At 39.4% G+C, this 144,179-nt stretch overlaps 1 protein-coding gene and 1 pseudogene across 1 annotated transcript; one reads left to right on the forward strand and one right to left on the reverse strand.

Annotated features, from left to right (window-relative positions):
* Positions 1-1,165: 1,165 nt before the first annotated feature.
* On the forward strand, positions 1,166-82,021 carry ERCC6 (ERCC excision repair 6, chromatin remodeling factor). Its single transcript, XM_028512744.2, is given in 29 exon segments — positions 1,166-1,513; positions 6,303-6,738; positions 8,552-8,672; positions 10,588-10,699; positions 13,503-14,223; positions 35,454-35,582; positions 40,213-40,371; positions 48,023-48,158; positions 61,227-61,260; positions 61,263-61,372; positions 61,374-61,397; positions 61,866-61,911; positions 61,914-61,934; positions 61,937-61,973; positions 61,975-62,037; positions 62,855-62,918; positions 66,437-66,553; positions 70,299-70,394; positions 73,287-73,502; positions 73,927-74,037; positions 74,417-74,536; positions 75,283-75,377; positions 76,657-76,802; positions 76,888-77,589; positions 79,091-79,295; positions 79,876-79,954; positions 81,055-81,129; positions 81,131-81,446; positions 81,449-82,021. Coding segments are annotated over 28 exon segments (4,500 nt in total). The 5' UTR covers positions 1,166-1,513; positions 6,303-6,316; the 3' UTR covers positions 81,472-82,021.
* Positions 19,594-23,244, reverse strand: LOC118500777 (annotated as a pseudogene).
* Positions 82,022-144,179: the final 62,158 nt, after the last annotated feature.

A 144,179-nucleotide genomic window follows, 5' to 3' on the forward strand; every position in this document is an offset into this window, starting at 1 on the left:
GGGGAATTGAAAGGTGGAAAATTTTAGTTTAAGTAATAGCTAATAAGCTTAGAAATTAATGCATGTAAAAGCTATTGTTCCAGTAACTGAAGGTATGACCCACCTTGACTCCAGAATACTATAAGCAGTTCCACCTTTGTGCCTTAGGGCTGTAAACAATTCAAGATGGTATCTGAGCCACTGTACTCCAGAGTAAGATGACCACCACCAAAGGCCACCACCCAGGGCAAGGATTCTGCAGTTTAAAAAAAAATCCAATTAACTTTTCCCTGAATTCCAAACCCTTTACCTACACTTTGTTCTCCTTATAAAAAGGGCCATTTTAAAATGGAATTTAAGATGGTCTGTTATCATACAAACCCACCATCATCTCAGACTGCCGAGCACTTGAATAAAGCACCCATAAAGGTTCAATCCATGTTTCTCCTTATTAGGTCTGGTAGGTGACAGGCAGTAACAACACCGGCTTTTCCAGTTTCAATATGGTTATATTACTAAGCATTTTCAAGTTCACTTCCCAATCCCCTTTCCTATTGTAAGACTTCCGTCTTCAAAATGAAGAAGGCACTTTCCTACTCAAGCCCTAAAGATTTTTTCCACGGTCCCCTGTCATTCGCAAAGGACTTTCTGGTTCTCGATGCTAGAAATTCCACCCTCTCCTAGCGCTGGAATCCCTGGGCCAACCGCTGCCACTTGGTAGGGCTCCCACAATCAAGGCTACTCCTTCCTCAGCTGATTCTCAATTTCCTCCGTTTCTCCTCAACATTTCTATGCGTGGACATTTTATTTCTTCAAATGCTCCAAGCTAAAATTCTCATATGGCTCAAAATCTTTCTTACCTTTTCTGCATGAGAGCAGATATTAAATGATTGATTCACTAACGTAATCAAAACATTCACTTAGGCAATTTGAGTACACACCGCTCTCGCCCAGGGTGAGGGCGTGTGGGTGTAGTTGTGCCTGCCAGACGGTACACAGATGAGCAAGCCCTCCCCCAATTTTTCACGTGCTCACAGGGGTACCAGGTAACCAACGGAGATCACAACGCCTGCGCCTGGTTACTGAAACCGGCGGCGCAGAAGCCAGCTCCCTTCCCTAAGCTTACTTTCTCTTTGGGGTTCACGATTATAAGCACTTAAACTCGTACAGTCTACTCAAATACCTCTCTCTCCGAAACGTGTCTTTTAATGGTGGTAACCGCCTTACTACACAGGCATTTCTCCAGGAGATAAGCGCTGATAAGGTACACAGGTAGTCACAAGCCAAGTCTTCAATCACATCCGGGTCAAAGCTGGAAAGGCGGAGCTGCACCCTGCTCTCAAGCCCCGTGATCTTGCCGGCTTTCCGGATCCTCTTCGGGGCTGGAGGCGGGAGCCATTGGCCCCACCCCCGAAAACCATAGGGCTCACTTTAGGGGGCGGGCCCAAGGCGCATGCGCTGTGGCGGCTCCCAGACGAAGGCCTTGGCAGCTGCAGTACGTACGTTTCTCTACTGTCTACCTCTTTACCCTGGGGTGAGTGCCGGCGCGGCCTGGTTGAACGTCGGGCAGGTAGTGTCTGGGCCTCGCTCGGTTCCCCAGTAAGTCCCTAGTCTCCGGTCTCTCTCTTGGAACCCAGTTGCGCCGGTGGCCGGGAGCAGGCCCTTTCGTCCAGCGCGCGCCTTCCTTGGCTGCTCACCTGCGGTCGGTCGGAAGTGACGTTGAGGCGAGCGCTCACCCAGACCGCGGGGCCGCAGCCTCTGGTTCGGCTTGGGATGGGTGAGCCAGCCAGGGGGCATCAGCTTCTTGGCTTTGTGTCAGGACCCCGCGCGCAGAGGGTCAGCTTGGCCCAGTTTGATCTCGATTTAATACTAGAGTGGTAACTCTAGAAATTCTTGAAAAACAGGATAGGGCAAACTACAAGTCAGGTTTTGGGCATCGATGGTTGTCAGTGTTATGAAGGAGGATTGAATAGTTTGTTAGTGCTGTAACAGTGATTTCTTACGTAGCATCCATCTTCACTGTTGTCGCCCTGTACCACACTGCTGTCCCTTTTCACCCGTGTGTCCCATCATCATCTTGTTGCACTGTTTCCTCCAATCCATTATCGATACAGCAGCCCACAAACATCGCTTGGGTCCTGCTCTCATCGCCGTCTTTAAAACTCTTCAAAGTCACATACCATTGCACTTGTAGTAAATTCAAGCTCACTTATAACCCAGGCCGCTTAGACCTTGTCCTCACCTAACCCTCGTTTTCACTTAGGCCCGCCCCTCAGCTCTGTGTGTGTGCAGCCAAACCGCCAAACCAGAATCCAAGTCGTGTTCCACAGAAACCCCAGTGCTCAAAGGGGACGACAATGAAGATATTGTTTTTCCAGATGATTTAAACCTTGCAGAATGTTAGAAGATTTGCAGATGAATGAACTCCTTATCAAGTTCTTTAATTCAGTATTTATGTAAAATAAATTCTCACTGTGCTCACTTCTTCCATTTTCCCAAATGCACCAGCATTAGAAATTACATATATTGTTTCTTTGCAAAAAACATTCATCTACTTGTGGCCTAATTAACTCTTATTCATTCTTCAGATACTGGCTTAAATATCAGTTTATCAGAGAGGCCTCCCTGACCTCACACCTGTCTTCACAGTGTTAATTAATTAGGTTCCTCTGTTATTTTGTCATAAGGAATCCTGTGCTTTCCTTTTATAGCAGTTAATGACATTTGTGTGTGCACGTGCGTGTGTGTGTGTACAGGATGGGGCAAATGTAGGCTTATAGTTGTGAGTGCATGAAACAGTTTATTCATGTATTATGTATTTTTCCATATGAACAACTGTAAACCTACTTTTGCCACCCTTGTATATTTTTTATATATAATTCTTAAAATATGTGTCTTCTCCTAGAGACTAAGCCCTATGGGGACTGAAACTAGCACATTGCCTGGTGTAATTGACTCTCAATAAATATTTGTTGAATGGATGATTTATTTCACTTCTGAATCTCTTAACCTTCTAATAAGAATATTCTGGTTTTCAACTCTCACTCCAGGAATTGTGTTCTTTGGTCCACAGACTCCAGCCAAGTAGCTTCTTGATGTCTTCCTTTAGATCTTCATTCTTTCTCCCTCCCTGTCTCCCTTCTTTTTTTGTTCTCCCTTCCTCCTCTAGTCCCTTCTGGCTTTTTATTTTTTATTCTGCACAGCTTAGACCCCAGAGTCAGTAACTTAAACTATTCTTTTCCTTAGCATCTTTATCACACACCCATCTGTCCTTTTGCTACTTTTGCTCTGAAAACCCCAAACAGTGGTATTTCCCCTGGAATTGTTAATTACTGAAGAAGGAAATTTTACAGCCTTGAAGATTGTTAGCAGTGGTTAGTGAACTATGGTTTGGGGTGTCCAACTTTAGATAGGCCCTCCACACCTGTCACCATTGTGTGTTCCAATCAGCTTTTCTCTTCTACAGGACATTGATTCCAGATTCTTATGCTTCATACCCCATCCAAAGACTGTCCCCTGACTCATGAGATGCCCAAACTTCTACCTGATATTTTCTTTAAGGTTCACCTCAGCTTCTCTTCCTCTGTACTTAAATTGTACTACAATTTAAGTACATCAGAAGTCATCCTCTACCAGAATTGGAGAAAGCTGTGTTGTGCCTTTTGTTTACTTCTACACTTTTATCTTTTCCTGTTTCTGACTTTTGTGCAATGTTCTGTGTAGGTTATCTCCCAACCCCCTCCTTCTCCAGTTATTACATTTTATAGTTTTTCTTGATCTAATTTTCCTCTCCCAACCCATTATTTTATCATTCCAGATGTCTCTCTTCCATAGGCAAGACCCTTAGAGGGTAGGCTACCCACTTGTGGCCTCTGTTTCCTCACCTACTCATTTCTTCATTCGCTATAGTTAGTTTTTGTACCCGTTGCTCCACTGAAACTTTTTTTTACTGAGATAACTAATGACCTGCTAATTTCAAATTCTCTGGACTCTTAGTTTCCTTATGTGAACTTGGCATAATCTTTTCTTTTTTAAAAGATTTTACTTATTTATTTTTAGAGAGGGGCAGACTGGGTAGAGAAACATTAATGTGTGGTTACCTCTTGCACATCCCCTGCTGAAGACCTGGCCCACAACCCAGGCATGTGCCCTAGACTGGGAATTGAACCAATGACCCTTTGGTTCTCAGGTGGGCACTCAATCCACTGAGTCACACCAGCCAGGGATATTTTCTACTTTTAACTATTCCCTCTTCCGTTTCTATTAGAAGTTTTCTGCAAACATCATTATTTCAACCTCCTCTTTATTCTACAATATTACTACTTAGTATATTTGGTTGAATTAATGTCTTTTTTAGCCAAAAAAGAAATCCTAGCATACATACAAATAAGAAAAATGAAAACGATTAAGTTCCAGGTAGTATTAAGAATCTGAAGCCTTGGCTGGCGTAGCTCAGTGGATTGAGTGCGGGCTGGGAACCAAAGTGTCCCAGGTTCGATTCCCAGCCAGGGTACGTACATGCTTGGGTTGCAGGCCATAACCCCCAGCAACCACACATTGATGTTTCTCTCTCTCTCTCTATCTCCCTCCCTTCCCTCTCTAAAAATAAATAAATAAAATCTAAAAAAAAAATAAAAAAAATAAAAGAATCTGAGGCAGAATCCTGCCTTCTCTGTTGAAAGGGGAAGACTAGTTAATGATGGCACACTAAGCTAATTCTTTCTCCTGAAAATATTCAGAAGGCCAAAAAAAGGAGGAAGTTTCTTCCTCTGTTGTCCACTTTTAACCATTTCAATGTTAGCTTCCTCTTACCCTCTTAAAGGATCTCTGGTACTTGTCATATCCTTGGGATTCCTGGCTGTTCACTTTAGTGATGTGTCCACATTTCTTTCTCCTGAGCCCAGATTTGCACTTCTCACTGCATTCTGGACATATTGCTGGCAGTTTGTAAGCTCCCTACCAGCCCATCTCCCTGGTCTGTCTGCTTTCTTACCGAGATTTCATTTTTGTGATTGCATTCACCAGTGACTCAGTTCCAGGACAGACTTGTTATTTCAGACTCCTCTGTGAATCTTCCTTTCAGCATATATTGAGCACAACCTGTGTATCAGACCCTGGGACAGGTGTCCAAATCTTAGCCTGTACATGTTTTTTGAGTTCTACACCCAATGCTGACTTTTTTTGTTTTCACGTGGCCTCTTGTCCATGTCTCTTCTACAATTTGTCCCACTGTGTTGTTTTTGACACTCTTCTCCACTAGAGAGTGAGCCTTTCAGAGTAGGGTGATACTAAGTTCTGGCATCTCTCCCAGTGCATGGCCTCTGGGACCGTTTCGTTTAATGAGGAATAAGTGGGGCTTAGTGGGGGAACTTGTGGTCATTTCTTAGAAACAAAGTTTCAGTGCTGAAGGAAACTTTAGTTTATCCACAGTTAAATTAAAAGCAGGGCTATCTCTTAACCACTGTGTTGCTTAATAATCTATTTATTATAATTATACAGGCAATATAGTGAATACATTTTCATTCAAGGAGTTCCTGACTACTTGAAATGTGAAAGTTTCTCTTTATTCTTCCTTGCACTGTCTGCTTCCCCCTCCCAACTATTGTAGGTTTAGTGTATATCTGTAGATCATTTTGAATGCACTACATACATACAGATGCAAATATAATTGGATACTAGATAGTATCCAATTCTATGTTTTTGCCAACCTGATGGGTGAGAGATTATATCACACATTGAAACGGAGTTATTTTTTGAGGATATTTAAATTTTTCTGAGATTCCAACTTGAGTGGAGCTATAATTATCTCTTGTTCAGAGTTTTCTGTTTATTGGAGTACATGTTCAAGCCAAAAGATTTTAGTGTCAGATTCGTATAAAAACCCCTCTTTTTATATCTCTAAATCTATATATTACAGTTGATCATACTCTGTAATGTAAATTACTTGTGCCATAATGCAACAAAGATGCTAACTTGGAGAACATTAGCCAGGTGACTTCAGTTGATTTGGAGAAGACTCTAGGTGTCATTCAGGATTTTGGTTACCAGCTTTTTTAGCTGGCTACCCAAATGTCCTCTGTTGATGATGCTGCATTTTTTCTTCTGGGTTTTTCTTTTGGTTAGTTTTTCTTACTTATTATCAGAACTCAAGAAGGTATATAGCTTTTAAGAAAAGTCATACTTTGAAAGTTGAATTTGTATGATTGAAGGATTGTCACTTGATCTTTTGAGAAATCAGTCTGCTTCATAAAATATTTAAGAAATTGTGTGTCTATCAATTCTATGTAACCAAAAAGCTTATTGAAAAAATATTTTCTTTTTAGGTAGTCTGAGGAGGATGTCAAATGAGAGAATTCCCCACTCAAGTCGAACTCAGGAGCAAGACTGTTTACAGAGTCAATATGTTGGTGATAATGAAGAAATGCCAATCAAGCAAGAAAATGAAGGTGATGCAGAGATGGAAGACAGCCTCCTTTCCTGTTCCTCTCCAACTGAGCCATCCACTTCTGCTGAGAGGTGTCCATCAGAAGTTGCAAAGAGAAAGCCTGCCTTGCTGCACATCGACAGACATCAGATCCAGGCAGTGGAGCCAAGTGAACAGGCCCTTGAACTGCAGGGATTGGGTGTGGACGTCTATGACCAGGACGTGCTGGAGCAAGGTGTGCTTCAGCAGGTGGACAGTGCCATCCATGAGGCCAGCCGTGCTGCCCAGCTTGTTGAAGCAGAGAGGGAGTATCAGTCAGTCCTGGATGACCTCACGTGAGTTGGACCATCTTCTCTCTAATTGCAAACCTGTATTTACATATGATGGAGAAATTCAGGTAATAGCTGTAGTATTCCAGAAATAGTAGGAGATTTATAGAACTTATTATGTGGGAAGTAGAGTTAGTAAGGGCCATCATTGACCTTGTGTTTGAACCTTAGCCCCTTCCCTCTAGAGCAGCATTGTGCATGGTAATTAGGGTCTCAGTCCAGCTTGCAATTGTCTGTTTATACGTAATGTCTTGGGGAGAAGTAAATGATCCAGAACTCACAAGCATACGCACAAAATGGTTCTCAGGTGAAGTATACCTACAGTTCTGATATGTCCTACTCTAGATATCAGGAACACATCTGTCCCTTCACATTTTTCTCTGTCCTATAATTTCTTTCCAGTTTCTTGTCTTTAAACCAAGTGTCAGTCTTTTGGTAATTTTTTAAAATTTTGTATGTCTAGAAATGAGAAACGTCTTTCTGTTTTTTCTTTTTTCTCTCCTATTTTTGACTTTGAGGGAAGATGGAGTCTCATGGGGATTTCATTTTTGTTTTAGAGGAAACACAGAGTTGGGCTCTGTTGAGCATAGCACATTGGTAGAGATGGAACAGGTTCTGGACCTGGACTAAATGGAGGGTGTGAAAGACTAGGTTCACTCTCCATTGCCAGTCTTCCTTCCCTTGGCCATGTTCTAGGCAGTGTCAGGTAAGCAAAAAAGAGAAGGGGAGGACTGAGTGGAAGGATGACACAGTCTGAAATGGGGTGGTTGGGGGAGGGGAGAGGAAGGAGGAACATGGAACTGTTGGCAAGCCCCTGGGGAAGGCTGTAGTACAGGTGGTTATTGGCACTTAAAGGACGTGTTTTCTGGTATGTTCTCAAATAGTTGTAGTCTGACCTTTAGGTGTGAAGACCTTGACTTTTTGTAATGAACACACCTTTACATTTGACCTTAGAAATGTGTCCATCTGCTTACAGAGGTGACAGAGTGCTGCAGACTCACAAGGCAGATTAACACTAGATGGATGGTGAGGTGTGGTGTTTAGTCTGACATAACTTGCATTGATAACATCTTTTTATCCTGAAATCCATAAATGATGCAGCACCAGATTACACAAGTGTCAAGACTGAATTTGTCTTTTGAAAATTGGGAGCTATCATTTTATGGTGTCTATTTTAGGAACAATGTATTATAAATTAATATTTTTCCCCTTTGCCACACATAGGGTAGTACTACAGCAAATGTGTCTTCTAGCCTCATGTAAAAGAAAAATAATGTCATAGATGTCTGACTTATATAAGAAATATTTCAGCATTTTTAGTACTTTTCCAAACTTTGGAAGATTTCCATAATGGGCTTGTTGATAATGGGGGGAGGCTGTGCATATTTGAGGCAGAAAGTATGGAAAATCTCTATACCTTCCTCCAATTTTGCTGTGAATCTAGAACTGCTCTAAAAAATAGTCTTAAAAAAACCATATTTGCATTTTTTTCATATTAAAAGACAACTTATTGCCCATTGTTTTTAGCACAGTGTCTGGAATAAAATAGACACTTAAAATGCATATAGAATAAACTAATCTGATTATAAAGCAAGATGAACTGATTTAAATAAGTCAGATAAAACACTAGTAGTCATGTTAAACTTCTAACAACCCTTCAAATTCTATTTGTGGCCAAGAAGAATATTCATTCTGGTTAATTTCTTTTATCTTAATTAATAAGAAGTAAAAGGGACATGTTTTTAATGTTTTTCTCTTTATATTATATTATTAAAAATGTTACCAGTGTGGAAAATAGACATTTTGTCTTATTTTTCAGGTCATGTACGACATCCCTAAGGCAAATCAATAAAATTATTGAACAACTTAGCCCTCAAGCTGCCACCAACAGAGACATCAACAGGAAACTAGATTCTGTAAAACGGCAAAAGTATAATAAGGTGATTTGAAATAACCCTTGGAAAAGTCATCATTTAGACTCATTTAATATTTAGAAAGTATTCTGAGAAGTACTTATAAGATGTGAAGCAAATATTTATAATAGACAATTTCGAGGTTTATTTTTTGTTGTTTTTCAGCTGTTTCCCTTTAATATCCGTTGTTAAAGAATATTTTTCAAAACACAGACATACATGTATACATACATACATGCATATTTTAGAGAAAGTTCTGCTTTTGGATTACATGACTCCTCACTTGTGTACTTTCATAGTCATCTTTGCTGCACCATTTTCTTTTACCCAGCTCAGGCTTCTGTTTTATATGCTGGCCTCTGGTCAGCCTCCTTATTTTGTATGAACTTTCTTTTTTTTCCTGCTTAGCTCCTGCTTGCAATGATTTTTTACACTTTATTTTCCACTGATGCAGTCATCATCCCTCACACACTCAGGCTCACTGTTCTGAGAGGCTGGACTTAGGTATTACATTCATCACCCAGCCACACTGTGTCTGCATTTAGAGTTGTAAAACTTAAGTGCAGGGAACATGTGTTACTTATGACATTGTTTTTGTAAGATTTGAAACACTTTTTAGAATTTACATGCAGTTTATGAAAATACATTGTAGGAGATAGGAATGACTAGTTTTGATCATTTTATTTCTGCCATTCAAAGTGACTAATAGATATCCTTGTGCTTGCAGTTGATTATTGCAGTGCGGAGAGTCCACGCATCTTTCATTTAAACTATGCTAGTGGGGATGTGTATAGACTTAGTTCCTCTTTTTGCTTTCCGCTCACCACTCCATTGTCTTTACCACCCATCTTCTCTCACCTCCAGAATAGCAGCCCATAAGTCACAGCTAGGAGTAGCTTGAGGCATCTGTTGGTGTTCCCAAATCAGAGAGGGAGTACCTGGCCTCTGGTGGGAGCATGTGAATTAATGTGCACATACCTTCTCTGACCTTGGGCTTCTGGTAGGCTGGAGTTTCAAGGAAAGGAGAGCATCAAACTTTAGGCTGCTTTAGGTAATAGTACAACTCAATTATATATTCCTGTCTTTCTTTAGCAGGTCTTTGATATTTAGACATAGACTATTCAGAGAGAAAGGCTGTTTTAAATTAGATTGTGCTGAGAAAAACTGCAAGAGAAAACAAATTACAAGTCATTCTAACATGGCCTTTATATTCAGGATTCCCTCTTGCCCCACACTTGTATTTGGTGTGGGACAAGGGGAAACTTAAACATTCTTGACCTTGAGAAGAACCAGATACTAGAGGCCTAGTTAATTGGGGAGGCCCTAGGAATGACTCTATCTGAGCTTTTGTGATATAAAGAGTGACTAGACAAAGAGGAGTTTGGGGTGAGTGGGGTAAAAGGATATGTCAAAATATATTTTCCTTTTAAAATTTTGTGATTGGGTAGAATACCATAATGGACAATCATAAATATGGTAAGTTATCAAAGGAGATTGACTTTTTCAACTTTTGAACATTGATTTTTATGTTTCTTATCTCTATAGCCTATTGACTGAATTCCCTATTGGCTAATAAGGTCCAGAACACAAAGAAGTGTGGTGATTTACCCAGTTGTGATGGGAGAACTAGGAAGAGCAGTTCCATCTCCCAAATCAAGGAGAGTCAGTACATGTGAACATCATTACTCAGCACATAGCCGTGTCAGGAGAGAGGGTAGGGAAAGGGATGCCTGCCTGGTAGAAATGCTTTGAGGTCTACTTCCTGCTAGGAAAATGACATTGCTCAAATAAGGTTCTCTGTAGTAATAGTAATGTATAAAATTTCTGTTTTATTTTTATTTTGCTCTTGATTAAAGTTTTTAAATTTTGTAATGCTGTTTTGTATTTAACAATAAATCACTGCATTGCTGTTTTCTGTATTATTCAATATTTACCATTTAAGGAACAACAGCTAAAGAAAATCACAGCAAAACAAAAACGTCTCCAGGCCATCCTTGGAGGAGTGGAAGTAAAAGTTGAAATAGATCATGCCAGTCTGGAGGAGGAGGATGCAGGTGACGATTCTGGGAATGGTGTTTCTGTGTTCTTGAATTGACGTGTGATGCCTATAGTTAGAGTCCTGGCCTAGGTTTTGAGAAAAATATATTTCTTTGCCTTATTGTCAAAACTAATTTAGGAAAATTTTATTCTTTACATCTGCAGAACCAAATCTCTTTTAATTTAGAGAGTGAAAGTAAAATTTTAACTCAGTCTAATGTTGGCTGCTGGTGCATATTTAGTATTATGTTTAATAAATTAGATATCTTAAAATTTCTGTATAGTTAATTTCATAAAGACAACTAATATCTTGATTGAATTACATTTTGTAAGCCCAACATCATTGAACTGCATTTACAGAATTGCTTTCACATGTCTTTTTGAGACATATTTGACAGGTTTTACAAACATCAGTTCTGTTGTTTAAGAAAAGACACCTTCATTCCAGTTATAACATGGCCATGATTTTATTTATATCACTGCCTTGGATGGCTGTCTTTTGGAAAACCGTTTCAAAAAACGAAGTATCTTTGTAGTCAGTGGATGTATATGTGTGTTTAGAAATTATTGGTAGCTGTTCATTTATTTACTACTTAAAATAAAGGTGAAGGCTTCTTAGCACTTAAGCTCTTCAAGCAAATATTTTCTACTAGCTCCAGAAATTTATTCAATAAGGCAAGATAATTATGAAGAATTAATTGAGGTGATAGAAAAAATATTAGATATGCTTTTAAACCTCATGCTTTCTGTTTTTGAGGTACCATATTTCTCATTGGTAACAAATAAATGGGGGGCACCCACTATGATAATGGGTCAGAAGATGTGGTATTGTAATGATGTCAGTTATTCATCTATAGTTTCAATGCACCCTAATATAAATTCCCAGGGTGGGGTTTGAGAAAGAGGATGTCAGGTGGGAAGTATAGGGTATAACATAGGAAAACATTTTCACGACCTTGGGGCAAAGACTTTATGAGACAAAAATGCTCACTGTGAAAGAAAAGTTCTGGTAAATTAATTATATTACAACTAAGAACTTCTGTATGTGAAAAGATAGCATGAAGAGACTGAAAAGTGGCAGAGTGGAAGAAGATATTGCCAATACATGTATCAGTCAGAGGACTTGAATCAGAATGTATAAAGAACTAGAAGTCTTTATGTTTTTTAAAAGGCATGACACCTATGAGAAAAAGGGACAAAAGACTTGAACATGTTTTTCAAAAGAGATTATCCAAAAGATCAATAAATCTATGAAAAAGTACCACAGTTCATTAGTCGTCAGGGAAATAAAAAGTATTCCTTACAGTGGTACTACTACATGCCAAACAGAATAGCTAACACAGAATGGCAAGACTATGGACCAGTTGAAATTCTCAAATACTACTGGTGGAATGTGAAATTGGTAGGCTCATTTTGGAAAACTGTTTGGTAGTATCTACTAAAGCTTAACATAACCAAAGAATTGTAAGCATATTACCAAAAGATGTATACCACAGTATTCATAGCAACATTATTCCTAGTAGCCAAAACCTGGAAACTACCCAACTATCCATTAATTGTGGAATGGAAAGATTGTAGTATGCTTATATAATTGAATTCTAACAGCAATGAGATTCAACAAACTGCAAGTATATTCAACAAGTGTGAATCTTACATGTGTAATGTTTAGTAAAAGAAGCCAGACATAAGAGTACGAACTTTTCCGTTTACATAAAGTTCAAAGTCAGGTATAATTTGTCTTTACCATTGATAGGTCATTCATTATCTTGGGGTAGAGGCTTGGAGATGTCAAGAAGGGCACATTTTAGGGTGTTAGTAATGTCTGTTTCTGGATCTGGATGCTGGTGTATGTTTTTTTTTCTTCTGAAAATTCATTGAACTGTACATTTAGGATTTGTGCACTTTGTGATTTTTTTTTCTTTTTAGTACAAGTTTAATGAGAAACTGGCCATGGTGTAATTGGCCTACAAGAAATGTAGAGTTTAGAATATGGATTTCTACTGTTAAGCCTTAACGTTTGGTATTTTGGTGATGGGTAAAGTGACCTTGCCAGAGATTATTAATTTCAACTAACAAAGAAGGATGATTGCTAGGTTACTTAATACTTGTTATGGCGTAGCTTCCAATTTTAGCCCATTCCTTCAGTCAGTTAACTTCATATATATAGCCCAGTGCTGTCCAGTAGACTTTCTTGCAGTGATGGAAAAGGAGTCTGTGTTGTCCAGCTATATGTGGCTATTGAGCACTTGAAATACGGCAAATGCAACTGAGGAACTGAATTTTGAACTTAAATTTAAATAGCCACACAATGACTACTATATTGGGCAGTGCAGATCTAATATTTATGTTTCACCTATTTAGGTGCATACTGTTTCTTTAGGTGTCTGTTTTCAGTTTTACTGTGTCTTGAATTTAAGTCCACCTGAATGCTGGTTTAGCAATGACATGGCAGTTTGGGAGATTGCTTCCTCGTGGGTGACTCCTTAATTGATAAGGAAACATAGATAAATGTATCTATTTTATGTTACAAATGACTAGTTCTGTCTTTGGATGCATAAGAGTATATTTAAAATGCAATATTCTGGAAAAAGTTACTGAGAGATCACATTTCTGAACAAGAGTATATTGAAGGTGGCATGATGAATACTGTAATAAATTTTACTCTATCCTTCATAAATAATATGCTTTAGTACATTAATGATATATTTTTTAAAATGAGTTATTTGTAGGTACCTACTATTTATTGAATAAGTGAATATATTCCTTGTATTCCTGGGAAGTGTTATGCTAGTGCTCAGTGTATTGTTATCCCTCTTTCAGAAGCAGGGCCATCCTGTCTCGGCAGCATGTTCATGCCTGCTCAGGAGATTGCTTGGGAAGAACTCATCCGCACCGGCCAGATGACACCTTTTGGTACCCAGATTCCTCAGAAACAGGAGAAAAAGCCTAGAAAACTAATGCTTAATGAAGCATCAGGCTTTGAAAAGTATTTGGCAGATCAAGCAAAACTGTCTTTTGAAAGGAAGAAGCAAGCTTGTAATAAAAGGGCAGCTAGAAAAACTCCAGCCATGGTCACTTCTGAGTTGAGTCCAATGGTCAGTGAAAACAAACCAAACAAGAGCAGCAACATTCTCTCGAAAACAGATAAGCGCTTGAAAAAACATATAAGGAAACTCCAGAAGAGGGCTCTTCAGTTCCAGGGGAAAGTGAAATTGCTGAAGGGAAAGAGACACTTGGAATCTGATGTGAGACCAAAAGAAGAGGGAGACTGTGAGGATGTAGAGTCCGAGTACTTAGCCACTGAGGAGGAGGAGCGAGAGGAGGCAGCAGGGGTTGACCTGTCTGCAGAAGGCATTGACTCTGAACTGGGGCCTGTGCTCAAGCGCCAGAAATGGCAGAAAAGAGTCACAATCCAAGAGACTGACGATGACTTTTTTCCAAGTTTTGGGGAAGAATCTGAAGCTACCAAAGGAGGAGGAGGTCAGAAAGTGGTGAGATGCCGAGACGATGGAGATGAAGATTATTATAAACGGCGGTTAAGGTCAGTCTGCAGAGATTATTGTAAACATATTGTACTTCTTGATTTATCTTAGGCTCCGGGTTTATTAATAAGAGTTCTAAATCCAGCTTATTATATTACACCCTCCTTTATTCAAGGGTTGGACTTCTGCAGCCTTAGCCTTTTAGAGTCATCAATGCTGCTGAGTTCTTGATGGAGATGACCCAAAATGCTTTTATTTTTGGATCTTCACTCAGATTTGGGGGCAAATCTACAAGAAAAGCCTGTGGGAAGGGCTTGGACAAGAGGGAATGTGGAGGCCTGATGCATGAGCTGTGTAAGGGGTTGCCCTGAGACAGGGTTAGAAGAAGGAAAAGGTTGGCTTGTGCAGTGTTTGCTGGATGTTTGGGTTTTTCTTTTGAAGCATTAAAGAAATTTTAGAGAATTTTCCTTCAAATAAGAGTCTAAATGCAAGCTTTAGCATGTGAAAGAATGAGCTTGGTTTCTAAAAATAGTTATCTATAGGATTATAAACCACTGTTGTGCTAGAAATGTACTTTGCATGCACAGCATACCTTTCCTATTTACTATCATTTTTTATATTAGAGACATAGCTTGGCTTTTATTTCCCTGACTTTGTTAGTATATTATGCAAATAAGATATAAAACAAAAGGGAAGGTGAATATGTTCCTTCTAAAGTCAATTGCATGTTGCCACACATTTTCTGTGAGCCAATGACAGTGTATGCTGCAGGTTTCTCCACTGTTTCTCCCCGAGCACAGCACTGCTGCCTCTCCAGTCTCACCAGTCTCACAGTGTAGCTTACTAAGGGCACCAAGAAACTCACAGTATAGAGGAATCAGGTTAAGAGATTACTTTTTAAATATTTGCTCTCAGGGTGGCTTTTTCCTAGTAACAACAGGTTTTTCTTATTTCTCAGTGTAGGGAGACCTACTTTATTGTATTTACTTGTAGCTTTCCACTGACCTGATACCTTTTCTTCTGTTATATAAAATGGCTGATATCCACATCCAGACTGCTACATGGATTCCCTAACCTCTTAAAAGGGAATGCAACATAGTTCTTTTTTTTAGATATATTTTATTGATTGTGCTATTACAGTTGTCCCACTTTACCCCCTTTATTCCCTTCTGCCCTGCACACCCCCTCCCACCCACATTTCCCGCCTTTAGTTCAGTCCATGGGTCATACATATAAGTTCTTTGGCTTCTACATTTCCTATACTATTCTTACCCTCCCCCTGTCTATTTTCTACTTACCATTTATGCTACTTATTATCTGTACCTTTTGCCCCTCTCTCCCCTTCCCTCACTGATAACCCTCCATGTGATCTCCATTTTTGTGATTCTGTTCCTGTTCTAGTTGTTTGCTTAGTTGGTTTCTGTTTTTGTTTTAGGTGTGGTTGTTGATACCTGTGAGTTTGCTATCATTTTACTGTTCATATTTTTAATCTTATTTTTCTTAGATGAATCCCTTTAGCATTTCATATAATAAGGGCTTGGTGATGATGAACTCCTTTAACTTGACCTTATCTGGGAAGTACTTTGTCTGCCCTTCCATTCTAAATGAAAGATTTGTTGGATAGAGCAACCTTGGATGTAGGTCCTTGCCTTTCATGACTTGGAATACTTCTTTCCAGCGCCTTCTTGCCTGCAAGGTCTCTTTTAAGGAATCAGCTGACAGTCTTATGGGAACTCCTTTGTGGGGAACTGTCTCCTTTTCTCTTGCTGCTTCTAAGATTCTCTCCTTATCTTTAATCTTAGCTAATATAATTATGATGTGCCTTGGTGTGTTTGGCCTTGGGTCCAACTTCTTTGGGACTCTTTGAGCTTCCTGGACTTCCTGGAAGTCTATTTCCTTTGCCAGAATGGGGATGTTCTCCTTCATTATTTGTTCAAATAAGTTTTCAATTTCTTGCTCTTCCTCTTCTCCTTCGGGTACCTCCATGATTCAGATGTTGGAACGTTTAAACAATATCCTGGAGGTTCCTAAGCCTCTCCTCATTTTTTTGAATTCTTGTTTCTTCATTCTGTTCTGCTTGAATGTTTCTTTCTTCCTTCTGGTCCACATCGTTGATTTGAGTCCCGGTTTCCTTCCCATAACTGTTGGTTCCCTGTACATTTCCCTTTATTGCACTTAACATAACCTTCATTTTTTCATCTAATTTGCTACCATATTCAACCAGTTCTGTAAACATCCCTGTCACCAGTGTTTTGAACTGTGCATCTAATAGGTTGGCTGTCTCTTTGTCGCTTAGTTGTATTTTGTAAGGAACTTTGATCTGTTCTTCCATTTGTGCCACTTTTTTTTGTCTTGGTGCACCTGTTACATATAAGGGGAGGAGCCTTAGGTGTTCACCAGGGCAGGGCAACCCACCTCACCGAGTTGTGATGCTGTATGTGGGGGAGGGGTCTGAGAGGGAACAATGGCTCTTGCTGCACTATGTGCTGACTTTCAGGGTCTTCCCTGGCTACCCACAATCAAATTGAATCCTTCTGGTGCCGATTCCCTGGTGGGTAGATTTGTGTACATTCTAGGACCCTGTGGGTCTCCCCGATGAACTCTCTTGTGAGGTTGGGAGTCTCTCCCACTGCTGCCTCAACCCCTACATGTGTTTTCAGTCAGAGGTTTGAGGCTTTATTTTCCTGCGCTAGGGTGCAGGGTCTGTCTCACTCCCCAGTTGTTCCTCTCAGTTTATCTACACGAGAATGGGGGACTGCTTGCTCCACCAGCCGCTGCCTTGCTGTGAGTCCTCTCTGCCCCGCTGCCCGTCTCTGCCCCTCCTACTAGTATGGATGAATGTTTCTTCTTTTACTCCTTGGTTGTTAGACTTCCATACAGTTGATTTTCTGTCAGTTCTGATTATTTTTTGTTTTTAAATTGTCCTTTTGGTTGTGCGAGGAGGCACATTGTGTCTACCTATGCCTCCATCTTGGCTGGAAGTGCAACCTAGTTCTTTTCACAATTTGGGGATCTATGACCTAAATCTAGTTGTGTAGAGCCATTACACTTACATTGTAGTAGTACCTTCAGTGGTATAATAATACATAGTTGAAGAGTGGTTTAAATTTTTTTTCTCATTGCAATTTTATTTATTTATTTATTTATTTATTTATTTATTTATTTATTTTTAGAGAGGGAAGGGAGGGAGATAGAGAGAGAGAGAGAGAGAAACATCAATGTGTGGTTGCTGGGGGTTATGGCCTGCAACCCAGGAATGTACCGTGGCTGGGAATGGAACCTGGGACACTTTGGTTCCCAGCCCGCGCTCAATCCACTGAGCTACGCCAGCCAGGGCTTGCAATTTTAAAGCTGTTTTGTATATTTAATATCTGAAATTTTTTGAGGAGTATTGGCCAATACTCTTGAACAGTGAGCAATGTCGGTCTTTTTAACTAGTGTAGAGAATTAATAAAAGTGTCAATGTCAACATATTGATTAAATGGAACAATATATTCCCATTAAATTGGATCAATATTAAGTATATTTTAAATAATCAGTATTTTGATCAAGAGAAATTTGTTTTAATTGAATTTTCAGTAATGGTTTCAGTTTAAATTTTGAGTTTTTCTTAATAATGTTAAGATCGTAAAACAATTTTTTCCAAAGCCGTATCATAAGTCAGTTTTTGCTAAAGTTATTGTAAAACCTCAAATGAATTTCAAAAATGTCAATAACTCTTAATTGCCACCAAAATACTATATTTTCAAAATTTTGTAGCTGTAGTTATTAAGGCTGTTAAACTGAAGATATCCACATTGAAATGTTTGTACATTTCCTTTGGTGTTCTTTGAATTGAGGATATTAAAAATAAAATGCTCAGGATTTAGAAGCATATTGAGAACATTTTAGAACTGCCAGTCACTATATTTTGTTTGTTCTTCTTGATCTTTGTAGACAGATTTAAGTCATAATGGTATTCCCTTGAATCAAGAAAAAGACTTTAGGATTTCTTATTTTAGCAATGGTTTGATGGTGGATGATCAGAAAAAGCCCCATATAATTTGCAGCATAGGAAATGAGTTTTTTAAATGTTTAGAATTTAGGAATATGTACGAAGGATAGTCATTTCCCTCCCATTTTTTAAAATACAGAATTTTATTTATAAACTGCTTAACATAGAAAAAAAAAACCCTGTCTTGAAAGACCAGATGGAAAATGGGTCTCCAATAAAACGGAATTTTAGGACAACAAAAGTCTAAACATAGCACCACTGTTCTTGAACAGTGGCTAGTTACTTGCATTTTTGGCATTGTTAGTCACTTTATCTGCGTTTCCTCTGAATTCCACATAGAGCATGCACTACATAACAATTGGTCTTAAAATACCTGCTTTCTACACACATTTTAGGATACTCCACCACCAGGAACAAACAAGTGCATTGGGGGCCAAGCGGTCTCGGTAGTGGGTGACACACATTTTGCAGAATCCCGCCAAACGAACTGAATAGGCTGTGGGCAAAGCAAATGAGGGAGTGTAAAGGAGTGGAACATTTAAAATATAATAATTCAGATATGGTGCTATGTTTTATGCAAAAGAAAATTAACATTTAGTGACATGCTAATGAATTTTATCTTCAAGGAGATTACTGCACTGGCAAAGTATTCTGACAACAGTGGAGGGCTGTGAAAATAGGTACCAAAACACCCAGCCTGGCAGATCTCAAGGTAGTGACAGCCTTTACTTAACACTCCTTTTGTCAGAGGTCCAGAAAGAACTTGCAGTATGATCACCTGCCTGCTGAACTTCCACTCTACGCAGCAAACTTTAAGGAGTCAAAAAGGAATCCCCTGTGGGTAAGGGGAACAAGAAAGAAACATGTTAAATGTAAACTTAAAAGACATTAAAATGGTACACAATCCCCATTCAGATCCCAGAGTTAAAGCATACATATACACATGCACAATAAATAAAAATTTCAGGGGTAAATGGAAAAGTTGTCAGAGAAATAATGCCCAATGAAAATCAAGCTATTGAACTCAAATATCTCAGGGCTGAATCACCCTCTGTTCATTCAGGCAACAATGCCTCTTGCTTCATAACAGAGATGCAGTTGTTCAAAGACACCAAATGACTTTCCAGACCAAGCTTTTAAACTTTCCTTCTGGGCCAAGGTTAAGTCTGTGAAGATTCAGGCAGCCCTGCAAGTCCTGTGAATAGCAGGTTCCAAAGTTCCGAGGTCTGACCCTTCCTTTGCAGATACAAGGGCAAAACACTAACTCTCCTGTCAGGTTAAAATATGGAAGCATATTTTAAAAGGTATTTATTTATTAGAATGTTCTCTGCCAAGATTATATATTAGTTCAAAATTCAGGTGAGTCTTTGTTTCTCTGCTAAAGTCTCCACCTCAACGTATCAGATAAACAATTTCTTTAGCAATTGGTGTTACCAGCATCCATACTGTAAGCCCCATGGTCAGCCTCTTTGTTTCCAGGCTGAACCAACTAAATGTTAAAAAATGCTCTGCTACAAGGTAAAAAAAGCTCCTAACTCAAACTTACTGGAAAAGGAATGAAACTTCTGCAAAGTGCACTTTAAGAAATGTACTTTTTTTCTTTTGAAACCAGTGAATCTTCTAAGAATACTGAAAGACTATTTCACAGTTAAGTGCATGATTTAGAATGAAGAGTTTGAATGTTCTGCTAGTCCAGGCTGCTAATACTCTTCTTGTGTCTTCTGTGGGCTGCTTCCTCAGGTATCACAAAGCCTTCATCTGTGGCGTAGAGAGCGTTGACAATCCTTTGCAATACAAGGTTGTTTCCCCTCTCTTTCTTGCAAATCAATTTTATTTTTCTTAGCTTTCCAAAGTAGAAATTACTCTCCTGCTACAAGTCTTTGACAGTAAGTTTCAATACATTGACCTGCTGCATCAGTTTGACTGCTTTGTCATCGCCATCGCCCACACCAGGATTCTTTGGCACCACACTTGGGCCAGCCGTAGGTGTTGGAGTAGTTCTGTGTGTCTCATTGGGCCTCTGTGGAGGTAGCTGCACTGCTGCAACTGAGAGGTTTCTTGGGTTTGTTCAGAGTTAGAGTTAGAGCAACAAGGGAGGGAGCCACTGCTGGTTTTTTTTTTTTTTTTTTTAACCTTATCTGGCAACTACAAGACTTTTCCATTATACTTTACATCAAAACCTTCTTGAACCACTGAAAGAATTCAAAATTTCCTTGAAACTTTCCCTTTACTAATTTGTCCACAGGAATTACTTGTCAACACCCATCCTCTTAAAAACTGCTTTTATTTTAAAGTTGTAGATGTATTCACGTCCTAAATTAGCTTGGACTGTCACTTTTTTGAGGCAGTGGAGTCAGGGAACAGTATGTCCATAAACTGACAGTAGGCAGCCCCTGAGCACAACTATTGGATCTTTGTCAGGTCCAGCTGCAGAGACTCATTGATCCAGGCCTGCATGTTATGTCGACTTAGGTTATTGTTCATGACTGATGCTGAGTCTATGTTCACTGCCATCTTCATTCTTGGCAGAACCATGCCTACTACCCGTGCCTGGCTGTAGTTCCATCTTGGTCTTGTTTTAACCACCTAATCCTGCTTGATGACCTCACACACACCCTCCCTTTCCCCATTACATGCCAACATCTGGGCACATTTTTGAACTTCAGTATATATTATAGCCCTGTTCATTATAATGTTCTTTTAAATTCTTAAAAGTGAAAGTGGGTGACCCTAGACATCTTTATTCTCTCAGATTGTGTCATAGGTCTCATTAGCTCTGGGTTAGTCCTAACTAGGTATCTTTGTTTTTAGCTGATACTTAGTGGGAATTTGCTACCAACTTTCCTGTACAGTTTAACCTTTTCTGGGATTGGATATTAGCACTTATAATCCAACTTTCTGATTCAGCCCAAGACCTTAGATCAGTCTTTGTAGTTTTAACCAATTCTTAAACTGCCCATGTATTTTGCCTCTCCCACATTTTTAGCCTGCTTCCTTTGCTGCATGAAATTGCTTTCAGAGGCTGTCTCCTCAGTGGTGTTCCCTGATTTTCCTATCTCCTAATGTATCAAGATGGATGAGCATTTCTTAGAAGTAAATATTTGGTCAGTTCCTTCAAAACATTCATTATTTCCTAATTTTAATTTTGTGGTACCAAAGTTTCCATGAAGGTGTGGTTCTTAGTAGTAAAATTAAGCTCTTAAAATTTACTGCTGTTTTGGAAAGCTTGAGTCTGGGAGCTCCAGGACCCAAAAAAGACTTAATACAAATAACACATTTTCAGTGTTTGAGTGACACATGTCCCTGATGTACATGTACATGTTTCTTATCTAGTCCAGTTTGTATAGCCAGGACAGCCCTTGAGTGGCCTAGAAAACCCCACATCCCATAGGTGTGCCTTTCTCCTCAAGGTGATCAAAGATCAGTGGTTCTTGTGACCTCTGTTGTTGACTCAGTTTGCAGTTGAGGTAGGTCAGCTGCCACTGCTTTGTCTTTGTTCTCAATGCATGAATGCATATCTGCATTCTAGGACTAGCTTCTAGGGTTTCCAGCAAAGAACTTGGAGTATTTCAGGGAATATGTGTATAGATAGGACCTAACCAGTATGAGGGAAATAATGAATTCAGACCAGGTATTTGGGAAAGAGTTGGTTGGAGCAAATTCATCCCAGCACAGGGCCTCGTCTGATGGCTACTTCAGATACTTTGATATGGACCTTAGGATGCAGGTCAGATACATGCCACATTTGTCCATAACTTCAAGTGCATCATTGGAAAGGAAAATGCTTTCTTTGCTTGGAGGCACATTCTTTCCTTAGGGCTCTCATTAGATTGCCTTGGATATTGGTGTGGTGGCCATGATCTGCAGAGGCTCAGTTTCTGAGCTGTCTGCTTCAGGACAGGGAGGGCAGAAGCCCTCACCTTAGTGAATGGAAGCAAGCAGCATTCATTGTAGCTGTTTGCCAACCTTGAGATAGAACACAAAAAAATGTCAACAACTCTTGTCTCTTTCCCAGTAGCAGTCAATACTACATGGGTCAGACTTCAGGCATAGGTCAGGTTACATCTTGAGTGAGAGGATGCACTTTCAAGTAAGTTTCGTCTTCTGTTGGCACTACTAGAGTTAGCGTTTGTAATTTGGCTTAAACCCATACTCTGAAGCTCTTGTTACTATTTCCACTTGTTAGCTGTTATTGTTCAACTTGCTAACCTATCAGCCTGTATTTCTTTGGCAATGAGCATAGATCAAAGCAAAGGTTCCTAGTCCATAGGCTGACTCTGCAGAATCACCTGTGAACCCCACCCTCGGAGGTGTGGATTCAAGAAGTCTAGTGTTGAGCTACCAGGCAGTAATTTTTAAAAGCTTTCCCAGGTGATTCTAATGCAGTGTCAAGTTTGGGAACCAGTTGATGTATGTAAGTAGGTTTATGTATTATTTTCTTTTGAGGGGCTGTAGATTCTGGCAGATTCAGTTTGTACATCAGTTTTTCTAAAATTCTTTTATGTACCCTGAAAATTGTGTCTATATAGGAGAGGTTTTGGAGAAGACCTTTGGGGCAGTTCATTCAGTTAAATGCCGTACATAGTAGATCACCTGGTTCCTATTAGGGTGTTTGCTTCAGAATCACCCGAGGAATATCATCAGGGTTCTTGACCTGGAGCATTTGAGGCAGCAGGTCAGGGGCAGGAGGAGCTGGGCCCTGCTCTTGCACTTTGACTGAGTTACCACTAATTCTGAGGTGAGGTTGGTGGCATTCTTCATTATTATTGGCCCTTAATGTTCTCAATTAGGAAACCTTTGAGGCAATTGGAATGAATTGTTGATAAGGATGTTGGAGTTTGAGAAGGTAATGGTCTCTACTCTGGCACCACTCCCTTTCCCTTTACCCCCTGCAGTCATTGAGACTCAGTAGAGCATAGAATCAGACTCTTCTGTAGGTGGAGCCTGAGTCTCCTCAGGTTATTTGGTACTTTGGGCCAGGCTGCTAAGATCATAGCTTGAAATTGATTTGAGTTGGTACCTTCAAATGGTTTGAAAGCTTCCCTGCCATCCCTACCTTTCACTTTTGATGATTCCTTGTTTTTTGAATAATAAAATTATAAGAGGAAAAAAACTACCTACACCTTTTTAAAAAAACTTCAGTGACAGTTTACATTTGATATTATACTACTATAGGTTAGGCATACAACATAGTGGCCAATCATATACTCCACAGTGTGGTTCCCCAATACTTCAAGTACCCAACCCATACACAGTTACTACAATATTAATGACCACATTCACCAGGCTGCTATTTACATCTCGGTGACTGTTCTGTAACTACCGACTTGTACTTCTTAATCCCTCACTTTTTTTATCCAGTCCTCTACCCCTCTGGCAATCGTCAGTCTGTTCTGTATATCTGAGTCTGTTTCTGTTTTGTTAGTTTATTTTGTTCTTTAATTCCACATAGGAATTCATGTGGTATTTGTTTTATTCTGACTTATTTCATGTAGTGTAATATCCTCTAGGTCCATCCATTTGTGGCAAAAAAGTTAAGATTTTATTCTTTTTTAACAAGCTATAGAAATGTCCCTGAAAGTATAGTCTTTCATTTTTTTTATGGCCAAGTAGTATACGTCACAACTTTTTTATCCACTCATCTGTTGATGGGTACTTAAGCTGCTTCCAAATCTTGGCTATTGCACATAACTCTACAATGAACATAGGGGTGCATATATTCTTTTAAAGTAGTATTTTGATTTTCTTTGGATATATACCCAAAAGTGGAATTGCTGGGTCATAAAGCAGTTCCTTCTTTAATTTTTTTGAGGAAACTCCACACTGTTTTTCAAGTGGTTGCACCAATCTTTTATTCCCACTAGCAGTGCACAAGGGTTCTCTTTTCTCCACAGTCTTGCCAACACTTGTTATTTGTTGATGTATTGATGATAGCCATTCTGACAATCTACATCGTATTTTTTCTACATTTTATTCCAGTCTTTGATTCAATGTATACATAGCTTTAAGTTGCTATAATTGTTGTAGGAAATACAGACACTTTATCTTGGCCTTTTCAAGCTGATCAGCTTGTCCATGATCTATCTCACTGTTAGGAGGTAGAACTGGGATTGGGAGCCAGGACAGTATTGTGTAAATAGCAGTTTCCTTCCACTTGTGGAATTATGTGGAATGTGCAATATCTAGATATGACCACCAGGTGGTGCCAAGAGTCAGCACATAGCCGCCTTCACCTTCCTGTCTATAAAGCAAACTAAACAGCACGTTGTATGGGCATTTAGGAAAAGTGCTGGAGTCTAGACCTGACAAGTTTGGTGTGGAGGTGGATAGAATTTGCCTCATGGTCCAGTGTAACCTGAATCTATAGCTTTGATGCCTGTTGATGTAACTGGTTTTGATACATTTTTACCTTAAAGATTTTTTTTTCTTCTGCCCTATTTTTCACTTTATTGTACATGAATAACTTTGAGCTAAAAAGGACTGATGACTCCACTGTGTAAATCTCACAGAATACCTTTTAATACTCTGCAAGCCTTAATCATTTGGGAAAACAATATTTTCATTGTCTTTCCCCTTGAGCGTTGGGGCTTTTGTGATCAGGGGTGAGTTGGATCCTGGTTCAGAGGGCTGTAGTATATACGTGTCTAATTCTAGAAGGGTAACACTCAGCATTTTCAGATGTTGAGAGTGGTCATGCTAAGTAGGATAAATGTTGAAAAAAGTCTTTTGAATTTGGAAATTTGGAGGCCTCAATGGCCTGAGCAAGGGTGGCATCAGTGGGGGATGAGAGGAGGTTGTATGAGAACAACAGTGATAGCTAATATTATTGAATGTTTACTACTATGCAGTGCTGCATGTCATGTGGATTCATTGTTTTAATCCTCACACCTCCCTAGGAGATAAGAATCTGAGTCCAAAAAGTGGAAGTAAATTGGAGTCTGAAGGTAGTTTGCGTCAGGTGGAAGGTATGCATCAACTTGGTCTGGTGTGGTAGACTCAGAAGAGCATTGCCTCAGCTGCTGGTTTCTCCCACCCCTTGGTGGAGGCTTAGTGCACACTTGCCCTTTCCTCGCCTGCAATGCTGCTAAGACCATGGTCCCAAGAACCACTCTCCCAGCTGCTCTCTCCATTGTATTGTCTTCGTGGAACCTCTTTCTCCTCCTCCTTTTCTTCTTTTGCTTAGCAGTGTCTCCCTTTGCACTGGGATTGTCCTGTTTGTCCTTCAGTTGGGTCTTTGTTTGCACTGGATGAGGATTCAGCACCTTCAGGTGGCACTTACACAAAGGCCAAATTACATAGTGAGGCATGATTTGCTTGTATCTTTGAACACATACAACTGAACCTGACTTGATTTTTAAAAGCCTGAATTTAGTGAAAGTTTAACCTAGACTTGATCCAGAAATATAAATATAATCAGTTTTGGGAATTAATTTCTTTCTCAAGAAATAAAACTATGTCCTTTTTTTGTTCTGTTCTAAGAATCTGTGTTTTAAAGAGAAGAAAAAGTTACTCCCTTAAGGAATTTTTTTAGAGTGTATCTTGGCTGCTTTTAAATGTCAAAGCTAAGACACAAATGAAGACTAATTTTGCTTTGTGCTCTGCACACACCTCTCTTTCTCAGCTCTAGTGCATAATTGTCTGCATCAGTCTTAATTTACTCTGTGAGATCTGGACTCCTAACTGAGGATATTTCATATACTTAGATGTGCCAATTAAGTCCACCCAGATAGACCATAAAAACGCAGATAAGAAAAGTAAGACACCAAGTATCTCAATTTAGTAAATTAGACTAATCTGTAAGGGATTCTTAGCTGTCTGAAATAGAAAACCTAGTGCACTACAGAAATGCAAAGTATATTAAATACCCAGCTTGGTGCCTTGAATATGTTTTTAAAAATCAAATTGAACTTATTGTGCTTCTGTTGTAGAATTTGTTTCATGGATATTGCAGTAAGTGGAGAATGATCTGCAGATTGAAATTTTACCCTCTGTTAAGAATGACTTAACCGTATGATGTGTGACTTTTTCTCATATTCAGTGTAGAGCTGAACTGCTCCGGGCTTGGTGGCCCTTGCAGTGTAAAAATGAAGACAGAACAGTAAGGTAAATTTTGAATTTTAAGCTGCTCAGTAGTAACTTCCTTGAATCTTTGGAGAGGGCGTGTTCATTTTATTGATACACAATTTCGGGTTACTAATATTTGACAATTCTAGTTAATAGGTACATTATATTTTTGTAGGTTGGTATAGGTAGTTGAGTATACTGGTTTGATGATATTAAGTGTATCTTAAGTATTTGTTCATCCCAGATCATCTGTAGTCAAAACAATTAAACTGAATTTGCTGTTCTTGTCAAAGACTCAGACCCAGGGGTACAGTGAAAAGTGAGTTTGGAGTCATCTGTACAGTACTGAGGTAGGGAAGGAATCATGTTATTGTTAAAAAATGAAGGCCATCTTTCCTTAAGCTTTAGCACTGAATTTTTTTGCAACAGATTTAAATTGAAGTTTTAGAATTTGATTTGCTCTTGTATAGTTCTCTCCATTTTAAGGCTAGTGTTCCAGATCCTGTTGTACCTTGTAAGGCTTGATTTTTACACTATTACTGTCCTAGGTATGTAAGATGACATGCCCAGAGTGGATAATCTAAATTTTGGCTGACAGTAGGGATGGGGTAGCATGATGTCCTTTAGTCTTCAGGACTCCAATGAACTAAAATTATTAATTTTACCTTTTTTGTGTAATCTCCTGCCAATAATTATAGGACCATCTGACATGTATGATGTGTTAAAAAAGAAAAGAGCTTCCAAAGGGTGTAATTCATATGTGATTGTGTTTTGTTCTATTAGAACCTAGTATTTGGCTCATTTTGTGGTTAAGGAGGCAAATGCAGCAATTGTTAAATGATGTTTTAACTTTTCATTTATTTAATTTATTTTTATTGTATTTTTTTTCCATTATCATTTACCCTCCTTAATACCCTCTTTCACCTCCTCCTTTAAATGATGTTTTTAAAGTTCAGATCTCTCTGCCCTGGTTGGGTGGCCCAGTTGGTTGGAACATTGTACCTTGCACCAAAATGTTGCAGTTCAATCCCTGTTTGGGGCATATATCGAGATTTCTTTCTCAATGTTTCTTTATCTAGAAACATTGATGTTTCTCTCTCTTTCCCCCTCTCTCTCTCCCTCCCTCCCTCTCTCTCTCTCTTTCTCCCCCGCTCCCCCGGTCTCCCTCCCTCCCCACTTCTCCCCCTTCTTACTTCTCTCAAATCAGTAAAGCACATTCACCTGTTACAGACATATAATGTATCTCTCTGCCTACATCCAGATTTCACTCTCAGTGGATATCTTAAATCTGTGTTTTTGGCTGGGTTCTCCTCTGGTGACTGCCACTGGAGACTGAGGGACTATAAGAGTTAGACCACTGCCCCCAACAAGTGAATAATACACTCATTTTATTTGCTTGCAGCTGTGACTGTTATATGTATGGATTAAAAAGATGAAGGAACATCAAAAACACTATTTCCTTTTTACTGAAGTAAATATATTGTACCTTAGGGCTAGTCAGACCTCTTTTTTCCTCTATCAGAAGACAAATTCCTTCATAAAAAAGTTTAATCTTTTGCCCAGTCTTTCTGGGGCAAACTTCCTAGGGAAGTTTGGACCCTAACTTGGGGTTTATGGTTCTTTTCATCAGCTGGTATGCAGAACCCAATTGCAAAGTGAATCCATTGGGAAACCCAAAAAACAGAACTCTGGACTTGAAAATCACTTACATTTTTATATTCAATATAAATTTCTTTGTTATAAAATTCTAAATTAACAATTTCTTTGACTTTGCAGTTGCTGTTTGCCATGGCTGACTCTTTGTAGTGGACCTTAACCCTGTTTTATCCTGTGGCTACAGACAGGAGTAGTACCTTAAAGTCATATGTGTAGGAGGAGTAATAAATGCACCAGGAGGTAGGCTATAAATGAGATAGAACTGGAAGTTTCTTTATCCATTTCTGATTCACTTTGACCATTTTCAAGCCATGCTTCTCATTCCATGATGTTTTCTTCATCCTTGGCCCAATTCTTAACCTCATTCATTCATTCATTTGGCAGTCAGCATTTTTTGAGTGTCTGTGGTGAGGTGGACATTTACTATACTGGTCTCTAGGAATATAAAAATGACTAAGACTGTCTCTAATCTCAAGTGGCTCCCACTCTTAGAGGTAGACAGATAAGGATTTCAAAAGGTGCTAAACCTGATGAGTGTTCTAGTAGAGATACCAGGTGTGCCCAAAGTTCCCCAGGACTGGGAAGGAACCTAGAGGACAGGATGGCTAACTGGCTGGTCAGAAAAGGCTTTCTTTGCTAGAGGCACTTCTTGGGCAGAGGTCTGTAGGATCCATGGAGTGTGTGGATGTGTGTATTGGAGGGAGGGAGATTGGGGACAGTGCAGGACTGCAGAAGCACAGACATGAGGAAGCTACAAGGTATAACAATGCCATCTAGGTGTATTTTTCTGCTTGAACATCCTTAACATGCTAGAAATTCTCTTTTGAAAATAAGTTAACTGTAAGCAATGGCAGCTGGCTCTCAGGTGCATTATTAGGGTTTCATTGACAGCGTACCTCAGTAGGTTACAACTGGAGGAAGTATTTCTTGTTCCTGGTGCTGTTTCAACTGGTTATGCAGTGTTGTGTTGCTAGCTGTCTGGCCGTGGGTCCAAGTTACTTCTGATAGATTGTTATTGTATTGTAGTGTCAGCCCCAGGCCCCACAGCCTGAGCCAGGCTCACATTCTTGCATGAATGTAGGGAGGTAAGGGAGTATTTTCTCTGCTTGTATATGATTGGAATTGCAGTTTATGTTTATTACTAGATTCTCTTCTAAGTGGCTACCAGTGGAGTCAACAATGGACTGACTATGGTAGTTGTGTGAGGAGTTAGAGACACTGCCAGAAACACCATGCCTGCTTGGTTTTATGTGCCTGCAGCTGTGACTATTACATGTGTGGATTTTTTTAAATGAGAGAATAAAAAACAGAAAAAAAGTTATTTCTTTTCCAAAAATGTAAATATTGGACTGCTTACTGCCTCCTTCCACTTTAAATCAGTTACCTAGCTTATTTATTAAAGTAACAGAATTTAGAGATTTTGAAGCCGTTTCTAATTTTTAAGATTTCAGATCACTTGGACCTGGATCTTATTTTCCCACCATCAGCTAATTTTAAGTCTTTCTGTGTCCTTTTTTTGTTACATTATATAAAAGATGGACATACTTCATGACAGCTCACTGTTTACAAATCTAGTAAGTATTACACACTTGTATTTCAGCAGGTACCCTGTGATGGCTTGATGTCTTTATTCATGGCGATCATGTTATTCATAATAATTTACTTAGCATTCATTTGGTACACTATTATAGATTTTAGTTCAAATACACACTTTCAGGGAGTTCTGTCAAACTGTGGCACTCTGCATTATCACATGGGGATTGTACTTGGCCATGTGTTGCCTTTGTTTTCCCCTTTGCAAGTAAAGATAGTAATATCTCCTGCCTCAGGGTTGTGTGAGGGCTTTGCACATGTAGGTAGCATTATGTATTGAATATAATAGCATACATATTAATTCATTTAGCACTTATTTTAGGCTTATGCTACTAAGTGTGACACCTCATTTAATCCTCCCCCAAATCTAGTGAAGGGGACACTATTCTCTCCATCTCACAGTTGAGATAACTTAGATGCTGAAGAGGTTAATTTACCGCAGTCAGGATTTGATTCTAGAATGCCTGAGTCTCAGATTTTATGTTTTGGCCTGTGCTTACTACATTTGTGCAACTCAGCTTTTTCATAGCACAGAATCCCTCTTGACATCTGCTGGCTAGACAGATCACTCAGCTTCAGGCTGTAGGAGAAGTGGGTCAAGCGCTCTAAAAAGAGCACGTGACCCTTGATGGCATTTAGGATGGGAAAAGCCCACCGTATTTCTCTCAGAATCTGGCTCTCCTCTACCTATACAGTGTGCCTTGTACGTGTCAGCTAGCACTTGGTGCTGCTCTGCTTTAGTGGAACCAGTTAGATGGTCAGGTCTGTTCTGACTACAAACCACATGAGAATTGTTGCTTTATGTAACCAAAGAATCTCTTAGCCTGAGTCACATATGTATGTGGTTTATAGCTGGTATTTTCTGGTTTTTTTGTTTGTTTGTTTTTTAAGATTTTTTTTATTTTTATTATTTATTTTTAGAGAGGGAAGGGAGGGAGATAGAGAGAGAGAGACAGAAACTTCAATGTGCGGTTGCTGAGGGTTATGGCCTGCAACCAAGGCATGTACCCTGGCTGGGAATCGAACCTGGGACACTTTGGTTCCCAGCCCGCGCTCAATCCACTGAGCTATGCCAGCCAGGGCTGTATTTTCTGTTTTTAATAATATGTATGTGACTCTATTAGGGTGATTTGTCTTCACAATGATATAAATAATTGTAGGCAATAATGATTTTTCCCCACTACCTTTAGTTATCCCTTAGCCAGACTGAATAAATGATTGTTTCTTTTCATCTTTCTTTGTGAAGCGGAAGATGGTGGAATGCAGTCATTTCTGTAATGGCTCATGGGGCTTCCCAGGTGCTGTGTGTTCTGTGAGGACATGGTGCTTGTATTTTAGGAGGGAGGGAGCAGGAGGAAGCTGAAACCCTCTTGATACTAAGTGATGGGGTGGGAAATTTAACAGCCATAGAGAATTCCTGGCTATGTCTGAGGAAATAATCATTATCTGTCAATGAAGTTTATTATGTGATCCTCTTATATGTAAAATAGTTAATGACCTGTTGTGCCATACTTCTAAAGCGAGTAACTTCTGGTATTTTTCGTTTTCTTCTCATAAAATTATCTTAAGAGGCTGTGATAGGTTTTGTGATTTTCCCTCAAATTTCATATTATACACAAATTTACTAAATAGAAGTATCTTTTGTTATGCAGATGTTTGGCTCTGAGCTCTGATAATAAGTTTGGATACTGAGGAATATCTTATCTGAATTTGCTTGCTTGCTAAATTTCAGGTAGTAACAGGAATTCACACACACACACACACGTGCGTATACACACCCACACACACATATCAGGGAAATGTATAAACGTTTAAGTTCCACTAGTAAGGGATACCTGTATACCAGGGTTCCTCATCCTTGGCACTATTGACATTTGAGATCAGATAACGTTTTGTTGTAGAGGCCTGTCCTGTACATTGTAGGATGCTTAGCAGTGTCCCTGGCCTCAGCTGGCTAGATGCTTGTTGGATATCTCCCCTCCCCCAGCAATTGTAACAACCAAATATATCTGCAGGCATTGTCACATGACCTTGGGGTAAAGGAAGGTACAGCATAAGATGGTCGGTTTGCCCCTGGTTGAGAACCACTGCTATATGCCATTGCTTGTAAGTAAATTTCTAGATTATGTGAAACTCAGAAGAATAGCAGACTTAATATAGCCACATAGAGGTACTTCATTTTGTCAATTGCATGGAAATGATTTTAAGAAAGAAAAATGCAAATAAAAGAGAGGAAGAGATTTCCTTTACAAGGTAAGCACAGAAAGGTCTATTTTTTTACATGAAAAGACTATCACATATTAAACCTTATATGATAGCTACTTCCTTACATTTCACTATTTACTGCCTCTTCCATTTGCTGTTCTTCTCTAGAATTACCAGCAGTGCTGATTTGTACATTCTCTTAGTGCCCTGGGAGGCAGTTTCATATCACCAGCTGGTTCTTCCTTACTGGTTACAGTTCAGCTTCAGCTAACCCTTCCTTTCTGTTGCTTTAAGGACTTGAAATTTCATTAAGGCAAAGGTTTATCAGAGGATGTGCTTTAAGCAGCATTTTGGATGGGGTTGTCTGTTACTCGTTTTAGCCTCTGTGCCGGTTTGGTAATTAATACTGGAAAATATACCATTCCTCTAACCCAGTAGTGTATGTGGTGTTATCCTTCCGTTTTCTTTTTCCTGCTTCCTTTTTATTTTTTTAATTATATTTTATTGGTTATGCTATTATATTTGTCCCAATTTTTCCACATTTGCCCCCCTCCATCCAAACTACCTCCCTTATCCCTCAGGTAGTCCTCACACTGTTGTTTATGTCCATGGGTCATGCATATGTGTTCTTTGGCTACTCTATTCCCTATGTTGTACTTTACATCCCCATGGCTATTCTGTAACTACCAATTTGTACTTATTAATCCCTTCACCTTTTTCACTCATCTTGCTGATGCCCTCCCATCTGGCAACCAACAAAATGTTCTCTGTGTCTGTGATTCCATTTCTCTTCTGCTTTTTAAAAATTTTGTTTTTAAATTCAATTGTTAATAGATATGTATTTTTTTGCCATTTTATTGTTCATATTTTGATCTTCTTAAAGAAGACCCTTGAACATTTCATACAATGCAGGTTTGGTGGTGATGTATCCTTTACCATCATCTTGTCTGGGAAGCTCTTTATCTGGCCTTCAATTCTAAATGATAGATTTGCTGGGTAGAGTGATCTTGGTTGTAGGTCCTTGCTTTTCATCCCTTTGAATATTTCTTGCCAACTCTTTCTAGCCTTTAAAGTTTCTTTTGAGAAATCAGCTGATGGTCCTAAGTGAGCTCCCTTGTAGATAACTGCTTTTCTCTTGCTGCTTTTAAGATTCTCTCTTTGTCTTTAACCTTTGGCACTTTAATTATGGTGTGTCTTAGGGTGGACCTCTTTGTATTCATCTTGTCTGGGACTGTCTGCACATCCTGGACTTGAATGTCTGTTTCCTTAACCAAGTTAGGGAAGTTTTCTGTCATTGTTTTCTCAAATACCATATTTTTTGGACTGTGAGACACAGTTTTTACCACATTTTTTTGCTTCAAAAATTCTCCCCCCGACACAAGAAAAAAAATTTCCCCCTATTTTCCTCTTCTGAAACTTAGGTGCGTCTTATGGTCCAAAAATACGGTAGGTTTCCAATCTCTTGTGCTCTCTCTTCTCCTTCCAGCACCCCAATGATATGAAATGTTGGTTCGCTTGAAGTTGTCCCAGAGCCTCCTTACACTATCCTCATTTCTTTTGGATTCTTTTTTCTTCTTGCTGTTCTGATTGGGTGTTTTTTGCTTCTTTATATTCTAAATCACTGATTTGACTCTCAGCTTTATCCACTCTACTGTTGATTCCCCGTAAATTGTTCTTATTTTAATTAGTGTATTTTCTTCGTTTCTGATTGGCTCTTTTTTATGTTTTCTTGTGGAAGCTCTTACTACATTCCCTGAGCATCCTTACAATCAGTGTTTTGAACTTTGAATCTAGTAGCTTGCTTGTCTCCCTTTTGTTTAGTTCTTATTCTGGAGTTTTGTTCTGTTCTTTCGTTTGAGCCATGTTTCTTTGTCTCCTTATTTTGGCAGCCTGTGTTTGTTTCTGTGTATTAGGTAGGGCTACTACATTTCCCAGGCTTGGTAGTGTGGCCTAATGTAGTAAGTATCCAATAGGGTCCAGTGGCACAGCCTCCCATGTAACCCAAACTGGGTATTTGAGGTGCACCCACTGTGAAGGCTGTGTACACCCTCCTTTTGTAGTTGAGTCTTGATTGCTGTAGACACATCCATGGTCAGCCACTGTCTGTGTTCTGTCCTGGGTCACACAGCGTAATTTACAAAGTAGTCTCTAGGTGGCTGTTACTTGTACTGGGCTTGGAGGTGATCAGGTGAGGCTAAGCAGTGAACCAAAGCTGGCTGCTGCTAGTGCCAGGCCTGGGGCCACTTAGCAAGAGGTATGAGGCTTGCTGAGGCCAGGTGCTGCTTTTTTGAGAGGATTTAGGAAAATCTGAAGCATGAGCCAGGACAAGCCATTCATATGGAAAAGCCACTGGAAACAGCTTTGGGTTATCCTTCCATTTTTTCCTTTAACTTTCCTCATGTGTTCTCTATTATTTTTGCATAATAAGTGGCAGGTAAATGTCTTCTTATATATGTTGCTATTCTCATTCCCTTCCTGTTAGCTTTTTACTTCAAAGGCATTTATCTATATTGCTTTCATTAATTTCCACCATTTTGTGAAATTCAAAATGTCACTTGCATGCATATTGAAAAAAGTCATCCATTTTGGAGGCGAACAGAGTGTGAGGCTGTTGATTTTTTTTTAAACTCGTGACACCAGGTTCTGTTATAGTTATATGAATACAGAATTAGAATGGCTCAATGGCTACCCCTTCCCAACAACTTTGGTGTATTGCTAAGACTTGTAGATCTTTCGACATTTTTTCTTTTACACATACTTGGCATTATCCTTCTGAAATATAAATATTCATTTTATATGTGAAAAGCATCATATTACTAAACTTGTAACTTAGATTTTAGTGAACATACTTTTTCTCAGTGGTATAGTTATCAGTACTTTTATATTGATTTTTTTCCTTTTTATTGAATTTATTGGGGGTGATGCTGGTTAACAAAATTGTATAGATTTCAGGTGCACAATTCACAACACATCATGTGTACACATGTGATATTATATGTTCACCACCCCAAGTCAAGTCTCCTTTCATCACCATGTATCCCTCCTTTACCCTCTTCCATCTCTTTTCACAATATCACCCCCCTCTGCATTCACCACACTGTTGTCTGTGCCCATGAGTTTTTTTTCTCTTTTTTTGTTCTATTCCTACACCCTGGCTCACCCTGCCAACAGTCCCCCATAGCTGTCATCCTGCTCTCTATGAGTCTGTCTCTATTTTGCTTAGTTCTTTTATATTATTAATGCCATGTTCCAATTAAGTAATCAATATGTGAATGAGATATACAGTAGTTTTGACCAAAAATCTGCTTTATGTTCAAGATACTGTTCTGTTTTATACTATAACTAGCATATTTTTAGCACAGAAATAGTAATTATAAATAAAATCTATTTTTTATATTGCCATTTTGGTGATACTTCTAATATTGAAATTTTCACTGCATTAAATAAGTTCAAATATCTTCTAAGAACTAGAAGAAAAGTTTTCCCTTTGTGTATGCCAGAAGAGGAGCAAGTAGTTTTGATAATGAAATGGGACCTTACAAAACTATTTCTAGTGCAACTATAATAATTAAATAAGAATTGAATTGAGAAGGAGGGAAAAGAGAATTAGTTGGTTTTTTTTTTTAGAATATTGGTGTATGGGGTAATGATGGCAGCAGAAAGCTACAAGATTATTCTAATTTGCCTGTTTTTTTTTCTGTGCATTATCTAGAACTATTTATTTTAATTTGTCTTATAATCAAAATAATGGCAATATGATTTTTATTTTCATGGTAGGAGGTGGAATAAACAGAGACTGCAGGACAGAGATAAGTGTCCGAAGCTTGAAGATGATTCTGAGGAAAGTGATGCTGAATTTGATGAAGGTTTTAAAATACCAGGTTTTCTGTTCAAAAGGCTTTTTAAGTATGTGCCATGTGTTTTTTCCTTTATCTCTGTCATCAAGCCATTGTGTGCTGATTAATATTTTAGGAATTACACAGCAGTTACCTGTGGGCCCTTAGGTACTTGCAGCAGTTTATTGAAAATGCAGATACTGTCAAATGAAATTTTAGCTACATGCTGTTCATTAAAATTAGATGATAATAAATTGACTAAAGTGCGCATTGGGTATGTTTGTAAACTGATGAATCTATATGGACCTACCTTAGCAGACTAAAAGCAACATATTTAAAAGCCATCAGCATTGAGTTACTTTTTTGTTCTTAGTAATTTTAAGGAACCAAACTTCTAATTTCTTCAATCAGATTAATTAAGAGGAGTTGTATATTAAAATCAATATTGAGAGGTTTTCGACTGTTTAGATTATTTTCTGAGTGTTCTATATTGTACTTAAGGGTATAATACTGAGCTGACTGAATGTGCATCTAAATATTTTATGTCTATGTTCTAATGTCAAAAAAGAAGATGTAGGCAAACACCTTCAGGATTCAATTGCTATTTGAGACGGACTGTGTTTCATATGTGGGGTGGTCCCAGTGCTATAGATAACCAGATGCTGCATGAGAGATGCATGCCTAAAGACTGCAAGGTCTGGGCAAGTCTCCTGTGATGAATGTAAATACTGAGGCACATTTTCCATCTCATCACTCTTGGGACTTACTTAACAAGGTACTTTAGGAAGGCTTCTTAGATGCATATAGGAAGTTAAACCATTAAATAGCTTCTTTTTGTCTGTTGTGTCATCACTTGGTAGTTGGGTGCAGGATGCAAACTTCCTTCTTCAAGATGGTTATATTTAATCTTGTTCATAGATTTACCTACCAGCCATGTTTTAAACTTTTGCAAGATGTCTATTTAAAAAGCATGTTTTTTACATTTCATCTCAAAGAGTTTTTATGTTTATTTTTTATAGAGGGGAAGGGAGGAAGAAAGAGAGGGAGAGAAACATCAGGTGTGGTTGCCTCTCACCCACTACCGGGGACCTGGCCCACAACCGAGGCATGTGCCCTAGACTAGAAATCAAACTGGGGACCCTTTGATTCACAGGCTGGCACTCAATCCACTGAGCTATACCAGCCAGGGCTCAGAGTTTTTATTTATAGTTTTAATTTTTGTTTAGTGTAGGGGAGAAAACAAGGATGGGGAGAGTTATTTTAACCCACCAAACATATAGGAAACCTGATCCTTAAAGATGTGAAGTGTCTTGGTTGGGTTGCCAAACTGGATGGAGGAACTGTGAAGAAATTAAAGTCTGACTCTAGTAATTTTTATAGATAAAGCTTAGAGAGGTGGCTAATTTGTTTATTGCTTTTCCCAAATGAAAATTAACTATGGAAAGGTAAATAAAGACATTTATTTGTAATTCTTTTCATCTTAGCTTTCTTCTCTAAAGCAGCTGCTTATTAGTAACAGGCTAGATAATATCAGTGTTGTACTAGCAAAAGGAATACTTCAATTACAGATTAAATTGATTTATCAAAGATAAGATACTTCTGCATGTATAGTAAATGATTAGTCAAATATCCCAAGACTCAAGTTGAATGTACATTTTTTTAAATAAATGTGACATTTTCTAGCAAAAAAAATTTCACAGTTAGTACAACTAAACTTTGCTTACCAAGAGTATATATGATTCAATGACTTGACTATTAACCTTATTGTAGTTAAACACATATTTGTTAGTTTTTTAATGTATCTTGATTGCACATTCCTGGAAAGTATTTTGTTTTTGTCTTTCATCTCTCAAAAACAAAATTTAAATATTTCATAAATGTTATAAAACTTCTTCTATTCTGTTTCTTCTGCTATATGAGAAAAGTGATAGGATTGTCTATTTTTCTTTTATGATTAAATTTTAGGTAGGCCAATTTAATTTTAAACCGTAGATATATATTTTTACTGTATTTACTGCACTCTGTGGAATTAAATTAACGGTATTGCACACAAGGGAGTCACAAGGTACAATCATCCATTTAAGTGCTATTTTCTGCAAGATCATGTTAAACTTTTAAAATCCTGTTTTGAAAGTGTGCCCAGCAAATGCATTCATCTGTATAATTGATCAATTGAATGACAAACCTCATTCTTGTGACTTAACTTTTAGCCACACTAGTAAATGCAATATTGGATTAGTGTGACAATGCCAAAACACACCAATTATCTGTGGTTATTTTGTGATATTTTGGTCTCATGGGAGAAAGAAGTGCATAGTAATTTCTTTGCTGTTGTACAGTAGGTCATAAAAATGTTTAACTTGCCCTAAAGACCCCTAGTAGATGCCTGAATCTGTGGATAGTACCAAACTTCTACCTTTTCTCTTCTCTTTGGCACATCTGAATTGCCTGCCTCACTGCTCTTGTGCTTAGGAGCCATTACTAAATAAAACAAGGGTGACCTGAACACAAGCCCTGTGAGATATTTCTCAACAGTAGATGTGGTAACTGAGAGAGCTAAGTGACCAGTGGGAGGGGAGCATTTATAGTGTATATACACTGGACAAAGGGATGATTTATGTCCCTGGAAGAGCAGAGTGGGAAGACCTTAGATTTCATCATGCTAAATAGAATGGTGTGCTGATTTAAAACTTATGAATTGTTTATTTCTGGAATTTTCCATTTAATATTTTTGGACTATGATTGACTACAAGTAATTGAAACTGTGGAAAGCAAAACCACAGGTAAGGGGGGACTACTATACATCAGATTTTGGGGGGAAGGTTTTTTTGAATACATCTTTTTACAAAACTGGAAGTAGTGTATTTTAACCAGTTCTTAACCAGCTTTTTTCCTGGATCTGAATTTCTCACCTTCAACACAACTTATATTTTGAGCTGTGAGGAATTCTTTGTCATCAGTACCATTCCTTTGCATTGTAGGATGTTGACCAGCATCTTCATTTTTACCACTGGATAACAATGGCACTTTTCTAGTTTGTAACAACCAAAAATGACTCTAGATAGTACCAGATGTCCCCTAGGGAGCAAACCATCCCCCTCCTTGAGAACCACTGGTCAAGATTATCTCTAAAGTGGTTTGGAATCTGAAGTTCTGGATTTCAACCTGGCTTGTTCATTTTTTTTCTTATCAGCATGATCTTTGGCAAGTTATTTAACCTCTCTGTGCCTTCATTTCCTAACTGTAAAATGGGCTGGTCATCTTCCTGCAGGGTGGTTTTGAGACTATCTCCAAACCACATGGCCTGGTGTCTCCCTGACAGTAGGCTCTAGGCTTCTTAAGTGGTTGCCATTATTCTCTGGTTGTGTGCAACATGTTAATGGAACTTGCACTTCTTCCCAAATTAAATGATCTTTTATTCATATTGTACATACTGTGTTTTGATTTGTAATCCTGTTTTTCCAGGATGCAAGCAGCAAAATTGTCCTTCAAAGTTTTTCTTACATGATAGATAATCATGGCAACAGTTAAGAGTCAGATTTTTGGAATTGATTTGCAGAATATTGGGGGAAGGTTAAATGTAACATATTTACTCAAAGAAGATTAAGTAAAATTGTTAAACTAAAGTTCATAGTGAGGTTTTAGGTAGACATACTATGTGCCGAATAGTAAACATTTGGGCAATAATACAGTAAAATTGTTTTCTTTTGAGGTGGGAGGCTCATTAGTGTTTTCCTTGAAAAAAAAATCCTTTAGATTTCATTGTTTTTTTAACTCAGGTGTGTTTTGCTTTCAATTGTTTTTTAACTTGGCATATAATCTTTACACCTGTGATGTTAAATCTTTCACTCCCCCTAAATTTTTTTTGCCTTATTTCTTTTTTAAACTTCATCTTTAGATTGTAGATTAAACATGCCATTGAGAAAGGAAAATACCAACTTTTTTTGTTAAGAGGGGATTGTGTTATTCTCTTTGGCCTGTACTCCTTATTTATAAATTTCAATAGCTCAGATGTCTTTGTAGCTATGAAAAAGTCCCTGAATCAAGTTCTGCTTTAAAATATCAAAAAGCCCTTTTGTATTGTTGAGTAAAAGAACAAAAAACTGGTTTTTTTTGCATCTGCTAGTAATATGACAAAATCATCTTTTATGTATTAATTTTGTGAGGAGCCCTATTATTCAGACTTGTTTATGGCCTTAAAATTTAATTTTTTATAAAAAAATGATATGATTACCAAGTGACTTTTCAACAGTATATGCTGTAATTGTGGCTTTCTCTGTCCTGCTTTGTGATGCTGTTCATGCCTGTTTTTATCATAGAAAAATTATTGGAACTTAAAAACTACAAATATTTAAGATATTTTCCAGAAAGATACTGAATAAAAGAGTAAGTTTATGCTTGTTTACCAAGCTATTTTTAATATTGTAAAAGAAATAAAATAGTTACTAATTTTCCTTTCTGTCAGTTTAATTAGAAATGTGTTAACATTCTGTAAAGAAAAAAAATGTACTTTTATGCCTAGGTAATCAAAAATGTATGACCTTATGAATATAATACTCATGTAAAACACACATCCAGCGTGTTCCTCTGACTATTACTAGAACTTAGTGAAATGATTAATTCATGAGCACTTTCTGTTATGATCTGTATCATCCACCATTTGCCATTTTCTTTTTTTTTCTTGGTGTTTGTTGTTGTAGGTACCAGCAGACAGGTGTTAGGTGGCTGTGGGAATTGCACTGCCAGCAGGCAGGAGGAATTCTGGGAGACGAAATGGGATTGGGCAAGACCATCCAGATAATTGCCTTCTTGGCAGGTCTGAGCTACAGCAAGATCAGAACTCGTGGTTCAAATTACAGGCAAGTGCTCCACTGCAGACTGTCAGTCTGTGGAGCTCAATTAATATTTCATCAGATGTATTGCTGTGGAGGAGGGTCTTGTGAATTATTGATGACATTTCAATTACAATATTCCTTTAATTCTTTTAGTGGGGGACATCAAAGGAAAATTTTTACGAGACAATGGAGCTGTAGGGCAGGAGAAATTAAACATGTAACACTTTTAATGAATTCCAGGCATTGAGCCTTCATTTTGCAGATGAGCCCCACTAGATATTTTGGGTCAATACAGTTGTCTAAGGTTAGCTTCTACAAATGGATTGTTTACAAACTCAATTATGTTAATATCAATAGTTTACACAATATGGAATTTTAAATTAGACATGATAGTTTTAGTTCCATTTATTAAATTTTATATTAAAATATTTGTTTTGGCAGGAGACCAGGTGAACATTACAGTAAGTACCAAGTCTATTCATGGGGAAAGTTGGAGCTTTGGAGGAGCCATTCTCCTGAATTTCTTTTATAATCGGTATGCATGAGAGCATTTGTAGAGTGATTTCTTTTTAATGAAGTTACTTATCTGCTCACTATGCTTTCTATCCCCTCTCCAAGTCTTTAAGAATTTTATATAAATTCTAAGGCCAAAACCTAAATGACTATCTAAAATTCTAAAGTGATAGTACTCTTTAGGAATTTAAATAAACTATTAAAGCTATAGTATTCTGAAAGAAGCACTTTAAACTGTTAGCTCAGCATGGTTGGGCTGAAATACTTTATCTTGTAATCAGTTCAGTGACTGTTTCCATATTTAAGCTGTAAATTTACATGATTGTGACTCAGTATTGGTAAAAATAATTCTGTGTAAATTATGTGGGTTATTTAATCTTGAACCCAGTTAATTTGAGAGCTTCTTAGATTCCAACAGGTTTTTCTAGGGAGTGACAGCAAGATATTTACCAGATGGTTATGTTGTAGAAACCTCAGGCACTCTCTAGATAAGATTTGGAGATACCTTCAAAATAGCATCAGTGTGGCTGAAGTCAGCGACTGCAGGAGGTTCCTGAGTTGTAATCTGGTTCACTAGCAGACAGATGTTTAGTAGAGACCCAAATACAAATCACAAACTACTGAGTGAAGAGCTTTTTATTTTAATTTTCAGAGTTTGGTGCTTTGTTTTTAATCCCTTACTCTTGTATTCATTTAGCAGATGAACGCTTCTCATGAGGCGTGTTTAAACATCTAGAATATTTTAGAAATATTTATATAAATGTGGGAAAGGGGAAAAGACATTTGGAAATTTTAAAATATGTACTAAATATTTTGTTGTTGTTATTACAAGTAAGTTGCATTGAAGCAGAAGTTTTTCTTCAAATATTAGAAACCTATTACATTTTGCCTGGAAACGCGTGAAGTCATTTCAGCCTAAGGGAAAAGTCAAGATGAAGATGTACATTTCATGTTTTCTTTTCTATGACTGCCATTAATTAGTTTATATTTATAAAAATGCTTTTTCTGTTCTAAATAAGCTCTTAGGTGAGCTTGACTCTATAACTCTACTCATTTTTTTTTATATATATAAGTAGAATGCCTTGAACTGTCCCAAATGTTTTCTAGCACCGTCTTTTATTTTTCCTTAAAAGATTTCTGGGATTTTCTTATTTCCCTTGTCTTTTCCTTTCCTTTTTTATTATCATGAAACTTGTGTGGAATCTAGTACTTTGGGCCTAGGAAACCTAAAGTCATCCCTGCAGTGCAATTTTGATCTAAAAATTAAAACATGCTCTCTTGAGTAGTGACAGTCTTACTAGGAGTGAAGTCAGGGCTAAAAATGAGCAACAGCTGTAATCAATTAACTATCGTTGCTCATATCTTCTTTTTCCATAATGAAATAGTGTGGCATGTTGGACTGTAGCCCAGATCATCTTCATTAAAATAGTAGAAGTGACTGCCCAGACTGTGGTTATATTATATATCATGAAAACAACTGGGCTTTTTATGGACAGAGGTGTACTGAGGTGTCCCCACTTTATATGCCAGAGCAAATTGTTTAGCAGTATTATAACATGTCCTCCTCAGAAACTAAATGAATTTGGAGTGTTCCTCTTTGTTTATGTCCTAAAGAAAAAGAGTCAGATGAATAGTGAAATGAAGTTCAAATAAAATAGAATTGTCAAGTGCTGTGAGTCGGCATTACTTCATTGGCTGTGTACATTTCCTCTGAACCCCTACAAGCTGTAGATTTTTGGGCCCTAATTTGAGATGGTCTTAGTGTTGAAATTTTAAGGTCTGTGATTATTAAAATAGTATAAGTCTCTGGGATACCAAGAAGAAACTTCATGGCGAAAGAAGTTTTTTGTTTTTTTTTTAAATGTGTTTTGTATGTGTGTTTTTAAGGACATGCATATTGCATGCAGTTATTAAAAATATATCCTGGTTGTTGTGTTCCCAGTTCATAATGTACATACTATCTTATTTTCACTTTGGTGTTCATACTAGGATGGACTGCCCCACTCCCCAAATTTCATGATGGAGAGGAAATAAGTTATTTATCTTTCAACTTTTGTTAATACTTTAAAGTCTTTGGATATCATTCAGTAAATTCCTAATTACAAATAAGTGGCCTAAAAATAAACTTTCAAAGGTAAATATTTTACTTTGAAATTTCTGGAAAGCTCTAGGCTATAAATAGTAGATTTCTTTCCTGCAGGTTAAAATATTTGACCCTGGGATTATTGGCTTGCCCTAAATTAATTAGATGTAAACAGTGATAATGAAAGATGAAAGGAATTGTAGCCAGTTTGGTAATTGATTCTCTAATCACTCTAATACATTTGGCCATTTCCAATGGTCATCTCACTAGTGTTGAGGGTTTGAAAAGGGTGGTATAGTTCATGTGACTGTTAATGGATTTGATGCCCCTTCTGTGGTTCAGGAACAATGTATGTCTCCTCTTCTCAATGTATGTCTGAGGTGTCTACTCAGCCTGAAACCTCCATTGTCTTCTAATAATGGGAAAATGGTAGAAATTAAGGGGCGTAATATTGCCAGATAGATGTTTGGCCAGAATAAAATACTGGCCTTAAATGACAAAATGTGAGTCATCATTGTAGCTCTTTGCAGAAAGCATGTTATAAAAGGAGAAAGAAAGTATAACCCTTTAAAAAAAGCATATGTGAGTATTTATGCTTATTTGAAAGTGAGTTTGTGTTTATTTTAGACAGGTTTTGATCGGTTGTTTCCTAATCCCTACTAAGTACATATTGATGATAACTCTTTGGTTTCCCTAGGAGAATAATGCTGGTGTATTTAATCCTTTTAAAAAGGAATATTATCTTGGAAGGTGCCAGGGTAGAGTTACACTCTCACCAGGAAGCCTCCACCTGTCTTGGTTAGAAGCAGAGAAATTCTTGGGAATTCTGCAGGAAGTGTCAGAGTCTGTTGCAGCCTCTGGATTCTGCAGTCTCAGCCCTTTCTGCAGAGCAAGAGGCAGGGGCACTGACTATAGCTGGAGGTTCAAGGGATTTAGGAGTAGGTGGAGGCATTTTGTCACATTGGAGTATAAGAGTAAGCCTCATTTAAGTTACAGCTTGTTTTTCCTGCTAGAACTACAAGGTATTTTCAGTTTTGCAGAAGATTTAAAAAATATTTCAAATGCTTTGGAATTTACTGTATAATTTTTTTTTTTTTAGTTTAGGTATCATTTATCAAGGTGTAGCAAAAAATAAAAATCACCCATGGTCCCCCAATTCAGAAATTATCTCTTTGAGCATTTCAGTGTATTCCAGTCTTATCAAAATATTTCACTTACTAAAACCAGTATTCATTAATCACCTACTATAGTTTTACTATGGTTTAGACATTGAGATCATTTGAAGAAACTGTCTCTCTCTACCTTCAAGGAGCTTAGGAAGGCTCTAATACACAATTACAATAGGAGATACAGTAGGGTTTCTATGGGGTTGTAATTAGTGTGGATACACTGAGAAAGGGTCCTTAGCCCTCCTGGAGAGAAAAGGACAGGGGAGATGCTATAGAAGAAGCTGATGTTTGAAGGACAAATTGAATAGTAGCTAGGATAAACAGTAAGAAGGAACAAGGCAAAGGGTGAGAGATCAGGGTTATGCTCTTTGTATTAACTGAAGACAGTGCTGGCAGGTGGAGTGCTGAACCTCAGGGGCAAGTATTGGGATGGGGGCAGTGAGAGGTAATGCTGAAGAGGTAGATGAACAGAGGTCAGATTCTCATGGGCTTATAGGCCAGGTTACAGTGTTAAAACTATCCCAAGAACAATAGGCAAACATTAAAAGACTTTTTAAGCAAAGGGATGAAGCATTCAGATTTTGCTTTTTGAAATGATCATGTTAGAAGGAGCAATAATCCAGGTAGGAAATGATAGTGGCCAGAACTGTAGTACCAACAATGTAGATGGAGAGACAGGGTAGCTTTGAGAGGGATTTAGGAGTCAGATATTACAGGAACTCTATAGATGGTTGGATATTGTGGAGAACAAGAGGGACTGACCAAGGATGAGGCCAAGATTTCCAATTTGGGCACCTGGAGAATAGGTGACAGTTCTTTTGTTTGGATTAGGAAACATGGGAGGAAGGCAAGGTGGGGGAGGATGACACTGGGGACATACAAGTGGAGATATCAGCCAGCAGTTAGACTTCCCAGTATATGGTAATTTGTTCAGGAAAGAGCCCTGGGCTGGGCTGGGCTGGAGACCTAGATTTGGCATGGTTAGTGTAGAGAAAGTAATTGAAACTGTGCAATTGAGATAACATGGGGGAGGTATGTGCAGTGTGCATATAACTTCAGATAGTCAACATCTATGTTGGACAGGAGAAGGTGGGGAGTAGAAGAATGACAGTTTAAAAATGCCAGTGACTATTTCAGAATGAGGGAGAGATGGGTCGTTTGGGTCTGCAGTGTCCTCAACCAGTCTTGGCTCCCAGTTGACTCTTGTAACAGGAGTTGAGTGAGTCCAGTGTTGAAGAGATTCCCAGAATTAGTTTGACTTGCTTAATATTGATCTTACGCACTTATATGAAGCAGCCACAGTAATAGGAGTGTTGCTACAGTGGGGCACAGGCTTACAGCAAGGCCGAGCGATTGGTTTCAGACAAAAGAAGGGATACTTGTTTCATTGTAAGGAGGGAAGGGGAGGGCAGGATGGTATAGATTGAGTCAGGTACCTATGATGTACAGTGCATCAGGGTATTTTGACTGTAATTAAATAAAACCTGGTCTCAAATGGTGTTAAACCTTCCCAATATGTGTGATAAATCTAGAAGCCCACAGGAGTGGGCTATACACACAGCATGATCAGTACATTGAAGATGTCATCAGGGACCCAGGTACTTAAATTTTCTCCTAAAGCCAGTTCTCCTTGTAGTCATAAGATCTCCTTGTACTGTAGCCCAACTGCTCAGTGGCCTTTGGGCTGTTTCCTTATTCACAAGCAGCAGGAGAGAACAACAGAGAAAATTCTCCTTTAAACCTAGAAGGTACAGTAGTCCCTCCTCATCAGAGGAGATTATGTTCCAAGACTCCAGTGGATGCCTGAAAGCTTGGATAGTACCGAACCCTATATATACTGTTTTTCCTGTGTATACATACCTATGATAAAGTTAAACTTATAAATTAGACCTAGTAAGCAATTAATAATAACTAATAATAAAATAAAATAATTATAACAGTATATTCTAATAAAAGTTATGTGAATGTGGCCTCTCACTCAAAATACCTTACTGTACTGTACTCACCCTTCTTTTTCTTATAATGATGTAAGATGGTACAGTGTCTACATGATGGGATCGAGTGAGATGAATGACGTAGGCATTGTGTAGGCTACTACAAGTGTTACTTGAACTCAAGTCCTGAAATACCATGACAGTCGATCTAATAACCCAGATGGCTACTAAGTGACTAATGGGTGGGGAGTGTATATAGTGTGTATACAATGGACAAAGCGGCGATTCATGGATAAGCCAGACTGAGTGAGATTTCATCACACTACTCATAACAGCATGCAATTTAAAACTTATAAATTGTTCATTTCTGGAACTTTCCATTTTCAGACTGAAAGCACAAAAAGCAAAACCACATATAAGAGGGGGACCGCTCTTAGTCCTTCCTTACACTGAGTGAGCCAGTCTTCTCAGGCTCCTTAGTGGACTGGTAAGCATTGCCAGGGGAATGGTGTGTACTGACAGTCTGTGGAGGAACCAGGATTCCTGCTTCTCCCCTCTTTGCTATAGCCAGACAGTGACTGGAGGCCCATCAAGTACATGCCTGGGAGGGAAGAGCAGATACCTGCACAAGTTATAGTTCTGTTAAGAAGGAGAAAGAGGAGAAAGACATGTTGAGAAAGCAGTCATGACCAGTCTGTTTACTACCTATCCATAAGTGAATTGTGGTGATTCCATAAATAATTTTGTGTTTTGAAAGACTTAACTGAACATTTTCCTGGTTTTTAAATATTCTTCAAAAGGAATATTAATGGTTATGTGATATTCCACCTTATTTAACAAGCCCCTATATTATTTACTGTGTAGTATTGTTATAAGCGCTTTATAGATATTAACTGATTTAATCTTTATATAACCCTATATGATCAGTATATTATTAGTCCTACTTTAAAATGAGAATTGAGGTTCAAAGAGATTAAATAATGTGCCCATGGTCATAGAGTTAGTATGTACAGAGCTGGGATTCAGACCCAGGCAGTGCTCCTAACCACTGGCTTATGCTATATGATTCACATTAAAGAATCGGATGGTTTATTCGACCTTTCTCTTACCTGTGGGTGTTTAAGTAGAAATAGGAAATAAATAGGGGAAATAGGCTCAGTTTTTCCACAGTGCAAATAATGCTGTAATGTGTGTTTTAGTGCATAAGTGTCTTTGGGGTTGCTGGGTAAACATGTGACTATTGTTAAAGCTCTTGCTATGTAGTGCTCAGCTGTTTTCTGCAAAAACAAAGAAGGCTGCTGTTGACTGACATGGACTTGTTGCTAGAAATGAGGCTGTGATGTTCCTCCACTTATTCCTTACCACACAGAGGAGCAAGCAGCATGATGTTGTAGAAGAACACTCTGCAACTTTCAGAAGAATGATTTGTAGGCATTGCCCCCATCTCCTATAACCATACTACATTGGACACATCAGCCTTCTGGGCTCCAAACACTGGAGCATTTTTGTCCTGCTTATTTCCCAGGGCTGTGAGATTGGTTGAAATTCTGTGGGTGAAAAGTTTTGGTAAACTTTAAAGGGTCAAATGGACGATACTCTTATGTGCACTTAGTTTAGGATACATTGGGTAATACCTTCACTAATCGAGAATAGAGGAGGAAAGAAAAGTTTTTAGCACATAATTTTTGTTTGAAATTGTTTGAAATTCTTTTACTTTAGATGTTACCTTTTAAATGTATTAGCTTGTGTTTTAATACCTGCATTCACTAATTGATAAATGGGATCGTAGGGATTTCACTTACTGGGTTTTAACTTCAATAGTTTTTTCTATAAGGAAAATATCAGTAAATTTACATAGTAGGATTTTCTTTTTAAAACTGTTAAGTTTTTGTTTGTTTCTTTTTTGTTTTTTGGCATTTGATCACCCATATGCTGTCATTTATGGCTATATTTTCTTCTTGGATGTTTGGATGCAGATTTCAGGGTTTGGGTCCGACTATAATCGTCTGTCCAACAACAGTAATGCATCAGTGGGTGAAGGAATTTCACACATGGTGGCCTCCGTTCAGAGTGGCAGTTCTACATGAAACCGGCTCGTCTACCCACAAAAAGGTAACATTACAGCACTTCAGTACATTTTTGTTTGTTTTGTCCTGAAGCCTTCCATTTTACGTACTTTTTTCTTTGATTCATGTATTTCTCAAATGTATGTTTTTATGTTTATTTTCATGCATTTAAACTTTTTCCAGATTTAATTTGGATTCTTGTGTTTGATAGTTCCTAGTGGTGTTGAGACATGTTTGTTGTCCAGGGAAACAACTGGGCACAGGCAGTGTGCACAGCGTGAGAGCACAAGTGGGACCATAAATCAGGGACCTGTGGTACAGTTAATTGGCTGGATTGGGGGCATTAACAGCTTTACACAGTTTTAGGAAGGTGGGTACAAAACGTCATGATAACTAGCAAATGCATTTGTTGATATGCTTTTAAAACATGTTTTTAATGAACAAAGGAACAACCTGCCATTTTGAAAATTTGAAGGTTTCCATTGTTGCTTTTTAGTTCAGTTGTCTTTTGTTTTTTGAATCCTTGATCATTATATAAGCATTATCACTATGTTTTGATAATTTTATTTCCTCACTTATTCAAGTTTTAGCCATATTATCTAAAAGGAGGTTTATCTGTGCTCCTATGGGTAGCATGGATATGTTGTATTATGCTTTTTTTATTCTCATCTGTCTCATGATCTGTAAGCTCTGTAGAGTAAGGACTGAGTCTTCCTCATGTTTATATCCCAAGTACCCTATAAGTATTTGGTGAATAAATAGTAATTATATTTTCACTGTGGGTTTGCAGGTTATTTTATTGAGAGGAAGTGGCAATTTATAATGGGCTCTTTCTTTCCTATGTCTTTGGAGCTTTGAGTGAGCGCTTGTGCACCCTGTGAAAGAGCTAGTGAAGGTTGGCCTTGCTAAGTTAGACACATGAGCCACTAAGCTCCAGAGTTTCTGTGATTTTGCCAATACCCTCTCTTTCCAAATTCCCATCTTGTTTGTTATTATGAGTAAGCTGAACTTTAGACAGAAGTGAATCAGGAATATCTCAAGTTTGGTAACTCAAGTTTGGTGAGACAGAATCTTGTACTAGCTGTCGTTAAAACCACCTGACTTTGCCTTGAATTTTAAGTGATAAATGGGAAACAAACTGAGTTAAAATATAATGCTGTGATTAAAAAAGTGGTTTTTCAGCCCTGGCTGGCGTAGCTCAGTGGATTGAGTGCAGGCTGGGAACCAAAGTGTCCCAGGTTCGATTCCCAGCCAGGGTACATGCCTGGGTTGCAGGCCATAAACCCCAGCAACCGCACACTGATGTTTCTCTCTCTCTCTCTCTATCTCCCTCCCTTCCTCTCTAAAAATAAATAAATAAAATCTTAAAAAAAAAGTATCTTTCTAAAAAAAATCTGTTTAAAAAAGTGGTTTTTCTAGAAGCATGGAAATAACAGTTTAGATTGTTTTTAGTCAAATTGTAACCATCCTGTTATCAGCTTTGTAAACATTTTTATTCCTTTTTTTTCATTTCCATTGTCTATTGACATCTCTTCATATTTTGTATTATAAAGTTCTATAGGAGGATTTTTTTTGTTGATGTTTTTCTTCGAAAGGCAAATTTTTCATATGGTCATTTTTATCCTTTTATTGTCTTGGGCTATTGAAATATATATATTTCTCACCTTCATCTGGATCATGGCTCACTTGCATTTTCTCTGTAATTATAACCTGAAGAACTACCTTCATGTAAATAAAGTGCATTGACTCATACTGGAAATACAATTGACACTGGTCATTGTTTCTTGGTAAGGCTGGCTTCCTTGTCCAGAGGGCAAAACTTGAAAGAGTAGATATTTATTTTTTTTAATATATTTTATTGATTATGCTATTACAGTTGTCCCATTTCCCCCCTTCACTCCCTCCACCCTGCTCACCCTCTCCCACCCACATTCCCCCCCTTTAGTTCATGTCCATGTGTCATAATTTCTTTAGCTTCTACATTTCCCATACTAGTCTTACCCTCCCCATGTCCATTTTCTACCTACCATCTGTGCTACTTATTCTCTGTACCTTTTCCCCCCTCTCCTCCTCCCACTCCCCTGTTGCTATCCCTCCATGTGATCTCCATTTCTGTGGTTCTGTTCCTGTTCTAGTTGAATGCTTAGTTTGTTTTTGTTTTTGTTTTAGGTGTGACTGTTAATAATTGTGAGTTTACCGTCATTTTACTATACATGTTTTTTATCTTCTTTTCTTAGATAAGTCCCTTTAACATTTCATATAATAAGGACTGGGTGATGATGAACTCCTTCAACTTGACCTTATCTGAGAAGCACTTTATCTGCCCTTCCATTCTAAATGAAAGCTTTGCTGGATAGAGCAATCTTGGATGTAGGTCCTTGCCTTTCATGACTTGGAATACATCTTTCCAGCCCCTTCTTGCATGCAAGGTCTCCCTTGAGAAATCAGCTGACAGTCTGATGGGATTCACTTCTGTTTACAGTGATGCCACCTTCTGAGGTTGTTTTGCACACATAGACACATACATACATACAATTGTTCATAATTTTTTCAGTGTTTTACAGTTCACCAAGGACTTGAAGTTTCTTGCTTAGCTTTTGAGGAAAAGCAGTAGACTTGTGTTTTCCCTTAACTCTTTCTACTGTTCCTTTTTTGTTTTAAAATATCTCAGATCTCTAAAGATGTAAGTTGTCAAACAAAAGATCGAAATGATGTCCTCTTGCATCTTTCAAACCATACCTCTTGACTTAGATATACAGTTTATTGTTATTAATGCTAATTTTTACTCTTTGTGATGATGACATATCAAACCTGTTAATTCCTGGCAGAGACCTTGTTAGTAACACTTCCAAGGTCAGAACTTTGGTTTCTGGATTCAAACACCCTCTGGTCCCTGTATTATACTTATATATACAGATCTTTGCCACCCCATGCATACCTGTTAGCTTATAAGTGTGTTAAATTGCAATAGCATTTGTGTTCCTTAATCATATTTCAAATATTCCGTCAATACCGGTCTGGTCTATAACCTAGCATCTATTGTCGGACCTTCTTTCCATCCTATTAGCTGAGATTCCTTCTCTCCATGTGGAGCTTTCTGTGCCCAGTGACTATCCTATCTAAATGTAATAGTGGTGCTCTGGAATATGAACATTCAGTGCTGGGGAAATAGGGGAGAGGAGAGAAATTCTCTTTAAAAATACTTCAGAGTAACAATGCCAGAATTGTTCTTTTTATCATTCAAATAGATTATTTCCTAACGATTTTTATAGGTGGTATGACATAAAATTTTGAAATGTTTGCATTTAGAGAGCATATTAAATGATCAAACAATTTCTGAATGGAGCACACCTATCTTTTTTCTTCCCTAAATAGCCTTTTACAATAGCTTCCCACCTCTCTCACTGTTTTATATTATCTTTGTTAATATTCTCTTTGACAGAATAATTGAGAATTGTCAAATAAACACCCATCAACCATGCAGAAAAATGTGGCTAATATTTTCAACCAAACAAGCCAATAAAGACATTTTATAGTCCTTTGAATCTCCTTCAGTGGTTGAAATCTTATTTAACAAGAGTCAGAGATTTTCCCTTCTCATCATGTTTTCTGATCTCTTTTATCTTACATGGAGAAACTTAAATGTGTTAGTCAGTTAGTATTTATTTTTTGAATAACTGTAAACACAATATTCCAGGTTTTTTATACTGTTAAGGCTCCCCAGAATGGATGTGTTGTTTTTAACAACCCTGAAAAACTAACCTTTTTTTAAAGATTTTATTTATTTATTTTTTAGAGAGGGCAAAGGAGGAAGAAAGAGGGAGAGAAACATTTCTCCCTCTCATGTGTGGTTGCCTCTCATGTGCCCCCAACTGGGGACTGGGCCTGCAACCCAGGTGTGTGCCCTAGACTGTGGGAATCCAACTGTTGACCCTTTGGTTCACAGGCCAGAACTCAATCCACTGAGCCACACTAGCCAGGGGGAAAAAGCTGACCATTTTTACGGGGAAAGAAAATATTGGGTTGGCCAGAAAGTTTGTTTGCTTGTTTGTAAGGGCTTTAATAGTACTTAGTTGTCTTTACATTCATTTGAAACAATTTTGTTAGATTGTATTGTGACAGCTGTCATATCAGCATGCATTTAAAAAAACACCTTAAATCAAAATTGGTAAATTTTTGTGTAGCCATTTTAATATTGAAGATGGAAGAAAATATGCAATATTTTCAGCATATTATGCTTTATTATTTCAAGAACGATAAAGATAACTGAAATGCAACAAAAGATTTGTGCAGTGCATGGAGAAGGCGTTGTGACGATCATACATATCACAACTGGTTTGTGAAGTTTCCTGCTGGAGATTTCTTGCTGGATGATGCTCCACAGTTGGGTAGACCAGTTGAAGTTGATAGCAATCAAATCGAGACACTAATTGAGAACAGTCAATGTTATACCATGGGGGAGGTAGCTGACATATTCAAAATATCCAAATCAATAAAGTTATTAATAAAAATTAAAAAATGTATCTTTTATTTTATGGAAAACCATATTTGGCCAACCCAATGTATGAAAAGATAATAAAAGAGGGCATTTTTGTGATCCTTATGCCATAACTTACAGTGGGTAGTGGTGTCTTTAATATTCTGTTGTAAAGTTTATTGAATTATTAAGGACCCTTTTTTCCAATTTGTTGTAAGATGTGTAATGAGAAATTTCTTTCTTATATTCGGAAACAGTTGTCACTTTATGTCTCTCCCACCTGATTCTCTATGTAAGATATAATAATTCTGCGGAATATTGTAGATAATTCAGAGTTTTATATTGATCAATTCATGGCATTTAGAGGCTTAAGAATGAGAAATACAACAATGGCATAAAGGGTTTAAAGCATAGATTTTGTAATTACCAGGATTTGAGTCTTGGATCTGTCATTTTATAACATTGTCTTGACCAAGTCACTCAGCTTATGTAAGCCCAGTTTGATCTCCTGTAAAATGGGATTTTTTAGTAATTTTGTGAGGTTTTGCTGGTTACTGTGTTTGCATAATAAGCTTACATTTACTATACAAGGTGTGTCTGGAAAAAGTCCAGTCCTTGTTAATATAACAAGAACAGCTTGGGCAATATTGATGGAACTTGACAGCCAAGGAGAGTGGACTGGAATGCGCGTGTGTGAACAGTGATAACTTTGCTGTACTAGTCAGTGGGGGTGGTAGACGCCATTGAGTGAGCATGTGTATTGTGTGGCCTTCATATTCAAAATGATTGAGTGAGTAGAGCAACAAATCTGCATCAAATTTTGCGCTAAACTTGAACATTCCTTCAAGGAAACTATGCAGATGATTCAGAATGCCAGAGTTATGGGCAACTGGTGATTGGCAGCTTCCTCACAACAACATGCCCTCTCATGCAGAGGTTTTTGGCAAAACATCAAATCATCCAAGTGACTCAGCCCCTCTACAGCGCAGATTTGGTGCCCTGTGACTTTTTGCTTTTCCCAAAACTAAAATCACCTTTGAAAGGGAAGAGATTTCAGACCGTTGATGAGAGTCAGGGAAATACACTGGGACAACTGATGGTGATTGGGAGAACTGTGTGAGGTCCCAAGGTGCCTACTTTGAAGGGGACTGAGATGTCATTGCCCTATGTACAGTGTTTCTTGTATCTTGTATCTTTAATAAATGTCTCTATTTTTCATATTACATGGCTGGATACCTCCTGGATAGACCTTGTATATTAGAAACAAAGACTATTATAGTCCTCCTTATCTCAGTGGTTGGGAAACATAAGATGCTCTGGCATTTCTTATTGATTCCCTATAAATACATCAAAAGTATTCATGCTTATTCATGGATAGACCTTTTTCCCTTGTGTCCAGACACATTTGGCCCCAAATGGAAACAGTGAAATAGAATATTAAAATTTTGGTGGGGGTTGGGGACAACTGCAAGGTGTGATTAAGGAAAAGACCACACAAAAACATGGACATCTGATGAACCTATTTTGGCATGTTCTTTAAAAGGGCCAGTTTTCTGAAACACTGTAAAAAGACTTGGCTTTTTAAAAAGCTGGGAGTAAAAAGTAAATAAAAGAAAAGAGCCACAGTCCCTCACTCATTCTAAATATTTCAGATCCATTCCGAGTATACATTATTATGCAAAGTGATGTAATTTCTATTAACTTTAGAGATGGTATATTCACCTGGTATAAAAAATGATAGATGTTATACTTGTTCTGTGAGGTATATTGTAAAATTATGTTGCTGGAGTCCTTTTTTCTTCATTGTCAGCACAAATCCTTGTTTATTAAAGATTTAGCTTGAAGGAAATTTTAATTAATTACAGGTGCAGTAAGTCCTGCCTGGGAAGCTGCCATGCTGCATTTACCGTGAATGGCCTTCATGTGCCGGTGCTCCACTAGCTCTCCCACTGGCTGACAGTGTGATTTATGGCTGTTGTTTTCTACCAGTCCACTGTTTGCCCTCTAGGAGCGATTGGTCTCCTGAGCCTCCCTAATAACAGTAGTACTTTCACAGACATCTTTTAATGACAACAGCTCTGCATTCAGTAAGTCAGGCTAATTGCAGACATACCCTATTAATTGCAAAAACTAGGAGAGAGGTTACATATTTTACAAGCTTTTAATTTGAAACCGCCCGAGATAATTTGTCTTAAGTATTTGGATAGAGACATCCATAATATTCAACAATTCACCATTATTGAAACTCCTGTCTAAGCAGTTACAGAATTCTGTGATTGAATCAAGTCAAAATAGTCTTAGATATGCTTTTATCCAGTGGCTATTTAGTAAGTGGAGGTTATCTCTTCAATGGGGACGTTTTCAAAATATTCTTTTTATAAAAGTGTTTTCTTAATTCTTATTTATTATTACACCTTTATAAGCTAACATGACAGAATTTTAAAAATAAACTTCAATCCTTAAACATAGAAAAGAAGCTGAACGTGGTTCCAGTGATATATATCTGAGAGGCCTGGCATCTTACTTGTTTAACTTGGAGAAGTGATGTCCAGAATCCAGCTCATGGTGGCGGTCCTTAGAGGCCAGTGGAATGACCGTGGTGATTCTGTGCATCTAGCAATTAGGAGCTGCACGGTCCACATTTGCAGGGTTTGGCTATGACCCAGTGGTAATTTTAACTTCTGTATTTCAAACTTGAAGCAGTTGTTACTGTTTTCAGCTCCCTTTTCTCTATGTATACACACAGTTCTGTGCCTGGAGTTAAATGGGTCATGGAACATTCTGGGTTTCAGTTTGCTGTTGTCTCTCTCATGACTTCTAGCAGATGCTGCACTTCTGGAGGGAAGAATGGGGGTAGAGTCATGATAGTTTGCTTGCACAGATACTCCATGGAAAAATTAGATGTGGAGGGACTATTGAAATCATCACTGGCTTCTAAAGGTCCTAGGACTGGTGGGGTGTGGTGCCTGCTGCTTTGATAGCAGCTGTGGCAGGGCAGGTGGCAGTGTGGTCAGGGAGAGGTCAATGAAGGCAAGTCCTGGGCGAGTTTGTATGTATGTTTGTAAGGCTGTGAGCCCTCAGGTATTTACTGCTGCATCTATCATCGGGTAGAAAGTCGGGAAATGGTTAAATCAGGTGTGGCTTTTAATGTAGTATTGTACAGGCACTGAAGATTGTGAGTAGGAAGATGGCAAAATAGCAGTCAAATTAATAGTAGCTCTCCTGTTGAACCTTCAGTAGGAACCGGGAGTTACACTTTTCTCTGAAGCAAATGTTATTGACTCTGATGTGTTAAGTGTATTATGACATATAAGAAGATAATTTCCTCATCTTCATTTTTATCTATTAAAATTTTCTTGGCCCATGTTACACCCTTTTGTACTTTATTTAATTAAAAAGTATTCTAATCCTAGTTTATTAAGATGTCATTTTTGAAATGTCAAACTTTATATAAAGTTTTTATGACTGTGATTATATGTATTAGATTTCCTGGTACTTATTCTTATATTCCTGCAATAGACTTATTAGGTTGATATATTGTTAAATTTTATTTGTAAAGTAATGGGTTTGTAATGTGTTGAGTCTCTGTTTTGACTCACCTTTTACTAGCTTAACATGAATGATTTGGACTGTGTTTTATCTTTTTCTGTATTTTGAAACAGATTAAATAACAGAATCAATTCATTCTTTATTCATGAAACCCTTGGTGTGGTAGACTTTGGTGGGAAGACCATAACATCTTTTTCAAGTTACTCAGTATTGGTCTGATTGGTGTGTCTCATTTTTCTTGGATTCATTTTGGTGATTTGTTTTGTTAACAGTCTTCTTCTGTCAGATGTTCAGATTATTTTGGAATTAGGTCACACAGTAGTGGTTGACATTTTGTAATCCCTGCACCTGTAGAGACAATTTTTTGACAGTTCTCATGCTGAGTCTATGTGTTCTTTGGCATAACTTTTTAGAGATTTGTCTGTTATGTTTGGTCTTTTTAAAGAATGTTTAGTTTATTTGTTTATCATTTCTACCAGTTTGTTTCTTTAAGATTCACTAATTTTTGTTTTTGTCTTATTAATCTTCTCATTTTCCTTTTTAGAAGATTGCATTCACTGAGTTTGATTTCATCCTTTCTGAATATTGTAAAGAATGAGTGTTTCTTAAGTGGTCTGAAGCATTACTGATTGCTAGTAAAAGGAGCTCACTAATTATGATAACTCAGATCCTTTGTATCTTAATGTTTTTGTATTTCATTTTATTTTATTTTTAAATTATATTGTTTATGCCATAACAGTTGTCCCAATTTTTCCCTCGTTGTCCTGCTCCCCATAGCACCCCCAACACCCTCAGGCAATCCCTACACTGTTGTCTATGTCCGTGGGTCATGCATATGCATTCTTTGACCACTCTATTTCCTATGCTGTTTACATATCCATGATGATTCTGTAACTACCAATTGATACTTCTTAATTCTTTCACCTTTTTCACTCATCCCTTTAACCCCCCCTCCCATCTGACAACCATCAAAACATTTCTCTGTATTTATGATTTCTGTTTCTGCTTCTTTATTTTTTAGGTTCAGTTGTAGATAGATATGTATGTATTGTTCATATTTTGATTTCATCTTCTTAAAGAAGACCCTTGAGCATTTCATACAATGCTGGTTTGGTGGTGATGTAGTCCTTTACCTTCTTCTTGTCTGGGAAGCTCTTTATCTGTCCTTCAGTTCTAAATGATTGCTTTGCTGGGTAGAGCAGACTTGGTTGTAGGTCCTTGCTTTCCATCACTTTGAATGAATATTTCTTGCCAACCCCTTCTAGCCTGCAAAGTTTCTTTCAAGAAATCAACCGACAGTCTTTTGGGAAGTCCCTTGTAGGTAATTCACTGCTTTTCTCTTGCTGCTTTTATGATTCTCTTTTTGTCTTTAATCTTTAGCATTTAAATTATGGTGTGTCTTAGGGTGGGTCTCTTTGGGTTCTTCTTGTTTGGACTGCTGCACATCCTGGACTTGAATGTCTATTTCCTTTACAAGTTAGAGAAGTTTTTGTTGTTATTTTTTCAAGTACGGTTTCCAATTTCTAGCTCTCTATTCTCTTTCTGGCACCACTATGATGTGAATGTTGTTATGCTTAAAGTTACGGTATACAAACTTACAGTATCCTCATTTCTTTTGGATTCTTTTGGATGCTTTTTTCTTCCTTGCTGTTCTGATTGGGGTGTTTTTTGGTTCTCTTATGTTCCCAAATTGCTGATTTGATCTTGGCTGTATCCACTCTACTGTTGATTCTCTCCCTGTAAATTGTTATTTATTTCAATTAGTGTATCCTTCATTTCTGACTAGATCTTTTTTATGCTATTGAGGTCCTCACTAAGTTCCTTGAGTATACTTATAACTAGTGTTTTGAACTCTGCATCTGGTAGCTTGCTTGTCTCCATTCTGCTTAGTTCTTTTTCTGGTTTTGTTCTGTTCTTTCATTTGAGCCATGTTTCTTTGTCTCCTCATTTTGGCAGCCTGTGTTTGTTTCTGTGTGTTAGGTAGAGCTGCTACATCTCCCAGGCTTGGTAGTGTGGCCTCATGTAGTAAGTGTCCTATAGGGTCTAGTGGCACAGCCTCCCATGTAACCCAACCTGGGTACTTGAGGTATACCCAGTGTGAAGGCTGTGTAAACCCTCCTTTTGTAGTTGAACCTTGACTGCTGTAGACACATCCAAGGTCAGTCACTGCCTGTGTTTTGTCTTGGATCACACAGCATAAGTCATCTGCATACATCTTCTACTTGTGATGGGCTTGGAGGTTCCCAGGAGAGGCCAAACTGTTTACCAAGGCCACCTGCTGCTAATACCAGGCCTGAGCTAACTTAGTAAGAGGTACGGGGTTTGCTAAAACCAGGTGCTGTTTTATTTTTAGAGGATTTAAGAAAATCTGAAGCATGAGCCAAGACAAGCCATTCATATGGAAAAGCCACTGTAAAAAATTTGGGTGGGCCTGAAAGTTGGGTAGGGCAGTGCCTCAGGGAATTTCTTGAGTGGGGTAAACAGTGTGAGCCAGGTTGATGGAGTCTCAGATATGGTGTTTAAGTGCTGGCTCTGTGGCTATGTTGGGGGAGGGCTCAGAAAAGGAACTGCCTCTGCTAGCACTTATGCGTTGGAGGAAACTGTGTTCCATCTGTTGCCCTGATGCCAGACAATTCAGTTCCTTCCCATATGTCCCTGAGGCCTTTCATTCTGCTGCCTCAGTGCTAGAGCTCAGAGGTAGTGAGTCTGAGAAAGTCTGTGCTTAGGCCCTTTAAGAGGAAACTGTCTGGGATTTCAGCATTTCTGTCTTCCACAGCTTCAGTCTCCACTGATTTTTTATAGCCAGGAATTATAGGGACTTACCTTCCTGGCACTGGAACCCTGGGCTGAGGGGCCTGGTGTGTGGCTGGGGACCCCTTGTTCCTGAGGTATCCCTTCTGATTTTTATCTACCACATGTAGGTGTGGTACCAGTCTATTCTACATCTCTGCCCCTTTTACCATTCTCAGTGTGATTTCTTCTTTAATTTCATAGTTGTAGGATTTCCATTCAGCTTGATTTCTGATGATTCTGAATGATGGTTGTTCTCTAGTTGTAATTTTGATACGGTTTTGCAAGGAGACAAACCCTGTTTATGTATGCTGCCATCTTGACTGGAAGTTGTATCTTAATTTTTAATTTTTTTTCTTTAATGTTTTCTGTCTTCTTATCTATGAAACTCTGAAAGGCTGTGGGTAAGGTCCCTGTAGTTCTAAGGTCTTTGCTTTCAGGCTTTGTTGTAGTGCTTTTGTGGTAGGGTAAAGGCTAATGGCTCTTCTTTCTTAGGTTGTTGTCTCCTTTAAATATAAAATATCCCCTCTTCTTTCTGTTCATTTTTTTGTCTGATATCTATATTTCTTATCCTGGCCCTGTTTTTGTTTGCATTCCTTGGTGTCCTTTGATAATTCCCGTAATTTCAAGTTTACAGTGCCAGCTCTAGTTTGGTTCTTTTAAACACATGACTAGGTTTTTGCTCTACTTACCCATGAGAAGTCTGGTTGGTAATAATCTGCTATCCAATGGGAGACCGTGGCATGTTCAGTCTTTATTCCCTATAGTGGTTTGCTAGTTTATAATCTATTTCTTGTGTTCTATTTATGTCATAGAATAGCAACTGTTAATCAGTAAGTGGGCATACATGCTTTACAAATGTATTTCAACCTATTTTTTTCTTGCAATTGACAATTAAACAATATCTATAACTTAAGCCTCATTCACCATGGACAGGGTGGATTTTTAGTACATTTTCATTTTTCCTCACTCTAGGTTTTCTTAAAACTAAACTGGAATTATAGTAAAACTTAAAAAGATGTCCAATTTTATATTTTAGATCATTTCTTAACAGTTTTCATTAGTATTTAAAAGTGTTTTAATGTTAATTATTGTTTTAATAATTTAAGAATTGGTATGTATATTACATGTAATTTTCCCTTAATTTTTTCTTTTGTAGTAAATTAACGAAGCAGTGTTGGCCTAATATTTTAGTTAATACTAATGGAGTTTGTTGCCTTTCTGTGCTTCAATCCTGACAAGATCCACTTGTCAGTTCTATGACCCGATATATTATTTACTATCTCTGAGCCACAGTTTCCTCATCTGTAAAATGGATGTTAAAAAGGACCTCTGTCCTGTTTCAAAGTTGCCTTCACACTATGTGCTGAGCTTTCCAGTCTGGAAGTTCTGTTGTCTGTAGGCAGCCCTGTGCTGGCTGGGTGTAGCAATCTGTACCTATCCCATCCTTGCTGCTTTATTTTCTGACCTGGCCTGTCTGAAGGTGAAGTTTGTTTTCCCCTAGAGCATGGCTACTAGTTTGGATCAATGCAGAATTCCAGAGTCACTGCTTTCCCCTAGAATTATGGAGAAGATTTTCCGGTTTTTTTTCTGAAATTTTTAATATTACAGAAAGGTGTTCAACACAGGTAGAGTCTTTCGTCTAAAGGGAATCTTTACTTTTTTTGTTCTGATGAGAAGCTACAGTATTTTCTCTTGTTTTTCTTTATTTTTGGAATTCAGACATTTAATAAATATCTGCCTAGATCTATGTCTTTTTTCAGTGCTTCTACCTGATACTCTAGTATGTTTTGCTCTATAGACCTAGCCTCTATTTAGAATTTTTTCTACCATTTTTTAAATTATTTATTTTATATCCTTTCTACTCTGTCCCTTCTGGAATTCATGTTATCAATCATTAGAGTGCCTGGATTGTTTTTCTTATCTCCTTGGCTTTTCTCATATTTTCTTCTTTTTTAAATAAATCACTTTTTATTTGCCTTGTAAGTTTAACAAAGATTGACACAAAGTATGTTTTAGAAAAATAAAAATTGAGTGTTTGTTTATTATAACTTTTGGGGGTCTTCTTTTGAGCTATCCCCAATAGTGAATCATGTAGTATTTACTTCTTACGATGAGTGAAGCATGCAATAACTTCCATTGCTGATAATGTACAATTACAATGTATGTACTGTGTTTTGTATACATAGTTATTAAGTGCTTTAGATTGCATCATGATTGGAAGATTGTCATTTTAAGAGCCATGCCTATTTAATTTATTTATCTAAAACTGGCTTTATCATTTCATCCTCAATTTAGGAGAAACTAATTCAAGATATTGTTCATTGTCATGGAATTTAATCACTTCTTACTCCTATATCCGATTGATGCAAGATGATATTAGTAGGCATGACTGGCACTACGTGATCTTGGATGAAGGACACAAAATTCGAAATCCAAATGCTGGCCATCACTCTTGCTTGCAAACAGGTATGAACTCTTATAACACAGGAGATTCCCAGGTGAATAATAGTACTTAATTGAGAATAAACTCCCTGATTTTAGTAACACACTTATTTAATCTTTCCCCTTGTGCCTTTGTATAAGGAATTCGAAATAGACATTTTGCCTTAATGCACAATTTTTTTTATTTTTGCTCTTAATTATGTTTTTTAAAAAATTCTAATTGTTCACATTACTTAGTGTCTCTTGTAGGGATCAGTTATTAGAATATAACCAAAGCCAAATCAAGTCCATAGTATTCAGCATGAACAATAAGAAAAAATTATTCCCTTATGTAATTGAAGATTAAAATCTCATAAAATTGTCTTCTATGTTTTGGAGATGACCAAATGATAGTAATATATTAAATAATAAGATTGGGTGGGGGTTTTGGGGTAGGGTTGATGATTATCTGTAAAAGTGAATTTACTAAAAATATCTTCTTTCCCAAAATAGTTCCGCACCCCTCATCGTATCATCTTGTCTGGCTCACCAATGCAAAATACCTCCGAGAGCTGTGGTCACTCTTGACTTTATCTTCCCAGGAAAGTTAGGCACATTACCTGATTTATGGAACATTCTCGGTCCCCATCACCATGGGGGGATATTCAAATGCCTCCCAGTACAGGTATAACTTTTAGTATTTTAACATTATACTTTGTAGCCAAATTGTTCAGAATTAAGGGAAATGGCCAAGCTTATAAATGGTTTCTGATAGAAATTACAAAATTATTTTTGCTTGATAGCTCATATTTTTCCAGATGAGTTTTTAAAAATCCTTAAATACTCTAGAGCAGTCGAAATTATGAAAACAGAGGGAATCAGTTCTGGACAACATATAATTTAGTGCAGATTGAGGTAGTACATCTTATAAAGTAGTGTAAAGTTGTAGAGAAGGGGAAACCAGTGAGAATTGTTTAGGAAGACTAGTGAGTGAGACAGGTTCCCCTTACCTTGATTCTGGGAAAACAGGCTCAGAAGAACATGGGCAATAGGTTAAGACAACAGGCACATTATAAGGCCATAGGTAGTGAAGAGACATACTTGATTGGACTGGAGATGCTGTGAGGAAGTAGCAGCAAAGCTGTGTGTTCTAGAAATGGGAGCCTTGAAAAGGAAGTGTAGGTTCTCAGGCAGGAACAGCCACTGAGGTTGTCTGAGCAGGACACTGGAAAGGGCAGTTCCTCAGAGTTACTCAGACTGCGAGTAGTTATGGAAGGGAGGCTGGCATTGAGGGATCTGCAGGAATCATTGAGGTGAGATGATGAAGACCTGGACCTGGGTGGTGGGTCCTGACAAAGAAGGTGGAGACCAAGGACCCTAGATGGCAGTTTTTTAGGCAGAAAGAACAAAATGTAAAGGCTGATAAGATAAAGGAAAAGGCATAGGTGGTGGTAAGTTTGCTGCAGCTGACGCCTGAGATTTTATGCCTGGGCGACTGGTAGAATGGAGTTGCTACAGGCAGGAACACCAGGACATGAAGCTGACCTAAGGGCAGTCCTCACCTTGGTGAGAGCCAGGGTTTCTGTGCAGCTCTCAGGTGGGACCTGCACTGGCCAGGTCATGACTGAGCCACAGAGAAAACCTTTCACCAAAGAAAACATTCACATGTTTTGAAATACTTAATTAGAAAAAGAATTTTAGACTTTTAAAATTAGAAGATTATCAACAACAGTCTTAATACTTTTATATTTGAATGATTTTTAATTAACTTTTAAAGAAAGGGCTGTCTTTCTCTGGTGAATCCCTATTATTCTTCATTTATAGTGTTCTTTTTGAAACTTTTTATTTTGAAATAATTTCAAGTTTAACAGAAAGTTGCAAGAATCATAAAAAAACTTCTATATACTCTTTACCCACATTCACCAATTGTTAGCATTTTGCTTGTTTTGTTGCATTTGCTTGATCTTTCCTTCCCTCCCTCTCCCCACCTCTCTATACATGCACACAAATTTATGTTTGTTTTTTTTTTTTACTGAATCATTTGAGAGCATGTTATAGAAGATGGCCCTTTCCTTCAAATCCTTCAGTGTGTATATCTTGAGAGCAAGGACATTATCTTATTGAATCACAGCATAAACATTAGAATCAGGAGGAAATTTAACATTGCTATAATTTTGTTATCTAAAGTATATGTCTATGCCTCTTTAGTCTCCTTTAATCTGGGACGGTTTCTCTAATTTTCCTTATGCCTTTCGATCACCTTGACAATTTTGAAGACCACAGGCCTGTTATTTTATAGAATGGGCCTCACTTTGGGTTTGTCTTCCATTCTTTGTGATGAGATTCAGGTTATGCTTTTTTGGCAAGAATATCACAGAAGTGACATGTCTTTCTCAGTGCTTCCTATCTGGAGGCACATGCTGTTGGTTTATCCTTTTGTTGGTTCTATTAATTGGCAGTGATCTGATTACTTGGATGAGGTGGGGTTTGCCAGATTTCTAAACTCTTTGAAGTTACCACTTCTCCTTTGGGATTAATAAATCATTTGTGTGGAAGTACTTAGAAACCATGTAATATTGTCTGTTTCTTCCCTGAAGTTCTTGTTTCAGAAGTTTGTGCACTTACCTGTTTTTTTTTTTTCTTGTTAGATTATAAGGTCCTTGGGAGCAGAGGTGTTTTTATTTGCCTCTTTCTGTTTAAGTTCATGGCTGTCATGCATTATTGAATCCCAAGAAGACAGTCTGTCAGCCAGTATTTATTGTGTCAGTCTGGGGCTAAAATGATGGGAGATGGCTGGCAACCAGAACCTCCCTTTAAATAATATTCCCAGTTTACTGTGGGTGTGTGGGGGAAAGTGGTAAACATGATCAAGTGGTAATAAGGTCTGTGATCAGAGGAGAAAGCCACTTATCAGAGCTTGTGGGGGTTAAAAAAGGCTTCCTGGAGATGCAGTGACTGTGCTAGGACCTAAAAGGTTGGGGAGGGAGAAGGGGAAGCATAGGATACTGGTTCTTACATTTGTATGTTAGACTTGCGCAGAAGATTTTAGAACTGAAAAGAACCTGGGAAGTCATCTAGCTGAACCTTCTTTCACTCTCAAGGCTATTGAGACTCAGCACTTAGCTTGGGAAGAAGCAAAGTTGGGGAGTAATTATCACTCTGCCTTGTCAGAAAGAAGAAGAACTATGGGCATGCCCAGCTAGGTATCCATTTTCCACAGCACTGGGGAGTTGGGAATAATAGAGAAATGCAGTTGGATCTCCCCTCCCCATATGTTTTTTTTACTCACAGAGGAAAAGACGCCAGAGGCAGATGAGAATTAAATACAGAGTCGACTTCATTGCTTGAAGCACAGGATTCCCTAAGAGTTGAACTGGACAATGTGGCTTGACATGAAGACTAAAATAGGGTTTCTTAGTCATTCCTGCTCTCCCATCCCCACCCCAGTCTAGAGCTTAACATCATCCTCTAGGGAGTTTTGTATGAAAAGTAGACCCAGACCTATGCCCAGCTGCTCTGGGCTCTGACCCTTGTAAGCTCATCACAGTGTCCCAGGAGCAGGGGAGCTCTCCAGAGGGGTGGACAGGTGGGTGAAAGAACAGAAGTGATTGAGTGGCCAGGCCATTCAGCAGTGCAGCCTTGGTCTCCCAGCATAACCAATTAGCTCACTAGTCCTGGAGGAGACAGTTTAGTCTCAACCCACTGTAGAGCTTTTCAGGAAGATTTTAAAGAAGTACTTGCTTCTTTGGTGGGACTGTAATGTCTTCTTAAATTCTGAAATTTAATTATCTCTGCATTAACAACCCATAATATGTACCTGATCATCATCTTAAAGGTAATTCTAATTAATGTCTGAATGATACTGAGTTTCTTTATTATTGTCTTCTATTCTAAATAAAACCCATTATTTATGTTTACATACTCATAAACACATCAGGTAAATACATAAATCAACATACATATATACATACTTGAGGTGTTCTTAGGGTCTTTTAAAATGTTTTCTTTTTTACCATGTTAATTTTGTTACATAAATTTTTTTTTATTATGATCAACCTCTCATTCATTTTGCAGCTTTCTCAAATTTGAACTTTGGTTGGGGTTTTTCTAGTTCCATTAAAGAATAATTTACTAGGTTGTTAAGCCTATTTAGATTTTTTTCAAATATCAATAATATATTGAATTCTTTGCTTGCCTTTAAATGAATTGCAGAGAGAGTGGTTTTCTGCTGTGGGTCTTTGTGTTTCTACATACAGTTAATGCCCATCTCATGTGGCTGTGACCCATTACAGAACCATATGCTCTGTTGTAGACCTGAGTGACCTTTTATTTCTGGGATCATGGGGCTTTTCTTGAACTTATTCTCCAAAGTCTCCAGTGGGCAGTAATCTCTGCTGATTATCTGGTTGCTTCCATTGCAGCAGCTTCCCCCATAGTTGGCTTTTGATCTTCAGCTTGCAGGATACCAGTTCCTTTGTAGCTTTTGGAGAATACAAGATTATAAATGGAGATTTGTTTGAAAGCAGTTTTTTCTCCAGAGGGTTTAACTATGCAGTGATAATTAAAGTGAAGTATAGAAGAAGAATAGGATCCAAATTATCAGTTACTCTTTTCATTGTATATTGTGATTAATTTTTTTCATTGATATTATTATGAAAGGTCCCACCTCCTGGAGTATTATATTGGAGGAAAAACTTACATATACTAATTTTTCCAAACCATTTTCTAACCATTTCCAACCAATTTTGTATAATCATTGGTCGTTTCTTTAAATTTTTTTTTATTTACTTATTTTTAGAGAGGGGAAGGAGAGAGAAAGACAGAGAGAGAAACATCAGTGTGTGGTTGCCTCTCACGTGCCCCCCACTGGGGACCTGGCCAGCAACCCAGGCTTGTGCCCTGACTGGAAATTGAACCAGCGACCTTTTGGTTAGCAGGCTGACACTCAATCCACTGAGCCACACCAGGCAGGGCTGGTCATTTCTTTTGAAAGTGATTTGTTTAAGCATTGGAATCAATTGAGAGGTAAGAACGAATGCATTTCTTAAACATGCAGTAATTGTTTTCCTTTTGTTTTACTAAAGGTTAAAACTGCTTACAAGTGTGCATGTGTCTTACGAGATACCATAAATCCATACCTCCTGCGGAGAATGAAATCAGATGTCAAAATGAGTCTTTCTTTGCCAGATAAAAATGAACAGGTCTGTAAATCCAGGACTTACCAAAACATTCCTAAAGTATGGGTGTGGTGGTAGGAGCTTTGGGGCAGGCTAATCTACATTTGCATGTACCAGTATGTGATGTGACAGGTAAGACTGCTGTGACATCTGCATATACCAGGCTCTCAGCAGAACTCTCCCTCTAGTCCACAGACTTAGACCTCTCATTAACACATGGATTCCAACAGCTGCTCTCTTTAAACTCTATTTCCTCAAGTCCCCAATTCATTCATGCTACAAATTATATTAGATGCCAACAACATGCCTGGGAGTGGAAGTGAACAAAGAAAACACTTGTTCTCGTGGAATCCACATTCATTCTTGAGGCAAGACAGTCATGAATAAATATATCAGATGGAGGGTGGTAGTAAGTGTGAAGAGGGAGATGAGGGCAAGGATATATGGAAATAGATTTTTATAAGAGGAGGTCAGAGAATACCTCTCTGATAAACTGTCAGTTGAGCAAAGGCCTAAAGAAGGTGAAAGAGGGAGTTACAGGGGATTTTGGAGGAAGAGCATTCTAGGTAGATGGAAAGTGGGGGTGTGGCGGTACATTCACAGAGGCCAGAGTGTCTGGAGGGCAGGAGCAAGGAGAGGGCTGAAAGGAAGCAGTCAGATTTCTGGCCAGATCACCAGGGCCCACTAGTCATGGTGAAGACTTTGGAGGAAGTTCATAGGAAGTTATTGAGCAAAGGAGTGATATCATCTGACTTAGGTTTTAAAAGGATTATCCTATTAAATTTCATCTTAGTGTTCATCTTAGTGTTCCATCTTAATAGATGGCTGCACTGTCTGTTAAGCATCTAAAAGTAAACACATTGTACATTTTGAATGTTGAAACTCTAAATGATCTGAGACATCTGTCATCAAGGCTATTGACATCACTGCCTTTTCCCTCTCTGCCGAAACTCATTTCTAAATTTACCCCTTGCCTTAGCATTCCCCTTATAGTTCTCCCTTCTCTGCCACAGGGTTACTTAGGCCACAACCCTGTGAGCTGTCTTTAATTCTAGATCAACCAGTTGCTGTGGTGTTTTATTTGTTCTTTGTCATTCCCTCACATCTCTGCTTCACATCCTCATAAATTAGTGCAGTTTAGTTTGACTAATTCAGTTAGTGTGACTGCACTACATTGTTTGGCACTTCCCACTACATTCAGTATTTCAGTTTTGCTGGATTTATTTTTCCAAGGTTTCCTTTGTACCTTTGTACCAATGTACCTTTTTATTTATTTATTTATTTATTTATTTATTTTTAGAGAAGGAAGGGAGGGAGGGGGGGAGAGAGAGAGAGAGAGAGACAGAGACAGAGACAGAGACAGAGACAGAGAAACATCAATGTGCGGTTGCTGGGGGTTATGGCCTGCAACCCAGGAATGTACCCTGGCTGGGAATCGAACCTGGGACACTCCAATGTACCTTTGATATCCCTCTTCCCACCAAGAATATTGATTTAACTTGTGACAGTTTATTTTTACTGTGGAATCATAGAATACCTCTTATATTCTGTGCAGTAGCCAAGGCAGATCACTTCCTAAGTTTTTTTAATGTTCACATTTCCTTTTTATTTGTATCTGTTCCCTTCACTTGAAGGTTTGCCTTCCCCTTCAAGCAAACACATATATAGAGAAGTTTGTTTGAAGACCTCCACAAGGCTCTCCACTAGAGGCCTCTACTTGATTGGAACTCCTGAGGTCAGGATTTTGTCTGACATATCTACAGATTTTGCATGACACCAAAAACAATAATTTGCACATACTAGGTACCAGGTGAATAATTTGTTCAATTAACTTTGTGATTGAGAGGTGAGGCTTTTCTGTTGCCATTTTTAAAGGACTGAAATATTAATTTAAGAAGTTAAGAATTATAAGCACGCAGGTCCATACTTTAGAAAGATTACTCAGGTAGCATTTGAAAGCATCAATAAGGAAAGAAAATGGATGCAAAGGAATGAATTAGTCAGAACCTAGGAAGTCCTTAGAAGAGATGTGGGTCTGAACAAGGGTGGGGCTAGCAGGAGGAAGCTGAAAGGCCTCGTGACTCTCAGGTTTCTCACTGGGATGCTGGGATGGATGTGTTGCAACAGAGGCTTCAGAAGGACAGATTTGGAGAAGACAGCTGATGAGTTTAATTTAGATTACATTTGAAGTGTCCATGGAGTGTCTACTTATAAAAAGATAAAAGGAGTTAAACTCTGAAGAAAGTTCTAGGCTGGGATATAGATGGCCTGTGAGCAGAGAATGTGTTCAAGTTAGAAGCAGCAGTGAGTTTGTCCAAGGAGTCCATGTAGAATGAAGAGTGATAAGCAGCCCAGGGGAGTGGCAGCATTAAGGAGAGGGTAGACAAGGAGTGAGCTGGGAACATGGGAGGCCTGTGTAGAAAGGCAAGAGGTGGGTTAGGGGAAATGGAATCATGAGGCTCAGGGATCTTGTGTGGGGCAACTAGGAAGTTATTAGTGACCTCATTCATAACAGTTTCAGTGGTACTGATGGAAGTGCCTTCCGGGATTGTGCTGGTTCATGAGTGACAAGAAAGAGGAAATGGAGATGGTGATTGTACATGATACTTTGAGGGAGTTGTCCTCTCAATTTTTGCAGAGTCTAAGGGGTAGAACTCTGTCCTAAGGAAGATGAGAGGGTTTTCAGATCTGGTGGAAAGGTTGAAGGTTTGCTTTTGATCTCATTCAGGAACCAATTCTTCTGGGAATAAAGGAAAATAAGCTGAGGCAGATGAAGAAGTAGATACATTTTAGGGAGTGAAAACTAGAGAATCAATCCTTATAGCCTCAGTTTCTGATCTTGTTGTTTTGTTTTTTATTGTTTTTAAGTAGAGGTTGAGCCAAAGGTAGGTAGGTGGGTGGGTGAGCAGCTTGGGGAGAGAGAGGAATGTTGTCTCAGCCTGTTGGGTGGAAATGCACAGGATTCATCTGGAGACCAGGAGCTGAGTGCTGCAGGACACTGCCCAGGGGTGGTGAGGTGTGTTGTGACACACTCTAGTGCCCAGTGCTTAACAAAAAGGAACAGAGAAGCAGAAGGTTGAGGTAATACACATTTGGAAGTTTATAGGGTAGACACAGTGGGTAGTGAAGGGGTGGCTAAAGGAAAATTCCTTGGGAATATGACTAGCCGAGGAATAAAGTTAAGCTATGAGGTGGTGGTGGTGGTGGACTTGAAGAAAGAAAGGACGGTTGAAAGCAGAGTCAGAACATGATGGCATAGAATTATCACCACAGTTGGTCTGGGAAGTTAGGTGTACCTGCTAGAGATGAGTCTGGTGACCTTGTGGACCTATACTTAGAACTCAAGGAAAGGGGAGTACAGGTGAAATTAAGTTCCCTGGTTAGGTTTGCTGAAGTGGAGTGTGGGTGAGGGGCATGAGAAGTGAGCTGTCCCGAGCACTTGTTGGCCAGAATGGAGGAAGGTCTGTGCAACTAGTCCTGTATTTTCCTCTGAGCAGGAAACGAATCTTCAGGACTGTCAGGACAGTGGGGTGGGGACTAAGAGGTGGACAGATGACAGAAATGGGGCCTGGTTAAAGGAGGGAACTATACTCATTGTTCAGCTCTGAAATGTGGCTTCATTTTGTTTTGTTTTGTTTCAAAGAAGATACATTGTTAAAATTGCATACATTGTGCTGTTTTGATAGGCAGTTTTTTTGGTAATTTGATTCTATTAAAAAGGTTTTTGAAATTATAGTTGCTCTGTTTCCTCCCCTACCCCCCATCCTAGGTCCTATTTTGCCGCCTTACAGATGAGCAACATAAAGTCTACCAAAATTTCATTGATTCCAAAGAAGTTTACAGAATTCTCAATGGAGAGACACAGGTCAGTTAAATGACGGAAGCATGATGGAAGCTGGTGAAATTAAGGGAAGCAGGAAAAGAAAGGAAACTAGTACTAGTCAGGGAGAGATTCACTATTACTCTCTTGAAAACATTTCAGTGGAAGCCTTCACTTAATTTGGAATCCTTACAGAAGTAAGAGGCCACATGGTTAAATTCCACATGCTCCCTTTTTGTCTGTGCTGAAGCACTATTACACTTGAACCCAACACTGCATAGTCTAGAAATAGAAGAATATCACTAGACAACATGATCTGCAATGGTGAGTCCTTCAGGGACTGCTAATCCTATGCATAATGTAGGGAAGCAGCCTCAGAACTCTGGGGTTAGCAGGTGTAAGGAGGAAGAATTATTGTCACAGATTTTTCTAGCATAACATTTTAGTTACTGGCAATGCTCAGAAATCTGTAGGCAAATGTCTGCTCAATAAATATATATAGTATCCCTGGCTGGTCTGGTTCAGTGGATAGAGGACCAGCCTGTGAATAGAAAGGTTGCAATTCCCAGTCAGGGCACATGTCTGGGTTTCGGGCTGGGTCCCTGCTTGGGGGGCATGGGAGAGGTAGTCAGCTGTTTTCTCTCTCACACTGAAGTTTCTCTCCCTCTCTTTCTCTCTCCCTTACCCTCTCTCTGAAAATAAATAAAATCTTTTTTAAAAAGTGCATATAGTAGGTTTATAATCAGCATTTAAGTCTAAAGTTTTGTGTAAACTATTCAACTTGTGTTTCAGTATCTTAAAATATGAATTCGTATTTTATTTATTTGACATAAGTAAAACTTTCTTAGTCCTTGATCTGTGCTCATTGGAGGTACAGCTGAGTGGTACGGTATGCTGCCTCATTCACACTTTCCTGTTTATACATAGAGGTAGGTGAAGAGATGAGTGCAGGTGACATGGCTACCTGTGTTCCCTAACATCTACATGCTTTTTCTTCCAGATTGTCATTTCAGTTCTTTAACCATCTCTCATAATTTAGTATTTTGTGTTTTATTGGAGGTTTTTAAATTATTCACATTTATTCAATCCTTCTAAATCTCCCCTTATCTACATATGCCTCCAAGTTGTGAAACCATAGGTGGTCTAGGTCAGCACTATCTGGTAGACACAGAATGTAAGTCACATGTGTGATTTAAAATTTTCTAATAATCGCATTTAAAAAGATAAAGAAAAATGGTGAAATTAATTTTTATAATATATTTTATTTACCTGATATGTCTAAAATACTTTAATATGTACTCAGAATTTTAAAATAATTATTGAGATATTTTACCCTTTTGTTGTAAATCTTCAACTTTGGGTACAATTGACCCTTAAGCAACTCAGGGGTTGGGGCACTGGCACTCCACCCCCACTTCATACAGTCAAAATTTTCCTTTTAACTTTTGACTCCTCAAAAACTTTACTATAGTTATCCCTTGGTATCTGAGAGAGATTTGGGCCAGGACCCTCTGCGGATACCAAAATCCAAAGTTGCTGAAGTCCCTTATATAAAATAGCATGGAGAAATGCATACACAGAGTTGGCACTCTGTGTGTGCAGATTCCCAGCCTCCGATCAAAAATACTGTTTTCAGTCAACAGTTGGTTGAATACGTGGATGCTAAACCCATGGATACGGAGGGCTGACTATTTATTGAAAAAAAATCTCACATAAGAAGGCCCTCTTTGTTCAGTTCAAACCTATGTTGTTCAAGGGTCCACTGTATTTTACATTTGTGGCACATCTGAGTTTGGACTAGCCACACTTCATGTGCTTAGTAGCTACATTTGGCTTTTGACTACTGTGTTGGACAGCACAGGTCTAGGGAAAGGAAGCCAAGTTACAGATGACTCTTTTGGTGAATTTTGGCAGTGTTCCTGATTTATTGAGATCTTTTGTACTGTAGTTGTTTAATTGTTGTTTATTGGTCAGAACTATCATAGTCTTTGATTACAGGCTTAATTTATGATTCATCTTTTTCTGCTTGAGCTTTTATACTGGTGCTCTTGATTTGAGTCACACTCTGAAAGCTGTGCAAGATGTACCCCTGCTAGTCATGGAAAGCAGGTACTTACCCTTGGTCTGTCCTGCTGAATGGACTGTCCACATCTTTCCCATTTGTGTATTTTCTATGCAGATATATTTTCTGATGTAATACTAGTGTAAAGGTAAGTTGGACTTCGACTTCTGACTCATATTAAATTATAAAACTTATAGTGAGGTACTTAGGTGTGTAATATTCTTTTTTTAATATTTTAAAATTTTTATTTATTTATTTTTAGACAGAGGGGAAGGGAGGGAGAAAGAGAGGGAGAGAAACATCAATGTGTGGTTGCCTCTAGCACACGCCCCCTACTCGGGACCTGGCCCGCAACCCAGGCATGTGCCCTGACTGGGAATCCAACTGGTGACCCTTTGGTTCACTGCCCGTGCTCAATCCACTGAGCTATACCAGCCAGAGTAGGTGTGTAATACTTAAATGTGTTTGATAAGTCACATGATTGATTTCTCCAAAACTTAGATGGGTATAACATTTTTTATTTACATTTAAAAGATAAGTCAGTTTTATATATAAAGTTTTTCTAATGTTGTGAGCTGCAAATCTCTTTTTCTAGTGGGGGAAAATAAATCCTCATTAATTGAATATGACCCCTATAGATATGTGTGGCCCAATAGTATTGTTTTGTTTCAAGAGAACTTGCAGAAAAGAACATGAGTGAAGGTTGATTTCCTCCAACTCCGAATACGCTCTGATTAGGGAGGAAGTTAAGAAGCTAGTGTAGAATTCCTTCTTAACCTGTGTTACATATCAAACAGCCTTCTTCCCTTCTTTCCTGAGTGAACATGAGTTTACACAGAATAATCTTAAGTGCACATAATTCTTTTATACTATAGATTTTCTCTGGACTTACAGCCCTAAGAAAAATCTGCAACCACCCTGATCTCTTTTCTGGAGGCCCCAAGAATCACAGAGGTATTTCAGATGATGAAATGGAGGAAGATCAGTTTGGATACTGGAAACGTTCTGGGAAAATGATAGTTGTTGAATCCTTGTTGAAGATATGGCACAAGCAGGATCAACGAGTATTGCTATTTTCTCAGTCAAGACAGGTGAGCATGCATGTCTCATACAGGAAACAATATGGGAAAGAATCTAAAATAATGACTCCAAAAGCAAATCTGCTTGCTGATACTGGGGTTGCAGCCTGCAGATCTCTTTAGGAGCTTAGATCTTTCTCTAGTTTTGGTACCCAGAAGCTGGCTTTTTAGAAAGACTTAACCTGTGATTCTGGGGTTCTGGTGAGTTTGGATTTGAACTCAAATAAGTACCCGGCTATTCACAAAACTTGTATGAATTAGCACCAGGGAAATACCAAAAATACTCCTGTAGCAATTATATTTATCCACCTCAAAGCAAGAAACCCTCTTAAGACTGTTGGGAAGGTGTGACTGTTTACACAAATGTAGAGAAGCACTCACTGTGGGTATGTATTTGATTTTTAAATTCTTGTTTCCCATCCTGTCTCCCAAACAGATGTTGGACTTACTTGAAGTATTCCTTAGAGCCCAAAAGTATTCCTATCTCAAAATGGATGGTACTACTACAATAGCTTCAAGACAACCCCTGATTACAAGATTCAATGAGGTAATGAGTGAAAGTAACAGTAAAGTCTGATAGTGCTACTGTATGCAGAGGGACAGGAAGTGCTTCCACACCCACCTAAGCAGTGCTTATGGCTGGACTGGGCAGCAAGTGGAGAGGGACGTTTTGCTCTTAACTTTATGCATTTATGAATTATTGATGTGTGTGTATTTTTAATTGAAAACCCAACTTTTACATGTTATTGGTATTGAGATTAAAAGTAGGAGTCATGAGATGGCATCTTGACTGACTAGAGGTCTTTAGAACATAACTTATTCCTTATGTCAGGAATATTTTCCACGTGTACAGTATGTAAAGGCAGAGGCAAAGAGTTCTAACTGCTCTTAAATGTGCATACTAAGTTTTGTGTTTTTACCTCTAGGATACATCCATATTTGTGTTTCTTCTGACTACTCGGGTGGGTGGCCTAGGAGTCAACCTGACGGGGGCAAACAGAGTCATTATCTATGATCCCGACTGGAACCCAAGCACAGACACACAGGTCTGTTTATTTTTTAAAAGGAGTGTACTGGTGACATATAATTGATCCTTGAACAACATGGGTTTGAACTGCATGCGTCCACTTTTATGTAGATTTTTTTTTCAATAAATACAGTAAATGTATTTTTAGTGATTTAGTAATATTTTCTTTGTGATTTCTTAGTAATATTTTCTTTTCTCTAGCTTACTTTTTTGTAAGAATACAGTGTATAATGCATATACAAAATAAGTGTTCCTCAACTGTTCATGTTATGAATAATCTTCCTGTTAACAGTAGGCTCTTAGTAGTGAAGTTTTTGGGGAGTAGAAGTTACATGCGGGGTTTTGGCCATGTGAGAGTTAGCTTGTTGTTCGAGGGTCAGCTGCAGTTTATTGGCACTTGGGAGTATCCTTCATGCTCCCCTTAGCTTCAGCTTTACATCTGGGTTGTTGCTTAGTAATGAGCACAATGATGATGTTCTCCAGTATCACCGACAGGAAGAGTTCCAGCAGTTTGTTCACAGCATCCATTTCTAGACCTGAGGTAAAAAGAGTATGTGACATTACACTCATTGTTTTTTAGTAGAGACGTTAGTCTTTTTTTGTCACATGCCTGTTTATCTTCCTTAATAGGCCTTAGGTGTATTTAGCCTCATTAGACAATTAACTTTGGGAGTGGAAGGAAGCAACCAGTTATCTCTCTCTCTCTCTTTTCAATAGTACTTGCAGTGGGAAGGACCCTTGTTAAGATGTGTTTCTCTGTCGTAGGCCCGGGAGCGAGCATGGAGGATTGGCCAGAAGAAGCAGGTGACGGTGTATAGGCTTCTGACTGCTGGCACCATTGAAGAAAAGATTTACCACCGGTCAGTCTGCCTACTCCTTGATTGACGTTGGCCCTCCTGGCTGCAGTGTGTGCAGGGTATACAAGTACACTGCCGGGGTTACAAGGAGGGGTTTTTTTTTTTCTTTAAGCATTGTTTTTAAGTCTTTCCATCTTGGAACAGTAGTTGTAGTAACTTGAGGAATAATGTGATTTTTTAAAATTCTTGTTTTTATATTTTTTCTTACTAAATTAAATGGCTGATTATGAGTTTTTAAAAATGTTTTGAACATGGTCATTTTCTATCTTATTAAATTGCAAGGAGTGCTTATGTTTAAACTTCATATTATTTGAGAGAAATGTTTTTTCTACTTACTATATTTTGCCGTATTTGTTCAGAACAACTTTAAAAAGTGACAAAATTAAAATCCTGACATACTCATATTTACACATAGTAGGTAGGTAGGGGTGTCTGTTAGCCTTGGCTACAATGCCCATAGAGAAAGGTTGACCAGGACACCTGTCTTTTCCTCCATCTTTCTCTCTGTAAAGAGTAGGAGATTTAAGCAAGGATAACTTCAACAGTAGGATGGAGATGTTGCAAATTTCTCCCCCTCCTCTGCTGAAGACCTTATTTAGCCTGATCCCACTCATAGCGGGAGACCCCTTCTTTCCACACTGTTCTGGTCCACTCCTGGAGTGGCCCATGTTCTTCAGGGCCTGGTGTGAAAGTGCTTAAGGCAAGCTGAGTCCTGATGGGGAGAGCTTCCTCTGAGAGAGATGCCTTAGCCAAAAGAATAAGCAACCAGAAGGAGGAACAGGCAGGGCTACTTCATGGAGCTATCTGGGCAAGAGTGACAACGGTCTGGTACTCTAGCATAGAGTGTGGATCAGCAGGTGGAAGCTAGTGAGATAGCTCCAAGTGAAAACTTTGCAAAGCCTAGGTAAGAGTTTCCTGAGCCCCATAGGGCAGGGCAGGGAACCCTTGGTTTAGGGGTCTGGAGGCTGACTCTTTGTGGCTTAGAGTCATTTGAATGTATATGACAAGGTGTTTCATAAAATGTGATGAATCTTGGAAGTTGCAAAAACCCATTGGGTATGAATAATAATAAGGTATCATCTCTTAGATTCAGTGAAATACAGGAGACCACCTGATGTTTTATGTACTTCCTGAATTGTAATTTTCCAAGGCAATAAGTTCTGGAGATTATTTAGACATCTGCATAGCTGCAGCTATCATGTCTGTCTTACATTGTTTTATAATTAGAATTTTGAGATAGAGCTAAACATTGTTTCATACTAGTTTAATTTTTATCTTTTAGACAAATCTTCAAGCAGTTCTTGACAAATAGAGTGCTAAAGGATCCAAAGCAACGGCGATTTTTCAAGTCCAATGATCTTTATGAGCTGTTTAGTCTAACTAGTCCTGATGCATCCCAGAGCACTGAAACAAGTGCTATTTTTGCAGGTATTACATAAAGTCATTTAACTTAAAGGAATAAATTACATAAGAATTATGTAATGTAACATTAGTGTGTTTTTTCCTTTTATAGGAACTGGTTCAGATGTTCAGACACCCAAATGCCATTTAAAAAGAAAACTTCAACTGGCCTTTGGAACAGAGCATAACATTCCAATGTGCAAAAAGTTCTCTGAGTCTAACACATTTGCAAATGATGGCACATCATCTGAAGAGAAATCTATAGCTATTAGATCTAATGGAAATGCAATAGCTTCTAATCAAGGTGATCCTTTGAGAGATGCCCCTCAAACATCTAGGAATCTAACCAGCAATAATAGACTTAGAGAAGAGACAGATACAGTGTCTCAGCTGGAGGACTCATCAGTGTTAGATGGAAATGGGGAGTGTTCAAATTCTCCAAGAATCAGTAAAATGGACAGAACGTCTGGTGAGGAAAGCATCGATGAAAAACAAGGCCTTTCTGATAAAACAGAAAGCTGCCGGGTTCAAACAGAACCTCTTTGGGAGAATGAACAAATGGAAAATAATTTTTATAAGCACAAGTCAAAAACAAAACATAGTGTGGCAGAAGAAGAGACCCAAGAGAAACTTCTGAGAATGAAGCAAAAGCCCAAGAACTCTAGGTGTTGCAGAGATGCCAAGTTTGAAGGAACACGAATTTCACACCTAGTGAAGAAAAGGCAGTACCAGAAGCAAGACAATGAAAATGAGAGTGAGAACAAGGAACAGAGCAATGATGATTATGTTTTAGAAAAGCTTTTCAAAAAATCAGGTAATCATTTTGTTGGATTTGCCACAGGTGCCTTAGGAACAGAACATGAATAGGTCATTTCTTGTAATAGCAGCCTTTACTGACAGTGCAGAGAGGGCTCTCTGCTGGAAGTATTTTTTCTTCTAAAATTAAAATTTGAAATGTATTGACATTTTAAAAAATCATATTCACCTCTTTTTTTTTTAAAAGACCCAGAGAATTTGAAACTTTGGAGAACAATAGAACTTCTAACCATTTATGGGAGGGGTACAATACAATATGCAAATAAATGGACTTGTGCTATCTAAACATTTAGAAAATTTCTCTACCTGCTATATTTATCTGATTTTCCAACCACAGAAGATTAAAGAAACATCATGGGGAAAGAGACCAGGGATATGTCCAGAGACAGGCACTCTGGAAGCAGGAAAGCTGATAGCTAATATTATTAATGGCAAAAAATTGGGAAAGCAGACTCAATAATTGCTCAGGACCCTGGAGGACAGGTAGTCGTGCAGTGAGTCACCCCTGGGAGTGTCATCTCATTCAGACCTGGGCAGTCATTGTGTTCATTGTGATGTGAACTTGGATTTTCCGAAGATCACTGTTTATGGTTCTCTGTTCAAGAAGGCAGGTTTATGTATGGCATTTCAGAAAGAAGCCATCTGGGCCTGATGCTGTCTTGTAACTTGTTACTCTCTCTTTTCTACAGTTACTGGTCTGTTTCTTAGGAAATTATCTGTTTTGTCTGGTTTTTCAAGTTCATTTGCATAGAGATATAGAAAATACTATTGTAATTTTTTTTAAATTTGCTTCTGTTTCAAGATAATTTCCCCCTTATCATTTCTAATTTTGTATATTCCCTCTGTTTTTTTCTTTGATCAAATTAAGCTAGTGGTTTGTCTTTTTTTTCCACCAGTAAACCAGGATTTTGATTTCTTAATTAGATCCATGGTTGTTCTCTACCTTATTTTCACTTTTATCTTCATTACTTTCTTTCTTGTGCTTTTGTTTTTGTTGTGTTTTGGTGATTTCTTTGGCTTAATTTTTATAAAACTGTTTGACTTGAAATTTAGTTCTTTTATTCTTTCATTTTTATTGATGTAAGTATTTCTATGCATTCTCCACTGATAACTGCATTAAATTTGTTTGTTATGTAGTGTTTTCATGGTCATTAAATTTTAGGAATTCTATAATTCTGGTTTATATTTTTCCCTTAAATAAGAATGTATTAATAGGAGGTTTCAAATTTTCCATGTAGGCAGGAAGAGGTTATGTTGAAGTTGTGATCAAAGAATTATGCTATGATTATTGTAAATCAGGGAGAGTACTAGTCTGTCCCTCATAAGGTGGTGATGAAGAGAAATTGCAATAGCATTTGTAAAGTTCCTGGGTCTCAGTAAAAAGCAGCTAAAATATTCATTGTTTTCCTCTACCCACAACATGCTAGACTATACAGAGAAAAAAACTGATTGTTTACATACTGAAATAACACATTCCCTGTTTCCTTTGTTCTTGCTAGTTGGTGTGCACAGTGTCATGAAACATGATGCTATCATGGATGGAGCCAGTCCAGATTATGTGCTGGTGGAGGCAGAGGCCAATCGTGTGGCCCAGGATGCTCTGAAAGCACTGAGACTCTCTCGTCAGCGGTGTCTGGGAGCAGTGTCTGGTGTGCCCACCTGGACCGGCCACAGGAGGTTTTCTGGTGCACCAGTGGGAATAAAGTAAGAGATTACTTTCCTGCCATGCAGGCTTGGAATAAAGTCAGAACTGGTATGGATACTTGTCCTATTTATATGCAGTAGTGGAAAATCTCTCAAGGAGGGATTAGATCAGCCAATTTGCGTGACACGGGGAAACACTTGTAATCTTACCTTCTTCCTTGCTTGCATCCCCTGCTTTTCCAAAGCCAGTTTTTTAGGGGAAGGAGAAATGATCTGTTTGTTAAGAGATGATATTGAAAATAATAAGATTCAGAATCACGATAAACCTTTATAAGATGATTAGCTAGTTTTCAACAATTAGTAATTGCTATCCTACTCAGTCTACTCTTTTGGAAGGATTTTCCTACCTAGGATTGAGGGTAGTTTTCATCATATGTCAAACAAGGGTCTTGAGTGGTTCTTACTCCAGATGGAGTAGGTACTTCCCAGGAGAATAAAGCAGAGGAATCAGTTTATGACTACGAAAGAAGAATCATGCAAATGCAAATTTTTCCAGGAAGAGTTTTGTTGTCGAAAGGACATTTCATCTCTTAAGCCACAAAGATAAACATTTTATGTACTGTGATTCTTTTCCATTTAGGAGTAGATTTGGTCAGAAAAGGAATTCCAGCTTCTCGGTGCAACATCTTTCTTCAGCCTCTCCAAAGGAGAAGTGCCAGGTAATACAATAGCCTGTCTGCTTCTCATGTGAGACTTACTTGATTGATTTGGCATGAAAATTGAACACAATTATGATGTGAAAAAAAATTGCTGGCATAATGACATCTGATATTTTTGCTCAGTGCTCTGAATTATGAAACACTTTTATTTGAATGTAAAAGGGCCAGCTAACTTCCTAAAAGAAAAAGTCTTTAACCCAAGATATACAGCAGAATCTCTTTTGCCCTTAGAAAGTTAATATGGGGGGCAGGGAGGAGAAAGTTAATACAGGGATAGGTGACATGTGAGTCATTGCCCATACAGTCTGCCCCACCCAGAGGTTCAGTACTAGTTCCAAAGACCACTGCCCTCTAGAATAAAGGTCTAGAAGACTGCCTTGAATGTTTGTGATTCACCAGCTGCCAGAGCATGTTCCCATCTCTCCCTGACTGCCCTCAGAGTAACTACTAGGCCAGAGTCAACACTCTCTTTGGTCTTTGCTGGTTAAGGGTTATGTTACTGGTAAAATTTGAAAACTCCCAGGTTCAGACTCTATTTTAGATTAATATGAACACAGAGAACCTTCACAAAGGAACAGAGAACCTTGGTTTTTTTAAGGAAATACATATGAGGTATACAGTAGTAAAGAATAAAATGATTTAAAGTGAAGAAAAAGAAGTATACCTGTGATATTGTTCCTTACCCTACAGTGCCAACCTAGATCAGGGTAAATTTGGAAGGAAGAACAAGGAAAGCCCATAGAACTTGTTCTCCTAAAGGAAATTTCCTAGAAGCCACCTCTGGAAGCCTGTTCCCCAGCCACTTGGCTCTCCCTCCATCATCATCATCTAGAATGGTGACCAAGTGAATAGTTGTAGTTTTGGATGGGATTTTTGTTTGTTTTTTTAGGGAAATGTTCTTTGGTAGTGGATGGATTTAAGTGCCTTGACTCTGCTTTCCCTCTGTGGTAGATACTGTTTTATTCTTTCCCCATAATTTTTTCCATCCTAGCCTGGGCACATGTGTTATTTAACGCCCCTCAGAACCTTTGGGGAAATTACTGGGGCCATAAATTAGATGTTAAATGTATCAATGCAGTGGTCCTCTTTCTTCAGGACAGCAGCATGAAAAGGATGGAAAAGATGATGTTTCTGAGCATGTTAGTGGAAAAGTGGAAGATGCAGAGTCCTCATCCGGGGCCCCTCACTTCATCTTCACTGCTGGCTAAAATGAGAGCTAGAAACCACCTGATTTTGCCAGAGCGGCTAGAAAGTGAAAATGTGCACCTTCAAGAGACTTCTGTTCCACTGCCCTCCACCACAGAATATGATGACCTCCTGGTGGAAATGAGGAACTTCATTGCTTTTCAGGCCCGCGTGGATGGCCAGGCCAGTACTCAGGAGATACTGCAGGAGTTTGAATCCAAGTTATCAGTTTCACAGTCTTGTGTCTTTCGAGAACTATTGAGAAACCTCTGCACTTTTCATAGAACTTCTGGTGGCAAAGGAATTTGGAACTCAAGGCAGAGTACTGCTGATTAATATTAATTTCTAAACTTTTAATTGACTTTTTCTAATGAAATTTTCGATTATAATTAGTAGTCATCATGTTTGCCAACAGAGGTTGGCTGCATTTTATGTTTACTTTGAGTGATAGCTAGCTCATATTAAAACTTTAAGGAGAAGAAATTCTTTGAAACTTAAAAGTTTTCAAAATACTTGGGTTAATTTTTTTGGTTCTATGCATTATGTTATAAAATCAGGGGCCTGTCTGGCTGGGTGGCTAAGTTGTTTGGAGCATCATACCAGACACCAAAAGGTTGCCGGTTTTGATTCCCAGTCAGAGCACATACTTAGGTTGCATGTTCGATCCCTGGTCAGGACGCATATGGTAGGCAACTGATTGATGTTATCTTTGAATCATTCTAATTGCCTTTAAACAATCTTTCTTTTTAGATGCTGTTAAATTGGCAGGTATTTTTGTTAGTAAAGCATGAAATAGCTTGGCAATAAATAAGACATGTTTATAGAAAGTTGTAGTGTACTCAGTCTTATATTGACTGTAATTTAGGAAAATGAAGTTGGTTAGCTTAAAAAACAAAAACAAAAAATTAGCAGAACCAAAAGTGTGTACAGATAAAGCAACCAATACACATGCACACAAACATCACTCTAGACCACAGCCAGGTCCACGGTCGTTACTGCAAATTTTGTAACTACGTTACTACAAAATTGGTAACTACGTTACTGTGTAGTGACCACCATTTCAGCCCTCCCTGCTTTCCATAACGGAAGGTAACTGAATGTTTTTACTGTAATCATTGTTTGCATTCCTCATGATGGTGACTGCTTTATGTCAGACAACACTGTTCTCCTTAATGTCATTTTGTTTCCATCTCTTTTTCCTTTGCATTCATGATAACTCTTGCATTTTAAGAGGTTTGCTTTTCTGCTGCATATTTCCAGCTGCTATGTGTTTGTAGTTTTCTGATGGTGGTGTTTTGGCTTACAGTTTTTCTTGTCCTTGTTTTTCTTGTTTCCTTCTCATTGTTATGTTAAGACCTCAGCTCTGAAGTCTTGTTTTCTTAAATTCACTGTATTCCTTAATTTTTTTTCCTAGAGTTGTTACTGTACAACTTGTTTTTTCATTGAATATGTTTTCTCTGGCTTGCTATTTGCCTCTGTCTGATTTTTCTGTGTTATGCTCATCTTCCTCTCATTTCATGTTTTCATTTCATACTCCTGCTGAAGATGAGCAGCCCTGACCAGATCTCTGTGCTCCTCCCTGCCACCCAGAGAGGAGGGTTCTGGGTTTGGATCTTAGGGAGGTGTCTGCGGGGCAGCATGAAGCTGTGGTGGGAGGACTTGGGTTTTACCGTATCTGCTGTGTATAAAGTGTACTTTTTTGCCCAAATTTTGAGGGAAAAATAAGGATGCACATTATACATGAGTAGTACCTGAAATGCCTTATATCAGTTCTTGTGTTTTGTAATTATTTGTTACATAGTTTCTTGTACTATAATATGTTCAAAAATAAATGCTCAAATTCTCTTATAATACAAGTATCTAAATATAAATAAATAAATAATTGAATTAAAAATTAAAATGAAAGATCTTTTTCCTGAAAGTTTGGGCCAAAAATGTGGGTGTGCATTATACATGGAACACATTATACACACAAAATATGGTACTTTTCCATTCTGAGATTTTGTTAAATAGCTTGTGCCAAGAATCCCTCTCCTTTGGTAGGAGATGTCGTCGAGTCAGGATTAACACAAGGATTGTCTGCTGATTTTTAAAAATTATTCTGGCCTGTAATTTTTTTCCTTTTGGGGGGTAATTCGTTATGTATTAGAATTTTAGAAGAGGAAGAGTCTATTATGTGCTCCTAGCCATCATTGTCTTCATAGAAGGGATTTTTTAAATAGGTTAATAAATCTTAAACTTGAGAACTTGGCTCATAAGGGAGTCAAATTCATGACTTTGTTTCTGAGAAGTGCTTTTTTATTTTTATTTTTTAATCATTAGCCTGTAAGAGAATTGTGTCCCCCTTGTTCTGATACTGACATTCTAATGCAGTTAATGAGTGTGAAGAGTTTCAGCATCATACTGTATGAAATCTAAACTATACTGAGCTAGAGAAGTTGTAGCCTTTTTGACAAGGAAGAAAAATGCTGTAAAAAGTTAGGATACAGTGAAAGGAAGGTGGTCTTCAGTTACAGTTCTTGTCTCACCTACTGGCATGTTGTGACCTTGGCTAGGTCACTGCCCTTCTATATCTCAGTGTGACTATCAGTAAAAATTGTCATTATGTTTCCCAGAGTGAGAGACTTAGAGGAAGAAAACTCTAAGTATAATCATTTTAACAATGTAGAGTAACTTACTCATTTAGATTAAAAATCTAATTTAGGAACTTGCACAGTATACATTAGAAGTCATTTAGTGCAAAAGAAAATAGTAAAGGAAGATATGAGGAACAAAAAAGGACAAGACAAAGAACAAAAAGTAAAGGAGCAGATATAAATTCAACTATACTAGTAGTAAATGTGAATGAATTAATCCAACCAGAATCTCTCCAGTCAGAGATTGTCAGGTTGGATTTTTTTTAATCTAACTTGTCTGCAGAAGGGTACACTTTATTATTTTCTTTGAAAGTTTAAATGTTTATTAAAACAAATGCCAAATCACTCGACCCTCAACCTTTCAACTATCTGGCTAACAAAAGCTAGTTCTTAAGCAGCAATGTCAGGGCAGAGGAGTAACTCAGACTATACTGTAATTCAGAAGCATTACTACTGGAAAACTTAAATCTCCTATTACTGCATAGAGAAGAAAAGTAGTGAATTAGCTACAGAAAACCATTCAAAGGCATTTCTGCTGCCTCACCTTCTACTTTTTATCTAATGCATGGCTGCCACCTTTGAACTGGTTTCTGTTTGCATAGAAACCAGTTCAAAGGTTTGGTGGGAAAAATCGTGTGGCTATCCCAGGCACAATTTGGGAAAGTGCAAATTGTTTCTAATGCACAGAACTTAGATTCTCAGCCAGATTCATAGCAAACCTAGGTTTCCCCAGGGAACATGTTAGAGAAAACGACCACAACATTCCACTGCTAGAGAATAACTCCCTGCTAGAACAAGGGCAGGCTCTCACAAGGAGGGTACACTTTATATTAAAAGACACAAAAAGAATGGGAAAAGGTATATTATGCAAACGGCAACTACAGGAAAGCTGAAGTACAATACTAATATCAGGCAAAATAGACTTTAGATTTTAAAAATTGTTACTAGAGATAAAGAGGGACGTTTTATAATAGTAAAAGGACCAACCCATTGAGAGCATGTAATGATTATAAATGTATGCACCTAATAACACAGCACCAAAACATGAAGCAAAAACTGACAGAAAATGAAGAGAGAAATAAACAACAATAATAGTTGTAGACTTCAGTACCCCCATTTTCAATAATGGTTAGAGCCACTAGGTAGAACATCAGCAGTGAAACAGAAGATTTCACCAACATAATAAGCCAACTAAACCTAACATTCTATAGAACATCCCAGCCAACAAATATAGAATATACATTCTTCTCAAGTACACATGGGGCAATCTTCAATATAGACCATATGCTTAGTCATAAAACAAATCTCAATAAATGTAAAAGGACAGAAGCATGACCCAGAACGATAGAACTCTTAGAAGAAAACAGGACAAAAGTTTTGACATTAGATTTGGTAATGATTTGGATATGACACCAAAGACACCAAGGAAAAAAATAGATTATGCCATGAAAATTTAAAAGGTGCTTAGAAGATGCTACCAACGGAGTAAAAAGGCAGCCCACAGAATGGAAGAAGATATTTGTAAATTATATATCCTTGGAGGGATTAATCAGAATATATAAAGAACTTAAAAAAAATTTAAAAATGGGCAAAGAACTTAATAGACATTTCCCAAGATGATAGGTAAATAGCCAATAAACACTTGAAAAGTTACTTAACATTACTAGGGAAATACAAGTCAAAATTACAATGAGGTATCACCTCACACCCATTAATTAGGATAGCTACTAGCATAGAAAACAAAAGTTGACAAGGGTGTGGGAAAGTTGAAATCTTGTGCATTGTTGGGGGAATGTAAAATGGTACCACCACTGGGGAAAACTATGGCAATTCTTTAAAAACAAATTTAAAGTAAAATTACCATATGATTCAGCAATTCCACTTTCAGGTATATACCTATAAAAATTGAAAGCAAGGTCTCAAAGAAATATTGTACATCCATGTTCATAGAAGCACTATTCACAATTGCCAAAAGGTGAGAGCCACTGAAGTATTAATTACAGATGAATGGATTAAAAAAATTGTAGTATATCCAAACAATGGAATATTAATCAGCCATGAAAAGGTATGAAATACTGATATGCATTACAAAATCAAGAAACTTCAAAAATAATTTGAGTGACAGAAATGAGAATGTAAAAGACTACATATTTTATGATTCCATTTGTACAAAATATCCAGAATAAACAAATTCATAGAAACTGGATAGTAGGTTACTAGAGACTGGGAGTTGGGAGATGAATGCAGGCTGCCTGATAGGTTCACAGCTCTTTTTGGGGTGATTAAAGTGCTTTGAAACTAAGGTAGAGTTGGTTGCACAAAATTGTGAATGTACTAAAGGCCACAGAATTGTACACTAAAAACCATTTCTAGGTGTCCATAATGAATTTAGTCAATTTAGGTAACATTTTTCTATAAAATTGTCTATTTTTGTCTAAATTTTTGAAGTTGTTCTTTTGTGGATATTGTCTTGGGTCATTATAGTTTAGCATTTTGCTCTGATTTTTGTAAATTTATTTTTATCCCGTATGGGCTGTTGGCTTTCTGAATTTTAGGACTCGTGTTTTCAACAATTCTGGAAAATTGTAGGAAATACTTCTTTGAATATTGCCTCTTTCTAGCTTTCTCTACTTCCATCCATCTAGAACCCTTTCTAATCTTCTATTTAAGCTCTCTATCAAATTTTAAGTTTTATAACATTTATTTCTAAAACTGCTTCATCCCCCTACCATAACCTTCCTGATTTTATTTCAACACTTTTTTCTTATTGAATATTTTTATGGCTAAAATTTTAAACAGAGTCTCCAATTATTGTGTTACATTAAATTCTTGGTATTCATTCTGTTCTTTGTTGTGTCCATTGGCTTTCCTTCATAGAGGATCTTTTTTTTTTATTGCATAGGCTTACATGCACTACGAAAACTATCCCAATCATTTCTTTGTTACAATAATCTTTATTTTTCAATTACATTGACATATAATATTATTTTCAGGTGTACTAATTAAAATACTGATTAACATTCATATAATTTATAAGTGATTGCCCCCACCTGATACCATACATAGTTATTACAATGTTATTGATTATGTTCCCTATGCTGTACTTTACATACTCATGACTATTTTCTTTCTGTTTTTGTTTTTAATATATTTTTGATTATGCTATTACAATTGTTCAAGTTTTTTTCCCCCTTTATTCCTGTCTGCCCCGCACCCCCGTCGCACCTGCATTTCCCTCCCTTGGCTCATGTCCATGGGTCATACATATAAATTCTATTCTCTCCATTTCCTATACTATTCTTAACCTCCCCCTGTCTATTTTGTACGTACCATTTATGCTTCTTATCCCTGTAACTTTTTCCCCATTCTCCCATTTCCCCCTCCCCACTGATAACCCTTCATGTGATCTCCATTTCTGTGATTCTGTTCCTGTTCTGATTGTTTGCTTGGTTCGTTTTTGTCTTTTTTTAGGTTCAGTTGTTGATAGTTGTGAGTTTGTTGTCATTTTACTATTCATAGTTTTAATCATCTTCTTCTTCTTAGATAAGTCTCTTTAATATTTTATATGATAAGGGCTGAGTGATGATGAACTCCTTTAACTTGACCTTATCTGGTTAGCACTTTATCTGCCCTTCCATTCCAAATGATAGCTTTGCTGGGTAGAGTAATCTTGGATGGAAGTCCTTGCTTTTCATGACTTGGAATATTATTTCCAGCCCCTTCTTGCCTGAAAGGTTGTTTGAGAAATCAACTGATATTCTTATGGGCACTCCTTTGTAGGTAACTGTCTCCTTTTCTCTTGCTGCTTTTGATATTCTCTCCCTATCTTTAATTTTGGGTAATATGATTATGATGTGCCTGGTGTGTGCTTCCTTGGGTCCAACTTGTTTGGGACTCTCTGAGATTCCTGGACTTCATGGAAGTCTTATTTCCTTTGCCAGATTAGGGAAGTTCTCCTTCATTAGTTTCTAAATAAGTTTTAATTTCTTGCTCTTCATCTTCTCCTTCTGGCACCCCTGTGATTCAGATGTTGGAACATTTAAAGTTGTCCCAGAAGTTCTGAAGCCTGTTCTTAATTTTTTGAATTCTTGTTTCTTCATTCTGTTCTGGTTGAATATTTCTTCCTTCTGGTCCAAATTGTTGATATGAGTCCCAGTTTCCTTCCCTTCACTGTTGGTTCCCTGTATATTTTTCTTTATTTCACTTTGCCTAACCTTCACTTTTTCCTCTATTTTGTGACCATACTCCACCATTTCTGTGAGCATCCTGATTACCAGTGTTTTTAACTCTGCATGCGATAGGTTGGGTGTCTCTTCATCACATAGTTCTATTTTTGGAGTTTTGATCTATTCTTTCATTTGGGCCTTTTTTTTTTTTTTGTCTCTGTGCCCCTGTTACATTGTATAAGGCAGAGCCTTAGGTATTCACCAGAGTGAGACAGCCCAACTTGCAGTGTTTGGTGCTGTATATGGGGAAGGGATCCAAGAGAGAACAATGCCACTTAACTTGGCTCTGGGCCTCTTTTCAGTCACTGACCCCCCCCCTCCCCCGCTATCCACAAGCAAATTGGGTCCTTCTGGTGCTGATTCCCAGGTAGGTGGGCTTGTGTACATTCTAGGACCCTGTGGGTCTCTCCAAAAATCTCTCCTATGAAGCTAGGAGATTCTCCCACTGCCGCAGCCCCCACAGGTTCTTAGCCAGAGATTTTGAGGCTGTTTCTCCATGCTGGAACCCTGGGTTGCATGGTCTTGTCTCACTCCCCAGTTGTTTCCCCTGGTTTATCCTTACGCAACTGTGGGACCACCTGGTCCTCCAGCTACCACCTTGCTGTGAGTCCTCTAACCCAGCTGCCCATCTCTGCCCCTCTTACCAGTCTGAATGAAATGTTTCTTCTTTAACTCTGTGGTTGTCAGTCTTCCATATAGTTTGACTTGCTGGCAGTACTGGTTAGTTTTTGCTTTTAAATTTGTTGTCCTTCTTTTGGTTATATGAGGAGACAAAGTGTACCTACCTATACCTCCACCTTGGCCGGAAGTCCCATGTCTCTTTTGTAACTACCAATATCTATTCCTTAATCTCTTCACCTTTTTCACCCAACCCCCTAACCCCACTCCATCTGGCAAACTGTTATAATGTTCTCTGTGTCTTCCAGTCAAGATGGAGATGTTGGTAGACATGCTTCACCCCATTGCACAACCATATTAAAAGTGAAAAACACCCAAAACTGCCAGAAAATACCCAGAAAAAACATCCAGAACTGTACAGAGTCAAACAACCAAGAATTTAAAGAAGCCATATTCATTCAGATGAGTAGGAGGGTGGAGACAGTCAGTCAGGGTAGAGATGATGATGTGTGGTGGTGGCAAATGGGGTGGTGAGGCAGCAGTGGCCTTTGAAACTGGTAGTCCCACATTCACTAGTGGTAGATAAAAATCAGGGGGACACCTTGTGAGTGAGTGAGCACAGCCCAGGCCAGACTGGGCAGCCCAGGGTTCCAACCCAGGGAAAAGTCAAGTCTCATAACTTGGCTGTAAACACACTGTGGGTTGGGACGGCAGAAAAAACTGGTTTCTCAGGAGAGCCCAGAATGTGTGCAAACCCACCCACCTTGGGAACCACAAACCAGGACAGCAGCTGTAGGGGCACCAATCACATTCAGGAAGTGGATGAAGTAACTGGAAAAGAGGTGAGTGCCAGACAAGACCTCAGAAGTCAGCTAGCAGCAGCATTGTCCCCTCTTCCACCCTCCCTCACACACAGAGCCACAAAGTGGCAAGTGGATTGCCCTGCCCTGGCAAATACCAAAGACTCTGTCCAATACAACTTAATAGGTACTCTAAGAAGGAAATAAAAGCAGCTCAATCTAGTATACAGACATGGGATGGCTGCCAAAATCAGGAGACAAAGAGATATGGCCCAAATGAAGGAACAGAACAGTACCCCAGAAAAAAGAATTAAGTGATGTGGAGATAGCCAACCTATCAGATGTAGAGTTCAAAACACTGAGGATCAGAATGCTCAAAGATCTCATTGAATATGGCAAAAGTATAGTGGAAGGAGTGAAGGCTATACTATGGGGAATACAGAAAAATCACAGGAAACCAAGAGTGAAAGGAAGGAAGCTGGATTCAAATCAATGGTTTGGAACATAAGGAAGAAATAAACATTTGACTAGAACAAAATGAAGAAACAAGAATTAAAAACAAACAAAAAACAAGGAGAGTTTAAGAAGACTCTGGGACGTCTCCAAAAGGGCCAACGTCCTAATCACAGGGATGCCAGAAGGAAAAGAAGAAGGACAAGAAATTTAAAAGTTCCAAAAATATGAAAGAAGAAAATGTCCCTAATTTGGCAAAAGGAAATAGGCATACAAGTCCAGAAGCACAGAAAGTCCCAAACAAGTTGGACCCAAACAGATCCACACCAAGACACATCATAATTAAAATATCAAAGATTAAAAAAATGAGAGAACCTTAAAAGCAGCAAGAGAAAGGTAGGGTGTTACCTACAAAGGAGGTTCCTATAAGGCTATCAGCTGATTTCTCAAAACAGACTTTGCAAGCAAGAAGGGGCTGGCAAGAAGTATACAGAGTGATGAAAAGCATGGACCTACATCCAAGATTACTCTATCCAGTAAAGCTATATTTAGAATGGAAGGGCAGATAAGTGCTACCTAGACAAGGTAAAGTTAAAAGAGTTCATCATTAAGCCCTTATTACATGAAGTGTTAAAGGGACTTATTTAACAAAAGAAAATCAAAACTATGAACATTAAAATGGCAACAAATTCACAACTATCAACAACTGACTCAAAAAAAAAAAAAAACTAAGCAAACAACTAAAACAAGAATAGAACCATAGATGTGGAGACCATTTTGGATGGTTATCAGCTGGACGGGGGAAGGAGGAGATTGGGGAAAAAGGTATAAGGATTTAGAAACATAATTGGGTAGGTACAAAACAGACAGGGAGGTGTTAAGAACAGTATAGGTAATGGAGAAGGCAAAGAACTTATATACACGACCATGGACATGAACTACGAGGATGATCGCTGGTGGGGTGGGGAGTACTGGGTGGAGCAGGGCAAAGGGACAACTGTAGTAGCATAACCAATAAAGTATACTTAAAACATTAAAATAAGAAAAACAGTGGCCCACTGGGAGAAATGTTTTCTGGATAAGTTTGTTTTGTGTGTTCAATTATTTTTATTTTGTTTTTAGATTCCACATATGGCATCTATGGCCTTGTTTTTGTTTGACTTATTTCACTAGCACAATACTATTTCCATCCATGTTGCAGATGACAAGATTTCATTTTTTTATGGCTGAGTCAGATTCCATATTATATATGCACTATTTATTTACCTATTTATTGATGGACACTTACGTCACTTGCTATTGTAAATAATGCTGTAAAGAACATATGGGATACATACATTTTTTCAAATTAGTATGATGGATTTCTTGAGATAAGTACCCAGAATTTAAATTGCTGCATTGTTCTTTGTCTCTTATAGCCTTTGTTTTAAGTCTACTTTGTCTGATATAAGTATTGCTATACCAACTTTTTAGTTGTGTCTCCATTTTCATGACATATCTTTTTTCATCCCTTCAGTATGTGTGTGTCCTTCAATCTGAAGTGAGTTTCTTGTAGATGTAAAGTAAGGGTCTTGTTTTCTTATCCGTTCAGTCACCCTAAGTCTTTTGACTGAATTATTTAATACATTTACCTTTAATTGTTGATAGATAAGTAGTTTTTGCCATTTGATAATTTTTACTTGTGATATTAAAGAAGTCCCTTTAACATTTCCTATAATATTGCCTTGGTAGTGATAAACTCCTTTAAGTTTTTCTTGTCTGAAAAGCTCTTATCTGTTCTTCAATTATAAATGATAATTTTGCTGGGTAATATTAGTTGTAGGTCCTCACTTTTGATTACTTAAATATTTCATGCCAATCCTTTTGACTGAATGTTTCTGTTGAGAAATCAGCTGACAGACTTATAGGAGCTCCCTTGAGGTAACTAACTTCTTTTCTCTTGCTGCTTTTAAGATTTTCTCTATCTTTAGCCTTTGTCCTTTAAAGGTGTGTATTGGTGTGGGCTTCATTGGATTCATCTTGTTTGGGACTCTGTGCTTCCTGGGCTTATGAGGGGGAATCCAGAAGAAAAAAACAAAACAAAACAGAATTATCTTCTAAAAGTCAGTTCCCTTGTTGTACAGGCTTGTCCTATCAGGTGAGTTTTCTAGGAACCCATTTGTATCAGTGTTCTAGCTGCCATTGTTGTGAGAGGCTGTGTTTGGCTTCAGTGAATTTTTTTGAAGACTCCAAATGTGCTTGCCTGTTTCATAATGAGTGATTTATGAGTGCATCTGCCTACAGCATGTTGAGTGTTCAGCAGTTTTTGACCAAAAACAGCATGACCCCTATCACCCATCCTTCCTGTTCCACCTGATGTCACCCTGAGTGCCTTTGTTTTGTTTCCAGATAAAAAATGTCCTCAGAGGGAAACATTTTGCCAATGTGGAAGAGGTGAAACAAAAAATGGCAAAAGCACTAAGAGGAATAAAGATCAATGAGTTTAAAAACTGTTTTGAGCAGTGGCAATAACATCTTGATAGGTGTATTGCATCAAATGGTGAGTGCTTTGAAGGTGACTGAAGTTTAAACATGTAAGAATAAATACACCATTTTTAAAAATAAACTCTTTTTGGGGGTCCCCCTCATGTATTATAATATGTAAAAATACTATTTCAATGTCTGTAACATGATGATGAGGCTGGAATGTGAAGTAGAAATTCCACCATCCCCATTTTCAGAATGGACTTGGCTTTTCTTGGTTCTTTTTTTCATCAGAATTTTAAGATCAGCACTTCAGGTTATATGAAAAGTCTTATTGGATGTAAATTAGAATTAGATGGTATTTGTATATTATTTTAGTGAGATGGTGTTTTTTTTATTTTGAATAGTCTAGTAAAACAGTATACTCTCCATTTATGTAGGTCCTTTAAATCCATCTGTGAAGTTTTATACTGTTAGCAATAAAAGTTAATGAACATTTCTGTCAGATTTGTTCAAAGGTATCCATAGATTTTATTGCTATTGTGATTAGTACCTTTTTAAAATTATATTTCCAAATGGTTTGTTTGTGTATTTATCAATTGGTGATTGAATCCTCTATAACATCTGCTAGTTTTACCTGTAGATTCTCTTATTTTTCCTTTTTAAAATTCTTATTCCTTGTTTTAAAGGTAATGATTTCAAACTTTCACTATTATGTATAGTGTTCCTTGACGTTCTGATAGCTGGCCTTATTCAGACTAAGGAAATTTCCTTTTCTGATTTTACCAAGAATCATTATTACAAGTGGCTATTGAATATATCAAATGCTCCTTCTATATATATTGAAGGGACGTGGCTTTATTTCTTTCTTAAAGATTTATTTATTTCTTTTAAGAGAAGGGGAAGGGAGGAAGAGCAATGTGAGAAAACATCGATTGGGTCCCTCTCATACATGCTCCAATCAGGGACTGAACCTGCAACTCAGGCATGTGCCCCAACAAGGAATTGAACCGGGTACCTTTCACTTTGTGGGATTGTGTTCAACCAGTTGAGCCACACCGATCAGGGCTCTTCTTTAATCTTTTAATGTGATGGAGCACACTGTTTTGTTTTCTAAGGTAAAGGTATCATTGTGTTCCTGATATAAATCCTACTCTGTCACTTTTTTGAATATACTGTTCAATTCCATGTACCACTGTTTGATGTAGGGTTCATTGTATCTGTGCCCATAGGTGAATCTAGCATATAGTTTGCCTTTCATGTACTTTTCTTGTTTAGAATGTAGTCGCATTGGGAGAGTTATCCCACTTTTCAACTTTTTGAAGAAATCTGCTTAAGATTATTTGTTCCTTGAAGTTTTGGAAAAATGCACTTGTTTTTCTGTGCATATTTATATTTGTGGGAAGAGTTTTAACTACTGGTTCTACTTAAACAACTAGATATAATCTATTCTGCATTTCTATTTCTTCTCATGTTACTTGTATTAAGTTCTATTTGTGTAGATACTATTTAACTGTATCCATATTTTCAAATTTTTTGGCATAAAGTTATCTTAAATGATTATTTAAATTTTGACTGTATCTGTAATTGTTTCTTTATATTTCTAAGGTTGTTTTTGTGCCTTTCTTCATATCATGCTGGATGTTTGTCTCTGTTGTCTTTCAAAGAACCTTTTCAAAGAAAGCATTTAGATTTTGTCATTCTCTATTATTTCTTTGATTACTATATATTAACTTTCAAATGGACCACAGGTGCCCAGGATGAATATGAGAATTCTTGGCTTAGAATGCCCATCATTATCCTGTTGTGACCTATTTTACTGTATTTGTGTATGTAAGAATAAGCACATGGAGCCTACTGCTCCACATGATAGAGAGGACACTTCCAATGGCTCCATCTACTTATTTATTCTGCCCCTCCCCCCAGTTCTGGCTCCCCCAACTGAGTACCACTATTCTGGTTTCTATGCTTTTTTGTTCTCTCACTTCTGTGTTTTTGTGTGTATTTCTAAAAGTATATTACTTATTTTGAGTTGTTAATAAAAAGGGCATCTTGCAGTACATTATATTCTGGGACTTGTTTTTAAAGCCATTATTATACTGCTGTGTTTCATCTGTGTTACTGCATGTAGCTGTATTTTTATTTTTCTGTGGTAAGATATGCCATTTTGTGAACATTCCACAATTTATTTTGCTACTGAAAGTGTCAACTGAAGGTTACTGCTGCCAATTCAGTGCCAACAGGAATCCCAATTTGGTGAAGGGGGAGACAGACTTTATTCAGTGCAAACAGCTCAATTCTAAAACAGCTCAGTTGTTGAACAGCATTGCTATGAGGCAGCCCTGATGTTACAGTGCTGCTCCACTCTGGCGGTCTGGCAAGACAGCTTCAGGTCTGATATTGCCACTGTAGCTGGGGGAAACACAGCCTTCAATGCACACTGAAAGTGTGTTCCATGGAGATAGAGGTGAAGCTGACTTATAGAGGATTCCCTACCCCTGGTCCTTGATCGGTCAGTTCTAAGCACTGAGGAATTCAAGTCAGCGCAGTTTTGAGCAGTCCAAAAAGGCACTGTCCTGATTAGTTGGAATGCAGTTAGTTATTCTAGTTGGTTAGTAAAGATGCAAATGAGGATATAGTGATGTAGTCCCAATGGCTGGGACAGGTCTTCAGCCTATTGGTGATTTATGATCTCTTATAAGGGCTGACTCAGATGGCAGGAGCACAGTACTGAAAGCTTGGCAGCCCAGCCTGTGATTTTCCCTGAAATGCAGCTTGGGTGAGGGACCTCTGTAAACAGTGAGTGCTAGAGTCTAGTTAATGAATTTGAGTCCAATTAACCATGAGAAGTCCTTTTGAGTCTTTTTGTAGACCCCTTCTTGGGGTCAACAAAAGACATTCAGTTTTTATATTATAAACACTGCAGCTATCAACATGCGGATATACATGAGCAAGACTCTTTTTCAGACAATTTTATTGGACATGTAATCAGTTGTACCAAATATCACCCCTTCAAACAAAGTATACTTAATTTATATCAACACTTGATGCTCTCTGACTTCTTAATTTTTGTGGATCCAGTGAGTATAAAATCTCAATCTGATCTTAATTTGATTTTCCTTATCCCTAACAATTGTAAACATTTTTTCATGTACATTACCTTTCTTCTTTATTTCTTTTTCCTGTTTATTTTTATTGGGTTGTTTGTTCTCATATTCTTGTTTTTTAAAATATGTTTTATTGATTCTGCTATTACAGTTGTCCCAATTTATTCCCCTTTGCCCCACTCCACCTGCTACCCACATTCCCTCTAGCAATCCCCCTCCCCTTTAGTTGATGTCCATAGATCATGCATATAAGTTCTATGGCTACTCCATTACTTATACTGTCCTTAACATCCATCTGTCTATTTTGTACCTACCAATTTTTGGTTCTTAATCCCTGCATCTTTACCTCCATTCTCCTCCTTCCCCTTCCAACTGAAAACACTCCAAATGATCTCCATATCTATGATTCTGTTCTTGTTCTGCATGTTTGCTTAGTTGTTATTTGGGTTCATTATTGATAATTGTGAATTTATTGCCATTTTAATGTTCATCATTTTATCTTTTTTCTTATATAATTCCCTTTAGCATTTCATATAATAAGGGCTTGGAGATGATGAACTCCTTTAGCTTGACCTTATCTGGGAAGCACTTTATCTGCCCTTCCATTCTAAATGATAGCTTTGCCGGATAGAGTAATCTTGGTTGTAGGTCCTTGCTTTTCATCACTTTGTATACTTCTTGCCAGTCCCTTCTCACCTGCAAAGTTTGTTTTGAGAAATCAGCTGATAGTTTTATGGAAACTCTTTTGGAGGTAATTGTCTTCTTTTTTCTTGCTGCTTTTAAGATTCTCTCTTTAATCTTTGGCATTTTAATTTTGATGTGTCTTGGTATGGACCTCTTTGATTCCATCTTGTTTGGGACTCTCTCTGCTGCCTGGACTTGTATGGCTATTTCCTTCATCAAGTTAGGGAAGTTTTCTTTCATTATTTTTTCAGATAAGTTTTCAATTTCTTGCTCTTCCCCTTTTCCTTCTAGCACCCTGATGATTCAGATGTTGGTACAGTTAAGTATGTCCCAGAGGTTCCTAAGCCTCTCCTCATTTTTGGAATTCTTTTTCCTTCCTGCTGTTTTGACTGAATGTTTTTTCCTTCCTGTGTTCCAAATCATTGATTTGATCCTTGGCTTCATCCTCTCCACTGTTGGTTCCCTGTAGATTTTCTTTATTTTACTTAATGCAACCCTCATTTCTGTCTGGGTCTATTTATGGCCTTGAAGTATCCAGTGAGTTCCTGGAGCATCCTGATAACCAATGTGTTGAACTGTGCATCTGATAGGTTGCTTATCTCTATTTCATTTAGTTCTTTTTCTGGAGTTTTGTTTTGTTCTTTCATTCGAACCCTATTTCTTTGTCTCCTCATTTTGGCAGCCTCCCTGTGGTTGTTTCTGTGTATTAAGTAGAGCTGCTGCTTTGACTCCCTTTCTTAGCACACCTTTTAAGTTGTATGGGGAGGAGCCTTAGGTAATTGTGAGGGCAGGGCAACCCATGTCACCACTCTGTGGCTCTGTGTGGAGGAGGGCTCACAGAAGGGACAGTGCTGCTGCCTGGCCTCTGGAGCTTTGCCTGGGAGGAAGCTGTCTCCCTGATCATGCTTCCCTTTCTCTCCATATGCCACTGATGGCCTCTCAGCTGCTGCCCTGGTGCTGAATCCAGAGGGGGTGAGTCTGCATGAGTCCTAAGTCCATTACAGGCCCTTTAAGTGGATGCATTTTCTTCCACCACCCCAACCCCCACTGATTTTTACAGCCAGAAGTTATGGGGACTTATCTTCCTGGTGCTGGGACCCTGGCTGGGTGGTCTGGAATGGGGCTGGGATCCCTCGCTCCCCAAGTATGCCTCCCATTTTAATCTACCACTTGAGGATGTGGAACCACCCATTCCCATTTCCATGTCTCTCTGTACCACACCATGTCTCCATGCCTCTCTGCATCTCTGTTCCTCCTATCCATCTGGGTGAATGTGGCTTCTTTAAATTCTTGATGTCAGACTTCCACACAGATTGATTTTCTGACAATTCTGAGTGATATTTGTTTTGTAGTGTAGCTGTATTTTTTGCTATAGTTGTGCGTGGAGGTGAGGCATGTTTACCTGTGTCTCCATCTTGTACAGAAATTTTGTCTTTCTCATATTCTTATACCAGTCTGGTGTAGGTTATACATTTTGTAATATTTTCCCCCAGTTTGTAACTTGTTTTTGCTCTCTTTTTTAAAGGTGTTTATATTGATGAATATGAATTCTTAGTTTTGATATAGTCAAAGTTATCAGTATTTTATTTTAATGCTAGTGCTTGCCATGTCCTGTATAAAAAATCTTTTCTACTTTAACTTCAGAAAAATATTCACTTCATATTTTTACTAAAAATTTTACTTTTGCTGTAAAACCCAGCTGGAATTTATTTTTATTCATGAAATGAGGGTAGCGGTTCAATTTCACTTATTTCCCCAAACAAATATGATTTTTATCATTTCCTTCATTCTAGGATGTACATTTTTTCTGAGTTTTGATCTGTTCTTTCATTTGGGTCCTATTTCTTTTTCTTGGCCCACCTATTATGTTTTAGGGTGGTGGGACCATAGGTATTCACACAGGCAAGGCAACCTTCTTTGCTGCATTGTGGCGCTTTTGGTCTGGTGACTGTTTCTTTGGCTCCTTGGTTGTCAGAGTTCCGTGGAGTTTGATTTTCTGGCACTTCTGATTGTCTATTGTTTTTATATTGGTTGTTATCCTTTTGGTTGTGCAAGGAAGTAAAGAGTTTCCACATAGCCTCCATCTTGGTTGGAACTCTCCTCTTTATAAATCTATTGACTTTTCTTTATCTGTTTTTTAACTGTGTTGTTAGAAACATACAGCTTTGGATTTTTAAAATAACTTGATGGTAAATTGCTCCCATATTACCATGTGATGATGCTTTTTGTCTTAATGTTTATTTTGTCTAATATAAATATAGCTGCTACAACTGCTGTTGTTTTTTTCCTAATCTTCTCAAAGTTCCCTTATATGGTATGTTTTCTAATCTCTTTAATAATTTTAAATAATGTTTCTTTATAAACTTTTAAAATAATGTTTTACTAACTCAAGTATGGTTGGAATAGGGGAGGCTAATCCTCTTGTTTGGTTTCTGCTAATTTGTACTCAATGTGGATTATTTCCTTCTATATTTTGAAATTTCTAAATTGGAACCTCACATATAGCAGGGGTTTAATTTGTTTGTTTTTAATGCAGGAATTTTAGGGCTGGGAAATTTTTCCTAAAGATTGATTTTGCTTTTATTTCCTCCAGGATGCTATAGATCTCACCCAATTATAACCAATTCTCATGTTAAAATTTTACTGTAGGGATTTTTACACCTCCCTAATTGTGTACACGGGGACTGCAAACCTGTACATGATGTAAGCTTAGGTTTTCAATTTCCCTTGGAAGAACCTCCTTCTTCCCTACCCCACTCTGGACCTGCTTCAGAGTTCTGGGCAGATACCAGCCTCTCTGACCTTCATGCTGGTAGGCAGAATTTTCCTTGTTCCTCTTTCACTGCAGTGCCCACCTCCACACCCCATGATCCCAGTTTTTCTTTATTTTTAAACATATTTTATTTAAGAGACTGAAGATGGCAGTGAGGTAGGAGGGAGTGAATTCCACTTCCCCCTGCATATGGCAGAAAAACATAGCCAATCCACAGAGGAACAGAGCAAACAGCCAATAGTACCCCAGCATATATGAAGATAGGAGACCAAAAATTGTAGAGGACATTGGAAAACCAGATGGTAAGGAGAGTGCTTCAGGACAATAAGGTCCCTGGGGCCAGCACGGGGACCAGGGCAGCTGCAGCCCCAGGCCTAGTGCCCGCTGGGTCTGCCATAGGGTTCTTGGGAGAGAGCTGGGTCAACAGCTCCCTCCCCTGCCAAGCTAAGGATTGAGAAGCACCAGGAGAGACCTGGTTGCTTGAAGTCACAGAGAGGGCAATAAAGATTAAGTGGAAAACACACAGGGGCTGTGAGCACCCACAGAGTCTGTGGACACTGGCTGTGGAGAGTTGAGAGTTGGGCTGTGACGGGCCCTTACCAGGATAGCCCCCAGACTAGTTAGAGAGTTGGGCTATGTGAGAGGCCAGGCCTGTGTATGCAGCAGCAGGCTTGAGTAGGAGGAATTTCTCAAAAAGAAAGTGAAAAAAGAGACACTGGGGAATTCTCCTACAGCAGCCACTCAGGCCTCCTCCACACCCAGCTTGGCAGGGCTCCCAAGGTGGAGCAAAAGGCCCTGCGTGCACTCCCATTGCCCTGGGAAGAGTGTGCACCCAAACCTGAGGGACCAGAGGCGGCCTGGTAGAACACGCATGCCCACAGCCCAGGGAGAGCAAGTTCTGGGGAAGGCCTGGCTCCCACACCAGAAGCCCTGGAGAGAGGCACCCAGCTAGCCCCGGGGAGAGTGCATGCCCGAACTTGTGGAACCTGACAGACCAGAGGCTGCTGGGGAGCTGGTCTGGAGGCTGACTGTGTGTGGATCAAGAAGGGAGAAACCAATCACCCCTCAACCTGCTTCAGCCAAGAAGACCAGGAAAAACAGTTTGGCCAGTTTGAAACCAGCAAGAGTTTTGTTATTGTTGTTTTTTAAGTAATTCTTAATTTTTTTTAATTTTTATTTTTTTTTATCTTTCAACTCCTTTTTCCTCTCTTGCCTTCTTTCTTGTTTTTTTTTCTTTCTTTTTTTTTTTTAAAGATTTTATTTATTTATTTTTAGAGAGGGAATGGAGGGAGAAAGAGAGAGAGAGAGAGAAACATCAATGTGCAGTTGCTGGGGGTCATGGCCTGCAACCCAGGCATGTACCCTGACTGGGAATTGAGCCTGCAGCATTTTGGTTCGCAGCCCGCACTCAATCCACTGAGCTACGCCAGTCAGGGATTCTTTCTTTCTTTCTTTCTTTCTTTCTTTCTTTCTTTCTTTCTTTCTTTCTTTCTTTCTTTCTTTCTTTCTTTTTCTTTCTTTCTTTCCCATTTTATCTCTTCCTCCTTCCTTCCTTCTTCTTCTTATTTTTTAATTCCCACAAGTGAGACAAAAAAACCCTGGAACTGTGAAAAGGCCAGAGTTGGACCCAAAGAGGGGTCATTCCAAATTCCAACAGCTGAGACAGTGAGACAAATTTCACTTTGCAACTACAGAGAACCTGCAAGTTATTGCATATTTGTATTATTTTTCATTATTCTTATATCTTATATTTTATTTTATTAGTATTTTTGTATTCTTCTTATTTCTGTTTAATTGTCCTTGCTTGGCTGGGTAAATTGTATTGTTTGACTGGTTTCCCCTTGTTCTCTCTTTCATAGTGTATTGTTAATTTACTGTCTTTCACTTCACTTGTGTTCCATTAGCACACTACTCAGGGTCCAATACTTCCTATTCTGGTTATCCAGATTACATAGATTCTGTCATATGATTGTTGCTCCATTATTATTGTAAATAATAGCTGTTCCATACAATTGTAAATACCACACAGCACCCCTCCCAGATATTAGCCCACTTCACGGTCTCCTGAACTCTATTACTCTTGTAGTTAACTCTATTCTCCCACATGCTACACCTATTTTCTATCCTTTACTCTCACATTACCTCAGAATCTGACCTCCCACAAGCTCACTGCTTCCTAGATCCAACTCACAACACTTCCCTCCCCAACAAGAGTCTTATCTTCTCTCCACCCTTTCTAAAAACTGGTTAATAGGGTGGAATATCATGGTTAACACTATACATAGCGGAAGGATCTCCTATCTCTTCTCTACTAGCTGCTATTGTGAATATCACAGAATACACTCTTGCTGCCTTTCACCATTTTGCCTTCCCCCTCCAACTGATCACGAGAAAGAGTAGGTGGAAGTGGTGAACACCAGGATACCTGCTGGAAGAGGAAACCCAACAACAAAAGAACCAACAACAGATAACAACAGAAGAAGGTGAAGGAGGGAGTGGAAGCCACACTAACCTTAATCCAGGACCTATCCGGCAATAAAACTAATAGTGGAGAAATTACTCAGAACAAACAACTAAATAAGAGCAAGAGAGAATCCTCAAAACCTTGTACACAGAGAAGAACCAGCTTCAACACAAACCTGCCCACACCAGAACAACAAAATACAAGAGGTGGTGGACAGAGTGACCCTCAGTTACCAGCTGGTGGAAGGACTCACCAAGAAAGACCCAACAACAATCAAAACCCAAAGACAAACGCAGAGCCAACATTAACCGACAGCCCAAGACTAGTAGGCTAGTGAAATGCAGGAGACAGCACCACTGAATCTTACAGTTATTCTACCATAGAAGTTCACACCATAAACCCAGGGAGTCTGAAGAGATTAATTTAAGAAGCTGAGGCTAACGAGAAGAGTCTCACAAACAATGGGAAGACAAAAAAACGTTTCTCCAGATGAAAGGAAAGGAGGAAGCGCCAGAAAGAATGCTAAATGAAATAGAAGCAACTCTATCAGATATTAAGTTAAAAGCAGTGGTTATCAGGAAGCTCAATGAGCTCACAAGCATTGCGAGAAACTACAGGGAAACTACAATGAACTCATTGCAAACTATATCAACATGAAAAAGGAAATAGAAACTATCAAAAAGGACCAAGAGGAAATGAAGAATACAGTAGAATTTCTGAACTGAAGAACACAGTAGAAGGAATCAACAGCAGGATCAATGAAGCAGAAGATCGGATCAGTGACCTGGAGGACAACATAGAAAAAAAAACACTCAAAAAGAACAAGAAAAGGAAAAGAGGCTCAGAAAGAATGAAGAGGGATTAAAGGAAATGCAGGACAATATGAAATGTAATAATATCAATATAATAGGGATATCAGAAGGAGAAGAAGAGCACGGGGTAGAAAACCTGTTTGAGAAAGTAATGATGGAAAACTTCCCTAATTTGATGAGAGAAAAAGTCACACAAATCCAGGAGACACAGAGAGAACCAATCAAGAGGACCCAAAGAGGCCCACTTCCACAAATGTCATAATTAAAATGGCAAAATACCAAGACAAAGAGAGGATCTTAAAGGCAGAAAGGGAGAAATAGGAAGTAACATACAAGGGAGCTCCGATAAGTCTAGCAGCTGACTCCTCAATGGAAACACTCCAAGCCAGAAGAGAATGGCAAGAAATATTCCAAGTAATGAGAACCAAAGGCCTGCAACTAAGGCTACTTTACCCAGCAAGGCTCTCCATCAAGATAGAAGGACAAAGAGGAGCTTCCCAAACAAAAGAAGTCTAAAAGAATGCACCTCCACCAAACCAGCTCTGCAAGAAATGCTAAAGAAACTGCTTTAAGGAGAGGAAGGAAAGGAGAGAGAGAGAGAGAGAGAGAGAGAGAGAGAGAAAGAAACACAGGTAGAAAAATGGCAATGAATAAGTATGTATCAATAATAACCTTAAAGGTAAATGGATCAAATGTTCCAATCAAAAGATATACAATAGATGAATGGATAAGAAAGCATGAGCCAAACATATGCTGCCTACAAGAGACCCACCTTAGGACAAAAGAACTACACAGACTGAAAGTGAAGGACTGGAAACAAATTTTCCAAGCAAACAAACAGGAAAAAGAAGCTGAGGTACCAATTCTCATATCAGAAAAATAGACTTTTAAAAAAGGGCCACAAAGAGAGACCCAGAAGGTCACTTCATAATACTCAAGGGAAGAATCCACCAAAAGGATATAAACACTGTAAATCAATATGCACCTAACATCAGAGCACCCAATACATACAGAAAACCTTGAGGACTTCAACAAAGATATTTGACAGCCACACAATTATACTAGGGGATTTTAACACTGCACTGTCAAAATGGACAGATCTTCCAAACAAAATATCAACAAGATATTGTGGCATTGAATAATGCCCTAGATGAAATAGATTTAAACTGATATATATAGAGCCTTTCATCCTAAAGAAGCTAAATACATATTCTTTTTCAAATGCGCATGGAACATTTCAAAGATAGACTGCATGATAGGACATGAAACAAGCTTCAACGAGTTCAGGAACGTTGAAATCATATCAAACATTTCCTTCGAACACAAGGGACTGAAACTAGAAACCAACCCCAAGGAGGAAAAACCCAAAACACTCAAAATCATGGAGTTTGAATAGCACACTATTAACCAATGAATGGGTCAAGAATGAAATTAGGGAAAAAATAAAAAAGTTTCTGGAAACAAATGAATATGAACTCACAATAACCCAAAACTTATGAGACACAGAGAAGGAAGTCCTGAGAGGGAAGTTCATAGCAATACAGGCCTACCTAAAAAAAAGATAGAAACATTTCAAACAAACAACCTAACCCTACACCTAAAAGAAGTTGAGAAACAACAATGAAGACAGCCCAGAGCAAGTAGAAGGAAGGAACTAACCAAGATTAGAGCACAATTAAGTGACATAGAGACTAACAGTAAAGTTCTAAGGATCAATGAATCCAGGAGCTTGTTCTTTGAAAACATGAGCAAAATTGAAAAGCCTTTTAGCAGGCTAATCCAGAAAAACAGAGAGAGGGCTCAAATAAACACAATCAGAAATGAAAGAGGAAAGATTACAACTGATACCACAGAAACAACACATTGTAAGAAATTACTATGAAGAACTGTATGTCAAGAAATTTGAAAACCTAGGTGAAATGGTCAAATTTCTAGAAAAATATAATCTCCCAAAACTCAATGAAGAAGAAGCAGAAAGTCTGAAGAGATCAATAACAGCAGATGAAATTCAAGCACTAATCAAAAAACTCCCAACACACAAAAGCCCTGGACCAGATGGTTTCACAGGAGAATTCTACAAAGCATTTAAGGAAGAGCTAACCCCTATCCTTAACAGACTATTCCAAAAAACCCAAAATGATGGAAGATTGCCAAATTCTTTTTATGAAGCCAGCATCATCCTAATCCCAAAACCAGATAAAGACACAACAAAGAAACAAAACTTTAGACCAATATTGCTGATGAACATAGATACTAGAATCCTCAACAAAATATTGGCAAACTGCATCCAACAATACATTAAAAAGATCATACACTATGACCAAATGGGATTCAACCTAGGGATGCAAGGATGGTACAATATTCACAAATCAATAAATGTAATACGTCACATAAAGAAAAGCAAAGACAAAAATCATGTGATCATATCAATAGATGTGGAAAAAGCTTTTGATAAGGTACAGCACCCATTTTTTATAAAAGCACTCAGCAAAGTGGGAATAGAGGGACCATTCCTCAACATAATAAAGGCCATATATGAGAGACGTACAGCCAACATCATTCTCAATGAGCAAAAATTAAAATCTTTTCCACTAAGATCAGGAACAAGACAAGGCTGTCCACTTTCACCACTTCTATTCAATATAGTATTGGAAGTTTTAGCCACAGCAATCAGACAAGAAAAGGAAAGAAAAGACATCCAAATGAAAATGGAGGAAACAAAACTGTCATTTTTGCAGATGACATGATAGTGGACATAGAAAATCCAATAGATTTCACCAAAAATCTGCTTAACCTAATAAATGAATTTGGCAAAACAGTGGGATACAAAGTCAGTAACCACAAATCAAAGGCAGTTTTGTATACGAACAATGAAACACCGGAATCAGAAATCAAGAAAAAAAATCCCATTTGATATAGCAAAAAGAAAAATAAAATATCTAGGAATAAAGCTGACCAAGGAGGTAAAAGACCTATACTCAAAAAACTACAGAACACTGAAGAAAGAAATCAAGGAAGAAACTAACAAATGGAAACAGATACTGTGCTCATGGATCAGAAGAATCAACATCATCACAATGCCCATACTACCCAAAGCAATTTACAGATTCAATGCAATACCTATTAAAGTACCAATGGCATATTTCACAGACATAGAACAAACACTTCAAAAATTTGCATTGAACCATAAATGATCCCGAATAACTGCTGCAACTTTGAGAAAAACAAGCAAAGAAGGAGGGATAACAATGCCTGATACCAAACTGTATTACAAGGCCACTGTCATCAAAATACCCTGGTACTGGCATTAAAACAGGCACATAGACCAATGGAACAGAATAGAGAGCCCAGAAATAAACCCAAGTCTCTAAGGTCAATTAATATTTGACAAAGTGGGCAGCAACATAAAATGGAATAAAGATAGCCTGTTCAACAAATGGTGTTGGGGGGAGCTGGACAGCTATGTGCAAAAAAATGAAACTCGAGCACCAACTTACACCATACACAAAAATAAATTCGAGGTGGGTGAAGATTTAAATATAAGTCGTGATACCATTAAAGTCCTAGAGAATAACATAGGCAGGAAAATCTCAGCTATTTTACGCAGCAACATTTTTACTGATATATCCCCTAGAACAAGGGACATAAAGGAAAGAAGAAACAAATGGGATCTCATCAAAATAAAAAAGCTTCTGCATGGCTAAAGTAAACAGTTTTAAAATAAAAAGAGAACCAACCATATGGGAAAACATATTTGCCAATGATACCTCAGACAAAGGTTTAATCTCCAAAATATATAAAGAACTCACAGAACTGCACTCTAGGAACACAAGCAACCCAAGTGAAAAATGAGCAAAGGACTAGAATAGACCCTTCTCAAAGGAGGACATACAGAGGATCCAGAGACACATGAAAAGATGCTCAATATCGCTAGCTATCAGAGAGATGCAAATTAAAACCACAATGAGATACCACTTCACACCAGTCAGAATGGCCATCATAAACAAACCAACAAACAAGTGTTGGAGAGGTTGTGGAGAAAAGGGGACCCTAGTGCACTGTTGATGGGACTGCAGACTGGTACAACCACTGTGGAAAACAATATGGAATTTTCTCAGAAAACTAAAAATGGATCTGCCTTTTGACCCAGCAATTCCACTGCTAGGATTATATCCTAAGAAACCTGAAGCACCAATCCAAAAAGCACCTGTGCGCCCCAATGTTCATACCAGCAGAATTTACAATAGCTGAGTGCTGGGAGTAGCCTAGGTGCCCATCAGTAAATGAATGGATCAAAAAACCATGGTACATTTACACAATGGAATTCTATGCGGCAGAAAGAAAGAAAGTGCACCTACCCTTTGTGACAATATGGATGGAACTGGAGAGCATTGTGCTAAGTGAAATAAGCCAGGCAGTGAAAGACAAATACCATATGATCTCACCTTTAACAGGAATCTAATCAAAACAAACAAACAAGCAAAATATAACCAAAGACACTGAAATTGAGAACATGCTGACAGTGACTAGAGGGGAGAGGGGAGAGAATTTCAAAGGGAAAAGGGAAGGGTTTGCAAGAACAAGTATAAAGGACACATAGACAAAAACAAGGGGTAGGTGGAAGGAAACAGGAGGGAGGTGGGGAGGGCTGGAGGGGTGGGCTGGGATGGGGATAGAAGGCAGAAAACTATATTTTAATAACAATTAAAATTAATATATATATATAAAATAATGATAAAAGGGAACAGATTATTTAAACATGCAATAATTTGAATAAGTCTCCAGAGAATCATGCTCAGTGAAAAAAATATTTATTTATTGTCATGAGTGTATGTTTTACAATATAGGTTTTCCTATAAGTCAGTATTCTATCTTCTTTAGGGTCTTCTGACCTGGGCCTTATGGAAAGTGCCAGGCCACCTATACAACCACCAGTCCTGTAGGTGATATTGGCACCGAGGAATAACAGAAAGTCAACACAGGTGACTGCCATTCATGCAGCTTTTATAATGCAGGTTCAATCCAAAGTCATAGTAACCTAATGACAATAATAATCACCAGGAAACAATCACCAATAATATCACACAAGAGGATTAGGGGATTAAAACCTGAGTCCTAAGAGCCCAGAACAGGTACTCATCCAGGAAGCAACTGGGCTGGGCTGTCAACGTCTTGTAAGGCAGAGTCAGAGGAGCAGAAGTGCAGCATAGCTCTTTGTCTCCTGAGGCAGAACATGCAGGATGTCTCAGAGTGCCTTACTTTCTGGTTGTGTCATCCATGGTCTGAAGTCCTCTGCTTTTATGCTTTTTTTTTGGTTGCAAAGGGATGTTGACTTGGCACAATTTCTCATACACATGTTTTTTTTTAATTTGGATAAGCACATGTTGTTTTTAGTCTCAGTAGGCACGTGTTGTATATATCAGCTCTGATAGGCACCTGTGTTTTATGTCAGCTCTGATAGACATATGTTGTTTTATTTTATTTATTTTATTTTAATCATTGTTCAAATGCAGTTTTCTCCTTTTTACTCCCAATCCAGTCCCCCCTCCCACCCCTCCCCACGTCCCTCCCATTACCACCCTCCCCTTAGTTTATAACCATGTGTCCTTTAAGTTTGTTCCTGTGAACCCTTCCCACTGTCCCCTTAAATTCCCTCTACTCTCTTCTGTGGGCACTGTCAGCCTGGCCTCTATTTCAGTGTCTTTGGTTATATTTTGCTTGTTTCTTTGTTTTGTTATTTAGGTTCCTGTTAAAGGTGAGATCATATGGTATTTGTCTTTCACTGCCTGGCTTGTTTCGCTAAGCATAATGTTTTCCAGCTCCATCCACACTGTTGCAAAGGGTAGGAGCTCCTTCTTTCTTTCTGCCGCATAGAATTCCATTGTGTAAATGTACCATAGTTTTTTGATCCATTCATTTACTGATGGGCATCTTGGTTGCTTCCAGCATCTAGCTATTGTAAATTGTGCTGATATGAACATTGGGATGCATAGGTTCTTTTGAATTGGTGTTTTAGTATTCTTAGGATAGAGTACCAGCAGTGGAATTGCTGGGTCAAAAGGCAGATCCATTTTTAGTTTTCTGAGGAAGTTCCATACTGCTTTCCATAGTGGTTGTACCAGTCTACAGTCCCACCAGCAGTGCACTAGGGTCCCCTTTTCTCCACAACCTCTCCAACACTTGTTTGTTGCTTTGTTTATGATGGCCATTCTGTCTGGCCAGTGGTGTCATGTTTTATATTTAAGTCTTTTATCCACCTTGAATTTATTTTTGTATATGGTGTAAGTTGGTGTGAAGTGGTATCTCATTGTGGTTTTAATTTGCATCTCTCTGATAGCTAGCGATATTGAACATCGTTTCATGTGTCTTTGGATTTTCTGTATGTCCTCCTTGGAGAAGTGTCTGTTCAAGTCCTTTGCCCACTTTTTAATTGGATTCCTTGTCTTCTTAGAGTGCAGTTGTGTAAGTTCTTTATATATTTTGGAGATTAAACCCTTGTCTGAGGTATCATTGGCAAATATGTTTTCCCATACAGTTGGTTCTCTTTTAATTTTGATACTGTGTTCTTTAGCTGTGTAGAAGCTTTTAATTTTGATGAGGTCCCATTTGTTTATTCTATCCTTTATGTCCCTTGTTCTAGGGGACAAGTCAGTAAAAAAGTTTCTTCGTGAAATATCTGAGATTTTCCTACCTATGTTCTCCTCTAGCACTTCAGTGGTGTCACGTTTTATATTTAAGTCTTTTATCCACCTTGAATTTATTTTTGTATATGGTGTAAGTTGGTGCTCAAGTTTCATTTTTTTGCATGTGGCTGTCCAGTTCTCCCAACACCATTTGTTGAAGAGGCTATTTTTACTCCATTTTATGTTGCTGCCTCCTTTGTCAAATATTAATTGGCCATAGAGACTTGGGCTTATTTCTGGGCTCTCTGTTCTGTTCCATTGGTCTATGTGCCTGTTTTTATGCCAGTACCAGGCTGTTTTGATTACAGTGGCCTTGTAGTATAGTTTAGTGTCGGGTATTGTTATCCCTCCTACTTTACTCTTCTTTCTCAAAATTGCAGCAGCTATGCAGAGTCGTATATAATTGCATATAAATTTTTGAAGTGTTTGTTCTATGTCTGTGAAATATGTCATTGGTACTTTAATAGGAATTGCATTCAGTATGTAAATTGCTTTGGGTAGTATGGACATTTTGAAGATACTAATTCTTCCAATCCATGAGCACAGTATATGTTTCCATTTGTTTGTGTCTTCCTTGACTTCTCTCTTCAGTGTTGTGTAGTTTTCTGAATACAGGCCTTTTACCTCTTTGGTTAGGTTTATTCCTAGATATTTTATTTTTCTTTTTGCTATTTCAAGTGGGATTTTTTTTTCTTGATCTCTGTTTCTGCTGTTTCATTGTTGGTGTACAGAAATGCCTTTGATTTCTGGATATTGACTTTGTATCCCGCTGTTTTGCCAAATTCATTGATTAGGTCAAGCAGTTTTTTGGTAGAGTCCATAGGATTTTCTGTGTATACTATCATGTCATCTGCAAACAGTGACAGTTTTGTTTCCTCCTTTCCGATTTGAATGCCTTTTATTTCTTTTTCCTGATGATTGCTGTGGCTAAAACTTCCAGTAGTATATTGAATAGAAGTGGTGAAAGTGGACAGCCTTGTCTTGTTCCTGATCTTAGTGGAAAAGAGTTTAATTTTTGCCCATTGAGAATGATGTTGGCTGTAGGTCTCTCATATATGGCCTTTATTATGTTGAGGAATGGTCCCTCTATTCCCACTTTGCTAAGTGTTTTTATCATGAATGGGTGCTGCACCTTATCAAACACTTTTTCTGCATCAATTTATATGATCATGTGGTTTTTGTCTTTGCTTTTGTTTATGTGATGTATTACATTTATTGATTTGTGAATATTGAACCATCCTTGCATCCCTGGAATGAATCCCCCTTGGTCATGGTGTATGATCTTTTTAATGTATTGTTGGATGTGGTTTGCCAGCATTTTGTTGAGGATTTTAGCGTCAATGTTCATCAGTGATATTGGCCTGAAGTTTTGTTTCTTTGTTGTGTCTTTATCTGGTTTTGGAATTAGGATGATGTTGGCCTTATAGAAAGAGTTTGGGAGACTCCCATATTTTTGGATTTTTTGGAATAGTCTGTTAAGGATAGGGGTTAGCTCTTCCTTAAATGCTTTGTAGAATTCTCCTGTGAAACCATCTGGTCCCGGGCTTTGTGTGTTGGGAGTTTTTTGATGACTGCTTCAATTTCTTTTGTTGTTATTGGTCTGTTCAGGCTTTCTGCTTCTTTTTCATTGGGTTTTGGAAGATTATGTTTTTCTATAAAGTTGCCCATTTCACCTAGGTTTTCAAATTTCTTGGCATACAGCTCTTTGTAGTAATTTCTTACAATGCTTTGTATTTCTGTGGTATCTGTTGTAATCTCTCCTCTTTCATTTCTGATTGTGTTTATTTGGGTCTTCTCTCGTTTTTCCTTGATGAGTCTGCTTAAAGGCTTGTCCATTTTGTTTATCTTTTCAAAGAACCAGCTCTTGGATTCATTGATCCTTAGAATTGTGCTTTTAGTCTCTATGTCATTTAATTCTGCTCTGATCTTGGTTATTTCCTTCCTTCTGCTTGTTCTGGGCTGCCTTTGTTGTTGTTCCTCGAGTTCTTGTAGACGTAGGGTTAGGTTGTTTGTTTGGAATGTTTCTAAGCTTTTTAGGTGGGCCTGTATCGCTATGAACTTCCCTCTCAGGACTGCCTTTGCTGTGTCCCATAAGTTTTGGGTTGTTGTGAGTTTGTTTTCATTTGTTTTCAGAAACCTTCTGATTTCTTCCCTAGTATCATTCTTGACCCATTCATTGTTTAATAGCATGCTATTTAATCTCCATGATTTTGAGTGTTTTTGGTTTTTTTTCCTTGGGGTTGGTTTCTAGCTTCAGTCCCTTTGTGGTCTGTGAAAATGCCTGGTATGATTTCAATTTTCTTGAAATTCTTGAGGCTTGTTTTGTGTCCTATCATGTGGTCTATCTTTGAGAATGTTCCGTGTACATTTGAAAAGAATGTATATTTAGCTTCTTTTGGATGGAGGGCTCTGTATATATCAGTAAAGTCCATTTCATGAAGGGTATTGTTCAATGCCACAATATCTTTGTTGATATTTTGTTTGGAAGATCTGTCCATTTTTGCTAGTGGGGTGTTAAAATCTCCCACTATAATTGTGTTGCTGTCCATATCTTTCTTGAAGCCCTCTAAGATTTTCCTTATGTATTTGGGTGCTCCTATGTTGGGTGCATATATATTTACAATATTTATGTCTTCTTGATGGATTCTTCCCTTGAGTATTATGAAGTGACCTTCTGGGTCTCTCCTGTGGACCTTTTTTGGAAGTCTATTTTGTCTCATATGAGTATTGCTACCCTGGCTTTTTTTTTCCTGTCAATTTGCTTGGAAGATTTGTTTCTAGCCCTCCACTTTCAGCCTGTGTAGGTCTTTTATCCTGAGGTGGCTCTCTTGTAGACATCAGGTATGTGGGTCATTTTTTCTTATCCATTCAGCTATTCTATGTCTTTTGATTGGAGCATTTAATCCATTTACGTGTAATGTTATCATTGATAGGTACTTATTCATTGTCTTTTATGTACGTGTGTTCCTCTCTCTCTCTCTCTCTTTTCCCTCCCTTCCTTAAAGCAGTCCTTTTAGAATCTCTTGCAGAGCTGGTTTGGTGGAGGTGTATTCTTTTAGACTTCTTTTGTTTGGGAAGCTTCTTATTTGGCCTTCTACCTTGATCGAGAGCCTTGCTGGATAAAGTAGCCCTGGTTGCAGACCTCTGGTTCTCATTACCTGGAGTATGTCTTGCCATTCTCTTCTGGCTTGAAGTGTTTCCATTGAGAAGTCAGCTGTTAGCCTTATTGGGGCTCCCTCGTATGTTACTTCCTTTTTCTCCCTTGCTGCCTTTAAGATTCTCTCTTTGTCTTGAAATTTTGCCATTTTAATTATGAAGTGTCTTGAGTTGGGCCTGTTTGGGTTCCTCTTGATTGGGACTCTCTGTGTTTCCTGGATTTGTGTGACTTTTTCTCTCATCAAATTAGGGAAGTTCTTCATTATTTGTTCAACTAGGTTTTCGATCCCTTGCTCTTTTTCTTCTCCTTCTGGTATCCCTATTATATGGATATAATTACGTTTCATATTGTGTTGCATTTCTCTTAATCCCTCTTCATTCTTTCTGAGCCTCTTTTCCTTTCCTTGCTCTTTCTGGATGCTGTTTTCTACTTTGTCCTCCAGCTCGCTAATCCGATCTTCTGCTTCATCGATCCTGCTTTTCATTCCTTCTACTGTGTTCTTCAGTTGAGAGATTGTATTCTTCATTTCCTCTTGACCTTTGTTGAGAGTTTCTATTTCCTTTTTCGTGTTTATATAGTTTGCAGTGAGATTGATGTAGTTTCCCTCTAATTTTTGTTAGCTCATTGTGAATTCATTGAACTTCCTGGTAATCATTGTTTTGAAGTCACTATCTGATAGTTGAGTTGCCTCTATTTCATTTAGCATTTTTCCTGAGGCTTCCTCGTTTCTCTTCAATTGGGGGTTGTTTCTTTGTTTTCTCATTGTTCATGGGTTTCTTCTTTTTTCTTCTTGTTTGTTAATTTGATCTGTTCTGATTCCCTGTAATTATGGTGTGAACTTCTGTGGTCGAATATTTGTGAGATTCAGTGGTGCAATCTCCTTCGTGTATCCTTGTGTTCACAGCTTCCCCCTACTCTTTTTTGTGATCAGTTGGAGGAGTAAGGCAAAATGGTTTAAAACAGCAAGACAGTATACTATGATATTTACATTAGCAGCCAGTAGAGAAGAGATGGGTTATCCTTTGGCTCCTTATAGTGTTAACCGAGATCCTCCACCCCATGATCCATGTTTTAGAAAGGATGGAAAGAAGGTAATACTCTTATTGGGGATGAGAGGATTGTTAGTTGGATCTAGAAAGCTGTGAGGCTGTGGGAGGTCAGATTCTAAGGTAGGGTTGGACTAAAGATTAGTATATAGGAGTAGTGAGTAAAAGAATAGAGACAACCCCCACAATAGTATAGTTCAGAAAGTTGCAAAGTGGGCTGAGATCAGGTAGGGGTATTGAGAAGCATTTCCAATTGTATAGACTAGGTCTTACTAGCAGTAATAGTAAAGTGACAGTCTCGTGGCAGAATCGATGAGGTCTAGATAACAAGAATAAAGAGTATAGAACCTTGAGAGGTGTATTAATGGAACACAGATGAAGGATAGTAACTTATCAACACCTTGTGACTGAGATACCAGGGGGAACCTATCAAATGACAGTATAACCAGCCAAGCAAAGAAGATTATACAGAAAGAAAAAGAATAGCAAAATATTATTAAAATAAAAAATGTCGGAAAAGTGAGAAAAAGATAATACAAATTTACAGTAACTTGCAAGATTAAAAAAAGGAAAGAAAAGCAGAAGATGTAGTGCAGGAGAGATAAATTTGGAGTGGAAAGAATAATATTAGGCTGAATGGAAGAGAAACATAAGGGATTGCAAGATAAAAATAATAAGAATTGAAAAATAAAATGTCACATAAAACAGAAGATAAAATCAATCATCCAACAACAGCCACAAAAACAAAACAAAACAAAACAAAATTTAAAAAACAAACAAACAAAAAAAACCCCTCTTGTTGGTTTCTAACTGGCCAGACCAGTTTTTCTGATCTTGCTGGCTTCAGCTGGCTGAGGGACCTTTGAAATGCTTCTCTCTCTACCAGCCAGATCTCAGCAAGTCTGTCAGGTACCCTGGGTGCTCCCGAACACACTGGCTCTCTTGATCTCACTTCCACGTTCTTCCGGACTCCGGGGTCCTGCAGGGTTCCAGCTCTATGATCTCAGGAGGCACCCACGACGTTTTGGGATTCACTGTGCCCTCCCTGGGAATCATAAAAGGACGCTCCCCTCCCCCAGGCTTTTGAGATTCAGGGTCTAGGATTGCCCTAAGTGCCTCGCCGCGACCCTTCTGGGTTCAAAGCGCGAGCGAGTCAGTCTTCCCGATGGTGCGCGAGCCAAGCCCTTTCCAGCTCTGTGTTCCCTGCTAAACCACACCTCGACTGGGTTTTGGCGCCTTTCCTGGCTCCCCCAGTCGGGCTGGCTGGAAATTTCTGAGCCACTACTGTAGGAACCCACCAAGTGCCATGTCCCTCCTGGGATTGCAGTGCGTGATTCAGGCCTCCCTATGGGGCGCGAGCCGATTTTGGCCTGGCTCTGTGCTCTCCACCGATCTGCACTTCTGTGGGGCTAGGGGTGCTGGCGCTCTTCCAGGCTGCCCCTGGTCCTGTCGGCTGGAGGCCCTCGACATAAGTTGTTTACATCACTCTCTGAGAGAGCGCTGTTACCCCTCAGATAAGCACATGTTGTCTGCCACGTTGTACTGTGCATGCTGAGGGGTTATCTCTACATCATTACTGTACTATATATGCTCTATACATGTCTTCAGGTCTTGATCTCCACATTTATTTTTTTTTAAGTATATTTTGATTATGCTAATACAATTGTCCCATTTATTTCTCCCCTTTATTCCCCACCACCTGCACCCACCTCCACCAGCATTCCCCCATCTTAGTTCATGTCTGTGGGTTATACGTATAAGTTCTTAGGCTTCTCCATTTCCTATACTATTCTTAACTTCCCCTGTCTATTTTGTACCTACCATTATGCTTCTTATTTTCTGTACCTTTTCCCCCACTCTGCCCCCTCCCCCTTGCTGCTGATAACCCTCCATGTGATCTGTATTGCTGTGATTCTGTTCCTGTTCTAGTTGTTTGCTTAGTTTGTCTGAGTTTTAAGGTTCAGTTGTTGATAGTTATGTTTGTTGTCATTTTACTATTCATATTTTTATCTTCTTTTTCTTAGATAAGTTCCTTTTAATATTTCATATAATAAGGGCTGAGTAATGATGAACTCCTTTTACTTGACCTTATCTGGGAAGCACTTTATTTGCCCTTCCATTCTAAATGATAGCTTTGCTGGATAGAGTAACCTTGGATGTAGGTCCTTGTCTTTCATGACTTGGAACACTTCTTTCCAGCCCCTTCTTGCCAGCAAGATTTCTTTTGAGAAATCGCTCATAGTCTTATGGGAACTCCTTTGTAGGTTACTGTCTCCTTTTCTCTTGCTGCTTTTGATATTCTCTCCCTATCTTTAATCTTGGGTAATATGATTATGATATGCCTTGGTGTGTGCTTCCTTGGGTCCAACTTGTTTGGGACTCTCTGAGCTTCCTGGACTTCCTTGAAGTATATTTCCTTTAACAGGGTGGGGAAGTTCTCCTTCATTATTTTTTCAAGTAAATTTTCAACTTCTTGTTCTTCCTCTTTTCCTTCTGGCACCCCTATGATTCAGATGTGGAATGTTTAAAATTGTCCCCGAGGTTCCAAAACCTCTCCTCACTTTTTTGAATTCTTGTTTCTTCATTCTGTTCTGGTTGAATATTTCTTCCTTCTGGTCCAAACTGTTGATATGAGTCCCAGTTTCCTTCCCTTCACTGTTGGTTCCCTGTATATTTTTCTTTATTTCACTTTGCCTAACCTTCACTTTTTCCTCTGTTTTATGACCATACTCCACCATTTCTGTGAGCATCCTGATTACCATTGTTTTGAACTCAGCATCTGATTGGTTAGCTGTCTCTTTGTTGCTTAGTTCTTTTTCTGGAGTCTTGATATGTTCATTCATTTGGGCCATCTTTCTTTGTCTTGGCGTACCTGTTAGGTTATAAGACGCAGAGCCTTAGGTATTCACCAGGGCAGGGTTACCCACTTGGATGCGTTGTAGTGCTGTTTGTGGGGAGGGATGCAAGAGGAAACAGTGCCACTTGCTCCACTCTCAGCCAACTTTCAGTCACTTTTCCCCTACCCACAGGCAAATTGGGCCCTTCTGCTGCTGATTCCTGGGTGAGTGGGTTTGTGTACATTCTAGGAACCTGTGTGTCTTTCCAATGAACTCTTCTGTGAGGCTTGGCCTGTAAGGCCAAGTTTCCCTTGCTGCCTCAACCTCCATAGGTTTTTACAGGCAGAGGTTCTGCGGCTTTAGTTTCCCACATTGGAACCCTGGGTTGCTGGGTCTGTGTCACTCCCCAGTTGTTCCTCCTGGTTTATCTGCACATAACTGTGGGACCACCCAGTTCACCAGCTGCTGCCTTGCCAGACATCCTTTCCACCCTAGCTGCCCGTCTCTGTCCCTCCTACCAGTCTGAATGAATGTTTGTTCTTTAACCCCTTGGTTGTCGAATTTCCATACAGTTTGATTTTCTGTCAGTTCTGGTTGTTTTTTTTTTTGTTTTGTTTTTAAATGTGTTGTCCTTCTTTTGGTTGTATGAGGAGGCAAAATGTATCTATCTACTTCTTCCTCTTGGCTGGAAGTCCCTCCAAATTTATTTTTAGAGTGAAGGGAAGGGAGGGAGAAAGAGACAGAAACATTGATGTGTGAAAAAAAACATCAATCTGTTGCCTCTTGTATGTGTCCCAACTGGGAACTGGGCCTGCAACCTAGGCATATGCCCTGACCAGGAATTGATCTGTCATCCTTTCACTTTGTGGGACAATGCTCAACCAAGTGAGCTTCACTGGCCATTGCTCAATCCCAGCTTTTCATAGTGGTCTCCTTCCAGCTCTCTGGCTTGAGTTGGTGCAATGTTTTTCTTCTCTCTCTTTGAGTGGAGTTAAATCATAGGAGTGTAATTATCTCTGGTGAGCAATAAAATGTTCCAAATACAGGTATAACTCTTGTTTAATATTAAATCAATGGTGAAGTGAAATGTATATTCACTGTAATAAGGGAACAGTCCCACCAAGAGGTCACTGACAGTTGTGGGCACATGCCTTCATCCCAGGGTAGGTTCTTGGAGGAGGAAGAGGGGTGTGTGTGTGGGAGTGTGGAGAGAGCATATAGAGTTGAATTTGCTACTATGTAACCATTAAGCATGTGTGGCTGTAGAATGCCTGAGATGTGGCTAGTACCCACTGAGATGTGCTCTAAACTCAAAAGATTCCAAAGACTTAGGAAGAAAAATAATGTAAATATGGAACTTCTGTAAAATATTTTGATTCATTTTTCTATGGACTATATGTTGAAATATTTTTCAAGTATTGGTTTAAATAAAAAATTTAACATACATAAGCTATCACCTCTTACTTTTTTAATGTGGCTATTAGAAAATTTATAATCCAATTTGTGGCTCAAACTGTATTTTTGAGACCCTTACTAGTCAAAGTGAAGTCCTTTGGCCAGCAGTATTGGCATAACCTGTGAGCTTGTTAGACATGAAGACCTCAGGCCCCAGTACCTGCATTTTATCAAGATTCCCAGGAGATTTGTGTGGGAGGTAGAGAGCATTGGTTCTGAAACTTCAGCAGGTGTCACTGTCACCTGGGGAGCTCTTAAATCAGAGTGCTGGCCCTGCCCCCAGAGTTCCTGATGTAGTAGGTCTGGCCTAGGGCCCACAACATACATTTCTAACAAGATTCTGGGTGGTACTGAGGCATCAGTCTAAGAACCTCACTTTGGGAACCACTACTCTGTACTATGGAGCATAATGGTGAGATCTGTCACTAGGACCTAAATTAGGGGTTAGAGCAAAGTCCTGAGAATTAGCTGTTCTGAGATTTATCTTCCAGCAGTGGGATGTCATCCTCTTTCTTCTCCTTCACACCCAAGCCCTCTGAGAACCATCTAAGAATTCCCAGTCTTTCAAATGAATTGGAGAAAAACGAATCCTTTCAAGGCAATGTGAAAAATCATGGGAATGAGAAAAGTCTCTCCTTTACTCAGAGGTTGGAAAGGGCTTCCCAGCCCCCATTTGTCATTCATTCCTCCACTATTCACCATCCACTCTGCACCATCCACCATTTACCTCCATTCATCATTCTCCATTTATCACTGACATCCCTGCACTCCCTTGGTCCTTATGGCCTACATGAAATTTCTTTCATAAAAATAAATTAGAGGAAGCTGAGGCTACAAGATGTGAGTAGTCCACTTAGTCCAGGGACAGAGTGGATATTTGAGCTCACCAGAAAGGGTATTCTTTCTTTACCTCTATTCAGAGCCTCCCTTCAGCATTGCTATTGAACCTCAATGCATTGACTGCAATTTCTCAATGCCCCATGCTGACATTTCCAGTACCTTAATCTGCAATGAGAGAGAGCTTGTCCCAAAGCCAGTGCTGAATCCTGGCCACACAATACACCAGAGCACTTGGGTCATTGAACACTTTAGATCTATGGGTGCCTGACACTGTGTTCTTGGCTTACAAGGTGGAGATCATGCTCAGAGAAGTTAAGGAACATTCTTCAAAGTGATATAACAACTTGGAAAATGCACTCAGACCTCCAGTGAGAAAGGAGGATTGAGGTTGCAGTGACCTCCATTCTTCCTGAAACCATGGTGTAGATTCACAGGACATGAGAACAGAAGAAGAAACAGTGGATGATACTTTAAAAGAGAATGCAGATTCATGAAGATAAGCCATTTAACAGAATAAAGTTGAAGAGGGAAGAAGACAGTATGCTAAGGATGTCTGGAAAGGCTCAGGATTAGAAGCACAGGGACTGCTGGAGGCTAAACACAGGGAAATTACCTCCAAGTCTGGAATCCCAGATTCCCTGTGTCATCCCGGGGGAGCAGAGGAATGTTGACACTCTGCAGGAATGAACTGGAGGATCTGAGGACTTCAGGCAGCAGACACAGCAGAGGTTGGGGTATGGAGATGTCAGCAAAGTAGAAATCAAGTGGATGTGTGTGGTAATAATGAGAGCCAGGCCACCTTCTCCAACCTGGACCCAGAATCCCAGTGGCCAGATTTAGTTCCCTAGCCAGGAAATTGATAGATTGTTCTCTGAAGAAAACCAAATGAGTGACAGAAAAGACCTCACTAATCAAGTCCTCCAACATGGTGGGACATCAAATGGTGTGTCCCTCCAGGAAGGCCCACCAGCTGTGGCTAGCCTGCTGTGTCCTTGCACACAGAACTTCCACTTTTTAAAAAGTATATTTTATTGATTATGCTATTACAGTTGTCCCAATTTTTCCCTTTTTGCCCCATTCAACCCAGTTACCCGTTCTCTCCTTCTATCTACCCCCTTAGCGCATGTCCATAGGTTGTGCATATAAGTTCTTTGACCTATACTGTTCTTACCATCCCCCTGTCTATTTTGTACCTACAAATTATGCTTCTACATCCCTATGTCTTTCCCCTATTCTCCCCCATTCTCACAGCTGATAACCCCCCAAATGATCTCCATATCTATGATTCTATTCCTGTTCTAGTTGTTTGCTTAGTTTGTTTTTGTTTTTCTTTTTTAGATTTAGTTGTTGATAGTTGTGAGTTTGTTGTCATTTTAATGTTATAGTTTTGATTTTCTTTTTCCTAAATAAGTCCCTTTAACATTTTACATAATAATGGCTTGGTGATGATGAACTCCTTTAGCTTTACTTTGTCTGGGAAGCACTTTATCTGCCCTTCCATTTTAAATGATAGCTTTGCTGGATAGAGTAATCTTGGATGTAGGTCCTTGCCTTTCATGACTTGGAATACTTTTTTCTAGCTCCTTCTCACCTGCAAAGTTTGTTTTTGAGAAATCAGCTGACAGTCTTATGGGAACTCCTTTGTAGGTAACTCTCTACCTTTCTCTGGCTGCTTTTAAGATGATCTCTTTATTTTTAACCTTTGTCATTTTAATTATGATAATTTCTCATAATTACCATAATTAAATTTTTCAAAAGATTTTACTTATTTATTTTTAGGGAGAAGGGAAGGGAGGGAGAGAAAGAGGGAAAGAAACATCAGTCTGTGGTTGCTTCCCATGCATCCCCTACTGGGGACCTGGCCTGCAACCCAGGCATGTGCCATGACTGGGAATTGAACCGGCAATAAGGTTGACTGCAATAAGGATGGGCTCTGATGTTTGAAGACAAATGTGTGCAGCTGTATATCCCTACCCCAATCCAGGCGTAGGGTGCTAATGTTTATTAACAGCTTTAGAATACTATTGGATCATTAAAACATATATTTCTTTGTTAAAAAAATAAAGTTAAATTAAAGAAATTCTCTCTGAGGAACTCTTCCATCTCTTCCACCTGCATGCTGACTACCCTGTGTGAGTGGCCCTGACACAGCTTTGGTCACCATGTCACACACCCACAGAGCAATCACAGTGAGCTGAGTGTCCCCAGTCTCATGCCTCTGGCTGGGCTGGTGCTGAGGGTTGTGAGGGAAACCCAGGGCCAAAGGGCAGTGGGGTGAGAAGCCAGGGGCTTGTTGGTTTGGTCTTAGTCCCAAATAAAGGCTGACTGTTCACAGAGAAGTAAGAAGTGCCCCAGAAAAGTGATTGGAAGGCATTCTTGTGGCCACTTGGTTTTCTCGCCCTTCTGCCTGGACTGCTGGGAGCAAGACCTGAGCTGGGCTCTTGGGGAGCCTGAGGAGCAGGGCGTGTTTCCCACCCTCAGGAGCTTGGGGCAGGTAATCCTAGGTCTAAAGGCCCCTGAGCTTCTCCAGGAGGCTTGACAACCACATTCTGGAGTCAGTTCTGAGGTCCTGTGGGAAGAATACAAGGAGGGACTTGGACCAAGGAGCACAGCCTATGGAATCAGAAGGGTTGGGGATGCAGCTGGAAGAAAAAAGGCAGGTGGGGTTGGCAAGATCAGGAGGGAGGGTAGGAAGTGGCTGGATGAGGAGAGGCAGGAGCAATTCTGTGTTATGGAGGGGGTCGGGGGACCAAACTGAACTTGTAGGCTATCACAAAGACTCGTTTTTATCCTGAAAGAAGAGAAGAGGTAAAAGGGATTAGCTTTGCATTTTGAAGAGACCCAGAAACCAAAAGCCAACAATGGGGTTTCCCTGTCTGTAAGGAGACCACTTAGAAGGAAGCCAGGCTGGGTGATGGCCCAGCACCAGGTTGGGGGAGGCAGTAAGATCCTCAGGATGGTGATGATGACAATGAGGATGGTGAAAGTAGGATGTGACAAGAGAACTTATACAAGTCTTAGCACATCACAGGTACTATTTCAACACTTTCCAAATATTGCCTTATTTAATAGTCAAAACATCTCTATGAGATAGGTTTAACTGTTGTTTGATCTGACAGGCAAAGAAACAGGCATGGAGAGGTTCAGATCTTGCCTAGAAAGAGTCAGAGCTGTGATGAGAACCAAATCTGTTGGGTAATGGATTAGATGGTGTGTGAGGGAGTAGAAAGGACCCAGGCTGACTTCCAGGGTCCTACTTGTATTGCTACTAGGACTAGGGGAGGGGAACACTGAGGGTTTCCTTACAAGAGTGTGGCCCAGAAATAACCAATAGCGTGAGGAGCATGCTCTGAATAGAGTTCTGGGAGGAGGGGCTCTCTGTCTGGGTCCTCTCAAGGCAATGAGGAGGAGCCTAGCCAAGAGGGGCTAGGGTGCCTTTCAGCAGGAGGGACCAGAGGGTTCCTGGTGGGGGTCAGGAACCCCTCACTGGGTGACCTGGGCAAATCCCTTTTCCTCTTTGCTCTCAGGCTCTATAAAAATAAAGATTCAATGTTTTGAGTCTTTGGCAATGTTTTCCTGATTCAGGAAAGAAGTTTCATTTCCTTTCAAATGTAGGAGGAGCTGCCTGGCTTTCAGATGTTTCTTCTGGGTGTGGCATTATGCTAATTATCAGTTACCCATTCATCCGCTAAGACTGCTGAGACTGAGGCAAGGGGAACACTCACAATAGACATGGGTGGCCTCAGTCACAGTGAGAAGATAGATGGCCAGACCCTGCAAAGCAGAAGGAGGTTAGCCAAGAGCAATTTGAGAAAGACCAGGGAGAGTGGACCAGACCTACAAACAGAGCATAAAACTATAATAATAACAATGGCAATAATAAAATGTCATTGGTGCAGGAAAAAGACTAATATATCAACAAACCAGAATGGAATCCAGTAACAGCCCATATACGTGTATACAATGACTAATGGTATACAAGGGAAATGACTAATTTTATACTATATAATGAATGGGGCCAGAAAGAAAAAAGCCTGAGTAATTTAATAATAAATGGTACTGGAAACCTAGATATACATTTAAAATACTGTGGATAGTTGTTAGAAAATCATGTAAAAATTGTTTCAATTAACTAAAAAAACCTATAAAAGCAATTTTGAGAAATTAAATGTTTTCTGTATAAACTTAGAATGGGATGACCTTCAAAAGCAAAATACCACCCCACCCACGCACACAAAAGAAAATACAAAAACACAGAAGAAAAGCTTGATAAATTTGATTCCTTCAAAAATCAAAAACTTTTATCCCTGGCCAGTGTGGCTCAGTAGATTGAATGCCAGCTTGCAAACCAAAAGGTCACTGGTTTGATTCCCAGTCAGGGCACATGGCTGGGTTGTGGGCCAGGTCCCCAGTAGGGTGCATGCAAGAGGCAACCACATATTGGTGTTTCTTTCCCTCTCTCCCTCCCTTCCTGTCTCTCTAAAAATAAATAAATAAAATCTTTAAAAAAATTGAAAACTTTTGAGCAACAGCAGACACTATCAGCAAAGATAAAAGATAGGCTGGGAGGACATATCTGCAACATCTGGACTGTACAGTTCGTATCCAAGACATAAATCCTCCTATGAAACCATAAGAAAAAGAGGAACAATAGAAGAGTGGGATATGGTTATTTGCAGGCAGTTTATAGTGAAGAAAGTTCACAAGGCCACGAGCATGAAAAGATGTACAATCTCAGTAGTGATTAGAATCAGATAGCCACAACAGCTACCATGGAACCCCATGTGTTAACTGTTACATGCAATAAATAAATAAATAAATAAATAAATAAACAATGTCCCTAAGTTGGAAAATGGGTGCTCTAACCATCTGTTAAGAAAAGTGTAAGTTGATGTGGCTCTTCAAATGATAATTTTGCTATGTCAGTTTAAATGAAAAGCAAACATACCCTTTGGCCCAGCAATTGCAAGTTTAGGTTTCTGTGCTTCAAAATTATGTACACAAAAAGTACATACACAAATATTTATCTTAAAATTACAGCAACTGAGTGTCTATCTGGGTAAGAAGGTCCAGCAGTGGTTTAGTCATACTACTAAACGCTGCATTTCTTCATACACTGAGTACAGTTCAACAGCCCTATGCCCACCAGCCGTGGGAACTAAGAGCTCAGGGGAATACATCTGAAAGGGCCATTCAGATGTAGAAATATTGCAAAAACGTAGAGCTAACATTACATACTAGAGGAACATGTTTCAAGGTAGGAGACGGATACCTCAATGTTGAGAATTGCCCTTCCTGGTTTCAGAAGCTGTAGCGACCCCCATGACTAAGGCTGAATGAGCAACCTTCAGACCATAAGCCACTAAGGAGACAAAACTTATCTCCCTGGTGGGGGTGTTACAGGGTGTAGCCAAGAGGGGGGGCCCCAAATAGGCATTTGAAATGGGGTCCAGAACTTAAGGTGTCCAGGAGATTTTGGGATGCCTCCATTCCCCCCCCCCCCCAGGGTATGGGTTGGGGGAAGGGACAAATGGAGCAGGGCCATTGAGAGCTGTTTAGCATAGCAACAGCCTTGCAGCTAAGCTCTGGCGTGGTCATTTAACATATCTATAGCCTTTGACTGGTTGCATAGATATGTTAAGTAGCTGTGATCAGCTCTAAGCCAGGGGAATGGAAGTAACTTCCCCACCCAGATGTAACTGGGGGGGGGCGGGTCCCCTGAGTTACAGCACCTGCAAGGGAGCTCAGAGAGGATTGGCTCCATGACATGGGGCCACACCTGCCCAGACTCATGATGGCAGCCCAGTAAAGCTGGAAGGATACGAGTTATGTGAAGCCGAGTGTGGGAGGAGTCAGAAATGAGGCTGCAGAGGAAGGTTGGCCGCGGGGGATTTAAAACCCCGACTTGGCGGCCATTGAGAGAGAGAACCACGCGGCAGCCCTGAGGGAGAGAACCACGCGTCTTTAGCAGAGTGGAGACTCCCGCATCCCAGAGAGAGGGAACCACGCGGCCTGGCAGAGTGGGGACCCCCCCCTGCAGCTTTAGAAGGGGGAACCACCACCTGGTTTTAGCAGAGATCCCAGTGACTCAGCTGAGGGTGCCGGGAACCCAGGGAGGTCTCCCAGTCGAGATCGAGTACTAACTGGGAAGAACCAGAGGACTACCTAAGCCATGGACTTCTATTTCCTTTCTTGAGATATGGTACTCTGGACTGGGCAAAGGGGGAAGGAAGGAAGGACTGTGTGTTTGTGGGTGTTTCTAGGGACTTTGGGATTTTGGTAAAGACATTAGGTCACTACTTTAAGTTTGTATAGCATTAAATAAACATTTCCTTTCCTTTTCACAAATCTCTGGCATCGAGAGACGTCTTTCCTCTGGCGGTGGACATAACAGACCCGGGGCCTTCTTTCAATAATAGTATATCATCCCAGGCCCCCCTTGTTGTGTTCTGTAACAGGGGCACCACTTCTCCTTTTTCTTCACCATGCCTGGCCCCCAGTGCTTGATCAGTTAGCCAATGATGGGTAAGATTCCTCAGGGGAGGAATGACCTAAGACAGGCACGATTATTAGGAGGCCCCAGGGAGAGACTTGTGGGGCTATAGCAAAAGGGGGTGATGGACCCTCGCCCCTCAGCTTAACCTGACATAGCCTGAGTCCTCATTCTGTCTGCAAGAAGTCTCCTAATCTCTTGGCTTTCTTACTTCCCCTGCCTGACTTAAGCCTGAAACAATGACAGAGGGTGATGCAGCCCTGTGCTGGAAAGGGCGGGTTGCCCCCATAATCAAGGCTAAGAAAAAATACATAAAATCCTGTGTGACCTGCTTTGCTAAGAATGCTCTACATTAAATGATAAAGGTCTGGGAAGGAAATGAGTTTGTTTCCCAAAGTTTTGTAGCCCTTTAGTTAACAGACCCTGACTCGGAATAGGCCTTCAGAGTTCTTTATATGTTATCTATTGTTTGATCCTTACTGCCTGACAATGATTAACTAGCTTTACCTGCATTCCTGTGCCAAATGAACCCAATAAAAGCCCATTGAGGAAAAGGCTCTTGGCCCTTCTCCTTTAAGAGACTGGCCACCTTTCCTCCCCAAGCAGATCATTTCTTGGTAGACTTATTCTCATCCTTGGAAGATGGGGGGCTCTGTGGGCAAAACTCCCCCACACCTCATCACTTGTCAAGGTATTTGCCCAGCAACCTTGGAGTCCAGGGAAGTGACTGTTGGGGTGGGTCATTCCTTTCCCAGAGTAAAGAGCAATGACAGGGAAGAGAACTTAAAACAGCCAGGGGTAGACACCCCTGCTAGAGTTGCTAGAGTTGTAGATAGCCCCAGGCATTAAGGCAGAAGCCCAAGTTGCAGGAGGGCCCCATGGCCCTCTGTCTAATCAGTCCCCTCAGCTCCTGTGGGAGAGAGGAGTCTAAAATTCTAAAAAGGCAGCCCAGTTATCACCATACTGAAATCTTCAAACCAATGGACTTGCATACATTACGAAATAGCTTTTTATGTTGAATCCCAAATGAGGCAAGCTGCATCTTCAGTTCAGTCCTTACGGCCTCCTGGCTCTGGGGAGGGGGAGAGGGCTTCTGGGAGGAGCTCACAGAGCCCACCATCCTCTCTGGGATTTCCCACTGAAGGTGATGACCTTGGCCAGGAGGCACACAGCACCAGGTCTCCCACAGAGCTGTTGGATGTAGTGATTTTGATCACTGATTCTCAGGACAGCCCGGGGAAGGGACATTATCATTCCTTGTTGTAGATGACAAAGCTGAGCTTAAAAATGCTCCTGTTTGCACAAAGGGAAGAACATGCCATCAGGTTTCTCTGACTCCAAATTATATTCTAAGCCAAATGAGTGCAAGAGTCGCAGCCTCACTCATATTTCCCCTAAATCAGTTTCCTTAGACTTCTGGTTTTAAAAATACTGGGGCCAACAATGTTTACCAATCTCTGATTTTGTCTGGGTAGAAATCTGAAAGGGGAACCATGGGGTGGGCAGAGCTAGGTTTTGACTAGCAGGTGAGCTGGGTGGGCTCACGTCTTCATTTTATTTATTGCTCCTTGAAGTCCTGTGAAGGAACTATTAATCCCTGGTTTGCTAATGAGAAGTTGAGACAGATCTGGTACACAGTTGACCCTACTAAACATGTAGAGTGAATGAATAGATGAATGAACAACCTGGGTGTGACAGGGTTTCTTCATCTCAGCACTACTGACATTTGGGGCCTGATGAATGATTCTCTGTTGAGGATGGGTTGGCTTCCTCTGCATTGCAGGATGTTTAATAACATGCCTGGTCTCTCCTACTAGCCAAGAACACTCCTTCACCCCCAACCAAAAACATTTCCACACATTGTCAATGTCTTCTGGGGGTAAAATAGCCTCAGTTGAGAACCACTGGTCTATAGGGCTGAGTAGGAGCTCAGGCAGGTAAGAGGGGAGTGAGGTGCCCTGAAAGGCATGCAGAACAGCTGTTTGAATGTGTAGGACCAAAGTGTCCATATGCTGGCCACTGGCCTAGACAGGGCAGAAACTCCTCTCAAAGTCCATCCCCAGCTGGGCTTGGCCCCTCCCCTCTCTCCAGATCACTTTTCCCTGAGGGGTCCTGACTGCTGGGCCAGCAGGAGGCTGCTCAGGCTCCATTCCTTGCACAACTCCTGAGCTGGCAAAGCTGGGTTCCAGTCCTGGCACAGTTTTTCCGTCAGCCCACCATGAAGGGGTTGTAGGGTGAATTGGCAGCACCCTGTCCTGCCTTACTTAGTCCCTCCACAGCTCTGTGCTTTTACCACCCCTACCCCAACCAATCTGCAGAGCAGAGTATCAGATCTGCAGAAGTTTGGCAGTGAGAGGCTCTGGCCCACAGGTGCCCCAGCTCTTAACCACCAGTGTCCCTGGGCCTTCAGTCCAGACAGGAGGTTTCTTATCCTACAGTGAAAACCAACTGCACAGGAACTGGCTGTCTGCAGGGAGAAATGAGAATGGATTCCTCCACAGACCTGTTGAGCCTGCTCTTGTTTCACAAGAAGATGCCAGACAGCTGGACACCCTGGACATGTATGGGCCCCCTGGCCTGCAACACTTTGTTGATTAAAGTTACAAGTACACGCAGCACCCCCATTTCTTCAAATAAACTCCTGGCCAAAACAGGAAAACCAACCCCCACTTTCTTCTTGCAAACATCATGCTGTGAAAACAGCATGGCTGGGAGGCTGCCTGGGGTGCCAGAACCAGAGTCTGCTAGGCAGCTCCACAAGGGTTCTCTTCCACTCTGCCCTCCTGCTCTGCCCTGCTGCATGCTGGTTTGTGAGGGTGTACTGGAACAAGATGTCCTAAGCTCCACCCCAGGGAGAGGCAGGCTTCACTCCCCAGGGTCTGAAGCAGGAGGTTAGTTAGCTTATATAGACAGAAGTCCCTGTCCTTGGTCTCCAGTTGGTCAGAATAGAGCCATTCTGATCGGTCAGGGCTGCTCAGCGCCAACTGGAAAACCTCAGTCCTATTGGTTGGAATAGGATTCCAGGAACTGCTTTATAAGGGCTGGCTCAGCCAGCAGAAACACAGTGCAGGCAGGCAGTTCTCTGCAGTGCAGTTTGTGTGAGGGTCCCTGGTGCAGAAATGGCTGCTAGGCTCTGCATTTTTTTCTGGAGCCCAATTAGCCATCAGGAGCCCTTCTGAATCCTCAGGGTTCATGTTCTGCTCCCTTCCAAGAGTTCGAGTGCCCAAGACTAGCCTGAGACTGAGCCAGAAAGTCCTGCCAGGGGCCTGCACCTTCCTTCTAGCACCCCAATTCTGGAGGGGCAGGGGAAGTTTGTGAAGGTCAGGATGTGGCTCTGCAGAGTCATCTGAAGCCATGCCAGTTTCCAAGGCCCCCTCCCCCACCTTCTTTGCCACTGACACACCCTCCCCAAATCCCATTATCAAATATTCCCTTGAGGAATATTGGATTGGGAAAGGAGCGCCCACTTTTTCCATTGGTAGACCGGCCAGCAAGGTGTTTAGAGGTCTTTCTGTGAATATGCACAAGTGGAGACAAGTCATAATGTGGGGTACTTTCCAAGGCTCATCTGTGTGATGTCCTGAGTATTTCCTTTCTCCTTAATTCTCACAGTGGTGTTCCAGAGCATTTTTCCTTCCTCTTCTTCCTCCCTCCTTTGCAGAGATTGATTCAAAAGAGCCAGAAGCCTAAAGGCAAGGATAAAATTGAAAGTGTTTCCACTTCCTAAAGCTAGAAAAGCAGAGGTGTAGGAATACAGGGTGGAGGAGGGGCAATAGGGATAACAGGTAAGATCAGGGTCCTCCTAGAAATTGGAGAAAAGGGATCCCTCTTCTCTGGTAGCCAGAAAACCAGCTCCCAAGTGAGAAAGAGAGGATTAAGGATGCTACTTCCCCTGAGTTGTCAAGAGGGATATGGAGGAGCAACTCCTGCCATCACCAATGCAAAAGCACAGAACAGGTGAGACTGTCCCGTGGTTGTCTAGCTGCTGCCACTTAATAAACCAAAACAACCATTTGCAACACAGGTGGCAAAGAGAAGAGTAAAATCTTATTGCATATAGAGCTCTGACAAATCCTCCTGCAGTAATTATGAACACTCCAACAGGAAAATAGGCATGGGATAAAAACATGCCTCCCCCAAAAGTAATACAATACATTATAGGTAATATGTGTATGGTAAACCGTTTAACCCCATAAAAATGAAAAAAAAAAAAGAAAAGAAAAGATAAAGCAAGATGTCTTTTTTGTGTGCATGGCTTGTCAGATTGTCAGAAATTATTTTAAAAGTTGTCTGCTGCCACTCTGGCTGGCATAGCTCAGTGGATTGAGCACGGGCTGCGAACCAAAGTGTTGCAGGTTCGATTCCCAGTCAGGGTACATGCCTGGGTTGCAGGCCATGACCCCCAGCAACCGCACATTGATGTTTCTCTCTCTCTCTTTCTCCCTCCATTCCCCCTCTAAAAATAAATAAAATCTTTAAAACAAAAGTTGTCTGCTGCCATATGAATATGGGGAAACAAACCCAGGCACCTGGCCCATGGGAACTTCCATTGTCCCCTAGTCCCTTGGTTCCTGGTTCCTCTCATGAAGGCAGACATGCTACTGGGTTGGCAGGCCTGGAGCCAAAGGCAAAGAGGCATAAATAAGAGAAGGGTTTCTGGGCACAGGAAGGTGGCAAGGATTATAGCAATCGAAACCTGAACAGCAAGGATCTCTCACTCACCAGCACCTTGCCCTGGTGTGGGCTTGAAATCACCTCCTTTGTGCACTCTCACGCTAAGTTTCCTTATGGCCCCTTAAACAGCAAGGATTAAAACAAAATCTGTTTGATTTGTTTATCCTGGATCTTTGTACAAGGATCCTGGACTTTGTAGAAAACTACAGTGGTAGTGGTGCAGAGTCAGGACTATAGAACTCATAATTAGTAAGATGATTAAGGATAAGTTGCCTTTGTAGCAAGAAGATACACTTGTTAGGGGGAATGAATTCCACTGGTGGTGGGGAGTCCCAGCTTGGGGGTATACAGAAGGGCCCAGAGGCTTCTGGAAGCTGGTCCAGACAGAGAACAGCTAGTGTTTGTTTAGTCAGCAAAATGATGCATGCCAGGTGTTCCAGACACTGGGATGGACCACTGAGCTTGCATGATAGCAGGGTGACAGACAGATGCTAAGCATGTGCCATCATGATATGCAAGATGTTGATGGTTAAAAAGGAAATTAAAGCCTGAGAAGAGCACAGAGTTGGGGGAAGTAGAGGAGTGGGGCTGTGATGGCCCTGGAACTCTCTTGAAGAGATGACTTTGAGTTGAGAAAAAAAATGAAATGAGGACCAGAACCTTGAAGCCTGTCCAGACAGAGAGCAAGGACAAGGCTGGGTAGGAACATGTGCAGTTTCAGCTTCTCTGATTGCCCAGGTGAGATGCAGCATTAGGATGGCATTAGGATGTCCCCTGACCTCTTGCTTTTTACCCCTGGGCATGGAGGGTAGACTTGGTCTCCACAGATTGATGTAAAAAAGACCCTCTCATCAGGCTGTGAAGTCAGTTGGAGCCAGAGGCAGAGGCCCTTGGGAAGGCCTGTTTTGGGGTTAGGGCTGCTTGTGAGGTCAAGGGCATACCTCCAGCTTCACCTCAGTGCCTACTTGAAGGAGAAGAGGTGCATAGCTCCTATGGGGGTGGGATCCATCCACCCTGCAACCAGCAGATATTCTGAAACACCTCTCTGTGCAAGGGTCTTGGTGGGAGCTGGAAACACTCAGATAAATCAGCCAGGGCTCTGGTCTTCCACATGAAGCTGTTCTACAGTGTCTCTGCTGAAGAAGGAAGAAGTTATTCCTTTTGCAATTTGGTGCCACCAGGTGGCAGTTGTTGGCTCTCGCTTAAATTGATAAGGGTGTGTGGGCAGTAGGCAATTTTGGGTTGGGTGGCTCTCTGTGACTTCAAGACAGCTGCAGTCATTTTACAGCTTGCTCAGTTGGTCAGTACCTCCTTCTCAGCTTAGTCTGAGGAAATTGGGCTAGAAGAACAGGTGACTCAGAGATCCTCCTTCCTCTACTTCTTTGCTTCCAGAGATGGGGTTTCCTAGGGTTTTCCCTATCCATCTTCCTCCTGTGTTCTCCATTTGAGGCACCAGTTTCTATTTTTGTGGCATTTACAGAAGTGACTTGTGACCCAGGAAGTATGGCCACCCTGGAGGAGTGTAAGCAGAGAGCTCTATCTGCTGATGGCAGCCTCCCATAACACCTCTTGGAGGAGCTAAATGGGTTCCTGAGGACCACTGTTAAATGACCCTAACCTCAGGAGAAATCAGCCAGTGGCCTGGCAACTTGACTCTGCTGTAATTTAATATCGTGAATGAATATCTTCCTTCTTCACTTTGGAAAAAAAAAAAGCCCTGATTTTATGCCTACTCTAGGGCCTCTCTCTCCCCCCAGCATTCCCATATCAACTCCAACGTTCTGCCTTGGGTTTCCTGATTTTAACCTCTGCCCTCAACCAACCTCTTTACCCAAGAATCTGTGTGGAGGATCAGGGGCTTCCATTCAGACTTCTTTCCCCTGACCTGTGTGTGGTCCTCACCAGAGGTACTTGACAACCCAGGTCATCTCTGCGACTACGTCTGGTTGCAGTTGTGCCACCCTCAGATAAAGGGGGCTGATTCAAGCCTGTGGAATTTGCATTATGGACCTGGTTTTCAGTTTGGGGTTATTCTTATTGATGTCTACTACCCAATGCAAACTGGTTCTCTTGGGAACGGATGGAGAACTGTAGGGTGCTCAAGGTGAATGGGAAGCCAAAAAAAATGTTTAAGCAGGTATACACTTTCACAGAAATAGGAGAGAGTGCAAACAATTCTCAGGAATGCTCAGTCTTTGCTCAAATAGCTCATCTACTAAAAATTTATTTTAAGAAAACAATAATGGGGCTACAAATGTTCCACAACAGTCCAGATACTGACAGTTGATTCCTGCTCTCCATTGTAGCAGGTCTGAGAGCTGCCCTTCAATATCCATTCCCTTTTCTCCCATAATAATAGAAACTGATATTTGTCTGGGCAAATGAATGCCAAGATAAAAAAACTATTTCTAAGCCTCCCTAATGGCTGTGTGTGACCACAGTTTGGCCAAGAAGATGAGAGCAGGGGTAACATATGCAATTGTCAGATCCTTAAAGGGCTGTGCCCTCCAAGACAAGATGTGCCACCAATACCCCTCCTTTTCTATCCTTCTTGGTAGCTGCAATGCAGATATGATGTGAGGTCCCTTGGCCATGTGGATAAGGACCATAATGGAGGGATAGTGGAGAAAGCACATTAAAGGGAGCCCTGTAAACAGTCTTAAGCCACTCTTTTGGATCTCCATTATAGTAACTGGGTATATATCCTAACTATATATAGAAACTCTCAGACTATTATGAAAGAACTCTGAATGACATGAAAAGATATTTACAACATATTGCTAAGTAAATAAGAAACTATAAACCAGGCTGTGGTATGATCTTGTTCTTTTTTCTTTGAAAAGTATCCAATAAATTCATATAAAAATTAGTAAGCTATAGAATAAAATGATAATAATGATTATCTTTAGGTTGTGAGATTATGGATGATTTGATGTTGTCTTACATGCTCTTCAAAAACATTTTAACATTTAATTCTTTGATTGATTGATTTTTCCTTTAGACAACTTTTTCTGAAGAGCACAATAAAAGGAAAGTCAGCCATAAACCCACAACTATAAAAAACCTATCCACCAACCACAAGGAACAATATTTTGTGGACAAGCTAAACTGGCATTCAAAAGCAAGTCTCCTGGCTTTGGTTTTATAATAGTGGAGTAGGAAGATCCTAAGTGCACCCCCCATTGACACCAAAACTATAACTACACATAGAACAGTTATCTCTGAGACTAGTAGAACAGATTTTTTGCAACTATGCACATAAAAAAAAAAGCCACATTGAGATGGGTAGGAAGGGTGGAGATTCAGTCTAGTCAGGATCCATCTTATCCCTTACTCACCATGTGGTGACCCACAAGTGGGAGGGATATCACAACCATGAAGGTCTGCCTTTGAAGATCGGGGTTGAGGGGTTCTGGGCCCAGCCTGGGGAGCTGAACCAGGAAGAGGAGACCCCATAACATCTGGAAACCACCAGGGTTTACATCTGGGGGAGCCAAAGGGCTATGGAAAACTGAGGTTGTGCTTTTTTCAACACCCAGCACAGAGGCAGCAGTTTGAAAAGTACTTGGGTCATGTGTGAAGGTGATACATTGACTAATTTTAGGGCATGTGCTGGAGGAACAGGTTTTTGTGATTTGTTGGAACTTTATCTAGAGTCTCCAGAGTCAGAAGTGCTGGTGGGAGCCATTTTTTCCCCTTTCTTTATTCTCCTTTCATCCAACTGGCCTGATGCTGTCAGCTGCCATTGCTGACACTTTCCATTAAACTTTTTAACACTACCCCACCCTGGCATTTCTCTGAGGACATACCCAGGCTGGCACCCTTCCAAAGTGATTCCTGCATTGCCACACTTGGTGGGCAGCCCCAGGAGGCACCAGCACACAGCAGTGTGTCTGAAATAGTTTAGGCTGGGCTGCACAGGCATATACACTGAAGTCCTGTCCTCTACACTAGTGTGCCTATAATGGTTGCAGCCAGCTCTCCCAGCCAGCTTGAACAAGGACCAGTCTTGTTTGCCAGTGTGTCCATGGAAGTTGTGGCCCAAATACAACAGCAGGCCACACCTAGTCCACAAAGGAAACACCTCTGGAACACTTGGCTCAGGAGACAAGGGGGAAATTTCACCACTGCCCACAGGATACCTTTAAGTAAAGCTACTTTTTTTTTTTTAAGACTAGAGGACATAGCTAACCTACCTGGTACATAGAAACAAACAGGTAAAATAAGGAACAAAAACAATATGTTCTAAAGAGCAAAAGACAAAACCCCAGAAAAAGAACTAAATGAACTATAAGTAAGCTGTCTACTAGATAAAGAGTTAAAAGAAAGATGCTTACCAAACTCTGCAAACAAGTGGATAAACTCAGTGAGAACTTCAACAAAGAGACAAAAATTTAAAAAAAGAACCCATGAGAACCAAAGAATATAACAACTGAAATGAAAAATACACTGGAGGGAATCAACAGCAGACCAGGTGATGGAAAATAATGGATAAGCAATCAGGGATACAGGATAGTGAAGACTGTGGAGAGCCAAGCAGAATAATGCATGCCAAGGGAGTTGGAAGCAGGCCTCGAGTTCAGCACAGCTGCTCTAAGCCACGGAAGACTGCCTGATAGATTGTTGTAAGAAAAGAATGACTTGGCTGTTTGCTGTATCACTGTACCAAGAAGGAACAGCAAATATTAAAAAAAAAAATAAAACGTACCTAGCTTTGCAGTTTGTCTTTCTCACACTCTGCTTCAAAGCTGGCTCAATATATACAGCCTGACTTCACCAATAAACAGTTCCCTCCTCTGCATCCCAGAGAAGGGATTCCACCTGACCCCGCTTTGACTCTGTCTCTTTATTTCTCAATCCCTCCTCACCTTCCGTCAGGACCCAATCTAGCCGCACTGGTCATGGCAGAAGTTCATCCACTAGGAAGATTAAAAAGAATGTGATAGCATAAGGGGCCTCTGTGGCAATATCAAGTGTACTAGCATTCAAATTATAGGGGTCTCAGAAGGAGAGGAGCGAGAAAAGAGAACAGAAAATATAGTTAAAGAAATAATGACTGAAAAGTTTCTTGACTTGGGAAAGGAAACAGACATCAAGTCCAGGAAGCACAGACAGTTCCAAACAAGATGAACCCAAAGAGACGCACACCAAGACACATTATAATTAAATCGTTAAAAGTTAAAGATAAAGAGAGAATTTTAAAAGCAGCAAGATAAAAAACAACTAGTCACATATAAGGGGCTGCCCATAAGACTGTCAGCTTACTTTTTAACAGAAACTTTGCAGGCTAGAAGGGACTGGCACTATATATTCAACATGATGAAAGGAGGAAGCCTACAACCAAGAATAATCTACCCAGCAGGGTTATCATTCAGAATTTAAGAAGAGATCAAGGTTTTGCCAGACATGGAGAAGCTAAAGGAGTTCCTCACCACTAAACCAGCATTACAAGAAATGTTAAAGGGAATTCTTTAAGTGGAAAGGAAAAGGCCAAAACTAGAATTAAGAAAATATATGAAAGCAAAAATCTCACTAGCAAAGGCAAGCATATAGTAAAGGTAAATATAACTACAGTATAAATATAGCATAAACATATTATAAATATAGTATAAAAACAATGAAAATTGCAATAAATACATACATATCAATAATTACTTTAAATGAAAATGGACTAAGTGCCCCATTCAAAAGACATAGGGTGACTGAATGGATAAAAAAAAACAAGATCTTTACATATGCTGCCTTCATGAAACTCACTTCAGATCAAAAAACATACACAGACTGAAAGTAAAAGGACAGAAAAAGGTATTTCATGAAAATGGAACCAAAGAAACAAAAAAGCTGGAATAGCAATACTTATATCAGAGAAAATAGACTTTAAAACAAAGGCTATAACAAGAGGCAAAGAAGGACTCAGGAATTCCACTTCTGGGCACTTACCTGAAGAAAATGAAAACTAATTTGATAACACACACACACCCCTGTGTTCATTGCAGCATTATTTACAATAGCCATAATATGGAAACAACCTAGGTGTCCATCGATAGATCAATGGATAAAGAAGAAGTATATATGTGTGTATGTATGTATGTATGTATGTATATAATATATTTTTCATGGCTGATTAATATGCCATTATATATATATGAATGAAATCTTACCATTTGTGACAATATGTATATACCTAGAGGGGATCATGCTAAGTGAATGAGTCAGAGAAAGACAAATATTCTATCATATCACTTATATTTGGAAAATAAAAACCTAAACAGGACTTTCATTCAAGATGGCAACATAGGTAAAGATGCTCACCTACCTGCACAACCACATCAAAATTACAACTAAACTACAGAACAACCATTATGCAGAGCTGCTAGAAACAGAGCTGAATGGAAGCCCTACAGCTACAAAATTAAAGGAGAAATCACATCAAGACTGGTGGAGACGTGAATAGGCTGGCTTCTCACCCACGTGTGAGAGATAACAATCCAGAGAGATATCTCAGGAGTGAGGGATTCTAGCCCCACAACCAGACCCTCAGCCCAGAGTTCCAGTGCTAGAAAGAGAAGTCCTCATAAATTCTGGCTATAAAAACCAGTGGGGATCGAGGCTGTGGAAAATAAACTGCTCGAGTCCCAGGCAGTTCCTCTTGAAAGGCCCATGCACAGACTTACTTGGACTCACTCTCTCAGAGCTCCATCATAGAGGCAGTAGATTGAAAGTCACCAGAGACTTATGGAGAGGTACTGAAGTATCTGGCATCAGGGTAAGACTGGGGGCCTGTTTTCTCCCAGACAGAAGTACTGGCAGGAGCCATTGTTCCTTTCTGAGCCATCCCCCAATGGAGTGGCCAAGGCAAGCACCATATCTGAGACTCCATCAACCAGGCTCACACTGTATGCCCCACCCTGTTGATTCCTTGAAGCTCTTCTCCACCCATCTTCTAGATCCACTCAAGCTGTTTCCAGTGGCTTTTCCACACTATAGGCTTGACTTGGATCAAGCTTCAGATTTTCCTAAATTCTTTCAAACAAGTAGTATCAGGCCTCAGCGTGCCCTGTGCCTATTGCTAAGTGACTCCAGGCCCAGCATTAGTAGCAGCTGGCCTTGGTTCACAGCTTGAACTCACTCGGGCACCTCTAAGCCCAATACAAGTATCCCCCAATGGCAGATTGCTTTGTAGCTTATACTGGTGTCCCCAAACAGAACACAGGTAGTGGCTGACCTTGGCCTGCGCCCACTGGGAGGCCCCAGAGTGCACACCCAGTGGACAACTACAGACCACATCAGAGTACCACCACCCAACCACCTCCACAAATGACACCTCAAGGGGTGGACTCAGCAGGCATTAGACCCTGCTGAAGTAAGTCATGCTCTGTGGAGTGGGCCTCTGTGGAGCTGAGCCTCCATAGTGGTTGGAGGTTGGTGGTTAGTCGTCACAGGCAGTCCTTGCAGCTGATTGGTCTGGGTAAATCCCTCCCATTGACCTGCTAATAATGATCAAGCCTCAACTACAAGGAGGGTGTATATAGCCCACATGGTGGGAAAACTTCAAGTACCCAGATTGGGTGATGTGGGAGGCTGTGCCACTGGACCCCACAGGACACTTAACTACATTAAGCCACTCTTCCAAGCCATGGGGTTGTAACAGCTCTACCTAACACATAGAAACAAACACAGAGAGACTGTTTAAATGAGGAGACAAAGAAACACAGCCCAAATGAAAGAACAGAACAAAACTCCAGGAAAAGAACTAAACAAAATGGAGAAAAGCAGAGTTCAAAACACTGGTTATCAGGATATTCAGTAAACTTAGCGAGAACTTCAACAGCATAAAAAGATCATGGAAACCATAAAAAAGATCCAGTCAGAAATGAAGGATACACTAATTGAAATGAAGAACAATTTATGGGGAATCAATAGTAGAGTGGATGAAACAGAATCAAATCAGTGATTAAGAATAAAGGAAGCAGCCCTGGCTGGTGTGGCTCAGTTGTACTGAACACTGGCCTGTGAACCAAAGGGTCAGTGGTTTGATTCCTAGTCCAGACAGTTTCCTGGGTTATAGGCCAGGTACCCAGTAGTGGGTGAGTGAGAGGCAACCACACATTTATGTTTCTCTTGCTCTCTTTCTCCCTTCCTTCCCCTTGTCTAAAAATAAATAAATAAATCTTAAAAAAAGAATATAAGAAGGAAAAAGAACAATCAAAACATCAAGAAGAAAAAAGAATAAAAAAATGAGGATAGTGTAAGGAGGCTCTGGGACAACTTCAAGCAAACCAACATTCACATCATGGGGGTGCTGGGAGGAGAAGAGAGAGAACAAGAAATTGGAAACCTATTTGAAAAAATAATGACAGAAACTTCCCTAACTGGTGAAGAAAATAGGTATACAAGTCCAGGAAGCACAGAGAGTCCTAAACAAGATGAACTCAAAGAAGCCCACATAAAGACACATCATAATTATTAAATGCCAAAGGTTAATGACAAAGACAGAATCTCAAGAGCAGCAGGAGAAAAGCAGTTAGTTACCTAAAGGGGAGTGCCCATGGGACTGTCAGTTGATTTCTCAACCAAAACTTTGCAGGCTAGAAGGAACTGGCAAGAAATATTCAAAGTGATGAAGAGCAAAGACCTACAACCAAAATTATTCTACCCTGCAAAGCTATCATTTAGAAGGACATTTAGAAACTATCATTGAAGGACAGATAAAGAGCTTCAGACAAGCTCTTTATGTCTTCAGACAAGCTCCAGACAAGCTCCAGACAAGAAAAAGCTAAAGGAGTTTATGATCACCAAACCAGTATTGTATGAAATGTTAAAGGGTCTTCGCTAAGAAGAAGAAGATTGAAAATATGAACTATAAATGGCAATAAATACATACCTATCAATGATTGAATCTAAAAAACAAAATAAACAAAGAATCAGAACAGAAAAATATCATAAAGAGAACATTTTCATGGTTGCCAGAGAGAAGTGGGGTTGAGAGGATGGGCAAAAAGGTGAAGGCATTAAGAAGTACAAATTGATTGTTACAGAATAGCCATGGGGATATGAAGTACAGTATAAGAAATAGAACCAAAGAACATACATGCATGAGCCATGGACATGGATAATGACATGGGAATTGCCTGAAGGAGTGGGGAGTCTGGGTGGAGGGGGACAGAGATGGAAATATTGAGACAACTGTAACAGCGTAAACAAGAAAATATAATTTAAATTAAAAAAAACTAAACAAATGAACAAACAAAACAGACTCATAGATATAGAGAACAAACTGATAGTTGACAGAGGGTTGGGCAATGAGGGATGGGCAAAATGTTGGAGGGGATTAGGAGGTACAAACTTACAGTTTTAACATAAATACCTTAAGTTTCAAGGATGTAAAGTACAGCATAGATAATATCACAGTAATTTTGTATGGTGGCAGGTGGTTACTAGATTTCTTGTACTGATCACTTTGTAGGGTATATAAATACCAAATCACTATGTTGTACACCTGTAACTAATATAATATCATATGTCATCTATACTTTAATTTAAAAAGTTTTACATTCAAGAATGAAAATTAAAAAAAATCTGTTCAGAGACTGTAAATCTGGATGCCTTCAGATGTTAGGCCGAAATCATCACTGTGTAAAAGGGCAAGATTTTATGAAGGGGTGTGATATGGACCTTGGCCAGTTGTGTTCTGTACAATTGTTTTCATATTTTAAGCATTATCAAACAAAGCTAGTATCGATTCTGATCAAGCACAAACTTGTACAGATAGAAAGGTGTCAAACTCTACATCCTCCACTCCTACCTCCTCCATCCAAATGCTATTTCTTGGTTAAAGGGGTGAAGGTGGTGAGAAGTAAAAGCCAATGAGAATGCTCTTGGGAGAGACACGGCAGAGATGGAAGGAAATAAGCATGCCTTGGACAGAGAAGAGTTGAACATAGGCATTGTCAGATAGAGACTCAACTGATTGAGGGTGGGGCAGAGAAAACCAATGTCAGAGAGAGGCAGACATGCTAGACTGAGGACAGAGTAGAAGGGCTGTCACCTGCTTCCCTCATACCCTGTAGCTTATGAAAGGGAAATCAGGTATGTTAACTACCACCACATCCATGGGGCATTTTACCATTTCATAAAGGACTTCTGAGTGGGAATCATTTCTCTTTTACAGTTGAGAAAAATTATGTTTGAAAAGTTCAGTAGCAACAAGGATTTTGACCATAAAATAGCATATCCATTCTATTATTTTAGGCTGCAGATTGGGGAAGAGAAGCACTAGAATGGTGTGAGTAAAGTAGGGAAAAATAGGTTATAAGAAGTGCTCTTATACTGTTGTAGTCGCTACTATAAGATTGACAGAGTGTCTGCCTTGCTCTGGAAACCATGTGTCACTTAGGATGGTCTTGAAGCTGATTGCTTGCGACTATTCAAAAGCCCTCAGCAACATTTAGTAAGAGGTACAGGGAAGAGAAGACGATTGATTGGCCCTTGAGTCATGTGCTTATTTATGGCCTGACTTGTCCCAGAGAGCATCGAAGGACGTAAGACCTACACTGCCGAGAGAGGCATTGGTTGCCAAATGCTCTGTTTATGCCTGTGTCCTCTAGTACTTGAGCCTATAGATCTTGTCTTATTCATTTATGCATTCAACAGATTTTTTTGCATGCCTACTAGGTACCAGGAATTGGGTTAAGGGTTTGGAATATCAGGATGAGCCTGAGCTGAACTGCTTTCTACCTTCATGGCTTTACAGTCTATTTGGAGTGATAAAATTAATTTAAAAAATCACACAAACATATTAAAAGGTTTTAAACACAGTGAAAGAAAAGACATCTCTTTTCTCTTGTTCCCAGCATAAGACTGGCACAAATGTGGTTTTCAGTGAGCATCTGTCAAAGGAATTAGAGGGTGAAGTATAAGAGGAATGTGCAGGCCACAGAATGGACACCTGGGTGAGGGGAAGCAGTGCTGAGGATCTCTAACCCCCCATCAAAAGTGAGCTTTTGTCCATCCCTAATTTAGCTTCCTGTCTGTAATAATTGAGGCTCACTCTCTCTGGCTCGGACACTCTGGGTCAAGCTTTTGGGGGACTCTAGGACAGCCTTGGACAGCTGGGATCTTCTCCAGGGCTGTAGCCTCTTACTGGAGACCTGGTTTTAGCAAGTTCCACTGCAATGGTTATGAAAAGGTTTCCTGACACACCAAACTCCTGGATCTCTGGGGTTTTGTACGCAAGTGCATCCTCGAATGTTACAGGCACTGGCACTCCACAGCTACTTGCGGAATGAATGAAGAAACAATGAATAGTTAAATGGTGAATGCCCTCAGTGTGTATCAGTGTGTCGTACTAAACCTTGCCTCTCACCAGGCTTTCCTGTTGGGGCTATGGGCTGGTTGGAGATGAGGCTGAATAAGGGGAATCATCTGGCCAGCCTTGTTCAGGAATCAGTCAATTTCCCTCAATAAATATTTATGTTGGTATTTAAGTGTGCTCTGAGAGCATGCTGTTAGGTGAGGCTGAGGTCAGCAGGAAGGAAGAGATGCAGTGAGTGCCCTATCTCTGGAATGTGCTAAGAAGTCCTGCTATGCACATATGGCCTGTCCAGGCTAAGCAAGACCATGGTGAACCAAGCCACAGAGGGAACCAGGCAGTAGGAGAGAGCTGTGGAGTGGGTGGGGGTGGAGAAGAACTAATCATGGATAGGAGTGGGTTGTTCTGAAGGGAAGAGGGAGGGTCCTACAAGTTCAGGATTGCAAGGATATCCCAAAGAAGTCACAGTTGTGAAGCACCTACTGTATATGTGTGCTCACATGCATGGCAGAGAGAGGGAATAAGCTACTGATGGTTGGGTTTGATACGGAAATACAGGCATTGTCAATCACACTTTGCAGACCAGGAAAGAGGGCTTTAAGAAGACAGTATATTTGACCCCAAGTCCATCTGATTGAAAAACCACTCCCCTCCTGCCCTGGCCAGATAGCTCAGTTGGTGAGAGCATCATCCCAGCATACTAAGGTTTGGAGTTCTATATTTAGTCAGGGAACATACAAGAAAAAACCAATGGTTCTGGCTGGGTAGCTGAGTTAGTTGGAGTGTCATCCCATACACGAGAAGGTTGTGGATTTGATTCCTCATCAGGGCACATACCTACAACCTACTTAGGTTGTGAATTCAATCCCCAATTGGTACACATATGAGAGGCAACTGATCAATATTTCTTTCTCACATCAATGTCTTTCTCTTTCTCCCTTCCTCTCCATCTAAATCCAATAAAAACATATTCTTGGGTGAAGATTGAAAAAATAGAAGCAACCCATGAATGCACAAATAAGTGGAATGCACAAATTGATGTTTCTCTCTCTCAAATTAATAATAAAATTTTAAAAATTATAGGATGAAAACCTACTCCCCCTACCATGGATGTTTACATTATTCAAGTTTTTAGAAATTGAAAGATTTTCATGTGTTTACTAATTATTCGTGTAGCAAACATTTCATTTCTTTAATAGTCATATCAATTAAATCTTGCACATTTATTGAGCACTTAGCATGGGCAATCTACTGTGTATTTTGTTTCAGAAGAAACATAGTAAAGAGGGTGCAGTGAAGAGTGTGGAGCTTGGAGCTGAGAGTTTGGGCTCCAGTCCTACTTCTGTGGTTTACTAGCTCTGCAAGTCCTATCCTTACCATTCTGCAACTATGTTACTTCATTCTTATGGAAAACTGTTTCAAACCAAAGAGCTGACCTTGAAAGTTATTATTTTTTTCCAGAGGTTTATTAGTGAGATAATTTAGATTTGGAGACTGAGGTTTTTCTTCTATTTTTGGCTGGATCTTACTTGAGATTTCCTTGAATTGATTTTGTTTTCTTATTAGCAGTTCATTATTACATCTTTAGTAATAGGCATCTTAGACTTACCAACTAAATATTTATAAAATGACTTTTCTCCAAGTCAGTGATTCCAGTAGATCCATTAGAGCAGTACTGGATGTTGGGGTCTTAGAAACTAAATCTCACAGATGCACCTGTAGGACATATTTCAGGCTGAGGTGTGGTCTAGCCTTCCACCCCCAAGATTCTCACTGCAGCTGGAACTGCAAAGCAAGAGGCTGAAGGCTGCTGCTGAGCTCTATCAAGACTCTTGGACTCTGGTTCGATGAGTTCAACACAAGGGAGAGATAGGAGATTGTCCATAGGCTCTAGGGAGAGAGGGTACTTCTCCAGCTAAAGTTGCATGAGGATATATGAGTATGACAGCCCCTACCCCAGTTGGGGGTGTGCTGTGTTCTGAGAAGTGCCCTTCCAGAAAGCCCTCTAAAGCAGTGGAGAGAAGGCCCAGTAAATCCAGTACCTTCTGGTGGGGTACCACATGGTGCCAGTTTTCCTTCTTCCTGCTATGCTTTCTCCTTTCCTAGACAGAATCTCCAGGGGCTGCGTCTTGAGGCCTAGAGTTAAGGTCTCTGTCTCCTGCACCTAACACAGAATAGGCCCTAGATAAGTGTTTGTTGAGATGGACTGAGCTAGACTCTTAAACTTCAGAGGCTGTGGACTTAGTCTCTTTCAATATATTTCTTTCCCATCCTAATATTAGACAAGAAGCTGTTATCAGTCTGGAAGTTATGATTGACTCACATAGATTTTATGTCAGGAATAGGAAAGTCAGATGCCTGCAGGAACCAGGTGAGTCACACAAATGTAGGAGGTGACCTGGAGGACAGTAGTGTGGAATATTGAGGCCTGTGGTCAAGCGGAGATGACATGGTAGTCTATAAGAAATCAATTTGAACTTCTAAAAAATTTCTGTTGGTCAACTAGAATACCTCTGATCCAGTATAAGGGCCCTTGGTTTACATTTTCTGGCTAAATAAATTTGTGCAGGGTGAAGCTGGACAAACCATACAGTGAAGCATGATGAAGGAGGAATGCAAGAAAACAAGCATGGCAGACTGGCAACAGGTAGGAGGAGCTGCAGAGGAGCTCTCTGAGGGTGCTACTGCTTTGACCTCAGCTAGGCTTGTTCTGGAGACAGCCAGAAGAAGCAGGTGTCATCTGTATGTGCCCAAGACAGCTCTGGGCAGCAACTTTCCAGAAATGTAGCTCCCAGTGGGCCATGATAATGGCAAGACAATAATGATGGTTATAATGGAACAGTCATAGCTGGTGTTCATGGAGTGGCTGCTATGTGCTGGGCATTGTTTTTAGCACTGTCTGATTTTTCTTTTTCTTTAGGAGACTTGATTTTTTTGAGCAGTTTTTAGTGCACAGCAAAATTGAGCAGAAAGTATGGGGAGTTCCCATGTTCCCCTGCCCTATACAAGTACAGCCTTCTCCATCATCAATATCACATCAGAATGGTACATTTGTTATGATCAATGAACCTACATTGACACATCATAATCAGCCAGAGCCCAGTTTACATTAGGGTTCATTCTTGGTGTCATGTAGTCTATAGATTTTCACAAAATTATAATGACATGTATCCATCATTGTAGTATCTAACAATAATTTCACTTTCCTAAACATCCTCTAGTATTGCTTTTAATGCTCCCACCAGCACTCAATGTAAGCCTTTTTATCAGAGGAAGTCACTGAGGTCCTGAAAGACTAAGTGATCTGCTCAAGCTCACCCAGCTCATGAAGGTGGGAGCATGCTTGAATTGAGCTAGGTATGCACAGATTCTACAGATGATGGGCCTATCTCAGGTGAAATGCTTTCTTATTTTGTGAGGATTAGGTAGCCTTGAACTGAGCTGTGTGATTCCTCTGGGACCACAAGAGAAAACACTTTGTCCTATGGCCACTCCCTATGAAGTTATT

The sequence above is a fragment of the Phyllostomus discolor genome, chromosome 5 (genome assembly GCF_004126475.2).
Source record: "Phyllostomus discolor isolate MPI-MPIP mPhyDis1 chromosome 5, mPhyDis1.pri.v3, whole genome shotgun sequence".
In the NCBI taxonomy this organism is placed as follows: Eukaryota; Metazoa; Chordata; class Mammalia; order Chiroptera; family Phyllostomidae; genus Phyllostomus; species Phyllostomus discolor.